The 134,664-nt window shown below is 39.5% G+C and overlaps 1 protein-coding gene across 3 annotated transcripts; it reads right to left on the bottom strand.

Moving 5' to 3' along the window:
* Nucleotides 1–15,236: 15,236 nt before the first annotated feature.
* LGR5 (leucine rich repeat containing G protein-coupled receptor 5) lies at nucleotides 15,237–106,956 on the bottom strand. Of its 3 annotated transcripts, XM_065668994.1 has the most exons (19): nucleotides 106,625–106,956; nucleotides 72,952–72,999; nucleotides 70,025–70,096; nucleotides 54,263–54,334; nucleotides 52,594–52,665; nucleotides 40,359–40,574; nucleotides 37,565–37,636; nucleotides 34,941–35,009; nucleotides 32,096–32,167; nucleotides 31,238–31,309; nucleotides 31,047–31,115; nucleotides 30,838–30,909; nucleotides 28,472–28,537; nucleotides 28,187–28,258; nucleotides 27,222–27,293; nucleotides 25,290–25,415; nucleotides 21,323–21,468; nucleotides 20,265–20,348; nucleotides 15,237–18,499 (listed from the first exon to the last, which is right to left on the bottom strand). In XM_065668994.1, exons 1-19 carry the CDS (start codon nucleotides 106,837–106,839, stop codon nucleotides 17,409–17,411), a joined length of 2,778 nt encoding a protein of 925 aa, XP_065525066.1. In that variant the 5' UTR covers nucleotides 106,840–106,956; the 3' UTR covers nucleotides 15,237–17,408. The 3 variants fall into 3 exon arrangements, with proteins under 3 accessions (XP_065525066.1, XP_065525085.1, XP_065525075.1); XM_065669013.1 differs by lacking the exon at nucleotides 34,941–35,009; XM_065669003.1 differs by lacking the exon at nucleotides 72,952–72,999.
* Nucleotides 106,957–134,664: the final 27,708 nt, after the last annotated feature.

The raw sequence follows: 134,664 nt of genomic DNA, 5'->3' as shown, positions 1-134,664 counted from the left end.
ACTGAACCAGCAATGGGGCTGTTTACCTCAAACCTGAAGACCACATGTCTGGCATCTTCATAAATCACCCCTGCAAATAGTACAACCCCATTTTGAGATGATTTGGCACAGGTGGGAAAAACAAGTAGAAAGTCAACTGGATGCAAAGTGGTTTGTGCATAGGACTTCCAGTACCTTTCAAAACCCTTACTTTATCTGAAGTTACACATGAAACAGCTCTCAAAGGAGAGAAAGTTGGAAATACTGGTTTCATCTGGAAGAATGGAGGGTGATTCTGCACTTAAGGCCTTTTAGACAACTCATTGTGTAACTCATGCTTCAATAAAAAACTTAACTACCCCCTTCCATGGGCAGGATTTCGTGCTCACTCTGCAGCTGCTGTCAGAAACCCATTAATTCTTGATTGTAGTGGAGTGGTATCCTAATTTCATCAGACTTGCTATGTGGTACAGCTCAGAATGAAAACATGAAGACCATGAAAAGTGCAGCATTTAATTTTTTTTTTTTCCCTTAAAAACATCTCAAGTATGGTCAATGCCTTAAACTTTGAACTTTGCTGATAACCAGTTGATTTTAGTGGGATACCACTAAATCTGCTGTTAAAGATCGAAAAGCTTACAGCACTTTTCAGGCTGTTTTACATGTTCCCTAGCTTAGGCTTTTCTTACACTAGGACTGTTACTCTGTTATGTTTTTATAACGTGGTCTGGTGTCTCTTTCTAAGGAGACCTTCAGCTTTACATTTTCCTCAAGGTAATCACAGGTAGTCTGCCTTAATGGCTTCTCACATACTTGGAGGCAAGGGGAGGGAGGACTAAAACCTCACAATGCTCTGTCTGTCCATATTGTTGTAATTAAAATGCTCCTGCTTTATATGTGGGCTTTTGACCCAATTTTGCTTGGCTTGATGTTATGTGGAAGTGGCTCATCATAATGGGAATTGTTCATCTGGGAGCTGGAATGAAGAAGTATGAGGAACCTGTCAAGTCTTTGAGCAGCACAAACACTTCACTAAGCAGGAAACAAAATGTACTGGTGGGTAATGGAGAGCAGACAGGAATGATCTAGTGCCTCCCCAGGTATGCAGTTACTGCTTATTCTCTCCGTGCTTCAGTATTCCAGCAGTTAAAGAGAGCATTCTGTTTAAGAAACAAGTGGTTTCTTTCTGTCACTTCCAGAACTTCATGAATTCATCACCAGGAAGAGTGAAATTTAACCAAGGGTATTAAATTAATCTTCATATTAGTCTTAAACCTGCTTTAGAAAGGGGAACTTACTGTAGGATTTTTAACAAAACTATGCTGCTACATGTTCTGTGCTCGGTATGGTTACTGTGTGAGTAGTGATCTATTTAGCCTTAAGTCTTTCTGGAAATAAAGTCTAGGCCTTTAATAGCAATGCAGCAAACTACTGCCACTCTGCCATTATTCATTTCCTGGGTATTGCAAAGACACAGAATGAACAAAACATTCAGCTGCATTTATTAGGAAGAAAAATAAATGGAAATCACTGCTTGTTTAGTACCTTCAATGAAGATCTCCATGAAGATAATCTCACTATTAGCCATTCTAGCACTCATCAAGGCAATGATCATATTATGGGCTAGTGTGCGCTGTTTGCTTTTCACAAAACTTAAATTTTAACCTAGCTTTATTAGAAGCAAACATGCTCTCTAAACTCCAAGGTGAAGGCATGTAGGAAAGTGAGTCCAGAGGGAAGCAATAAGGGGGAAAGCAGAAAGGTTTTAGAGAACTGTTAAGACATTTAGATAGAAAGGCTTACAGAGGTCTTAGCCCTTCTGAGATAACTGGGACTTGCCTTTTCCTATAATTTTTTTTAAAGTTTTGGGATAAGTGGTGTTTTTGTACAAGACATCTTCTTGCTTGATTCAAAGGATGAGCCTATTCATTCTTCTAGGCCCAGTGGTTAATTGTGGTTTACATAGCAGTATTTAGTGGGAATTAGCAACTCTTAAAAGCAGATGTAGATCCCCTTTCCTGTTCTGCAGGCCCTGTTTCAGGTGAAAGATTCAAAAACTCATAGTGGTGTTTTGTGTTTGTATATAAAACTTGTAAAAGATCCTGTAAATTTTGATGTCACAGGAATGTGACCTAAAATGAACAAGTGTGCGGGTTTGCCTGATCTCAGTAGCAGCAGAGCTACAAGCCTTTCAAGAGAGGTATGAAGAGTTTGGCAGAACTAAAGAGATGTGGTGCAAGTACACAGGAGGCTGAGAACATGACATGAAATAGCTGCTTTAACAGAGCAAGAGCAGCCAGTAAACTTCAGCCCTACTGTATCAACAGTCCATAATTAGCGTGTTGTAGGCACTGCCTGGGCACCTCTTGTTCTGCTGCTGAGCTCTTGGAAGCCTTTCAAAAGGGCCTCTAGGTTTGCAAGAAGCTTTATGCGCTGTCCAGCTTGCTGTTACCTTTAGTCCTTGCCAGCTGCCCTGCTACCTCCCGTAAGCATTGCTCTCCTGGACGCATTGCTCTTACATTCTTAAAATTAGAGGTCACTACCTAGGGGACTCCTTGGCCATCTGCAAATGAGACAAACCAAAGTTCTCACACTGTGACTCACGAGCTGTCCTTCTGTGTGCTGCTAGAAATAACTGGTTTCCACTGAATTGTATTAATCTCATTTCCGTCACGCTGCTTGTGTTTGGGGCCCTGGTGTCTCCCGTTACCCAAAGCATAAAAATGAGAAAAGCACCAAGCTGCTCATTGCCTGGGATTGTGAGGCAGAACCCTGTGATGTCCCTTTCTCTTAACTTCAGTGATTCATCCGTGCTGACTATGAATAGCCTGCTACCTAGTTTTTTTTGGAGTACTGATTTGAACAGTACAAAAGATGTTAGAGCTGTCCATCAGAACCTGACCAGTCTTAGGCGCATAAGTGGATGCTGATATTACAGATTTCATAGCCAACTTTATATCTAATAGCCCACTAATGGCCACTGTGATGTTGTCACTCATACCAAGTTCTGAACATGAGTCAACAATGTTCCCCTGCAGCAAAGGTGGCCAAGAGCCTCCTGTAATCCACTGGGACAGGCACTACCAGTAGGCTGAGGGAGGTGATCCTTCTGCTCAGCACTGATGAGGCCACACCAGTGTCCAGGTCTGGTTCCACAGCACAAGAGAGGTGTGGAGAGAGCCCAGAGCTGCCACAAAGAGTGAGCCTGGAGCACCTCACATCTAAGGAAAGGCTGCAAGAGCTGGGACTCTTCAGCATGAAGAAGGCTTGGGGGAAGATCTTATCAATGTGTACGAAAGGAGGGCGTATAGAGGATGGAGCCAAGCTCTTCTTAGTGGTGCCCAGTGACAGGGATAAAAGCAGCGGGCACAAACTGAAAGAGAACGTTTTGGCTGAACATCGGGAAACACTTTTTTAGTGTGAAAGTGGTCAAGCACTGACACAGCTTAGCCAGGGAGGTTGTGGAGTCTCCATCCTTCGAAGCATTGAAAGAATGACATTCTCTCATCCTTGGAGACATTCAAAGCCATCTGGGCACAGTCCTGGGCAACCAGCTCTGGGTGGCCCTGCTGGAGCAGGGGAGTGCGACAAGGTGACCTCCAGAGATCCCTTTCAACCTCAGCCGTTCTGTGGCTGTCATGTGCCTGGTGTACATTAAATCTGTGTGATTTCACCACCTTTGTCTAATCCGCTGCACCTGGCCCTTAATTGCCTTTATGCCCCTTTAGTCAAGGGCAAAAAGCATGGCACCAGGCCAGCAATCCAGGTTCTTTCCTGCCATCCCTGGCTGCGGGAGCTGTGAGCATGTGGTCTCCTGCACTCGACTCACTTTGTTTGTAAATACTTCTTATGTATACAGGAGATTAAGAGCTAGCTATGGACTTACAGTTTCCTTAGTGCTCGTACTGAGATGTTCTCCCACTGTCATGGCCTTCAATGAAAGATGTAGTTTTTGTCTGGGTGATTGGCAGAAACAAAATCGAGTGGTTTAAATTGAGAAGAATAAGGACACTTGTTGATCTTGTACAGCAGGGGGCCGAGACCCTGCCTTGGATCTGTGAGGGTCAGGTGTAGGTTCTCTGTAATTGGCACCTGCGGCCTGGGATTAAAATCCTTTGAAGGATTAGTCTTTTTTTCCTAAGGGGCTGAACAACAACTATGTGATGAGCAATAAAGCCAATGAGGAATAGCAGAGCTCATCGCTGCTGCTGTTTCTTCCTCCTGCAGTTCTTATCTGCTGCTGCTAGCCTTTTACTCTAGCATTTGATAAATACGATGGCCAAATCTCTGTAAGTAGATGTCAAAATAGTCTGCGACTTCTGCCTCTTCTTCAGCACTTTACTGCTGGAGAGATTATCCATGCCAGGCGCAATTAGCTGGGAGTTCCATGCCACATGTTGCTGATGGCATAATCTTTGTTTATCAGAGAAAACTGATGAACTACTCAGCATCCTTACTAACTGTGGCAAATTGAACACACTCCCTTCACCCTTCACCCCAAACTCAAGTGTCAAAGGAAGCCTTCCTGAGACAAGCAGAGGTGATGGGGCTCAGAGCACTCTTGAGCTGGACTGTTTGAAAACTGCAAACCATGATGACTGTTACAGAGATGCGATTATCCCAGTAGAGTTAATGATCATGAGTGTGTTTCTCCTAGCATTGTTTGGATAGCAAAGTACGGAGGAGCTGAAATTTCCTTGATCAAGGAAAACTGACTTGTAGCATGTTTGAGGAAGCAATTGGTTGTCCTGATGTGGGCTTAAGATATATAAGTTGTCAGTGGCTGTGATGGTTGTGCTCTTCACAATCCGGAAGCTGCAGATCTCTGGAGAAACTGTCCCCTCTGAGATACTCATGGGATGATTAAAATGGGGGAATCCTGCACGCAGAGAGAACTGTCAGAGGCTCTGGCCTTCAGTGAGGAGGAGCGATAGGAAACACGCACCAGAAACAAGCACAAATAACAGAAAGCTGCCCCTTGGAAGCAGGTTAATCGTCAGTGGAAGAGGAAAACTATCACAAAACAAAAACATCTTCCTTGCAGTAGCTCGGGTCTCTGTGTTCCTGAGAACCACTTGGCCTTGCCCTCTGTTAGCTCTGCTCTCTTACAGCAGTTTGGGATGTTGCCTGGTTTTGGTTTTCCTTTGGACCACAAAGACCACCTCAACATTTTTGAAATCATAAAACCAGATTATATTTGTTGATTTAATCATTTAATGGGATCAACGTGAATCAATTTTCTGATAGAAGGAAAAGAATAATTCTTGCCTTACCCAGCACTAGATCTGTGCATGGGTTCTCCTCCCTCCTCACAGGTAATTTGAGTTTGTGTCCCGTAAACTGTTACTCAGAATCACAGGGAACAAAGTTTCCGGTTTATGTGAATAAATGAGAAGTCTGATCACCCAAATCTATGTCAGGGACCAATTCAGCTGAGAAATGAGTGTATCAGTTATCTGATCAGCTTTTTAGGTTACGAGCAGATGTCTTCCGTGTGGACATGGCAGCACAATCTGATTAATGGTGTCATTTCTCCCCACTAGTCGTATTTCTTCAGATTTTGAATGTAAGGTTCCCAAGAAATGGGCAGATAGTCGCAGCGATTGCAAGCCCATTTCCCCTGACTCTGGTCACATCTCTGCTAGATACCTTCCTGTGCTTTGGTTTTACCTTCCTGTGCTTTGGTTTTGTCTTCCTTTTTTTCCTGTGATAGCCATTAGCTTCTTGAACTGTTGTGGAACAAATTAAGCTCCATCCTCGTGGTTTGAAGGACACCATTTGTACACCCGCAGAAAATCACAGGCTGCTTTACCAACACTGATTTTGGTGGAGCAGGGAGAATGCATGGTTTAGGAATGCAGAATTTTCACCAAACTGCGTGTAATCAAGCCCATTTTGTTTCTGGAGCTTACTTGCCAGTTGTTTCTTAAAACCAGTTTTTAGCATCTGGCTACTAAAGCAATTAATTTCCTCGGTGCTGGGAATCCTAGAATCATAGAATAGTTAGGGTTGGAAAGGACCTTAAGATCATCCAGTTCCACCCCACCACCATGGGCAGGGACACCTCACACTAAACCATGCCACCCCAGGCTCTGTCCAACCCGGCCTTGGACATTGCCAGGGAGGGAGCATTCACAGCTTCCCTGGGCAACCCATTCCAGTGCCTCACCACCCTAACAGGAAAGACATTCGTCCTTATATCTAACCTGAATTTCCCAATCTCAGATGGAAATAATCTGAATAATTTTGCTGCATGCCATGTCATATCTTTGCAGCTGAAAGATTTCAAAGATAGTTTCTAAGTGAGTTAAATGTAAGCATCTATATCTCAGTGGTATCCAGTGGAAAGACTGTTAGGTGAGTATCTCTACCTATGTATCTAACATATAAGATCTACTAGCTACATCTCTGTCCTATAATGGGAGTGTAAATGTGGATGTGGTGAGCTTGGAGGCAGTACAGAGAGGAAGCAGCATTGACTTCTACATTTTTCAGCATCTTTTAAAACCTTTAGAAATTTGAAGCCGGTTACTGAGGTAGTTCGAGAGCACAGAAATGCGCTGTATCTTACCTGTCCTCAGGTGAGCGTGTCCTTACGTGTCCTGCTGTTTCTCCTGAGCCCGGGGGTCATCCTACCATTGGTTTTAGGGTGCGGCCAGGAATGAGATGAGAGTAGAAAAGTCTGTTTTGCACAGTCGGCCAGTATTTCATGCAGAGGATATCTGTTGCTCTAAGAACAGAGCAGGGGTGTTAGCTTATCCTTATCTGTAAGGTGACTTACTGTTTGCAAACAACCCAAGATCAAAATTTGCCTTAAGAGAGGATATAGACGTTAACTGCTGCTTTTCTTGCTGCAAACACTATTTGTTGTTGTCCTACCCGAGTAGCAGATAATAAATCAGAGCATGGCCTGTAACCGAAACTTAACCTTGTGAAATTATCTATGCATTGGCAATGCATTATCTGTGTGTCTGTTTGCTCTCTGTTAGCGGGAGCATAAAATCCAGTCATAAAGCTTGTGGTGCTGCACCTGGGGTACTGGCAGGAGTGACCGTATCATGGCTTAGTGAAACGTTGACACGGTAAATGGGGAGAAGCCTGTTGCTGCAGGCAGGAGGGCCTTTCTGAGCAGGAGGTAGCAGAGAAAATAGCGATGCTGTTGCATCAGTGACTTGCTTCAAAGAGCCTGAGCTGGGGAAAACTCTCCCTATTTGGAAAAGGGAATAACTCCAAACTGATTTCTCACTGCTCCCACAGCATGTGATGGCCACAGCTGACCTGACCTGCGGGGAGCGTTTGCTCTTTGAGATGGCAATCCTCATTGATTTCTGTATCTGCTGTCTGTTTTCGTGACAACTGTTGACCTGCTTCTCATCTGTGACCCTTGTAGTTAGGTCAGTCCCTCTTCTCGTCTGTTTGAGAAAACTGTGTGGCTGGGGAAAAGTGGCTGTGGAACGTCTAACTGCGAGTCTTAAGGGCAACAGTATTTTCTCTTGTATTGACCAGAGTTAATACAGCATGAGTAGGAAGGCATAAGAATGGGTCCTACAAGCCTGCACGAGGAAGTTTTAGTTACGATGGTGTGATACGGGAATAGCCCATATTTTTCATCCCCTACCCTTCGTAATCACATCTGCCTTTGTCATTTGCCTTCCCCTTTCCCCCAAGGCTTCCTTCTGCCTCTGAAACCTTCTGTGAACTTCCTTTCTCTTCTAGAAGAGATGTTAAGGCACCTTTTTCTGCTGGGAGGGGTTGAATAGATTTTGGTAGGAAGGTCACGAAAAGCCCACCTTTGTCTAACATCTCTTGTTGGGACAGCAGGAAGCAGTGGCAGTGCATTCCTTACACGGCCAGAGATAGACCAACAGGTCTGAAGTGTGCTCTCAGAAGGGCAGTGGGTCTGAACTGTGTGATTGCAGGTATGAGACCGTCGTTCCTGTGAAGTGGTTGAGGGAGGATCACCTGAGAATTGCCTGCACAGAGGACAAAGTCAGTGGTTTAAAAAATGATATTCACAAAAGCCTTCAGATAGCTGAGGTTTTGCTTAAAGACACCAGCGCAGGGCACGCTGAGGGTTTGATGATGGATGCAGGAGATGGTGTATAGCAAGACCAGATTCTGTGGCAGAGGCATACCCCAGCACCGTGTGGACAGCACGGAGACCTCTTCACCTCCTAAGCCAGAGTGTCCAATAGAAGGTAGTGGGTAGAGAACTCTGATGTACCTGGGTACTCTGAGGCACTCATTAAAGAATTCCCTGTGTCTGTTACTACAGAAGGAGCTTGGAGAGGTCAGCATCCGTGCCTTTGCTGTCATCAGTCAGTGTTGTCTCTGGCAGAAGTACCCAGTATGGACCCAGAAACCCACAATAAACTTCCTAGTACACAGACTAGGGCTTTGACAAACACGGGTTGGGGTCAGTTATTCTCTCCAAGAAGGAAGTTAGGCTTTTGGGGTTGTTTTCCCTTTCTTCCCTGGATACAGAAACGGAGTCAGGACTCTCTCGCCTGTAAAACGATTTTCAGCCAGCAACCCAGGGCATATTTTCTGCTAAATTGTCAGAAGCCAAATGTGGAGGCTTGGATAAAGCCAAAGGCTGAATTACAGGCAGCAATCTTGTTTAGATGGCAAAGAACTCCTGCTCCCTGTTTTTACAGTATGTCTGTTTGCTCCAGCTGAGCAATGGGACTGGCATGCGGCGCTCCTGCACCAGCTCTGATTGAGTTGTTTAACTAACTTGATAATTAGGATAATTAGTAATTAGGAAATCCTGCTCGCATGTGTATTCTGGTTGTAAAGCCCCAGTATAATGCAATGGATTGTCAGGAGAACAATGTGGAGAGAGAACATAATCGCACCAAAAATAATGTAAGCGGGTTTATAACTGTGTAATGGGAGATGGGAAATGACCAGCGGAATTCATCTGGGAGGTGAAAAGTCGAAGTCTGTGTCTGAAGTCAGCGGTGAGTGGGTCAGTGTCTGTGAAGTGCCAATGAACACAAACCCTCTGCTTTTATCAGTTGTTCAGCATAATCCCTTTAGAGAGCTATGTTGAGTTGTTTTTGAAGGCCCCGTGCCAGGGCCTTATCAGATCAACCTAGATCAAAGGTTAGGCTTGCTATTATATTTGTGTATATTTCTGCCTTTTTTTCTGTCCCATTCTACTTGGCAGTCCAGAGGCTTTAAGTTACGCCAAGCGTTTGTCGAAATGGAGCAATGAAAGCTGTTTCATCCTAGCCTTGTCTCACCCAACATGTAGATGGGTGAAGAACATGGAGATACACCACCGGGACCTGAGTGCACTCCCTGTATGGTCCACACTGATTTCTGATGCAGTGGAGGTCCTAAATCATAACTGGGATGAACATTTATAGAGAGAATTGTCCATAGAAACTTGGAGTCAAGAAGCCTTGATCCAGCCATAAAGCACCCACTGATGCTGGCTATGGGGGGCTATGTGGGCTTATCCAAAACTGGGTTTTGTGTTTGCTAGATCACAGGCAATTGGACAGTGGAGCAGATCTGGAAGCCTTTAATCAAAGCCAGAAGTCCACCCAGTTGCCTGGGATAGAATGCTTCCAGGTCTGCTGGACATGCTGACAGGATGTGAAGCCTAAACTCTGGACTCCATCCCTCTGAACCATCTGACTTGTACTCCAGAAACATTGGTTGTATTAATGGGATAGAGCAAGATATGGACTCAAGCACAGGCTAACAGTTCAACCTGCTGTTAGCAAGCTCTCTGGCATGGTTTTGGCCCATACAGGTCTTGTTTGGTGAGTTAATGTAGGCCAGACACTGCTCTTTGTATGTTTTATGGACAAGACCACGCTGACTTGAGGGAAAAAGGGACTGAAGGGAGTGTAAGAGTGTCGGCCTGGGTTATGCTTTGGGGCCAAAGCATTTAGGTTGCTCACATGGGTTGTCAAAGCTGGCTGCAGTACTGACCATTTTCTTGGCTTCTCCAGCACAACTACTAATGATCCACCTGCCTTAAGAGTTTGGAATCAGGAACTGTAACACTTCCACAGGTTCACGACATCCCTGTCCCATCCTCAGCCTTCCAAATACTCTGGGTTTAAAGCTTACTTTTTCAGATAGCTGAAGCAATCAGGAACATGTGCTTTATATAGAATAACATATGATATGAACATATCATATGTTATGGATATGAACAAAAGTATGTATATGAGTATAGGCATGAACAAAAGAAAGTCCCAATACACTTAGTTTCCTTGATTTCCTGACCATTCTTCTGTACAGACATGAGAGTCCTTTGTGCATGCTTTTTCCCAGATCTGCTTGGTTGGGGTCTGTTTTCTGTGCCTTTGGCTTTCCTGCTGTAATTTGCCTCAGTGTGGCTGATGAGATCCTTTTCTCTTACAAAGCTGGAGCCCTTTGATCACTTTTATCAGTTGATCTCTTCATTGATGATTTCCTTTCTGCAGTTAAAGTGTTTTGCCTTGCCTGGCAACCATCTCGCTGATCAAGGATGCTGTGCTTTGTATGGAAAACCACTGAAGCTTAAGGGCTCCCACTGCCTGCCTTGTGCCTGTCTCCACCACCACTAGCGAGGGGGAGCCCGGGAGCGTCCCTTACACCAGAACTCCCCAAATGTGCACAGGGAGTTTCCTCAAATTGCCTTTCTGAGCCCTGTGGAAGGGGGATGACTCATGGAATCACACACTTTCACAGCGGCGGTGAGGCTCACTCGGGCACGTGGTGGCACTAGGTTCATGGCAAAACGAGCCACCTCAGATGGACATCTCTGATGGAAGGGGCAAAAGCCAGAGCACCACATGGCAGAGTAAGGCACATAGATCTGCTGTAGGACGTCTGGGAATGCTCCCTTAGCAAGTGTCTTCCTCCGTCTGTCATCTGTCGTACGAATTCTGCTTCTAGTCATATTACACCCGCACATCCCTTGGGACAAGCTTTTCCTGCAATGCTTTCTCATGGCTCCTTTGCACACAAACCCAGGGCACATTCCTGCTGGCTTATTAAACAATCTGTGGCACAGTTACTGAAAATCTTGCTCACATTAAAGAAAAATATTGGTTGTTTAAAAGGTGATGGCTTAATTTTCAGCCTGGGTCCTCCTTCAGAATCCTTTAATGGCTGCTCAACATCACCTTGGCAGCCGAAACTTCGGAGCCATAAAATGTGAAACTTCTAAATTTTTTCCTTATGACAGAGGTATTTGGGGTAGAAAATCAGAATGACACAAAGGGAGAGATTTGCCAGGGAGCTCGAAGGGGGAAACAGAACGGGACAATCTTTTTCTAATTATCGTAATAGAGCGCCATTATCAGAAATGCTCTGTGCTCTGTTGGGAAAGAAAGTTATGTTAATAGGAAACAAAGACATTTGATCCTTCGTAGATCAAAGCACTTTTATGATGCTGCTGTCATTTTGAAAGGCTCTTGGTGTAAGAATGGTGCTCAGTGGACAACGGCTCTATTGTGTGTCACTTATTTACCTTCTAACAAAACGCATCAGACCTAGTGTATCATTTATGAGGTCCGATTTGATGAGAAATGCTTCACTCTGCCATAAAGCAACAGTTTTTAGGACTATGCTGCAGTTTCACTGCCTACAAACGTGACAAGTTCCACTATGCAAAAAGGAATATTTGCTGTGGAAATAAAAAGTTGCTGAAATCCACTGAAGTGCAAAAGGCTCCTTGCAAAGACTCTGAATTCCTTTCCAGAAAGGCCTTTGGGCTTTCTTGCCCATTTTTTTTCCCTGTTTCTTTATATGGATTCAGAGTTAACTCTGAGAGCTTTCAAGCAGCATTTTTCCTTTTGTATTTATACTGCGCTTAGAGCAGTGGGAACGCTGGTCCATGACCAAAGCTCTAAAGTGCTCTCCCAACACAGATAATAATAAAAGTAGAGAGAGATCGATACTGAGAACAGCTCACCTATGGCTCTCAAAATGGATTTCTTACTGCTGTAAAACCCTCCAGGGAAGGAAAAAGTGTTTTAAGACCTGGAAAGGCCTGTGTACACCAGCCGTGTTGTGTGAAGAATAATGTCAAGAGGATGGGAAAAGGAGAGAGGATTCATTTCAAGGGAAAGCCTATCAATTCTTGTAGATAGAAAGAATTGATATCAGGATTCAGGGACAGAACTAAATAGCTAATACTGGCAGTTTTCTTTGATCTTTGTTTCAGTTCTGTACATGGGAGGATCATTGCTTCCTATTTAAGTGGAGTGAATAGAAGAAAAAAAGTATTTGACTTATGAATAGCTTGTCAGCTCACCAAACCGAACACTTGCTGAAGCCAATAAAACACAGTCATTTATTGTTTGTTTGCTACTGACCCTTGTATAAAGGTGCTTTTAAAATTACTTTTCATGGAAATGCTTTGTTTCTGCAAGTTATTGTATATTAGTGCAATGCGTGACTGGCAATTCCTGTCACTGCCTCTGCATCAGCCTATTCTGACTTGATAACACCATTTCCATAAGTGAAGGACACCAAGACTTGGTTATACAGACCTAGCTATATGGTATATAGCCTATAACATCAACAGCTTCAATAACTCCTATTGTTAATTCTGTAATTTGAGAAGAAAGTTACTTGAAACTAGGAGGTGATCTCTTAATCAGACAAATGCAAGCAAGAGCACATGTCCCCAAAACTGCAAAGCTTTCTGGAATCCCAGAGGCACATCTTGGGTATTAGCCAGAAGTAGGATGAGAGTGGGACATAGAGGCATGGAGGGATGGCGTTGAGGAAGTATCAGCATCATCCAGAGAAGCAGGTTTTGTATGAACAGGAAGGTAACAGCTTTTGGGTCAATCTGTGGCTGAACAGTGGCCCAAACCTACACCACCACCACACCCCCCCCAGCAAAGCCAGCCAAGCAACCCACTGGAAAATCCACCAATATGAAGGATTGTCAGTATACTGGGACAAGGGTATATCAAACAAAGCAAAACTCCTCATACTTTGCATTCACAGTAGGGCATTCAGTCAGGGAGCTGTTTTCCCAGTTCATGAATCAAGATGCCGATGGCTGGCTTTTCCACTAGGTTAGTTTGCCATGGTTTAGACATGCTCTCATCAATCATCTCTTCTGTGGAACAATGATCTTGGATCCTCTTTCGTTTGCTGACTGATGATGATGTTCAGGCAGAGGAGTGCTGTTAACACTGCAGATTTAAGACTGATTTCGTATCCTAGAATTCACTCTCTGGCCACACAAAACTTTCCGGATTCATTTTTGTAGTTAACCGGAAAAGAGGCCTAGGAGAGTTTCACAGGCAGCTGTGGTACTTCCTACAGGAGACAAAACCTGTTTCTAGTAGAACAATCTCCCCAGTTACTTTTTTCTTAGAAGGCTGGGAGAGCTCTTCAGGAAACGTCATAAACTGGAAGTGCTGATAATCACCGCAGTGACATCTGTAGATAGTCCTGAGAAGCTGTTGTTATGCATGGAACCAAATTAGTAACTGCAGACACCTGTCAAAACAGTGATTACATATCAAGAATGCCACCAGACGAAAAAGGAGATGTTTGAATTTTCCTTTGAGTATTAGAGTCCTGAGACTTTCAGGGCCAGTTGGAGAAGACTCTTGGTATATTGATGCACAACACTTAGTGCAAGGCTTTGGATTCACAGATGGGCAGTTTTTTCCCTTGTTAATGAAGCATATTTTTCACTTGACAAGTGGAAAACGTTGCCACGTGTGAAAAGATTAAATAGGGATTTTGAGTGGACTCTTTGTCTGTGACTGAGACTTGTAGAAATGCTGGCTGTGGGCCAGCTCTCAAGAGGAATATTCTTCATGTTTGCTTTTTTCCTATGACTGAGATTGGATCCTTAGATAATTCTGACAATGCCACAACCAACTGTTTTATGAAGAGAACATATTCATATTTCCTATGTCTCCAGAGTCACTGGAGCACGAGTCTGTGATAGTCATTATGTGAACAAGATGTTTGCAATGTTGATACTGCCTTTTCTTTCCAGTACGCTTGCAAGTGTTAGGTGTAACACATGGAGTTGCTTCTACTTTATTAGCATGGGTAAATCTCTATTTTTCTTTAAAATTTCTAATCTCATGTAGCTGGGACTCTTCAAGCAAAGACAAATAAAGACCTGATTGAATCAATTTCCTAAGCTTAGTTTAGATAACATACAATAGTACCGACATATTTTAAAATAACACTATTGCAGAATGACAGATTTGTCCCTTGGTTGGCACATGTTAATGAAAGAGAACACGAGGTGCTTAATATGGTTGGTAGAGATGCTGGTCCTTTTGGTGGTGGAAGCAGTGCAGCTCTACTGGAGTTTGAGCTGTGTTCTCCTGCAGCACCTGAGCTTCTGCACAATCACTGTGCCTCATGGATCTGGAAAGGATTTTCTAACACTGTTGTTGCTGCTGTGATCCTAGTTCTGGTCTTTTATTGTTAGCTTTCCTGTATTCATGTTCTTACTCTTGTCTCTACTTCCTTGTCGTGCTACAGGAAGAACATTAATTTTGCTACAAACATTTTTAATCATTTAAGCCTCTCTCAAGTGGTTGTGTAATGAGGTTTTCAACAAGACCTTAACTTTCAGACAGCATCCTAAACTGATGACAGAGAAATGGCTGATAATGAGATGACTGTTCCAGTGTTTCATACAACAGTCACAGGAAGTAAGTGAAGCCCACTCCTGCAAAGCTGAAAAAGTGATGGTGTAAAGCTGAAAAAGTGATGGCCTCTTTGTATGTATCAGATAAATTTCCGGCTGTTTTATAATCCCCTGGCCTGTTTCATCTGCCACATAAGGGACTGGAATGAAAATCAGGACACATATGGGAGAATTTGCTGTCTCAGCAGAAGTAGTAGCCCAGTGCAGCAGAACCTCCCCCCTCATGTGGTCCAATATGGTCTGAAGCCTGCTGGTAACATTCATCACCTGACCTGATGCATGCCCTTGTCACACAGGTGGAGGAGCCAGTCTTGCACGTAGCAATTGTGAGAGGTCATCACTGAGATGTGGACAGTGTGCACAGGGAGCAGGATCTGTTCATAAGGGTCTGTGAGGGAAGTTTTGGTCAAAGACTTTGTGTTGAAATGAAACATTCTTTCCTTTTTTCCCCTCCCTGGGCACCTAATGAGAGCACACAACCAGTCATTTATAGCTTGCCAAGAATTTCGGACATTCGGGAGGTTAGCGTTAGTATTGCAACTACTTGGGAAGGATTAATTGAGAGTGAATGCCATTTTGTGAGGTGTTAGATCCTGAATAAATGCTCTTTACTGTGTAGTCACATTTTATTACAACTTACATATGTTTGGAACACTGATAGAAAAGAAACCATGTCACCTATTTACAATCACTACACATTTACATTATATTATTTACAGATAATGAATTTAGTAATATATATGAGCAGAAAATATAGCAAATATCAATATGAAACTGTACAGGGCTTAATCTCACGTCCTTTACTGTGGTTGCATTTCACTGTAATAATAAATACAGTTCTATATTTACACATTTTACTTTAAAAATCTATTAAATGAATTTTAACAATTTCAAGTTTAAAATATCTGATCAAAATATTTCAAACATGCTTATAAAAATAAGACACAAAGCCTTTAGGACTTTCTGCAAGCTAGAAAAGTTCTGATAAAACAAGCTTTCTTTAACTAGCCTTTAGAATTATAACCTTATTTTGCTTCTCAAATCACTTTACAAACTTCTTAAATATAGCGAGCTGAAAGGAATTTCACTGACATTAAGCAGAGCAGCACAGATGGACCCCAGTTAAATTAAAGCTAAGTAAACATGGTAATAGGTATTGTGCAATGGTTGACTGATCCTGTTTAATCCAAAGTGGTTTCAGGCATCCTTCTGCAGCTGTATGCTGCACTGCTTCAAAACCCACAGGAGATAAAGGATTAAGATAAGTTCTCAGCTGACTTTGTCATACATAATTTTAGCATTGGTTCATGTTTTTTCCTGAAGGATGAACATGTCAGCCAAAGTCAACTGATGCCATCTGTAACTGCAGAACTGAAAATATGCCAGTGTGAATGGACAAGAAAATCAAGGCATATCCATTGTTGGCAACAAATTCTTCATTGTGAAAAATCCGTCCTTTGAGTCCCAGCAAGTTTTATATACAGTAACAGATGAACTACAGAGATCATCTGTAACTGATTACCATAATTACCGGGCTAGCCTAACCTTGGTAATGTTAAAAATTAGTCTAATTCACCTGGAGGTTGAGTGGCCATTAACTGAGCAGTGAGCACAAGGCTATTAAATGTTACTCCTCAGGGAGCTATTTTTAACAACAAAAAAAAGATTAGATCTGTGCACTTGTATGTCTTAAATGATCAGCTCACTCAAGCAAAAGGTGCCAGCTCTGAGAAAAGGATACTGGGATATCCCCTGATGGCTTGGCCAAGGTCAAAGACTGATATTCTAGAGAAGTGAGGGTGGCTCTGTGGTCTGTTTTCACAGTAGACTTGGCAAAGGAAGGCCTGAAGTCTCATCTCTAACTGGGATGCTTCTAATGTGTAAACATACATGCCTTGATTCAGCAAACTGTTAACAGATTTAGAGCCATAGAGGAACTCTGTATTAATCTAACCTAATCTTTTCCTTAACTAAAGCCATCAGAAGTCCCTGAATTTCAGTAGCCGATCCAATACGTTTTTTTGGCAATATATCCAATTTGAATTGAGAGATTTTTGGTGACAGATGGTACTATTACCTAATGACCATCACTGTCAACAATTCTCACCTTTATTTCTATGCTGCATATCCCTAGGTGTCAACTTCCAGTTGATCCTACCAGATTCTTTGCTCTTGAATGAGCAGTCCTCTGCTCTCAAACTTCTGTTTCACAGAAGTAGCTACTTACAAAATGTGATCAAATCACTTCTTTCTTAAGCTGCTTTAAATTTATGATATTAATATCCTTTATTAGCTTAATAGGACTGCTCTTCCATTTAGATACCTTGCTGAATGAGGGCCACACACAGATGCTTATAAAAACTATCATGGCACTTAAAAATTATTATTAAACCCAAATTACAGTAGTGGGGCGGGGGGGAGAGAACCCAAGCTCATGAAACTGCACCAGCTTTGAGAAAACAGCTTACCAGTTTAACGTGCTAATTTTGCTCTTGAACAACTGATGCCTTTCTGAGTAGTGCTACTTCAAGAGAGCAGCTGATACAACTGCGCACACTGCAGCAACTTTCAGTTTCTCTCTTCATCCCAGCATTTCGGAAGCAGGCTGAGAAGCCTCAAGTATCTGATTTTCAGCCTGCTGCAAGTTTTGTCACTGTCTGTTTCCTGATGTGTGTAACAGTAACTCAGAGGCACTCTCCAGCGTGTATACACACATCCATACCTACTTTTGGGATTAAAAATTTTGTAAACATAGATATTTTCTGGAATGCCACTGAAACTAGCGACATGGAACAAATGCTACTGATGAAAGATTGCAGCTTTCTGTCATTTGATAAGATGATGGCATTAGTGAATTGCTGCTAGGCATATCATATGATATGCTGGCACTTGTGAAGGTTACCAATGCTTGTGTTGAGTCACAAGATTGTTTTTCTATGTCTTCTGAATTGACAGAAATCAGACTAGCATGTTTTGATCTCCTCCATAACAAAGTTTGCTTCCGAAGGCTTCCCAAGTCCTCCTTAAAGTGTGGATTGAAAAGTATATAAAGGAGTGGGTTTAGACATGCAGGCAGCGGGACAATCACCAGCAGTATTGACTTAATCACTTCTGGGCTGATAAAAGTAAGGTTTAGTAAGGAGGAAAAAGATAAGAAGGCCACAGGGCAATAAAGAATGCAATTAGTAAAAAGTAACAAGGCTATATGTTTGACCATAGAGCAATCCCAGATGTTGTCTAGTTCTCCCTTTTCTAAACTACAGTAGAGCTTTGTATAAGCAATAGTCATTACCAGAAAACAAAGGGAGTTCAACAGTACCAGTGCTACCATGTAGCCCATAGCAGTGGGTTCTCCAAATGGTAGTGGTAAACATAGCGGAGAAACCCCATACTCACTCCCAGCGAGGAGGGGTATCATTGCAATGATTAGTGCCAACATAAAGCAAAAGAAAATGGCAATTTTTATGCTAGCAATGGAAGATTTTGTTTCAAACTTTGTAGCGTGTTTTACAGAGAATGCACGTTCAAGTGCAGCTAGGGTAAGGAGGAAAATGGAAGCCTCTGAAGCAAAAATGGAGAGAAGCCCAGTTATTTGGCAACCAATTCCACTTTCCCACCGTGCTCCGTACTGAGCAAAGCTACCAAAAGTTGATGCATCCACACTAGCCAGAACTCCGCTGGCCAGACCCATCAAGGCATTTACAATAGCTATTAAACTGATCAACAGTTTTATGGAGGACATATATAATGGAGATCTGAAAACTGTAGCAGACACCAGTGCATTGCAAATAAAGGTCAAACCCACTATGGTCCACACTCCAATTCGGATCAGCCAGCTACCAAACAGATGGTCACATGGTTTGAAGGGACCTGAAATGACAAAATGAAAAAGGTCATGGAAAAACCCATGCGAACCAAACATCAGTTTTGCACTTTCTAAAGTGCAAAGATTTCACTGCTTCGTGCAGATTCTCAGCACAGCCAAGCAATGAGTTTCAGTCCAAAAGGGGACCTGGGAATTTTACTCTTCCTTTGCAATAATTTGAGACCTTGATAACATACTGCTAAATGCATGTCGCATGTTATGTTACATGAGCCTTTGTCCCTTAAGTCAAATAGTCTACGGGTTTCCTTTTGTGCCTAGCAGTACAAGTGCAATGTCAATGTCCAGTCGGTAGTTTCAAGAAATGCTGTGAAGTTTGTCAGTGTGTGAAAAAAGCTAAAGAAGGGCAGGTTGCTATTGAATACTGGTGAAGTGTGGTGTAATGGATATCGACAGATGCACTTTGGTTGCCTTATAACATGTCGTTACATGGATGAAGAAAATTGAGGTTGTCTTTTCATTTCAAAGTGCTGCCTTTTCGGAGGAGCTTCTAAGGAGCTGCAGCTGAAGTCAGGTCATTATGGTTGAAGCTTGGTGTATATTCTCATAAACTGAGGTTCATATGCTGTGCAGTTGAAGCTGAATGTTCTGCAGTCTGAGAAACATTATTTATCTTGGTACAAGCCAGCTATATTCTCTCAAAGGAAGTCCTTTACAATGGTCTGTGCTTCTCCACGAAGACACAAACGCCACAGCTCAGATGCACTCCATATGACTACAGCTGTTGCCATCAAGTAGACATAAGCATCCACTGTGTCAAGTTTTTCTAAGATACCATTTGAAAGATCAACATGGAAGCCAAATTTTCTCTTGAGTCTGGTGATACCTTACCTTGAAGACAGCAACATTTTTGTGAAAGCAGGAATTACATTTAGGCCATAAGAGAATATGTGATGGTCAAATGGTTCTAAATTCTTTGGCTTCCTGCCTTTCCTACTACATAACTTTAAAAAGCCTATTACTATTTGCTGTTCCGAAAAGGAATCTTGGCTTGGAATATACGCTAAAGTCCTAGGTTGTCACTTGGGTATTTTTGTTTCTGTTTCACAATGAAAGAGTGGTTAGGGAAAATGCTGAATCAAGCAAGCAAACCTTATAACCACAGATCTTAAAGCTAGAAGCAACCTTCCAAGGAGACACATTTCTTTCCTTGCCTTAAGGGAAACTTTCAGGGGCACTAGTGGCCTGTACCCTTGCAATTTAACCGATGTATTTATTTTTCCTTTCTGCCACACTGAGAAGCCAGAGGTGCACTATTCTATAAAGGAAATAACAGTGCTGAGGGTCCTTTGCAATGGACTGTGTGCAGCAATATAGTACTGTTTGGTATTTCCTAGACATTCAACTAAACTGTGTGGTGTTCAAGAAGCTCATGTAGAGTAACTCAGAAAAGTTCAGAAGAGTTACTTTAGCTTTACAAAAGACTGAGTGAGCAAAGGTTCTGCTGCCTTTTATCATCTGTGTCTTGGTAGAACAGAGTCTTTGCTCTCTCATTCCCCAAAAAGGACTTGGAGTGAGGATCTGATTCCGGACTGGGTAAAACTTTTGTTACACTAGTAGATGAATTTAATACCCGAATAGTTTTCTGCATTTCAGTGCAAAATTTTATGTTATTGGGCAAGGTATTTGTGTTAATCTCACCACTTTATTGCAAAATGCCATCTTACTCTACTAGTGTCAGATACAGAGTTTGTACTGCATCTAGAGTATCCAGTAATATTGTGCTTGGATTCCTGTCTGGCAGTTTCATACCTGGAGAAGGTGAGCATTGCACTGAATGATGAGCTTTCAAATCTTCTTCAAAGTCAAGAAAAAAGTCTTCAAAGTCACGCTCATCTGTGGGGGAGAGAATACCCAGATTTTCAGGAAAACTTCTAGTACAAACTGCAGTCATGTCTGTGGTATTTAAGGCCTGCTCTTGTCCTTCTCCCTGCCAAACTGTGAGCAGAAGCAGACACATGCCTACTTGGTTTTGAATTACTGTACTCAGGATTATTTAAGAAGTTGGCACAATCACTGCTCTGAAAATGATCACATTTTCTGTTACCCAATTGCCAGTGTGACGACTGCCTAGGGAGGAGCTCAAAATATGAATTCTGCTGCTGTGCCAGGCTACTAAGAATTAACTCAAGTTTTTCTGTTTCTTAAGTCATCACTGTGTATTCTTGGGTGTATTCTTACTGGGGATAGTCCTGAACTCGGAGACTTACTGGTTTGCAGAGTGGAGATAGCACAGAAAGCAGCAGGATGGTGTAACATGTATATGTGCACCTACGTAGCAGCTAACAGGTCAAGTAACAGACCTTGTGCTGAAGGGGAAGAAAAACACAGTAGTCTTCTGTCCTGGAGAGCAGATGCACTCTCTGGTACTCAGGAAGTGCTGGAAAATATATCAGCAGGTATGCCAAAGTAGCCACATAAGCTCTGTGAGTCATCCTGAAGCATGTGCACAGCAGGAGAGCCAAGATGTGTTGCTACTTCCAAGGCTGGCGAGAAACCTGATCATTGCTGGGCTGCTCTTGTATGAAGTTACATACCAGCATCACTTCCCTGTCTCACACATAAAGGGAAGATTTCACTTCCCAAGTTATTATATTATTATTTGGACAGAAAGATGAGCAAGTGAGATTTCTGACAGAGAGATCTGAAAAAAATGAGTTTGCTAAGCACAGGAATGCTTGAATAGCATAACGCTGGGCAAGAGACAGCAAGAGGCTGCATCTGTGACTGTAAAAGAGTATTGGATTTGTTTGACATCAGAGACTGCTCATAGCTTTCAGGCAGATTTAAAAGCCAAAGATGGCGACTACCTTGAATGTGTAACAACCCCACATCCTTCCTGTGGAAATCGTCAATGCTGCTATTCTCATCTTTGCTCCATTGGCTGGAGATTTTGTAGTGGCTCTCACAAGCTCCGAAGGCACAGCACTGGTAAGCATAAGGCATTTCCATAACCCTGTAGGAGAACAAGGAAGCGTGCCATGAGAGTGGTTTAGCAGCAGGGTTACTGGATTGTACTGCTCCTCTACTATTAGCACAAAGGAACATGTTTAAATAGCCATGACTGAAAGCAAAAATATCTGTGGGTAAAAATCAGTCATGATAATACAAAATGAGGACTCACAAATAAAATTCCACAACAGAAATGCAAATGATTTCTAGGCTAATTTTACTAAAGGTACAATGAAGCATTTAAAGGCACTTACGCATTTTCATGGGAGATATGAAACTGGGAGATGCCTGCCTTGCCACTGAGTGAATGTTTCTCTTAGAGCTGTATTACTATTTTATGATTTTGAATGATTTTACAGTGTAACCCAACAGTTTCTCCATGTTACTTTCTCAATGGTTTCTTTAAAAAAAGTGGATCCATGCATCACAGCTGCATCTACCTGCCTAACAGACAAAACTAAAACATCACTTCTCAAAAGGATTTTCTCTAGTTTCGGAAGAACGAGACCTTTTGGAATTTAAATTTTATCCACTTCTTCCCATATCCATCTCTTTTCTCAGTAAAATGGAAAAAAGGAGATTGTGTTTTGTGTACAAATCATGAAAGCACTGCTCTAAACCAAAAGGTGAATAAATTAGAAAGGCCCTGTACGTGAAAACAAATGTCACTGAGGAACAGGTTTTACTTTATTAAATGTCTTAGAAATGAGCATGGTCACTGCAGGACACTGGATGTTTATTCCTAACTCTTTGAAAGTCATCCCTAACACATCACTGAGGATAGGCGTGAGTTTCAAATGATTCTGAGGGCTTCTTTTGTCAGAAGAGTGCTCATTTCTGGTATGTTTTGAATCTAATTCCTTTGGGGATGTGCAAAATCTGGAGTAACATGGAAGAACTGAATACACTCAGATTCTATAAACTACTTCTTCTATTCCCCAGATAATCCTATGCTTTGGAAGCAGAGATATTTAATTTGCACAGTTTGCCAATAGTACAAAGTAAAACCGAACAAGTCACCTGAATTCCAAAACCCCATTAAATGAAAAAAATTAAAAGATAAAGAGGCAAAGTTATTCTGACTTAACTTAAAAGGAATAAAACAGAATTAGATCCTCCTATCACATTACTTTCAACAGGTTAATCATGTAAATTAACATAATGAGCATTCCAAGCAACCTCTAACCCCCTGGGAAATCTGCAAAGAAATCAGTCGGAATCAGGCCCAGTGCCAACAGGACTTAAACCTGTGCACTAGCCAAAAGCCTGGTACAAAGGAGAGAAATCAGAACCCTAAAGTGATTTTAAATTAGCGCATTTTGGGGCATTTAGATTCTATATACTTACATTTTTGTTGGGAATTAGCAACAAAAATGTGTACCCCTGTATCCAAATGCAAAAAGCTTCATAAGGTGTTTTTAAGGTACTCCAAGGAAAGTTTAAGATAACCAAGATCCAATTATTAAGCAACCTCATGCCAGCATATTTGAATACTTAATTTCTAATTCATTTCTGTGCATGCCATCTTTTAAAATAAGAAGATGATCTCAATGGAACATTTTTGAACACATTTCCCAGAAGCCCTCCTTAAATAAACTATTATTAAACTCACAGATGCCTAGACTAACCCATAGCTCAGTAGCTAGTCGCCTGGGCTAAATCCAACCTCAATCCCCAACTAGAAATGCCCCTTTTCTGGATATTAAAAAAAAAAATGTTCCCCACAAACAAACAAGCAAACAAAAACTTCTCAAAAGAAACACTGACAGCTGTGCAAGGTGATCACTGCAAACTTGTGGCTTCCGACCTTTTGGACGTCATTGATACAGCTGGGAAGCGATCAGCCATAGTAGATATTTTGGGCTCAAGAGACTAACAAATGTATTCTCTCATCATTCAAACAGATGTGTGTGCTTAATAATGGCAGATTTACAGAAGCTGTTGTGCTTCTACCAGCCTGCTAGCCTGTCATACATTGAACATGTGGACCTCTCACATTGTACTGGTCCACTACTTGATGAAGTAGGCAAAAAACCCCAACTGCTTTTAAATTATCTTTAAAGAGCAAGACTTCCGTTTCCTATCCTCTCTGTAGTTTTAGGTCATTGTCCCCCCTGAGTTACTAGGATATACAGATAGGCCTCAAATTGGCGAGTGCTACTAATGTGTGTGCAAAGCGTAATTGCACAGAAGGGCTGGCACCCAGAACACGGAGGACAAAACATACTTTGCAGTGCAGAGAAATTAGTATCAGCTTTTCTTGGTGAGAGTGGAATTTCTTTCTCATGAAATATATATTGAACAAAAAAAGAAATAAAAATCCCCAACCAAAAAACAAACAACAAAAAAGAAGCAACTCTCAGCCATAAAGTGCTGGAAGCAATCCTTTTAATGGCTGGTGCTTATTTGATGTGGGTGATTAGATTTGGACTTTGTCAAACTAAACTCTTTTAGAAACACAGGCTGAATTTATTTCTCTCTATTGCTTATCTTTCTGATAATATCTGTATCCTTGATAATTCTTCCGCAGCAAGGAATGCCTTTTTTTTTCTGATTTTTGATTAAGCAACAGAGAACACAAGGTTATTTTCCACACCGCAAAGGTGTGGAGTTGCCGGTGAATGAGAAGTTACAGTTATGATGAATGAAGCAAACACTGAGTTCTTTACAGTGCTGAATCAAAGCATCAGATCAAGAAGGAGGGAGTGGATGGCAGCCTGACTTCACTTCCTCAAAGCTTGCCATAACAGGCTGGGCTCAGCTCTTAGAGCATTCTCGTGCCATTGCAGAGTTTTAATCAGCTCCGCACTCCTACTCATGACTCCCTTACTGGTAATTCCAAACACGCCAGTCCTTTTCATTAGTGGTAGCATCTTGAGTTGTCTGCCTGCTAAGACTCATAGGACTTTGCCAGTGCAAAAGGCAAACCTAGTGAAGACGTAAGAATGGAGTCTCCCTCCTTGGAGACATTCAGAAGTTGTTTGGACATGGTCCTGGGCAACTGGCTCCAGCTGACCCTGCTTGAGTAGCGTGGGTTGGACAAGACGACTTCCGGAGTTCCCTTCCAACATCAACCATTCTGTGATGCTGTAACTATGTGCACACTCATTGTTTCAGATTTTATGATAGCAAGCATTTTACAGTAAAACATAGAAAAAAAAATATGTTGCATTTGGCAATCTCTAATTAAAATGTAAAAATCAAGAGAGAACTAGGGGACACTCCCTAATGCCCTGAAGTCATGGTGATTTCTCTGTGGTCATCCAGTGACAGGCAGACCTGCAGATGCTCTCTAGAGAACATTTCTTTCCTATATCACAGAGCATCCAGCAGAAAATTATGAGCATCAAAATGTTTTAGTAATAATGGCAAAGCATTATCTGAACCTTAATCAAAAGATAACAGAAAAAAAACATGGTCAAACAAGTGAGGTCAAAAATTTTGGAACTCCAGGAGTATATTCTTCCCTCGGTATTTGCTGTGTTCTGATTAAATATAATGGAAGTTCTGTAAGCACAATCCAGTAGACAGACATACCACTAAGCTGCTAGCAATATTGTTTTAACAGCTTTTGAAACGTATCACCAGGAAGCAGATGTGGCTCATATTAAGCAAGTACTGAGGTTAATATTTCAAAACTCTTCATAGTTTCTTCAGTTAAAAGTGAGCATAATAAAAGAAGTCTATCATTTTTATCGTATTTGCTTTAGTTTTAATAGCACAGATCAAAGACTGACAATACGAAGTAACATGCATTACACACTGACACACCTTCCATTGCACATGAACACAAATGTGGCTTATTAGTTTTAATGATATACTCACTTGAGTTCTGGAAAATTTTCAGATGATATCAAACTTTGTAGGGCACGATTTCCTGTTAATTTTAAATGGGTTAAACCATGTAGCCCCGTCACAGGAAAAGAGGACAAAAGGTTGGATGACACATCCCTGCATAACAGCAAATAAAAATCAGCTTACGGGTTTTCATCTTTTTTCTTTAACTCTAGAAGTGTCATGTTGGAAAAACAGATTAGGCGTTTCTAACTCAATCAAAAATGACTACATTAAACAGAGGCCTCAGTCACCAGAGCAAAGCTGCAGCACCACTCAGGAGTATGCACCTATGCATCCAGCAGAAAGCTAACAGTAGCACCTAGCAGTTAGCTAAGTCTCTGTTGCCAAATTTTGACTCCAAACATTCATAGTGACAGTTTTGAGACGAGCAAATGAATTTAAAATCTGTTCATTACTTTGTCTGAATTAAAGAAAGCTGGTACCAGAACAGCTTCCCACAGTTTAAAAGATCCAGTGGGATGCTAGAGGGCATGGCTGCCCTGAAAGCTCCAGAGGGAGCAAGTATGGGGAAGATGTGTGTTTCAGGGTAAGATGGGTCTGGGCTGGAGCAGATGAAGGTGACAGTTCTTAGGTGAGGTTTGTCTGAGAAGCTGAGGGAAGACAGTGCCGATGAACATGGATATGTAACATGGGAAAAGTAAAACAGGAGAACAAAAATGTGGTATAGTAAAATATTCGAAGAGGGGGGAGCCCAGAGGTATTCTTTTCTCTATTTTTCCCTTTCTCTTCAATTTATTCTATGAGACTTTTCACTCTTCTTCACAATTACCTACACTGCAATACTTCAGATGGTCAACAGTCAAGAACAAAGAAGAAGGGGAGTCTTTTGCTGCTGAAATGCTTTTATGCCCAAGGCTGAACAGCAAAGTTCCTGTCTCTTGGACTATCTACTGAAATCTAAGGGCTAGACATAAAAAAGGTATGTTGAACTGGTGTTCTATCTGTCTGATTTAGTGTGTGTCCTCTTGCTCACAACACACTTAAATACCAAAGGTGAAATTCTGGTCCTACTACAATGCTAAAAATGACCCCTGACTTCAGTCAGACCAGGGTTAGAGACTAGGCACTAGCGCACTGTTACAGCGTGTGTGTTAGAGGGCTTTTTTCTTTAACCCTCTCTGACTGTTCTATGCTACTGACCAAAGGCACGACTTACTACTCCCCTCACAAAGTAGGAAAGTTTGAGGAGGGCTCCAAAAGGGATGTCATAGACACTATTGTCTTTATGGACTATTCAGGCAGCTTTGCACATCAACAGAAATTAGTACCCCTTTCAAGTTTAGGTTTCCCAGCAGCAAATGGATTACCTATGAGCAAATGCCCAGCAGTGTATTTTTGTGACAATCTTGCAGCAGGATGACTCCAGGGGAATTTTTTTCCCTGGGACTCACTTTTAAAAGAGGCATTACAATGACAAGGGGAAGTAGGAAAAAGTTAGTAAGGACTGAGAAGTGCTGTGATCAAGGCCTGCAAAACTGGCAGCTGATGTTTTGAATTTACTACAGAAAAAAACTATTCCATCCAATGAGGAATGATGAAATAAAGATGAGTACTGAAAAACGCTTATTTAAATTTTAATCCAATTCCTTAGTCCTGAAACACAACTAAAATGAAATATTCCACACTGCTACAAGAGACTAAAATGCTAACAAATGAAATGAAGAAAGGCAGATGCACCGATAGCTTCATGAACCCCAAATCATTCTGATTACGCAGCCATAATACCTAGGGGGGGTGGTGAAGTACAATGAAGCAGGCATTTAGATATGGATTCATCAGACCAGAAGATTAGAAAAAGGAAAGCTTCTATTTCTGCTGGGGCACTAAGTTATTAAATTCTTGTATGCTCTTGCAAGACAAATGTGAACATTTGAATGTAAAAGATACACAAATACTTACAGTTTGATCAGAGATGGTAAAGAGGAGAAGGCATTGGGGTGAATTATTTTAATTTTGTTCCAAGCTAAATCCCTACAAGAAAAGTGAGTGGAAAATTACATACCCACTGAGTGAATGTGGAAGTTTTCATACACTTGATTAGGGTGCCTAAATATAGAAAAGGTATTATTTACATGCAAATATTTTCAATAAACTTCTGCATATCTTATAGTGCAAAATCTTTCTTCCATTTTTAAATTATGTTAGTCCATTAATGGTGTTAGTTATTAAACTGACAACTTCTAAAAAATGTCATCAGGCCTTATACAGTCTAAGGCAGGTATTTTCAGTCTCCTTCATAGCTTCCCAAGGCAGCAGAAAGAAGGGTAGGGTATATGGACTACTTCTAAGAAGTCCTCATGATATGACCAAGAATAAAAAATCCATTGCCAATAGGCTTAATTTCCTAATCTCAATCTTCACTGCCACTGAAAAATCAAAAAGACTGAAAACAACTCTTAAAAGAATGTATGGGTTTGATTCTGCAAGTTCCAAAACTTATAACCATGAATAATTTCTTGACAAAATTACTGTTAGCACATATGCCTGTGTGAAAACTAGAAATCCACACATAACCGGACTCTATTTCTTAAGACACTGTTCTCTACAAAAGGATTTCATACTCCCTAGAACTGATTATTAGGTGAACCTGCCAACAGACACCAGCAATGGCTCAGTATCTCTCTCTACCTCTATCAGAAACATTTGAACATAACAGCTTTTATAGCTATAAATTTCTTTGAATTCATTGCTGCAGATGCTAAAATTCACAATGTTTGTTCTCCTTTCACAGTTATGACCTAACGGGTGGAAGATCAAAGTGAGGAAAAACGGAAAAAAGGATCTTTTGGGGCATAGAGCGAGCAGACAGCACAGACCCCATGCTTTTGAGAACCTGGGTGAACGGCTGTTAAGGCTGTACTCACAGAGACCGAAGAGCAGCCAGCTGCCGAAATGTGTCTGCTTTGATTTCACCGATTTCATTATGATGCAAGTCACTGAAACAGCAATAAGAATCAACTCAGTTTCAAAGGCACTTGCAGGACACTTCAGGGTGTTTTCGATTGTGTTTAGGATACACTTCAATGTAGTGTAAGGGTACGTGTTTGGGATATGGCAAATCGTCCCGCAATAATCCAAGTTAATGATGCTCAAAGACATTTGTATATAGATGCTTCTTTTTAGGCTTTTTAGGGTAGTTTGGCACTTACATTTTTTGAAGTTTTTTACAGGCAGTAAAACAAGGTAACTCTTGCAGCAGGTTATAAGACAGATCCCTGTAATACAGAAGAAAATAAAAGATTAACATCAAAGTAACATTAAAAGAAAGACTTTTCATTTTCTACCTTCACGCTCAATTTAAAATAACTTGTTTTCATTCCACTCAAAGAAGAATAGAAATGTGCAAACTCACTTATCATCTCTCATCTGTCAGATTTTCATTTCTAACTGAGGAGGAGAGAGAAGGGGAAAAGCACGATGTATTAACTCCATATCTTATGTTTGCAAATTCCTTTCGTTGTCTGAAGATTTCCTGCCTGAATTACAGACTTCTGCTGAGGGTTTTGTAGTAATGGTATTGGTCATCTGCTTATAGGAAATATTCTATTTATATCACAGACTTCATATCCATCATGCTTAAATTCTGATGAATATTTGAACCATTTAAAATAATCTGCTAAATAGCTATGCGTTCGTATGTTTTCAGAGAAGATCCTGTATTTTTCTGGTAATAATCCCAAGAGACTGTAATCAGCTGTCCATTCTACACTTTTAATTAAGCACTACGCCTCTGATCTTTAGATCTCATAACTGAGGGAAATGGTAAAAAAAAAGTATTGGAACTAACTAACATTGAAATCAATCACTACATGGGGGAAAAAAGCTTTAACAGACTTGAGCCAAAACTCAACAAATTACAGAATAACTGAAACATCTGGACTGATTTATAGCATAATGTAGCTAATCAAAACCAAGCCCAGGCAATTTGCAGAAATTGGAGGAAAAAAAAATTAAAGGACCAAACACTCACCCCCACCATGCACCAGACCCATCCTATGTATACATGTTGCTCAGGGAAAAATGAATGGGCAATATGCTGGTGAAAATATACACAAAAAAGCTTATGCCCACAATTAGGAAAAATATCCTTCTCCACAACTACCCAATATTATCATTTAAAAGAGTAATCTCTTTTCAAACCTGTTTCAAATTCTTCAAATCTGGTTCACATGCACCCATTTACTTCCTTGGTAAAATTTTATTTTCACTGTTCCTATCCCAACAGGGGCTTTTAGACTATTTTATATAAAATAAAAAAATGTCAATTTACAATGAACAGTCCAACTCTACTATGAAATGCAAAAGTTATTAATTACTATAGTATTTATTTGCCTTCTGTTTTGAGGTTATTTATTGTTATTGAATAATCTGAAGGGGGCCTACAAGGATGCCGGAGAGGTACTCTTCATTAGGGACTGTAGTGATAGGACAAGGGGTGATGGGCTCAAACTTAAACTGGGGAGATTCAGGTTAGATATAAGGAAGAAGTCTTTACTGTAGGGGTGGTGAGGCACTGGAATGGGTTGCCCAAGGAAGTTGTGAATGCTCCATTCCTGGCGGTGTTCAACGCCAGGCTGGACAGACCCTTGGGTAACATGGTCTAGTGTGAGGTGTCCCTGCCCATGGCAGGTGGGTTGGAACTAGATGATCTTAAGGTCCTTTCCAACCCAAACCGCTCTATGATTCTATGAATGCAGGACATATTTAAACTGCGTGCATACTTCCTTGTGGCAACAGACTCTGTTTCTGTCTTTTATCATTCTGGAAATGATTATATTGATTCCATCAACTAAAACTTAATTTTTTCTGGAAATGTTCATGACATCCATGCTGGTATTCAAATAATGTGTTATAATTAGTGCTATTTCAATGCTGGCCAAAGGACTAATACCAAATACATTCCTAGTGATGTAATACATAGAGGAAAGTGCTGTTGGCTCGTTCTCAAAGAAGCAGACACAATGATTACTTTCATTAGTGATTAAGCAAACTCCAAGGAAATTTCCAGGCTAAAATAACATTGGATATGTAGTATAAAAACTATGCCCCAACTATGCCAAGCAATAGTCTGTTAAAATTTCTGTTAGCTACTTATGTCTGGTCAGAAAAGAAACTAAAAGAAGAGCATAACAAGGACTCAAAACTACACTCCTTACTTATATTTTCCATTCACTTCACTGAATTATCTGCCTCACTGAGTTAAAAAACCCCAGACTACTGTAGCAGAGACAGAATGAATGAAAGTATGGTAGTTCTGTTGTGTTTTAAACAAATTAAAAAACATTTTGTCCTTTCCTAAAAATATGCAAAGTAATTCTCTTTTTCACCAATCCTGATCGATAAGGGGGTTGTGAACTTTTTGAGGCACCCAGGGGCCTGCTCCCTGAGTGGAATTCCTAAGAATTAACAGGATACACAGTAATGACAGCGACTGGGTAATTTTGAAATCAGAATGATTCATTTGTCCATTACTCTCTTGCATTAACATAATGTTAGTAATCTTACTGAAACGTACAGCACTTGGAGATTAGGTAACTGGTCACAAGCTGATTTGGGGAGAGAGGTGATCTGTGCTCCTGTGAGTGTCCTGTTGAAAGTATTGATTTAAAAAAAAGAAAAACAAAAAGATTACTTATTAAGGATTGCAAAACAAATATAATTTTAGGACATTCTTTAGAATAAGTATCCAAAATAAAACAAAGCAGAAATATTTTTTTCACTTACAAACTTTCCAGACTTGTGGTCCCTGTCAGATCAGGAAACTCTGTTATCTGTGAAGCACCATTTAAAGTTCTAGAAGATAAAAACATCATTTCAATACAATTGTGGTGAGGGACAACCATTTCAATACAACTGTGGTAAGTGTGGGACAACTCTAATGTTGCAATAATTAAGATAAAAAAGTAAGCACATACAGAGTTCTGAGTTCTGGTAAGTGTTGAAAAGCAGATTTTCCAACAAGCTGGATAGGGTTGTCATAAAAGTGTCTGAAAAGAGAGGATAAACGACATTTTATGAAAAGCATTTTAAAAGATTCTGAATATATGACATGATTATGCTACATGCAAATGAGTAAACTCCCTACGATGAATTCATGCTACTCTGGTTGTAGCACCCACTAATTTATATCCATCAACCCCATTTCACACTTTGAACACTGAAGTAGTCATTGTTTTCTTGGTTTTAAAGCCAGAAGCCAGTCCCAAAATATTCCCTCTTCTTCCCAAGTTTGCAAAGATAGAAATCCACATATGAAGAACTTTGTTATGACCCAGGACTAATTTAATGTTAGTGGGTGAAGAAGTCATAACTTCACCTACTCAGAAGAACAGGTTTAAAGTCATGCTGCTTTTGTTCATAGAATAACTATGCTCAAGACGAGTGACTATTTTGTTTTAACATTTATTTTACAAGATCTAATTCTGAGGTTTGCCCATTAAATGCATTGTCACGTAAGACAATGGGAACTCAGACTGGAATCCATCAAGAGTAACTCTGCTAGCTTCTACATTGCCAGTAACGCCAAGAGGCTTAGAAGAAACAATTCAAATCAAAGGTCAAAGGCCAGAGACCACTACTCACTTCCCTGAAACAGGGCATGTAAAATGCCATTCTTTCCACAAAACTGGAAAGATATGAGCTTATTTGCTTATATAATGATGTGCTACAGAGTACATTCACAAGAATAGCTATTTGACAATTAGTCACAAATATGACACTTAGTTCCATGTTCTCTAATAAGAAGAGTCATGGAAAACACTCTTATCACTTACATTGTAATAAGTGATGGATTACCCACAAATGCACGCTCAGGTATTGACTTGATGTTATTGCTGTGAAATCCCCTACAAAAGGAAAAATGATTAACACAGTAAGAAAAAAAGTGAAGGCACAATCTGTATTCACAATGCACACCTTTTTTTTTTGCTTATAATAAGAAAAGTATCTGTATGTAAAGATATGTCCTTGTTTTCTGGAATAAGAAGTGAAAAAGGCAAAAGAAAAACAATGGAATAGGTGGAATTCTGCTCTTTTCTAAATGAACAAAGCAAACACAATAGTATATATATATTTCCTCCTGTGCTTGTTAAACTGCAACTATTTCTTTTGCTGGGATAATAATGGATCGCACAAGTTTATCAAGTAAATGGTTTTTACATTATATTGTAACCCATTGAGCCTCCCACAACCATCTTCCTGTTGAAATATTTTAAATGTGGACATGAACAAACTATCCAATGCGCTCAGAAGGCCCAATTTTTGTCTCATCATTAATTACTGGATTTTATTCATATGAGTAATTCTCCATTGTGAAAAACAAAAGACACAACTAAGATTTCAAAAGAACAATGATGATTTGTGTGGGAAACTCCCATTAGTTCAGTCGGGTATGAAAAAGGCTTTCCAGCTTAAATTTATGCATTTAGAAAGCCTCAAATTGTTCACTGATGCAAGCACACTTGGCCATTACTTGAACAGGTCCTACATTATTGGTTTTACTTGTTTAGGCATTGTGCTACTGCTGATGAGCTACACAGCAAGGCTCTAAATCCCTAGCTCTTTTGCATGCAGGAAGAACTGCATCTATACAGATGCAGCCTCTAAGCAATATGAGGATGCTATTTCATCTAAAACAGTTTTGTGGCTGTATTGAATGGGATTCAATACATGACAGAAAAGCTAAGGAAATGGCATGACAATTTCCCAGTGCAGTTCTGGCCCTCGTCGCTATTCTGACTTGAGTGAGAGAGCAGCCCCATCAGAAGCAGCAGAAGAGCAGACTCCAATGCATTTACGCACAGAAAAGCCTGAATCACTTCTGAGCTGGTCAGAAGAGAGTGTGCTCACAGCTGTAGCCTGTGTCCTGGACACTGTACCCAAGTGACACAACCTGTCTGAATTTAAGGCACCTTATAGCCTGTTGATTCACACAATGAACGAAAGAACAGTAAAATCTATGTGCCCCCCCCCAAGGTAAAATGACTATATTAATGCCACACTGGGAAAAATGCTTGTACAGTTACCTTCAAAATTCAGTCTGTAAAACATTACATACACATTAACTTTGGGTAACAGCTATATCCACTTACTCTGGAGAGGTAACTACTCCTACAGCTGAGACCTTGAAGTGCAGAGCATCTGGGACAATGGCCCTGTAGCATCAAACAGATATGGCCCTGACTCGCTGGCCACTTGCCAGCAGAAATCCAGCTCCGACTGGCTGCCTTGGATGCCTCCAAGCTGGAGACAAATGCCATAGTCTGTGTTTTCAGCCCAGGCATAATAACTTCTGAGAGAAAAATGATATTCCACTAAGAAATACCCTTACTAAGGTGGCCCTGCAATGAGCTGAACCTCTGTGGGCGTAGGCTTCTACCTGGGTGGGGACAGTAGGGCATGCACAACCTTGTGGGAACACCTTGTGCATGTAAGATAAGCTTTCCAGCGCCCAAACGAAGCACTGAAGCACATGGTCTCATGGTCTGTGCTGGATTTGGTATGTCAGGCTGCAGTTTTACACCACAGAGATTTCTTGCACCTATGAGCTTACCTGAAACATAAGTGTGATACTCAGAGGTGAAGTCCTACGAGGGCCAGCAAGTAATCTGAATCACATGAGGCACTTTGCTGGGTTATCCACGTTTGGCTACTGGCTCCAGAGGTCAGCAAAAAGACAATCATTCACGGCCACTGGATTTCATACCAATTATTTTAGCCAACAAGATGACATAATAGCAGCTGAGAACAACTGGGCTGCAAAACTCGTAGCCCCACTCCCTCCTCCAGAGCTGCACTGTGCCAGCGCTGGAGGTGCTGAGCTGGAGTCAGCACTGTCTGAGGGTCCCTGCTCTGGAAAAAGTCCAGGTAGCTATTTAAAGGGGCTTTAAGATCAGTTTGTGATGTAGCAAGGATACAACCATGTCCAACTTGTATATAATTACCTGTTGTTTTCAAAAACCTATTCTGATGGTGCCAGTAACATGTTAAATAATTCAAAGGGAAAAAATTCTCAACATATGCATTGATGTGTACAATTGTGTGTATGATGTGTGAATCGAATTTCATTAGTTTTTAATAATTCAGTTGTTTCTTACAATAAACTTGGCTCATTTCTTTCAATTTCTGATTATTTTTTAATGCAGACTATGTCTGTGTATCCAGAAGTGTTTTATTTACAGCATTACAAGGGACTATTTACATTGAAAAGAAAATGCTTTAATTTAATGTGGGGTAGGGAGGGAAGAAGGTTAAGCGTTTAAACCTGGTGGACTAACATCTTCTTACGCTAGAAGACCGTGACATATTGGACTGTTTGCAAAATCCAGCTGTTGTGTTTGGGATTCAAAGTGAACTAATTGTGTTTATTTACTGCATTCCAGGGAGGAAGTTCCTCAGAAAAACCCCACAGCACAATGCAGTATACATGTAAAAGTTGTCAGAACTTCAATGCTCTAAACTCAGTGTTGAAAATGATCTTTTATGCCAGTTGGCATGTTTATTAGTTTTTCCTAGGGTATCAGTTTTTAAGGATTACTGATAAAATCACCAGCATTAAAAAAAAAATAAATCACATACTAGACAAAACATCCTCCTTCCTAATAGGAGCTCTGTACTTACAGTTCTTTTAGGTTTGTTAGTGTCCTGATAGCACTGGGGAACTCGTCCAGACTGTTGTAATTTAAATCTCTGTGTGAAAATGGATTTTATTATTTAGGTTATGCACTGCATATGAAGTAATGAAGTATCACCTTCCACGCATTGAATAAATACATACAGACAAAAGCCAGGATATTCTTGAAAGTATATGGATGTTTTCCAACAAACTCTATTTAGGGCACATTATAATTTATATTTTTTATCAGCATCCTATTTTTAGTTATATGTTAGCTATTCTGCGATGAAGAAAACGTAAGTGGATTCAGACACAGATTTGCTGTTTTTTAAATTGCCCATCCGATTCATTACTTGAAAGTATTAATGGGGAAAAATCTTTCAAACGGAATATTCAGCAACTTTATACAGTGAGCTGTGTTTCACATGGCTAATACATCTCACTATGATGTATTTCTCTGATTCACTGCCTAGTCATATTAGTCTCCCTGTTTATTTTTTCTGATGAAAAATGTCTAAAGAGATTTTTCACAATGGTTAAGTGATAAAAATAAGAGACACTGGAGTTTGGAGGGTAAAACTGATTGGTGGAAATCTTCCTCTAGCTAAACTAAGTGGGAAAACATACAGTAAGTTCAATGTTACCATTATCCGTATTGTTAATGTCAAGATTTGTCAACATTCATACTGAGAATGTTTCTAACCACACAAATTGTGAAATCAGTCATTTAGCTAGGCTAGGGACTTCTGCCTTAAGAAATGCTCATGCTGAAGCGGTAATTAGACTTTATCCAGGTAGGTTGAATGGGCTATAAGCCTTCTTTTCCCTCAGATTGACATGTGCATCCTCTAGCACTCAGGAGACACATGAAACTAAAACTGAGATATGCTAGGTTACTGTGACGCTCTCTGGCACTGCTTTGTGAAGAATATAGTCTGAAAAACTTGAGCAAAAGCCTTTTTGAACGAGCAAAACGCAAATCACAGTTTACAATAGATTGAAATTGAAATAGTATCAGGCTGAAGTAATGCAGGCAGGAAACTGCTGTCTGAACTCAACAAGGCTTTCCTTCCTGCTTGTAAATCTCTCTCGCTTGCTTATTGACAAAAAGAGATTACAGACATGTACAGTTTGGTTTTGCCCTCCAGTGACATGTGATTTCCAGACCTATGCGTTGATGCAAACAAATGATCTTAAAGCTGGCGTCCATCATTTACACTGAGATCTCTTTAGATTATCTTGAAACTATCTGGAAACTGGTCTATACAGGACGCAGTTACTGTGCTTCAGGCAAGTGCTACATTCTGTTATTACAGTCAAGTGGCTGCACCTACACTTATTCCCAGGTTCCTGACTGTCCTCTGTGTTTTCATCTCTCTCATGCCAGGTGGCTGGGACTGGCTTTGCAATTACTTATTCCATTGTTCTGTTTTTCCCCATTTTTGACCAAGTGCCATGTGAATCTCACTTAAAACAACAAAACAAACAATTACATTTTCCTTCTCCCTTTCCTGTCCCCCTTTCCGGTGCTACTCTAAGGGACTTCCTCTCAACTCACGGCCAGCTAAAAGTCAAAATTGTAAAACTACAATTCAGTAGCAAGGGATCAATGTAATCAAAACTAGTGATAAAAAAAAAAGGCCCCAAGCTTCTTGCTTTCTGGTCTCAATGAAACACGAAAGTGGGCAGTACATTATTCTGTGGATGAGAAAGCAAAGAGTCACCTTCAGACTAGCATTATTCATGTTTGAAACTGTGTATTTGTTCCTTGTATAACAGGCCTTTTAGCCTCTGTCGTGGTTGGGTGAAACACTGTAAATCTCTGAAAACGATGCAGCTGGCTGTGGCAGGTGCCAGGGGAAGGATGCGGAAGCATCTACTCTCCTTGTAGCATTCTGGGGGTTTGTGGGCTACTCCAGCGGGCACCACTTTTATCTGAGTAACTCTGGAGTGAAATACCTTGAGCTAACCATCAGCACCGCATTCCTGTTTGGCATTCTTCTGTAGAATAACTTTTTGCTAGAAAACTCAAGAAAATTTGAATAGGTCTGAACAAACTACAGTGGAAACCTGAGGAAACGTCAATCTGTACCAGCGCTATTCTTTATCAGAGTTCTTTAAACACAAAAACTTGGATTCAGCTGAAACACTCTTCTTCCCCTTTGTAAAATACATGCATGATTTGGCTACCTGGCACTTTTGCCTTTTCCAGGGATATAAAACCCCACCTAATTTTATAATACTCTTCAATGGTGGGACAGTTTTCTAATGTTAAGACTTTTCATTGTGACAATTACCCAATCTAGCTATTATTTGCTTTATTGATTAAATAAATAGTACTAAACTAGGCAAACATAACTGTTCATGAATAGCCACTACTTTTTCAATGCTCAATAGTTTTCAACTGTTCTTCAAACAATTTATCAATTGACAATGCTTATTAAAAAGGCAAACTAATTTTACAGTCAAAAATAGGATTTGCTATGTAGAGTCATTGTAAACCACCACTTAGATCCTGTAGCGATTAGGCAAGCCAAAACCCACATTTGGCTTTTAGGCTATTTTTATTCTTTCAGAATATTAATGAAAACACTCTTAAAAAAGGGAAACAAATAAGAGGTCAACTCACAAAGTCTCTAGGCTGTGGAGCCCATCAAAGCATTTCTTTCCCAGGGAGTAGATTCTATTGTTATGGAGATGTCTGGAGGGGAACATTAAGCACACAGTCAGGAAAGTACACTGCACACAGTGGACTTAAGCAAAACATTTTGATGGTTGAATCAAAAGAAACTTATTTCCAGGCATGCACTGATTATATGCAAGTCATGCTTTTGCAGGAGCATTTATAGGAGGCACCTCGACTGCCTCCCCCCCCCCCCCCAGCCCTTCTCCTGTATCTCCCCAACCATGCAGGCTTCCATTTAGAAGGGATTTGTTTTAAATCACCTAGATTGTTTAAAAAGGGCATATCCCAGAGTTCCAGGTTGGGGGTTGCACCTCAAATATAGACACATTGTAGAGATATTCAAAGTGGTGGTTAATTAACATGTCCTAAAAAACTGTGGGGGGGGCATAAGGTGTATAAGGAAGATGTATATTCAAAGGGTGTCAGAGGATATGGAGCAGGAGCAGGTGAGGAGATGGATAACACAGCAGACAGGAAAGGAGCACTAGGCTTGCAGAATGAAAGAAGACACAGGGCCATAGGACAAAAAGTCATAGCTTCGCTGATATGAGTAAACTAACCCATCTCAAAAGTGCTGTAACTTGCCTTCCTTTGAAACTGTAAGAATCAACAGCTGCTTTCTCAGATGTTTAGCAGTTGAAAGTAATTTTGTCACGTATTTCAACCAACTTCCCACACACGAAGGCTCAGAGTGCTGACTATTTCTGAGGGTTTTAGACTAACACGATAAAACCCCACTCCCAGTGAAGCTCGCTAACGCGAGCAGACACAACTTGGAGCCACTTCATGTTGTTTTTTAAAAAAGATGCCTTTTTCCCAGCAGTTTTTTCCTTTTATTTTATTCTTGACACTCTACACCTGAAGTGGGGAGAAACTATGGGAGTAGCCCTTTAAAAGAAAAGAGGGGCTATAAATTAGGGGCTGCCAGGCACTTTCCCTTCAATGCTTTATTCTGCTCTAAAAATACATTCAGAGGCTCCCTGAATGTTCTGCAGAACCTGCAGAAATTGAGTCTACCTGTCCACAAAAGGCAGGGATTCCTATGGCAAAATGCAAATCTTCCATGAGTTTTTACTTTCCCAGGAAGAAACCTAATCAGCTATTTTCTTTCATGACTACACTGACCTTTATTTAATACTTTAGTAAGCATGGAAAGTGCACCTCCAACTTGCAATTATGTTTGGATATTTAATGATAGAGCTTCAAACCTGCTCCAATTGACCATGCATTTTTGCACTGAGTTGAAATTTCGCCAGACAGTATAGAGTAGCAAACAAAAGAAAGCAGAACCACACACAAAGATTCTGATGAGCCAAAAATACTAATGTTGTAGATCATGAAGAATGATTCCATTATTAATCAATATGAAGACCAGAAGATTAGAAATAAGCAAGGCAGATCTAAACCAAGGAAACCTAACTGAGCAGAAGTAATCAAGGCATGAAAACATAATTTTCTCATAAATTTCTTAACCCTTCTCTTATCACTACATTTTTGGTTGGGATCTAGAGCACAGTGTTCAAGGAAGTCTCTTGCCTTTAGCATTACTAAGCCTAGAAGCTCAGTCAAATAACAAGTTCATCCAGTCTTTAGCTTGATTTGGTTTGCTACTTAATGCAAACGAACAGAAGACAAAAGTTTTGCAGCACAAGGCTGCTATTATCCCTCATTTTTGGTGCCCTATATGCTTATATAAGCACTGGGCAGAGATGGTGATTATAAATGTCAACAAAAGAACCCTGGCATGTGTCAGATTCAACGCTTACACTGGGGCTAGATATGCTAAAATATGCTAAGTGCCTTAGCTTAGTGTCTTAGCTTAGTGTCTTAGCTTAGTGGCTATGGTTCTGAACAGCTTGTAAAGCTTGAATATATTCTGTCTTTAATAATGCCAACGTTTTTCAAAGTACCCTGAAATAGCTTTTCCACCTCAGCTTCTCCAGCCAGTCCAGATTTTTTTCCATTTGGTACGTTCTCAGAAGAAAGAAAGATGAAACTGTGCTTCACAGTATACCTTCTGGATTTTGCTGCGAGCTATGCATATTTCATTTAGTTGAACTCTTGTGCAAACATAAGCAACTACAAAACTACATATACTTTCTATGAAGGGAAGTGCATATTTTTTCTACTGGACAGCATTCTTTCCAAGTCATCCAGAAAGCTTTCAGTTCATTTCCTGTTTCTAATCTTCCCTAATTTAGCCTTAGAGTCTTAGAGGACACACAATTCATCTCCTCCTGTTTGCTTTGCTGACCAGATAGGGTGATTGTTTAATTCCCTTACGTAGTTCTTTATCGGTGATGGAAACTTTTAAGCTAGATCAAAACAAGTGATGCAGCAAATGCCAGTTTAACTGTAGGAAGATGTAAAAAATCTGCTTCTCCAAGCTACTTTTTAAATATTTTGGTTTGTTGCAATTCAGAAAAAGTAATTTATATTTCAAAAAGAACATTCTCTGCAACAAACAAAACTGACCTCTTGGTAAAGAAATATCACTAAGCCTAGTGCAAATGTAGAAGGGGAACTGCGGATTCATAGCCTTAAGATAGCAATTTAATATTAAGACTGCAAGACAAAACAGATGTTTAATTAACCCAGGTATATACCTATTTATTTATCATTTGTCTCAAGCAACATCAAAATTAAAGGCAGTATCTTCAAGTTTTTTATCACAAAGAGAGCAAAGACCTGCAAAGAAGCTGAGATTGTGTCTAAAAAAGCAATCAATAAAACTTACAGAACTACCAAACTAGAGAGGTTTCCAAAAGCATAGTCTGGTATGTAATGAATTTTATTCAGTGCCAGTGTCATTGCCTGAAGTGCTGGTAAACTTCTAAAAGCTTGGACAGGAATTTCTGTCAAAGAATTATCGTCTAGCCACAGGTGTCTAAGGGAGACCAAGCCATTGAAGCAGTTGGGGGGCACATAGTTGATGTGGTTGGCATCCAGACGTCTAGGAGAAAAAGAAATAGAGAAAATTGACTGAGAAAAGAACAGTGGATTTCCACAATGACTGTCAGAAGTTATCACCAACAACTCAACCCCAAAGGATGCACACGTGTTGCCACATCCATTTTTCATTTTCTGGAGATCCTACATTTCCATCTTGCTTGCAGCCTCAGCCCTGAGACCTCACATTATGTTTACAATTCTCCTTGTCATGTGGCTTTCCACAGCCAGCTCTCGCCTGGAACCATCAGCTCACTGAGAGCACACACCGACCATTTTTGAGCAGACCCTCTTTACAGACCAGGTACAAATTTGTTTCCCTTCCCAACCACTTGGAAGTATGGAATAAAAAAAAGTGCAAGAACTCAAGCAAGAGATTCTCTTTCAGAGCCTATAAATCACTGAGCTGCAAGATGGGTTTCCGTATGCTCTCTCATTCTAAGAGCCAAAAATAAAACTCACTTCTGAGTCTCTGTTCCCGTTTACCTTTCATGTAAAATGTTTATTCCAACGATTATAATAAGCACTGTAGCTCACATTTTTTGTAGTGGAAAAAGCATTTAAAAAATACATTAGTGCTGCTAATGCAATATATTTGAGAAAGAAGTTATTAAATACACTTCAGTTGCTGCAGAGCCAACAGAGGGAGCCCAACTGCGCATCGTACCTCTTCAGAGTCTGCAGGTGATATCTTGCTCTCACACTTGTGTAAGTAAGGCCCAATCTACTGAACCTTTTGCAGATGTGGTGCTAGAAATATTATGTTGTGTATTCACCGGCTTTTGCTTTTACTCTGTTTTGCTTTCCCATTGTGATGCTTTCAGGGAAAGATTTGAAAGTGTGCGTCACCTTTCTGAAACTTTGCAAAGCGTTCAGCTGGTGATCTGTACTCTGAAACACTTTTTCTGCTTTTAATGTGTGGTAGTGACTTGTACCTTGCTCAGAACATGAAAGCCATGTTCTTAAACTCTCCTTGAAGATGTCTGTACAGGGCAGTAATTAAGTGAATGGTGAAACAAAAATAAATGCAAATAGATGTTTGAAAACACAACAGAACAAACAACCACACCCAGGGTACAAAGAAGTCATTCTGTACAACCTAAATTCGGTCTGTTTGAGAGAACTACAATACCTTTTGTGGTGAGCATACTAATCTCTTTATTTAAAGCTGCTTCCTCATTTACAGTCATGTAAAACGTCAGGTCCATTCTATCTCCTGCTCCATGCTGCTCCTACCTACTGCATGAGAACAAATAACGACTGCGAAGGCTCTGTGCCAGGCTGACAAATAACTGAGACAAGGTCAGTTGGAATAAATTTATAAAGTTCAGCGTCAAAGCCCTTGTACAATTAAATTTTCGATATAATAACTGACATGGCTGGCAGCAGAGACAGAGCTTCCAAAACAACTCAGGGGTCTGTCAACAAATGGGTGAGGCTGGAAATGGTTAGAAATACTCATGCTGTACCTCCCCTCTTCCCCAGGCAACAACCATGCTATGCCTGTGTTTTCAGAGAAGGTAGAATTCAAATGAGTAGATGAGGTTTCTTTGTGTTTAGTCATAATAAGTAAATTTCTTCCCTGCGTGATGCTGGTATGTAAACTAAGAAGTTGCAGTTGCCTTAGTTTGACAGTTACACTGATTAAAGAATGGAGGCTTTATTCAGTTTATACTCTTACTATATTACAGTTAACATCTTGTTCAATACGAAGCCTGCCTGCGCAGCTCTGATGTCCCTGTTGACGCCACAGGAGTTACTCACAGGATGCCTGGCTGCATGGTGAAGCCAAAAGTCAGTTGTTTCCATGTGATCCTGCGGCTGATATGGCAATGTTTCTGCTGTCATCAGGGGGACCAAGATTTTTATCTTCCCAATATTTGGTAGCAAATCAAGGGACTGACTTTTTTAAAAGCTGAAGTTTCCAAATACAAACCCAGCACTGGCTATATAAACAAAATACACAACATAAAAAATAAAACAGAAGTGCTGTAATATACATGAAATTCTAGGTACTTGAAAATAGGGAAAATATGGGCCCTCTCTGGAAAAAAAACAGAGACCATGTTGCCCAGGATACGGAGAAGGCTGAGGTACTCAGCCTTCCAAAAAATGACTCCAAAAGACTACATTTTTGCCTCAATTTCCACCAGCAAGTGCTTCAGCCACACCACCCAAGTAACAGAAAGTAAAGGCAGGGACTGGGAGAATGAAAAGTTCCCCACTGTAGGAGAAGATCAAGTTCGAGACTATCTAAGGAACCTGAAGGTGCACAAGTCCACGCATCTGTGGGTCCTGAGACAACTGTCATGCGAAGTGACTAAGCCAGCATCCATCATATTTGAGAAGTCCTGGCAGTCCCCACTGACTGAAAAAACTCTCACTTTTAAAAAGGGAAAAAAGGAGAACCTAGGGCACTACAAGGCAGTTGGTGCCTGCCAAGATCATGGAGCAGATCTTCCTGGAAACTATGCTAAGGGACATGAACAATGAGGGGGTGACTGGTGACAGCCAACATAGCTTTGCTAGTGGCAAATTGTGCCTGACTGATTCAGTGGCCTTCTACAACAGGGTTACAGTGTTGGTGGATAAGGGAAGAGCGACTGATGTCATCTACCTGGACTTGTGCAAAGCATATGACACTGTCCCACACGACATCCTTCTTTCTAAATTGGAGAAACATCAATTTGATGGATGGACTACCAGGTGGATAAGCAATCAGACGGATGGTCACACTCAAAGCGTTGCAGTCAACAGTTTGATGTCTAAGTGGAGACCAGTGATGAGAGGCATTCTTCAGGTGTCAGTACTGGGATCAGTGCTGTTTAACATCTTCGTCACCAGCGTGGACAGTGGGATTGAGTGCGCCCTCATCAAGTTTGCTGATAACACCAAGCTGTGTGGGTCGGTTGATGCACTGGAGGGAAGGGATGCCATCCAGAGGGACCTTGACATGCTTGAGAGATGTGCCAATGCCAACCTCATGAAGTTCAACAAAGCAAAACGCAAGATCCTACACCTGAGTCAGGGCAATCCCAGGCACAGCTACAGGTTGGGCAGAGAAGAGATTCAGGGCAGCCCTGAGAAGAAGGACTTGGAGGTGGTGGGTGATAAGAAGCTCAACATGAGCCGGCTTCAGTGCGTGCTTGCAGTCCAGAAAGCCAACCGTATCCTGGGCTGCATAAAAAGGAGCGTGACCAGCAGGTCGAAAGAGGTGATCCTGCCCCTCTACTCTGCTCTCAAGACCCCACCCTGAAGTACTGCATCGAGCTCTGGGGCCCCTAACATAAGAAGGATATGGAGCTATTGGAACAAATACAGAGGAGGGCCATGAATACTATTAGAGGGATGGAGCACCTCTGAAGATGTATGAAGACTAGTTGAGAGAGTTGGGGCTGTTCAGCCTGGAGAAGAGAAGGCTCCAGGGAGATCTTCGAGCAGCCTCCCAGTGCCTAAAGGCGGTCTACGAGAAAGCCAGAGAAGGACTTTTTACAAGGGAATGTAGGGATAGGACAAGGGGTAATGGCCTTAAACTGAAAGAGGGGAGATTTAGACTAGGTATTAGGAAGAAGTTCTTTACTGTGAGGGTGCTGTGGCACAGATTGCCCAGAGAATTTGTGGCTGCCCCATCCCTGGCAGTGTTCAAGATGAGGCTGGACGGGGCTTGGAGCAACCTGGTCTAGTGGAAGGTGTGCCTGCCTGTGGCAGGGGGTTGGAACGGAATGATCTCTAAGGTCCCTTCCAACACAAAGCATTCTATGGTTCTATGACTCTATGAATTATTGTTTAAATAAAGCTTGGAAGAAATCAGGAAGCTACAATTATTCCTGTGGCAGGTCCTGTAAGTGGATTACATATCCTGCAAGAGCTTGTAAGAAGTACTGCCTCAAGTGCTCTTTTGTTATCTAATCTTTTTAAAATTTCCAAGTGCCATTTTCCCTCTTGCAGATATTAAAGGGTTTCAGCAGCGGTTAAGTTTCCTGTCATACTGTAGGCAATGCACACTGATATATGAAGCATTAATCAAAATCGCTGTTTTCAGCCAATTGTTTTACATGTGTTGATCAAAGTTTTGGCACTTCAAGAACTAAACCCATTAACTCACAAACATGACCCTACTTATAACTGAAAATATATAGATAACATGTGGTGAGTTTGAAAGCTGCTATTATATTCCAGAGAAGGCCAATTTAGGGAAACAAATACTTGATCTCTTCTGATAGGCAGCATGTAAATAAAGCAGCCAGTATGAAATTCACCATGAGCTCACTTAAAATGTTTAAACCTTTCAAAGCAAATGCTTGAGCTATGTGGACTGTATCCCACTGGTGCTTCCTGTGAATGCTACAACCATGTGCATGAATTATGAAAAGATATTAGTCATTGTAAGCAGGACTCATTTATTAGTACTCTAAAACAGCTGAAAAAGACTCAATTTGCATTTTTTTGATCAATTCAGTATGACTGGATACTTAGTTTTATGCCATTGGTAGGTTTCTAAGGTAATATTTACTTTTTTCCCTTTCTAAATCTTCCTTCAAGAGCAAGCCCAGCTACAACCAGGATGTACCCTGCGATCAAGAAATTCCTTAATGTCTTGTTGGAGTGCCTAGCTTATTCATTCAGAGGTAAATGAAATGCTAGATATGGGATCAGGAAGATTTCTCCCTCTGAAATGAACAGCTATTACATGGATTGCCTCTTCTTGCAATGGATGAACACTTGCATACAATGAAGGGACCAGAGAAGAGGAGAGCCACAAAGACAGATAAAGAAGTCAAGTTCAAAATTATTCTTCTGACATACAAGTTTTAAACAGGAAAGGTAAAACCACATGAACAGGGGCTGTATGTAACAGGTAGGGCAGGCAGAGAACTGAGAGCACACGTTGGGCTTGGCAGATTACAGAAGTGGTGTGCTCCTCCCTCTCTTACCACCTTCCTCTTCTCCTGACCTGGCTCTGTTATACAGGCAGACATAGCCAAGCCTCGCCACAAGGTATTGGGATGGGGCCTGTCTGTGGACTGTATGACAAGCAGGAGGGGGTCACCTGCAGCCCCCACATCTGTGCTAGTGTGTGGTAACAGGTCCTTTCAAGGGTTTGTTCACATAAGTTTGACTAAAGCCTCATTTAAGTAATGGCAAGTGACATCGAAACTGGCTCTGTAATGAAAATATAGCTGGCTATTGTGAGTCATGTTTTTCAAACACGGCCCTTTACGCAGGATATCCCCTTCGGTCCATAGGGGAAAATGCTAGGACTGTTGTAAAAGGTTAAGTACAACACACCAGCACAGAAATTCCCACAGCTCACTTTCAGCTCTGTCCTCGTATGCGTTTCTACAGGACTGATATAAAGAACCCTGTGTGGCAACAGCAAGACAAAAAAAGTCACAAGTCACAGCTGAGGAGCATTTGTTTCTGTCCCACTGCTCAGTTTTCCAGGAGGAGGTATCTGCAGCTCTGGGATTTTCAATCCTTAGCGTTTCTCTTCATATCCAAACATGCTTCCTCCAAGATCAAGTGGGCCAGGATGCCAGATGACTGCATAAAGCAAAACAGCCAAGTACAGTGCTCTATTTATGCAAAGATTGGCCCTGATACTGGGTACCCTCGATCCCCACAGCTGGGAAAAAGTGGGGGCCAGCAGCAGTTGTTGGGCTATCCTAGGAGTCTACTTGCACTCAGGTTACCAGCCCCCAGCTAGACCAGTACATTTGGTGTGGCTGGGAGTGCTCCCAAGTCCCGCAGCCAGCGGGCTTCGAGTGACCTCTCCTAGCCTTCCAAGCGAGGTGGCTGTATGCAGAGCTCCTAACAGGCACAGTCCCAGGGGCGTGTGAACTCCCACATGGCCCCGGGGAACAGCTCAGGCATGTGTTAGCTGGCACAGGTCAAAAGTGTGCCAAGGACCCTGTTAACGGTGCAGCAGGACAGATGGTCATGGCCGGTGACTGGAGCACTAAAGCACTTTGCTTTGCCTGGCTGGCAGTAGCCACACTGTCACAATGGTGCCCAAAAGGATCTCAGAAGTCTAGTGTGAGCCCCTGTACTGATAGCCCTCCAACAGTGGCTTCTTGTCCTCCTCCCACATGTGGTGTACATACTGGTGGGCTTTAGCCATGCAGGATGATTTTTGGCTAGCAGTTCTGAGGCTGAGAAGTTTGCCTGTCCTTTACAAAATGCGGTTAAAAACCGCTCTTCTGAAATTACTCAGAAGACAGAAAAGAGTCAGATGCCCCGTAGCTTCTACTGGATGAAAAACCCCATCACCCAGTGGCCTTGAATTGCTCATCTAGTTCACTCTATTTGCACCAAACTTCGCAAGGCACTGCCTTGTGGCTGGTTGACTTCGGGACTGCATCTCAAAAAACCAGTAGCACGTGCATTTTAGGCAACCTTGAGCCTCTACCTTCCTCCCAGCTGCTCATCGAGGTAGAAAAGTGTCTGTGACTGAGAGGTGCGGTCTGATACTGTACTACTACTTGCTTCATGTTCAGTCACTCTTCTGTTACCTAGTCCACCCAAGGCCTCCAGTAGCTCAGATGGCTAAGATGTGCAATAAAATGAGAAGACTGCAGTGGTGAGATTTGAGACGTCTTTGTGTATGTGTACAGACAGCTGCATGGGTACACACAAACTTGATTTAAACTGTGGGAAATTCCTCCTCAGGGAGTTTGTGGGTACCTGTTGAGGTACCAGGTTTCCTAAGAGGATAATACCTTCTGTAGGCTTTATTATCATGGGGTGTGACATGGAAAACCACAACTAAAGCTCCTGTCTTTTCATGAAAACAGTTCTCTTGGGCGAACGTGATTTCATCAAAGTTGTTTTGCCTCTTAAGTAAAAATCAGGATTAGTAACACAAGCATCAAACTGGAAAAGAAAAAAAATGTTTGAAGTTAACATTTCTGAAGAAAAGGCTTTTTAATTTCAGACTTAAACTGGAAGCATTTCAGAACACTGAGCCCTCAAAGTCTTCAACTCTTCCCTTGGATTAAGAATGGAAACTTCTCTTGAAATGTCAAATATTTAGAGGAGTAGGGAGAAGATTGAAAATCCATTTGCAGACCTGTTCCAACCAGCCAATTATTAAGAATATCTAAGATGATTTCTAGATGATCTTTCATGCAAAAATTGGTGTAACCATCAGATCCTCCACAAATAGTGAAATACCTTAAAAATAAAGTTTACACAATTTACAAATTCTGTTAGGAGAATTAAAACCAATGTAATTGATATTCGCTCTTTGTTACTTGTAAAGCCAAATTAATTTGCTTCACTAAATTGCAATTTTGCAGGTTGTCAAGGGAGAAAAGACGTTTTATTTTTTTCTCTACCAACTGTTTTCGGTGCTTAGCAAGATGTGCTGTGCTGTCTTCTGCCCTATTTTCTGCTACTAAAGTAGAAGTCTTACGGGAAGGAAAGCAGGTGATACAGTAAAAAAGGTTTGCTTTTCAATGCCCTTCGTGACTGGTTTGGCATGGGCAGTGAGACATCACCCGATCTGTTCTTGAATTTGAAAATATCTGCCTCTGAAAATGGTACTTACAGAACAAACCAATACACATACGTAATAGGTTTTTAGACCATACAGTTATATTCAAAATCACTAAAAGGCTGCTGGATTTAAAAGCATTGTGGAGATACTGGTGCTGCAGAAAAACAAACCCCAGAGACCACCTGCTTATAGTTGGTTCTAAAGAAATATATTTGCACAAGGTGCAAAACAGAGAAGACAGCACACAAGCGACACCAAACTCTGCTGCCAAGATCCAAGCTGGAACATGTCATTCCTTTCAGTCGTGTTCCTCCTTTTCAGTCATGGTACCTGTGAATATATTTTCTTCTTGTTGGCTTAACAGAAATAAATGCCATCTGACTTGTTAGGACTAGTAATCCAGGTAATTTGTATTCACACTAGATTTCAGATGAAAATGATAGCCCATATAATAAGTTGAAGACACCCTTCCAGCTGAACTTGGAGACCAAAACTATGTCTTAAAATCAACACGTTCTGGTTACTTCCTTAAATACTACTGCCACAAAGGGAACTGAAGTCCTACCAATCATTATCCAAGCTTTAGTAGCTAAATTGATTTATTAATCAAAGTAGCACTGTTGTTAACTATTGAACTACAAAGACTTCAATAAAACTGGAGAAGATTTTAGTATTGTTTAGTCTTATGTTCTCCTTTAGTGACAGAAAAAAACATACTGTTTGTTTTGAGGTAACAGTACAAAGGTTTTCTCACAGATTTTTGCTGTTGAAGATGGAATGCGCAAATCTCAGGGGGGTTTTGTTATTTTTTGGTGTCTGCTTCTCATGTCATAGTATTTACTGATTAATATCTGCTGTTTGAAAAAGACTGATCTATTCTAGAAGCAGGTCAACCCTTAAGAAATTTAGGAATATTTATCACTCAAACTTGTTACACCATTCTGCATGCTAGACTTCGACAAGTTAGTGGAACAAATTGTTGCTTGTTCCTGCAATAAGTCAGTTCTCTTTTGTGGGCCACAGGCCATTTAACATCAGTTAATATATTTATCAATACTGATGTTTGCACCATCATTTTTTAGCCGGGAACTAGATAATAAGAAAAGCGTATAATCTAGAAATACCCTTTTGTGCAAAATATTTGTGATGAATTCGTATTACAAGTGAACACGGAGAACTTGCGTCTGCATATATATACACATATATTGTTCATGTGTATGCATACAACTGTATAAGTATACCGATAAAAAAATGATTGTAACATAATCCCATAATCCTCCTCACAATGACTAAGGCATCAAGGCAGTGAGTATGGCTTGCCACTCTACATGACTGCCTTTCTTGTGTAAAACCACAAAAGGCAGAGATTTGAGTCCTGTCATCAGTTTTCTGCATCATATTAAGCTAAAGCAAAGGGTTAATGAGGCTTTCAGAAATCACGCCACGTGCATAGTTAAACGTAGTTAAGTACAAGAAGTTGCTGTCTTATAGGAACTGCCTTTGTAAAGGCTTTTAACCTCTTAATTATACTCTTGAAAAGACTCCTGTTAGTTCAAAGGTTTCAAGAAACAATTCCTATTGTAAATCAGAAACCAATGCAAGAACCACCTTGAGGACAGAAAATTCCTAGACTATATGAAACAAGAAATTGAATCTGTGCACACCTTTATCTGACAGGTACAACCTTGTTTAAGCAAACAAAAGAGTAATAGTTTTCTTTTCCTCAAAGAGGTCTCTTTTGCTGATGATCATCTTTCAGGTGATAGTAGCTTTTCTGTACAAACCCGTATCATTCCATCTTGGCCTGCTACACAGATGTCTAAAGGTTTCTACTGACCACTCCTATTCTCCTTCTGTTTTAATTCTGTCACAAAATATCCGTCCTTTACATAGACTGCACAAATGATGTTTGGTTTACTTCAAATTCTTCACCCAACGAAAAAAGTATTTGCAATAAGGCCTGAGTGAGACTGTCATTTTGTTTAGAAACTGTGAAGAAAATTCAACAGTCTCTTTCAGAGCAACAAAAGAACTCTTGTTTGCTTGGCTTATCATGTTTTGGTCCAGAATGTGTATAGAGTGATCTGATCTCAGCAAGATTGTTTTTGTTTGTTTAGCAGAAAGAAAATCTAATACAGTCACTAGACCAGCAGTTTCTCATGACTTTTTCAAAGATCAAAGGAAAGAACTGTAACCTCAAAAGTATATGGCTGAGATATTTCAGTCTGTGTCTGGTCAATAAAGAAAAAAGGTACTGACCAAATAACAATTATAAGATAATTAATTCCTAGGGCTGTTTCACCTTTAGAAACCTTAACAAATGCTTTGTATATTAAGGCGGCAAATGTTGTTCAAGATGGATATAAGAACCTGGGAGCTAATGAAATATGAAGTGTGTCTGTGTAGTGGCAAGTTATACACAGATGACATAATTTTGCTGAAAATAATTCTTTTAATTAATTCTGTTCTTCAGATTTTGGCTGAATTGAATGTATGCAGAAGATGTTAACCTTTTGATGGAACTTCTTTATACACAAAAAAAAGAAGACAGTGTTCAACACGGTTATTTCTCAGCCAATACAACTTTAAGCAGACTGGATAGCTTGGTACAGACACTCACTCTATCCTTGTTAGACTTTTACCAGTGACGCTGGTGATCAGTGCACACTGTAGCAACATTGTTTGTGATTTAATATTTGAACTTCCAGATTTACTTCCACATTGGATATCGGAACTTTTTAGGAAAAACAGCTTTACTTCAGAGTAATTCTGTGAAAATACAAAGTGTTCAACTAAAGACAGAAGGTTCCTCTACCCAGGGGACCTGCATTCCTATCTTAAATAATCTAAATATTTTATGCTGCTCATCAAAATCAGTAGATCCTTTAGAAAATAATCTTTTTATATTTTTTTTTAATTGGGTGACAATGGAATTCTGTGTATAATTTGGAAATGTACTCTATTTATTATGTCTGGCATTGAGACAGCAAGAGTGGCCTTGTGGTTGCAAACTTTTAACTGCAAGTACAACTGACTCACAAGAATATGGCAGATGAGTTTCAGTATCGATAGGCATCAATTGAGGCACTTAGGGAAATGGCAATACAAACTTTACATGACAAACTCATGAGTAGCTACTAATATGCTAGACAGAGGTCCAGCAGTCGTATAAAGTATAAAAATAAAAGCTCAGTTTTCAGTAAAGGTTAAAATAATTAATAAAAATAATATTTGGGGGAATTAGGAGCAAAGCGAACAAAAAAGCATTTATAATTCCACTCTATAAATCCATGGTGTGCAAAAACTTTAAACATGCTGTGAAGGTCTGATTGCTCCTTGACTTGTCCCAGGTCAAATATATGAGAACTGAACAAAAGTTCAGTAAGAGTGACAAGGATGACAAGAGGAAGGGAATAGCTCCCAGATGAAAAACAATCCTAACAGCCTAGGCCTGAAAAACACGACTCATGGAGATAAAACAGAGGTCTATGAATCTGGCATATATCAATAAGGATCGGCTGTTTTCACTTTCTCCTGATGCTGCACTTAAGGGACACCAAATGTGTGTTCCAAGTAAATAACAGGAGGTAATTCCCCATGCCATGCTGGGCTAGCCAATAAGCAGATATGCTGCCACAAAAAAATAAATCATGAGTGTTACAGTGGCTCAAAAAGCAATTGTACAAAAACATAGAAGAAAATTCCATAAGAATATTCAATTCAAAGAAGCCACAATAGGCTCAGTGAGTCCCTGAGTGAAAATTTCCAGCAGCTGGGACAGTTTACCAAAGGAGTGTTTTCTATTCCTTGCCAGACCTTCTAGTTTTCCTGCTGTTGAAGACTGGATACCGGGCTAGGTCAGCTTTTAGCACAACCTGGTACAACCATCCTTACGTTATGGGGCAGAAGCACATAAAAATAATTTCATTCATACCATGAAGCAGCCAATCCTCACTCCTGGTCTAGCAGTTCTGTGAGAAATGAAGCTCATGGACTGAGTCAGCATAGCACAGTCAAGAAGTATAAATATGGAGACCTGCCTGAAGCACAGATTATAATTAAGCACCCTCTAGTACACGTTGTTTCATGAGTTAATATTGTTTTCCAGACTGCTTGAAAAAGAATAAAAAAATTGCACCAAATAAAAACAACCAAGGGAGTCATTTGGGATTCTTTCTTTTCCCTGGTAAAGAACCTCAGCAAGAAACCATGGGAGAGACCAGTGCTCAAGGGACCATATTCTTCTGCACAGACAGAAAGCATTGCAGGGCAAGGTGTGTCTTCTCAGACAGCAAACCAGTTTATAACGCTTCAAAGAAGCTGCCGGTGTCATGAAATTACTGGAATGAAATCAGTCACTTTTGATGCTTAATTGAGTGTACAATTCTGCTGAAAAACAGCTCAAAGAGAGTTAAAAGAAAAAGTTGATTCACCACATTATTAAGTCATATTAACAGGTAGTTAATAGGTAATCATATATTCTTGCTCATGCAAGGTTACAAGTTGATTTATCAAGTATACTCACAGAGACTGCAGGCTGCGCAAGTTCTGGAGTGCTTCAGTGGGGACCTGGCGCAGTTGGTTATTCTGCAGCATCCTACATTTTGAGTAGCACAAAAAACCAGAATCAACACAGTAAACATGATTTCTTTCTATCGAAATTTTTTCTTCAAGCTTACCTCCTTTGTCCTGGTTCTACTGCAAGATTACAAGCAAAGGAAAACTACACAAATACTCGGTTCCCCTGTCCCTGTCCAATGCCAGCTCTTTTCAAAGCAAACAAATACCTGAAGCATATTAGCTTTGTTAACAGCTACACATCAGCTTTGAGAAGGATTTTCAAAGCAGCTGAGAAAGTTAAAAGAATAAATCCGATTCACTTTCAATAGGGCTTGAACTCCTAATTGCCTCCAGTGATTCTGAAATCGTCATCCTCGTGTACTGATTTTGTTTTCCTTCTGAAGTGCTTCAGTTTCTTATTTTGGTAAAGCTGAGAAGATTAACTCTTGAAATCCTTCCTCAGGAAAATGCTACTATGGCAATCAGGACTTTCAACATTATGAGGAGTTCATGATTTGGTTTGAATAAAACTATCTCTGTAAAAACTGCGGAATTTTTCCCAATTAAATCAATTTTCTCAAACAGAAGGTTGCTAGCAATGCCCTGACAAATCTCTTTTCTGAAATACCACACCATTTAGCTTACAAAGACTGAAAAATAACTTTCCATTCCAAAACAATATTTTCCTCCCTTTGAATTCAGTGTCATTTACACTGCCTCATATCCCTGTTTGAACCGACTCCTACATGTATAAAAGGATTCTATGTGGGTAAAACTGAACTAGCACACGCTACTTTCAAAATGAGGCATTCTTGGTGGGATGTTGGAAATGAAATCATTTTTGGCAGGCCTTAATCTCCTTAGGCCAACAAGAGCTACAGCTGGCCAACTTAAGAATAAATGGAGTGGGAAGCTCTTCATACTTCTTTCTCACTTAGGTATTTTTTCAGTAGAGCTTTGTATACTCTTACAGTAGCATCTGGCTTGACTTGATGCTGCCTGGGAGACTGGTGCTAACAGTACAGTTTCTGTGATAGGCAAAGATCCCCTCTAGTATAGATATTGTGAGATGTGGCCTGCTAATAATTTCAGTAACTGTATGTGCTGTCCTATTACCCCAAATAATACAGGGTTTCATCGTACCTTTTATAATTTACCTCTCAGTAATTACATGGCAAAGAACAAGATATGAAATACAAACTGGATTTTATTTTCATGGTATTCTACAATAATGTTTCTTTCCCCTGGCTCCCAAGAAAAGAAGGCAATTTACCCCCAGTTCTGTGTGATAATGAAAAGTTCACTAAGATTGCTACACTTGAAATCAGAACTTTCGAGACACTTAAAGAACCTATTAACTGAACCTATTTTTACCTTTGATATTATACAGAGACATCTACTTGGTGAGCAAGTTGTTTTTAGAATGTCATTAATGCTTTCTAACCTTTTTGTTTAGGATATTTTCTAAACGAAAAAACAAAGATTTAATGATGTTCATATGTATCTTCAATTGAATTGTTCAAAATGAGCTGATCAAAATATGTAGTTTACTTGATCAAAACTTCACTGGTTAATTAGTTCCCTGGAGCATTTAGGAAATCAGAAATATATCAAACAACACACAGTTTACTTACAGCACTTTAAGACTGAAAAGGCCAGCAAATGCTCCCTTAGGAATGTATGTCAAGCCATTTCCTGCAAGACGTCTGCAAAGTTTGAAAAAGGAAAAGAAAAAGAGTGAACACTTTTTCTCTTCATGTGGAATTAATTTGGTTGTTAAGAAGTGCAACACAGCTATGTTTGAGCGACTGATGCCAGAGGCAGTAGTTTAGGAGCCCTGTTTTGTCATTAATACACTTTTAAAAGCAGGAAAAAAAAAAAAAAAGAGAAGTCCTGAACTGTACAGTTGATTTACTGACAGCTGGACTGCAGAGAAAAAATGAGTTTATAGGTTAAAATGCACACTGAATTCTTCATATTGTTCTTTTTAAAGATTACAGCAATCTCAGGAACTAAAATACATACGTACTGACAACAATTAGCATCACTGGATTTACAGGAATCCACTTTTGGAATTGTGCATGTATGATGTTTGTTAACATTTAACTAATTTGCACTGAAATGTATCCACATAGTCATGACCATAGTCCATTTTAAAATAACTACACAGGAAACTGCTGCACTGGTGGAACCATAGGTTTTCCTGTGAACAGATATGGTTCATAAGGTTGGCATAAAATGTACTTGCTAAAATTTGCAGGGCTTTTTCCTTACTTCTATTGCATCTTCCTTCTGAGAATACCTGAACATACTTCACAGACCTAGGTGAGTACCACAAATACCTCTGTAAAGCGTCTTACTCTGACAAAGAGCGCATTCCGTAAGGCTTGTGCCTAGGAAAGAGATTTTGCATTTGATTTGAAATAAAAGCACATTACTGGAACATAATGGCACAGTGGAACTCCAGAGAATCTTGCATTTAGCCTACTGACATCCCAGTTCAGGGTGAATGTGCTACGAAACCTGTACACTAGCTGGGAAACTGATGGCTAGGGGACAGATTCACAGTAAAGTTACTTTGTGTCATTAGAGATATAGTCTGCTGGTAGCTGGCAGCAAATGCGGGTGGATATGATGTAACCCTCCTTGCAAGTAAGTTAAGCCAGGCAGAATTGATACTTCCCATCAGGTAAAACACTGCACACCAAAGCTGCAGTTACCATAGGCCAGCTGATGTTGTAAGACCTGACATCTGATTTGGCCTCTGGCCCCCTAGGAAAGACCACAGAACTAGACCCAGAAAACGCCTCAGACCCAGAAAATGCTTTAGGTACCAAGCTGCCAGAGAAGAACTTACACCACTGAAGGCACCAGAGTTGCCAATACTGTTTGTGAAAGAGGCCGCCTGCTAACGACTGCAGTCCCAAAGATCCAGCAGTGACTGGCCCTTAAACATCTTTCTTTGGAGTTTAGTTGCCCCAGGCTAAGTACAGGGTCCTGAGCATACTTCTTTAGACACCTCTTTCATACAGAAAATAAAAGCAAAAAAATAGAGCCATAAAGAAAGAAAACATGATTCCAGACCCCAGCTCCAAAGACTTTTCAGGCCATTTTCAGTGTGTGGAAAAGGCTCTTCCTGTACACACACCTGCTGGGTGATGTGACCTGTAACTCCGAGCAAGTGGCTCTTCCTCTCTCTGTTCAATTATTTTAATGGTGCTCTGCAGAGGCACTTGACTTCAGACAGAGCTGCCGAACTTGTCTCTCATTGTGGAGTACACTGCACTCTGATGTTGAGACATCTGAGAACTGGGCATGTGCACCTGAATTCCTGCAGGCAAATGAGTGAACTAAACCCTGCTCGCTCTTGCTCCAAGGTGAGGAACTCACAGGCTGAGCTTGTATTTGTTTGAGGGGCTTCTCCAGCTTCAGCTTTCATTCTGAACCAAAATCACAATGACTTTTGGGTTGTTGCTGGATCAAGCAGGTGTGCATTGATTATGCACACTGCACTGGGTCTCTGAAAGTAAATGCCATTTGTGGGTCACTGATTACAGAGGGTCAGGACCTATCTAAGCTGATCCGAGTTTACAGTAAGAGTTTTTTTGGGAAGACCCGTGACTGCTTCATCCCCACAGCACCCTTTTGCTCTCTTATTTTAATTATGCGACTGGACATGACTCTGGACATGAGCCTGGCATAAACCAGAAAGTGAGGAGTCCGCAAAACTTCACTGGAAAAAGGCGGGTACAGGTACTGAGGTATAGAAAGCTTGACAAACAGCAGAGAACTAAGCTCACACACCTAAAGACATAAGGCGGTGCTCTTTCAGGCCACCAGACCCTCTTAAGAGTGGCTGTGTTGTGGCAATTTTCGTAATTGTCACCATGCAAACTGCCTAACACGCCACATGTTCATACCGCCTGTTTGAACTGGAATGCTCTCCATAAAATGGGCTAGCTGAGAAAATCAGACCTGTTTAAACGCTCCTGGAGAAGGGCTTTGGCAGTTACCAAGGATGCTCCTCCCTGTTGCAAAGGCAGGACTGCAGTAACTTAATTGGGACACTATGCAGCTTTCAAGTTTTGTTTCAAGATGTAATACTAATTTTTCCCAGGTTCAGAGCATCATTGTGGCTTTCTGTGGTAAGCCTTTTTGTTTGGCATGTTTTGAAAATGGAGTGTCATAATTTAAAGACATTTTGTCATGCCTATAATCTATATCTAATATATTTAGAAATACCTAAGCACAGAAACACACCTATACATATACATGCTACGCATCTCACTGACACTGAAGATGGTTTCAGTGAGACTGTACTGCAGTCGGCTGTATTTGAGCTGGTCTTTGATGGCTTACACTTTTCCATGTAATTTTTTCCCCTGTTTCCTTTTCTGGCCAGGTTTTCTGTCAAAGTGATTTCAGGAGATTTGCCAGATTAAACTACTGTCATTCTGACTGTAAGGTCCATTTGGATCATCTGGCCACACACAATATACCTCCTTAAAGCCTGATCCTTCTGTATGGCCCCACCTTCAACACCTTTTAGAGGAATATCCAAAGCTGACAGATGGTTAGCTGTAAGCAAGGGATGTTGAGCCATGTTCCTGAGCTGTTCTAAGTGACAGTTACCAGTACTGTTAAACTGAGATGTATTTCTCTTTGTTTTGTTTCAGATTCCAACCCTTGTTTTATATTCTGCTTCTTTTCCTTTTAGATCCCAACTTCTCAATTATTAAATGTGCCTTGTACAAGCACTTCAGAGAGAAGGAACCACAAGTTAATATTCTTTTTGGTAGATGCATCTCCTGCATTTACTCCTTATGAGTTTTTCAAACCTCAGGTCATTCTTGAAATTCTGCTTTGAATATTTTTCTGTTTGGAAAGAGCTCTCACTAATTTTGCACCCAGTGATTAATACTATTTTATACCATATTGCTCTTCTTATGCAGCAGAAGATCATGCTCATCAGATACAGCCCTACATATTTCAGCAGAGGGCTACATCAAATATATCATAAAATGCCATAATGCGTGTATGTCCATGTAGTACTCGTACCAAGTAAACTGGCAACATCAGAAAAGGTAGACTTCTGGCAACAATTGTTTTTTATGTAATGATGTTGTCTGCCCTTCAGTTAACATATTAAATTGTTTCTCATGATGCCCTTTTTGTGATTTTCTCTGGGACTGACTTCTGGCAAACCACCTATCTATTCCCAAGACACTCCATGAGACCACTTCCGAACACTGGCATAATAGGAACACCTTCTCAGGCCTTTAGAATTCCCCAGCATTGTGGTATTTGGTAAAAGTCAGCAAAAATGATTCACTGGGATTGTTGTTTAATTCTTTCAATATTCTTGGATTAAAGTTAACACATCAGCTATTTAAGGCATGCTGTAAAGCTCATTAAGTTTGGTTTATTTATTCCTGACCATTTTTAACGCCTTCTTGTGGGTTTTTTTTGCTACTACTGTGTTCTATTCAAGCCTTGGCACAGGGGCACATTAATCCCCTTGTTTACACTACAGTACCTGTCAAGTATCTGTCAGGGTTTACTCTTCTCCACTTCAAAGATTTTGTTTTCCATTACCCTAAATTATTTAAGGGAAACTGCACAGTATTTTACTGAACTTTGTATGGACTTTGGGTAGTGATTTTAGTCTGGATGGGTAAATATTGCTTTCCCCAAACAGATGAAGGTAAACATACTATCTGTCTCTGTAGATCAGCATTTAATTAATGATTTCTGAGGGCAGGAATGAACAAGCTTGTTTATAGTGCTCACATAACCAAATGGTTGGCTTTTATTGTTTGATCAACTTCAGTTTTTAAAGGTTATTTATTTCCAGCATTTCTGACTATTTTAGAAGTATCTCATTAAGTACGTTTAGGCTTAAATGCATCATATCCCTTTAATGAAAAAGTAACCAAAAGTACACAGCACTACTGATTTTAGATCATATCTTTTGAGCTCTATTATTTTAGAATTAGATTTTACTTATGCTGCTTCATGTAATCTTGCAAATTAATAGAGGCTGTAAAAGTTTATGGAGAAGCATTATCCCATGCTTCCCTCAGTACTCACTTACTTGCCACCAGCCAAGAGACTAGGACACTTTTGGCTTAAACATAGGCTAAGTTTTCATACTACTGCATGTTTCTTTCTAAAAGATGTAAAATAAATGAGCTGAGAGAAAAGCATGCTGCCTCCATCCTTTCAAATGGCAGCAATTTATAAAGATGGTCAGATCTAAGAAAAGGTGTGTCTAGGCTCTCCTTTGAGTGTTGCACATCTGTTTATAGCTACATACTTCTTAGTAAAGGCAGTGCAGCAAGGCAGGGTGGTGGAGCTGCTCTTCATGTGAGAAAGCAAGTGTAATATATCAAGCTCTGCCTAGGAATGGATGAAGAATGAGTTGAGAGTTTATGGGTACGAATTAAGGGGCAGGCTAACATGTGTGTGACACTGTTGTGGGTGTTTACTACACCCTGATCAGAAGGAGGAAGTCTATGAGGCCTTCTACGGACAGCTGGAAGTAGCCTCATGATTGCAAGCCCTGGTTCTTGTGGGAGCTATGAAGATGATTAAGGAACTTGACCATTTGTCTTATGAGGAAGGGCTAAGAGAGCTGAGCTGGTTTAGCATGAAGAAGAGATGACTGAGAGGGGATCTTATCAATGCATACAAATGTCTTCAGGGTAGGTGTCAAGAGTATGGGACCAGACTCTTTTTGTAGGTGCCCAGTGACAGGGTAAGGGGCAACGGCTACAAACTGGAACACAGAAAGTTTCCTCTGAATATAAGGAGGAACTTCCTTACTTTGAGGATGACAAAGCACTGAAACAGGCTACCCATAGCGGTTGTGGAGTCTCTTTCTCTTGAGATATTGAAAACCCACCTGGATACAATCCTGTGCAACCTGCTTCAGGTGAACCTGCTTTAGCAGGGGTGTTGAACTAGCTGATCTCCAGAGGTCCCTTCCAACCCAAAACATCCTGTGACTGTGTGATTCTGTTTACCCTTTGGGTGTATTCTGACTTCTCCTGCAGTGCAATAGTTCTGAGAAATTGCGGTCAACAAATCAGAAGAACATTCCCAAAGACAGCACAACTAAGGAGACACCCACTGAAAGCTCTGAAAATGATCAGAGAGTTTTGCATTACTTTGTTTTATGTCTGAAAAGAAAAACTTCATTCCTCAGAGAAAAGCAAATAAACATGAAGTTGTGACTGAGCACAGTCAACTATTTCCGTTACATTTTTAATACAACATTTTTTCTTCTCCAACTCAAAACTGCTTTGTGCATGTATTTTTTTCTGCATCAGGGCAAGCCTTGCCCTGTACCAAGCATCCCCTCATTACCTGCTGGAATGGAAGGTGAACCTGAAACACTAAAAAGTCTTCTCTCTACAGCTAAAAAACTGTGGCATTTAATAAAGAAAGCACTTCTTCACTATCTGTGGAAACAACGTGTGGTAAATCTATCCCAGCTACTCCTCATTATCTGCAGTGGGCAGTGGCTGAACTATATGGGTACTGGCTGCTTTCCTTCTTTGCTGGAGTAAGATCCAGTAAATGCTGAATAAGCATCTATAAAATGTATTTCAAAATCTGGTAGCATCAAACCTATAGGAAGGACATGAAAGGAAGATAATAGTCTCCTTGGGAAAAACTTATGTTTATATTCATTAATATTCACGCCATGTTCTAACAGGATTAGCACAATGGAATTTTCTGGAACAAGTTACTGATTAAATCTTGTAAGGTGCTGTAATGTAGGAGAATAGATGACACTCTGGATCTTGGTGTGGCTTAACATACGACAGGAATAAGAAGCGTGAAAGGAGTCAAGCTCCACTATTGAGAAGTGGAAATCCAATGAAATCTGTTGTAATTCTGTTTCAGAACAGATACAGTTAAGTAGAATTTCATTACACTCAAAATTATGGTTAATATATTGGACTCTCATTATTATGCCAGTAAACTGTAACAGCAATATGAGAGTGACTCAAAGTTTCTAGGCTAGTGCCAGGGCATGCCCTTTAATACAGATTAGGTTATATATCATTGCATCACTTACGTTGCATTGTATTTAATAGTCCACATGTATCCTCTACAGAATGTAACTGTAAGTGCAATATGAAATCACCCTTCAACAGCACGAAGATACTGAGGGATTTCTACAAAACTAATTCCCTGAACTAGTATCTTGCTTTGATGTCCCTTTGACTCTGCATTTTGTTTCTACTCACTCACTGGTTTGCTGATTTTGTTTAAGGAATGAGAGCAAAGATGGCACATGTTAAGGGAATGCTATCATGAATTTGGATATGCATATGCAGGTTTAAAGATGAGTAGGTTAACATCAATGACACAACTCAGTCAGTTTCGTATTTGCCTATTTTCTTGGAAAACAGATGCTTTATTTTTCATTTTCTACATTATATACTGCAACTAACAAACTCTCCAGACAGATAATTGAAAAGGAATTACACAGAAGAACCTAGAAACTGGTGAAAAATCTTTGCATTTGTGAATAGAAATTGAAAGTACAGAAGGCCTGAGAAAGTGAAGAACCCCAACAGCATGGACAGTTCTGTTACTACATAGCACTAACCTTCCTTAATTTGGTGCTAAACCACTAGTGTACCATGTAGAAAATTCCATTAAAAATCATGTAATCATAGATTGTGTCTTTAATACCTCAGGTACAGATCAGTAATTCTCTTTCGTAATTTGAAACTTCTTTCTTAAAAGCCTGATCTACCTCTCCAACTGCCATAATTGCTCTTAACAACTGATAAAGATCCGTGGTGAAATCTTAGTCTCATTGATGTCTGTGGAAATATTTGTGCTGACACAAGTAGGAATAGGGCTTTCATTTGCATCCTACCTCAACTCTTCTCGTCTTACCATCTTTTCTCTGAGGCATTGTACCAATAGCACTAGTACCAATCCTAAAACTATTATCTCTATTTCTAATAAAGGAAATGGGTGTTTGAGGAGGAACAACATGGAAGTATAGCAGGAAAACATAAATTTACAAATCCCTTTCTAAAACAACTTGTGGATATAAAAATATCACCTCTGTTCAAGGAAGAATTACCAGTCTTGAAACTTTAGCTCGATTTTCTTTCCTGTCAAGCTTAAGATACACAAGCACACAGCTACACATACATTTAGTCCAGCTATATAAATATATAGCCAATATATAATTTATATATTTCTATGACCATAATTTTCTTCAGCTTACATATACATCTATAAATAGGTTACACAAAATATTCTTGTGTATCAGAAAAGCTTTGACAATGCAGATACTCATAAAGCACTTTCTCCAAGTCAACTAAAATTTCGAGATAAGAGTTTAATGTGATACGTACTAGCAATTATTCTTGAGCCAATGCGATATAAATGAATGAATGGGTGGTTAATTACTGTTTAATTATTGGTTAACTAATGGGTCATATCAACATATATATTTCAAAATGTTTTTTTAGGAATTACTTTATTAGACTAGGAACTTAAGTGTTATTCTGTATTTTAATTATCTTTTTATATTTCACTCTGTCATGTTAATTAAAACTGTAATCATTATAATAATATAAAAAGAAATGTGGGTCAAATGATATACTAATAACTCTGATGCTGAGAGAGATCAAAGAAGAAAATGTAAAGATATTATCCTTTCTTTAAAAGAGAGGAGGGGAGTGTGCAAGTCGTAATTGTGCTGTATATTATATTTATCGCTACTTACAGTTTAGTTGGAAATGAAAATATAACACACTCTGATCTTGCTTTAGGGCCTAATTGCCTTTTAAAATGCATGTGCCAAATTCTCATAGGGTGTAAACTGAAATAACTTCAACTGACCTCAAGCAGTTGGAATGAAATCAGTGTGCATTTGATCTTCAGCTGGCTTTGATAGAACAGATCACAGATTTTTGTCAGTTAAGGATATGGTCTAAAATGCAGTATTTCTTTCTCTACTTATAAAAGGCAGAGACTCTTTCTGCACATGGCATGAGTGTGATCCAGTAACTGCTAAAGCCAATTGATCTCTCCTTTGGTGAAGCTGTCCACAGCCAGTGCTGAGAACAAGCCATTTTGTTCCCAGCACTGAAGGCGGCACCCTTCTATAGGGCTCCAACAGGCCCTTCTGCAACACAGGCATCCAGGTACCTGCCTTCTGACTGCAGCAAGGCTGACTCTGAGGAGGTTCTCCAACACTGGTCAGGAGATCCCACTCTGATTCCCAGCAGTGCGTCCCAAGGATACAACCAATAAGAGACATAACTTCACTCCTGTGTTTAAAGAATGCTGGCACCAAATCACTACTCCCAGGAAAATCTGAAATTTGCTAAAATTGCTTTCTCAGTGTTTTAACGTTACAGCAAGATGGAGCAACAAATGCTGGATTGCATGCATCACATTTCCTAGGCTGGGTCTTCCAAGCATTATTTATGCTTCTGATGCTGGGTTTGGTTTTATCCCAGAAGTGCCAGTAAAGGATAAGAACTAAAAAGAATAATAACAGGCCAGCTGAAGTGCACTGCAGTACAACACATCTTGTTCAAACTGTCAATAATGAAAAATGTGACAGCTGTTTTGTCATTCTTGTGTGATATGCAAAGGACATAAATTGTGCAGATAACAAGTTTCAAGGTTACTGCTGTTTTCTGAGTGGTACAATGAAGCAGTATCAAAGAAGTAGGGGAGAAATTACTGCCACCCCTGTCTGGAAATCCATAAAACAACTTAAAGAGAAGGTGTTGGGTTTATTTGCATATTTGCATGTGAACCTACGAGGTAGAAATGTGATATTGGTTGAATTCATTATGTGTAATCCTAAGCAAGTGGAAAATTGAACAGTGTAGGGATCAGAAGTGCTCACTTCCCTGTGATCATGCAGTCTACAAATAGGCTGAACTTCCACTGACAAAAAAGGAAATTATTTCTGTGTACTTGCTACTGCCGTGCACACAGTGTAAGACTTCAATTAAAATCCTGCCTCAGGATCTACAGATATATAGCACATTTAATAAAGCAGCGTTTCACCTTAGTTTAATTAAGTATAATGTCACTATCTGATTGATCACAAAACAAAAAGAACTTCTTCCTTTGACATTTGAAACTAGTTCATAGTGAATATTGCCGGATTGTATATTACAAGTTCCAAAAAGCACTTACAAGCTACAAGCCAAAAATAAACTTCAACAAACGCTCAGTAAGAGCAACACAGCAGCACTGACAAGGCTTCTTGGATATCAACCTAGAACATTTACTGTTTCCGCTTGCATGCGTATCTTACTCCTTTCACTTCTTTTTCCTTCCCCCATGTTCTCCCCTTCTGCCACTTTATACCACAGATGCACAGTAGTTCCAGTGTTAAGGCTGCTCCATGCAATCTGCATTAACATTTCCAGAATAATTATCTGTCAGTACAAGTTATTCAACAAGCAATGTGAGCATGTCGGGTTTAGTAAGGCACTTGCTCTGTTGTTTCTCCTTTTTTTTTGTTCCTCATCTTGTCATTCTTGATAAGGCAGCAAAAAGGGCAGTTTGGAGGATGTCAGGCTGACACATCCGCATGGCAGAGTTCTTTGTTGTTACATGCTCTGGTGGCAAAAAGGAACAGCAACAAAGGCAGTGACAGTTCCAGAACATCATTGCCTTTGTTTTGTTAATGTAAAGGTTACAAGTTGTTATCTTGTACAGGAGAAATCCTCTACATTTGGGTTTATTCCCTTCTAGTAAACCTAAATGTGTATGTAAAAACTAAGGGGGAAAAATACCTTAATTGCTTCCAAGTGATTAACTAGACAAACATCTTCTCACTGTTTTTAGGGATATATGGTTAACTTCAAGGTGACTGGTGCACTTCCCGCTGTTTGGACTTTGAGTGCCTTCCTGGGTGTATTGAAGCAAAATTGAGGAGTCACAGCCTCAAAGGTATCAATGAAGTCTGTCTTACAGCAACAGAATTGACGATGTACCATGGGCCCCTTGCCTGGCGGGTACCTCACAGTGACAAACACCAAGCGTGGCATAGTCTGAACAGACTATCTCTACGTGTATGAGGTGAAGAAATCAAATTCACCATTTATGTGAAGAAATCAAATTCACAACTTATTTGTTAGGTTGTGCCCAGCTCTGAAATTCCCTATGGCGTTGTAAGTCATTTAGCAGTGAAAGTTCTTGAAACTTTAGCTGACAGAGGTGGCAAAGGCAAATTTCCACTGAGAACAGCTCCACTAAAACCTGCTGTGCAAGCACTGTAAAAGGGTATTTAAGTGTCATAGGAAGGAAGCATGTGCGGATAGTCTGAGACCATTAGATGATACTCTATTTTTACTTTTGATGCGCATGTCACTGGCAGGTAGTTTTACTTTTTTTGCCTTGGAGGTTTTTAAACCTACGCAGTTTAAACTTTGAGAAAGATTTTAGTTATCAAGCATCCTGTCTAAAGGCTGTTGAAGTAATTTATAATATTTCCTGACTTTCTCCAAAAAGTTTTAGACTATGGCTGCAGTACTTTCATGTTTTCTACTAGCCTACATAATAGTAAAAAGCACAGAGTCAGTTTTCAGTGCTAGCCATAATGTGCCTGCACCAGCACAAAAATAAAGACTGTACAAGATCCCAGGAGATAATGCTCTTGCTTTTCAAATATGTAAATGATCAGAGGTCAGTCCTAATGCTCAAAGTCAGTGGGGAAAAGAACGCCTAATTCCTATTAACAGCTTTGAAAACTTCTTTGTAAGAAGAAAGAGCAAGCAGAGAGAGAAGTAAAGGGAAAACAATAAATAAGAACAGATGGTAATGGATTATGCCTGGTAATTTAGGACTTCATTTTCATGTATACAGTGGCCTTTTGACCACTTCTGTGGTGTAAAGGGATTTCCACACAAATCATGGTAAGATTTACATGATATATCTCGTACATATTTTACCTGTAATTCTGCACTTCAGTATTGTAGTAAGATGCCCTTTTAAAGACACTGCCTAGATAACTGCTATAATAATACCGTGATCAATCTGAAAAATGTTGTATATACATTTAATTGCCTTCAAGATTCTTTTAGGAAACAACATGTGTGTCAGCAAACTTTCTTGCACCTGTATGTAGGTTACAATTAATTGAAGGTGGCTTCATTGCTTGCTTTTGTGAAGTGAAATTTATCTGGAACTGGTTTACTCTGTAGGTAAAACAATTGTAAGAAAAAAGCCCTTTGTTGCTGTTTTACTAAAATGCCTATTTTAAGTTGCTGAAAAATAGCAAAGTACTAAAAATCACATGGAGTTTTCCTTATCGGTAGAATTTTTCCGTGTTTAAAATGAAAACTAAAGCCTTATACATGTGCATGTGTGGGGGTGTGTGCATATATTTATGCACACGCATATGCTTGTATGTGTAGAAATATATCTAGTTGGAGATATCTGCAGTTTGGTCTGACTCAAATAGTTTCAAATTATCATTGGCTTTCTTCTTTGACCTCATAAAGACATCAGTTTAGAAAATAAAACAGTTTCAGGCACTGCTTTGAAGTGTTACCAATCACCAAATGATACGTCGACACTCATATGTAGCTGCCTCTTAAAAGCTTAGAATTCCCACCCTCCGTAATTCCTCACACTTTTTTAAAAACCTTTTTTTTCATGGATTACTCTAATTTACTGATCTATTAATACAGCCATTCTACACATATTGTAGAATGACACGCATTTACAAATCCTCTATATGAGACTGAGTCTTGGACTCAGGCATACTGATAAATATCTGCAGTTATTTTGAATTTATAATGAAGCATTTGACTTAATGGTGTTGTACAAGTTCATGCAGAGCAACTTGTTCATAATCAAGCAGCTGAAGCATATTTTTTTCTTGGTGGGAGTTCCATCATATGCACTTTAAGAGAAAATGAGGCCTGAAAGGCCCATCATTTTCACAAATAAAAGACCTTGCTCCAAACTAAACATTTCAGGAGCTAGAACAGTTCAGTATTCAAAGTACCATGAGGTTTTCCTAAGTTTTTAGAGGAACTTGCACCTCAAAAATACAGAGAAGTTTCAATATGTTGCACTTCAGTGATCAAAGTCTTTGGTTAAGGATAAATACAAAGCATGATCATCAGGATTGCAAGAATGCTGCTGGCAAAAGTGTCTAACCTTGCCTGGAAGAGTGGATCAGATTGAGCCTAGAAGATCAGAAGTGGCTAAACCTTTATACATCCTTGCTTTAGAGTCAAAACAACTGGTTTAACCGTCATTTAACTGTCAAAATAACCGTCCATTACCCCAGTTATTTTGGGGTAATGCCTTATTATTATTGCCAAGCCAAGGATCTAGGACATAAGATCTAAGATAAAACTCAGTGGGATCAACTGTTAGCTTTTATCAGGTTTCTGAATCAGACCTCCAATAAAAGGATTAATAACTCTTTTTTCAGCACTAAACCCCACCCCCCCAAAAAAAAAAGAAAAGAAAAAGGCATTTTAAGCTCCCAGTGTAGTTATATTTCAAAAAGCAGATAAGATGCCTTTTAATTTCATGGAAACATTGCTTTGGTATAAAGATCTCATAAAATCTTATTTTACAATGTCTGCACTATGGGCCAAGTTATCTTTTACAATAGGTGCCTTTAACTAAGCCACATAACCAAAACAGAATTTTTGGACAGAGTCCAGAGGAGGGCCAGAAAGATGACCAGAGGGATGGAGCACCTCTCCTATGAAGACAGGCTGAGTTGGGTTGTTCAGCCTGGAAAGAGAAGGCTCCGGAGAGACCTTTTAGCAACCTTCCAGCAGCTAAAGGGGGCCTACAAGAAAGCAGGAGAGGGACTTTAAAAAGGAATGTAGGGATAGGACAAGGGGGAATGACTTTAAACTGAAAGAGGGGAGATATAGACTAGGTATTAGGAAGAAATTCTTTACTGTGAGGGTGCTGAGGCACTGGCACAGGTTGCCCAGAGAAGTTGTGGCTGCCCCATCCCCGACAGTGTTCAAGGCCAGGTTGGATGGGTCTTTGAGCAACCTGATATAATGGAGAGTGTCCCTGCCCATAGCAGGGGGTTGGAACTGGATGATCTTAAGATCCCTTTTAATCCAAACCATTCTGTAGTCCTACGAATTCCCAGATAAACTGGGAATAAAAATCATGTGGCAAAATAATTTTCATGTGTACAATTGCTGTTCAGAAATTAACAGAGGGGGGCATAGGAACTACAAATGGCTGTTCCCCCCTCCTTTAAAACTGAATATCCAGTTCTCTTCCCATTGTCTACCTTTTTCTATGTAATACTAGACTGAAATGTATTACATGCCTCTGAGCACCAAAAAAATCTCTCAGCACAATGGGTTTGAATCAGCATCAAGGTAATCAGTTACCTCACCTCTTCAAAGGCTTAATTTTCCTATGCTTATTTGAAAAGTGAATACAAACTGGAAGGGTTTCACAAAACAGCAGCACAATTAATGAGAAATGGAAATTATCGGCTTGTGTGAAATGAATGGAGGAGCTGACTGCATTTATGTAAAACAGAACATAGTGAATAAATAAGTATTTTCTTGGTACTACCAGCAATGAAGGAATGGAATTACTTAAATTGGAGGAGGGTTATAAGGATAGCAGTTTAATATTTCTGGTGGAAAACGTAGGCCCAAACCAAGAATAAGGTAAGAACACTACCAAAGGTCTTGATCAGTAAGATGAAGTCGACTGCTGAACAGTTTCTCAAACAGCGACAAAAGTCTTACTTATTTGGGTCATCCAACTTTAGGCTGTAAAATGAAAGAGTGAAGGGAACTTGGCTTAATGTATTAGAATTTCCTTCCAGGAAAAGCTCAAACTTTTGGTTTTCTTTTTTTTTTTTTTTTTGCCCCTCTTTAATGACTGGAGAGAAACCTCTCTTTGGAAGTTTTTAGTAGGGTTATTACAGTTGACAAGAGATTAGACAAGTAAACATGAACATGATGCAAAAATCCATAAGCAAGGTCGTTGTGGCATAATTCATTTCATAAGCACTTGATACTGTTAGTACTTGTGTGTGATGTTATGTCCGTATCTGTATGATACTTGAAAGTTGCACCAACAGCAATACAATGACAACCAAAGAAAAGCAGAAATTAAAGCAAGAGAGGGATCTCAAAGCAATAATGCTTTCTAAGTACAAGTGATACCAGTAAAAAAAGTAAGACAGGAAAGGAAAATCAGCCTGCAAACAGAGTACTGTTCAGAGACAGCATTACAAAATAGGCTGGGTTTTCTTTCCTATTTGTTTTTTCTTTTTTTCAAAGACCAGGTAGCAAAATTCAAATGAGTGTTCACAAGGACACCAAAAGTTGTCAGTGCAATAGCCACCCAAATTACAGAGGACGGTACACACTTCATTGCTTAAAATACACCACGTTTTTGCAAGAAGGGCAGCACCGTCACTTTGCATATCTTACATGGGTTTTATGGTGTGTTAGGAGCCAAACATGCTATAAAAAAAGGAGGCTTTCACATTTAAAAGCTTATAAACCACATTTCATAGGAGGCTGGATGCCTAGACAATTCTTCTAATCAACTTTTAGAGATATTCATGCAAATTGGGGGTGCCAGCTTTTTCCCACACAACCTATGGTGCATCAGTTACAGAGTCTCCATCACTCCTCAGGAACCTGAATTTTCTTTTAAGCCTGGGCCATCATAACTAGGGTCATTGCCAAATCCAGGTCTCATGAATGCACAATACTTTTCACTTTTGGTTAGTCACCATCACTTCAAACGTGCATTCCCCTTTTGATGTTGCGCTTGATTAGCTAGTTTTTGCAGTGTACTTTTTCCCCTCAGTGAACGTACTAGATAGATAGCTTAACTAAGCTTTTTGCAGGATTCTGCATTTTACAGTCAGCCTTCAGGGATGCTAAATTTAAGAGTAAGGAAACAGTAATTAAAAGTGATTAGGACAAGAAGCCTTGATACTATGAAATGTGGACTCAATTGTCCTTGACACAAGCAGAATGAGGCAGCAGGTTTTGGTTTTGATTATAGCTTTACTTGCGATTTTAATAAACATGAGCCAGTATTCAAACTTTTAATATCCTGCTGCTTAACTATTTCCAAAAACCAATCCAGCTCTTTTAAACAGCCCTTGTTTAAAAATTTTAATTTGTTTGGCTCTGTCTCTGCTTAGAGAAGTTGTAGCCTCATGGTAACTCTTTTATAAGTTCATTTCCAGAATCACAAGCAATTGGTTTTTTTCAACTAAGTGTTTCCGCATGTGCCAGAAGTATCAGGCTGACAGCTTTCCTGCACCGTTTTATCTGGTTCCCACAGTAAGTACTAGAGACAAACACAGGAATGTGTCTAGTGCTAACTATGCCCATCAAGGATACAATGATACTTACAGCTCTTCCAGGAAGCGGAGATTGTGCACGGGGTTTGAGGGCAGCTTAGTAATGTTGTTCATACTGAGATCACTACAGGGAAAAACAGACAGAGACTTAATACGGCATGCCACAACTGTGGTATCCAGCTGTTCATTCCACACATTTTTAAGTCCTACATTAACAAAAATTAGTTCCTGTGCCAGAACTGATGAATCATTATCTAGTTAGCACATTAAACATTCTTTCGTACGAACACCGCTTTGTCAAACCAAATACAGGCTGTAGCATGTTCCATGTTTCCAAGGATTTTGGAATGTTTTATCATGCCCTATAAATCACCTGGAACACTAAACAACCCTTTTATTCTACATAATTTTAATAAACCGCTGTACTGTATTAAAATTTACTTGGAGTAGTAAAGAAAAACTACTATGATTTTTGTTGTTGTAGTACTGTAGCACAGTTGGTTGACTAAAGCAGAGATGCAAAGTGTACAGATACAAACCACCTGCATCATTCTTTACATTTCATGAATACAGAAACATGTTGCTTTTGCTGTACAACCTGCTGCATGGTTGTACTGATTTGCCTTGCCTTACATTAGGCACATCAGGTGTCCCCAAAACCCAAGTTACTTGAGTCAAAGAAATCACATATATTCAAATAATAAACATCCCCTTTTTAGAGTGCTCTTTTTTTGCAGGTACTCAAATTGCATTAAATAAGTGAAATGAACCATAAAACAAGGGTGTAATGTGATCCTGCTCTGTAGCACACTTCCTGGTGGGGTTCCTTGGTAGTTCCTGGCACAGGAAACAGGCAGCCATATCAGCTCTGTCAGGGTTCATTCAAGCTATGTTTGAGACTACATTTCATATAATACCTTTTTATTCTTAACATGCTTTTTCATTGTTTTCCACTATCTTCCCCATGCCCCACAGTATCACTATAATTGCTTTGCATTAAGCGTAAAAACTGTAAACAGACTGCATAATAAAATTCTGTGTGGAAGATACGATTTACGCAACTACATCAAAATTCCTGTAGACCGTTACAATAAAAATATCAGACCTGCATATTTTATGCAGACATTATGTGATAATTTAAAACTCCCCACTATTTAAACATATATATATATATATATTATATATATATATTTGTAGCAGTACTTATAGCTTCCAGCTACTTTGGGTACTATTTAGATAACTTTATTTCTTCCAGCTGTTGAGAGCTTACAAGGTAAATAAGTTATCTGTATGGTGGTGGGTAGACATCTTATTCCTATTCCATCTAGTTCTTATTACTCACAGTCTGTTTCACATTACAGAATATATGCTTTTAGTCAGCATAGTTAATTTTGGTGTTTGATCTTTTGCTGAATTTTAAAATGTATAATTTAAAAACATGCTTCACGTAGAGATTCTGAAATAAAGGAAATGTGTTAATACTTTACAACAATTATCAAATCACTGTTGGGTAAGGTCTCCACATTCACTTCAAAATCAAGGTATAATTTGAGAACTGTGTACTTATTAAATTCATTCTTTATTTTATCACCTAATTCTTTCATACTGTTTAGCAGGTTATTACCATTTCACTTTGATAAAGGCTCAAAGGATTTATTCTGGCAAAGGAGCAAACCCATGGATTTATTTTGCAAAAAAGCCCCTCATCCACATAGTGAACCATATACTACTGAGTATTAAGATAAGCCCAATATTATAACAGTATCATTTTAATTGTGAGATTTTCAACATGTCTTACAGGTTTTTTTTTGTAAACATACCAAATCACATTTTACACTTAAAAAACAGCCTTGGTGGAAGATGGGAGTGATTTATCTTCAGACAGACAGACATTTAGGGCATTCTACAAAGCCAGCGTTAACCACTGTTCAAGCCAGCACCAACCACTGCTCTGCCTGACCAAGGAAACCTTAAGCCTGATTTTCTTGCATATATATTTCTAGTAGCTAGTACTTGTCTGCTTGTATCACCCACAGGAACCCATGATGACACCAAGTCATAAACAATATACAGAGCAGACCCCAATAGTCTAAAAGGACTGGAAGAAGAGAAGGTGGCTTTCGTTATGTGCTTTGATGCACAATGAGAAAATCACACACACTTTTCTTAAAAACATCTTCAGACCCCACAGGTGGATTTGCCAAAAAGTGAACTCCAAATCCTAGTGTTCTTTCTGGACTCCACTCATGGTAAAGTATGTGTTCCACATCATATGATGGAGGAAAACCTCTTTTTTCCCCCCCAGCTAGCAACTGCTAGCTCTTTCTAAACCTACCAGTTAAATAATCTCATTCTCTTAGACAGGTTCCTTTTTTTCCAGATTATTCTTTTATTGGGATATAAAGTACAAAGTTGTTTTTATGCAACAGAACTACTAAACATTAACTATGCATATTTCATAAAATCACAGAATCATTTAGGTTGGAAAACACCCACACGATCATCAAGTCCAACCATTAACCTATAAAGTCCACCACTACATGTCTTTTAAATATGCCCAGGGATTATTCCCAAATTTGTTCAATAATGTCTATCCAAATTAGCTTTTAACACATTAGTAACTAATACACAGGCCATTCCAGCCTATGTCAGTAATGTGTTACTACTGTAGCTAGAAGGGTTTAAGAATATAATGGAGACTACTGTAGAGAGAGACAATATCTCTGATAAGACTAGCTGATACAGCTGGAAAAACTAAGTAACTTTCAGACACAAAAAAACAAAACTCTCTAATTCTTCCAGCTGTACCAGTTGGCTAAAAAGGTGACATTATTTCTCCCTAAAAACCTCACATTGCTTTCACTGGCAAAGCAGTTCATTTGTGCTTCTAGGTTATAGATTCAGAATGCTCTTTTGGGTCACAATCACCATGGATGCATTTAGTCTAATTTTGCTCACTGGAGTAACTAAGGGACTTACGAGAGAAGTCTCATGAAGCACAGATATTCTGAGGGGATGTTCAGAGAACTGAAACAAACAAAAAGAGTTAACAGAATGAAATCACTCGCTGCGTCTCATGTGAGCAATATTGCAAAGTTCAGGCTGCTGAGCAGACATTCCTTGCAGTTCTCCAGAGACAAATAAAGGTGATTCTCGGCAAACATGCCAGCCTTTGGACCATATTGCCAAGAAGACATAGCTAGGATGAGATTTATGGCTCTTACCTGGATCAAGCACAGCTAACAGCCGTGAAGAGCTAGTTGGTAAATTCTAGGCTTACATATTACTACTATGAGGAACAGTAACAATTGTAATGGGTATGTCTTTTGTCTTGTACCTGCAATGGTTTCTTTCCAAAAAGTGCATCAAATGGGTTTTCTGATTTCTCCTTTCAGTGTTAGCCTGTCAAAATCAGCAATTTGCTGATTTCAATTTGCTTGCACATCAGAATTTGTAGTGTAATGCTGAAAAATGTTAAAACCAAAGTACTAGATCTTTAACTATCCTCAGTGGAATGGTTCTGATTTTATATCAGATCCATTCCCCAATTTCCTTTGTGTGCCTATGCATGTATACTTGGAAGAAAGCAGCTGAAACTGCAAACATTTCTAGTCAAATTTGGTAGACTCTTACAAGCTACAGTGACGAAAAACTGGATGGTTATTAGCATAATGAAAACCCTTAAATAAACTAGTGTAATAGAACTACTCCTATATCACAATACCAAAGTGCATGCAAACACCGCCGATATCAGTCAGAACAGCACTGTAAGAGTATACTCTGAGTTTTAAAATGCTCCTAATGTAAACAGCAATAGTATCAGATCTACTTTTATGAAAGCTACCTGCACCACAAGCTGACATACTGTGCTGGAAAGGTGATACACAGTTTTGAACAGCCACATGAACATACTACCTGTTCTCCCATCGGCACTCCTGCAGCCTCTTTCCAACTGCTGACTATAAAAGTAACATAACTGCAAATGAAACTTATATATTTTCAAAAGATAAAAAGTTTTGCTTCAATGATGGCAATGCCAACATAGCTCACTATAATAATATCTCAATTATACTCCATGCCGATCAATCACCATGCCATCCCTCTGGTGACTTGCAAAAGGAATCCTACATGTGATGAAATCTTTGAAGAATGGAAAATATTGCAAAGTGCACCACGCGTCTGTTTTAGTCTTCATGACTATATGGGCAATTTCTAAGCACTTGCAAAACAGAGTCCAAGAAGGCAAACACAACAGGTCTCTCTCCTCTCCAATTTTGTTGTCTGTGCATATACATGCTGGGAAAATGTTCAGTTACCATCTGAAGAGTGAGTAGTTCACAACGAATTCTCAAAAGCCAGAAAAAAATATAATTAAGTGAACTAGTTCTTAACATAAAATAGATGAGTCTGGAGGCCAAGTTACTAACCTGTTATTAGCTGTTATTGCAAGAGATGTTTCAGTGACTATTCATCCTGGAGGATCAGTTTTCCATATTATATTTATGACTTTTAAAGGAGAACAAAAATCTATCTTGGGATATATGCAAGGCTTCTATTGTCTTTCACCAACCTGTTAATCTACTACTATGCTCAACTTCTATTATACTGAATTGTACAAACTGTCTACCCACTGCAGGATTAATATAATAATACAGTTTTAAAGACAATGAATTTTGTAGAATACTTTACTAGCTCTGCTCTGTGATGGACAACTATGCTAGCTATTGAATGCATGCCATCTAGTAATGCAAATGATTCACTATGGATATTAAAAATAACTTCATCTGCTACAGCTACTTCAAGTAGATATATCTATTTGCCAACACTGTAGTAGCAATTATTATTTCTTACAAATAAATTCCTATAGCATGTTTTCATTTAAGGGTCTCAGTAAATAAATAGAATAATAATTGTCATCATTTTACAGAAGGGAAACTAAGACACCTAATGGCAAAGTGACATGCTCACAGTCAAATAGCAGGTTACACGCCATGGAGAAACCAAATGCTGATGACTTGTGCAGTACCCGTTTCATTAGCTCACACTGTTCGCCCCGTGGCATTTACATTGGTTTTCCAAATGGTGATGCAAAAGCTGCCAATAGCCTCAGAAAACAATGATCATATTTTTATTTTAATGGTCCTAGATTATATTATCTTCCAAAATCAGTACAAAAATTGGTAGTCATGAATTTGTATGCTTAGTACACACATGCAGAGCAGCACAGGGAAGAGTATAAGCATGCACAAATAAGCATGTAAGTGCTTCCTGACAATAAAATCATAGCATTTCTTCTCACAACTAGCTTCAAACTTCATCTGTGGTTCTTTGAAGGTCTCTAGTAAACTATGAGTAATGTGTGAATTTCCACTAAATGATTCACATTTGAAGCACTGCATCTTTGTGTTTGGAAAATTTCCAGGAAAAAAAGTGGTAGATTTGCAAGAAGAAGCAGTAAAGAGAGTTATAATACACATTATACGGAGCAGGCAATCTATCACGGTATTCACAGTAAATAACAACTGGCAATAGCATGGATATTTCTGCCCTTCTTCACGTTCATAAAGACAAACACTAAATTAAATATTTAAAAATTGATGATTCCATGTAATATTGGTAACAGCAAATTATCAGCAACGCATTCTGTTCTATACTTTAAAAAATTAATACAGAAGTGATGCAAGGCTAAACCAGGATTGCTTCTTACACATTTTCTGCAGAAGACTTCTGTTACTTGACATTGAAGTTTATTGTTTCTAGAGATCCTACACCTTTGTACTAAAACATGCCCTGCAAAAAGCAAATGATGTTGGGTGGTTGCATGAGAATAGACCCTGCAGTGAAAGTACGTGCACCTGTGCACCTGACAAAGTGCTTTATGCAAGTAAATGTAAAGTACTCCCACTACCTCATAACACTGTCCTTCTTTTCCTTGGCACACCAGTGGTGCTTGTTCCAGCAGTACATTTTGCTTGCAGTGCATTTTGCTTACACTGCAACTGCAAATAAGTATCTATGGAAAGGATCAGGTGCCTTGAACGTAGGGAAGCTTCAAAAGTTCAGCAGGGCTCTGTCTCTGTCTGCTCTTGTGTATTGGTCCATAACCCACTGGGTGAATACTAAACATCAGATCCTAGCAAACCAGGCTGATAACCATGTTTGGATTCAACACAAGCTAACAAAATGCTTTGACCAAAATTCTGCACTCCCAACACCTGCCAGTGGGTTCCTCTAATGTTGCAGATGGAAAAATTTGGCTTATTACTGCAGAAGCTCTGTAACAAAGTCATTTTAAACAGCATGCATTATTCCTGAACATAGTAGGCAATTCTGTCATATAAACAGCCATCAAAGACTTACTTAAATCTAGGCTGCAGAACATTTGTAAAGCAAACAAGTACGTGCATGATTAATCTTTTCAGGAAACAATTTTGCCATTCAGTTTATCCAAGACTCCAGCAGAGGGAGCAGGGCAGAGCAAACAATTAAGGTCAAAAAGAAAGTAAAGATCAAAGATCAGATCAAACACACACAGTGCTGAATTAATCTGACAAGTACCTGACATTTCATTCTAGGTACAAAGATTCTGACTCTCTGCTCTTTTTGTATGTCAAATTCAGGATGCTCCCTACATGAAATTATCCATTTACTTTCAAAGTTGATTCATGGCTGTTCATTTGGCATGAAGACTCAGTTTGCTAAGTAATAATTACCAGGGTAAGTAACAAAAACATTCCAACATGTCAATCATTTACTGTACTCACATATTTTAAAGCTTAAATAACTAAAAAAATACTTTATAATACAGAAGCCAGCAGGAGCAATTAAAAGAGGACTGAATGGAATTCCTTTATCCCATGCCTGCAGATTGCATTAGTATTATTTTACTTTGTGAGTTATCACTTCTTTCTGATGCACTAATTCAAATGGACTATGCAAGTACTGCAGACACAATTCATCTTCTTCAAATACTGAATACACGACAGAAAAATATATCCATTTTTACTGTAAATTATGAGGATGTTCTGTTTTTCATCATTACCTGTTTGTTTATCACATACTGTTTATCTTATTTTTGATGAAGAACAGTAGAGTTAAATTGAGAAAAGATGTTTATTAGAAGTGACCAAGTCCGGGAAAAAAACCCAGACCTTGGTCTCTCTTAATTTCAAGATATTTTCTGCAACTCTAGAAGCTGTAAATAGCTTTTGCAACTATTTGTTACAAAAATTACAAAAATACAGGAAAGCATCTTTTTTTATTCTTTTTTTTATTTTTTTTTCCCCTGGATGGACACATTCATCCATTTTAGAACTGGGGGTCCAATTTTCTTCTAATTCCAGGTCTATAATTTCATTCCTCTGAATTCAATGAAGCTGTTCCTAAATTATAGTAATTTATATGTGAGGAGAACATCCACAAAAAGCACAGCATAGCTTGCTTGTTAGCATACTACACCTTTACAGCAGAATCTAATTCAAAATATATCTCAGTGTAGACAGACTCCAAATACGATCCTAAAATCATAAAGTACAACCTTCCCAAATCAAGTATTGTGGGCTCCACAGCCAACTGGCCTGAATACTCAACTGGAAGTTATGCACAGCATAGATTGGATGTCACACAAGCCATTTTAAAACTCATCGTCACCAAAATATCCAATATTACTTAAGTGAGACTGCTTAGAGTAGAAATGAATCAGGATTAGCCTGATTTCATTCATAGCAAGATACACAGTAAGTTAATTATTTCACTCATCTTAATTTGCCTCAACTAAGTTCCACAGCATGGACTGGAAGAATGAAAATGCAAACAGCTTTGAGAGCATCTGCTACTAACACATCCTAACAGTGATGGTGTATGTCTGAGTATCTGGAAATCTGTGCGCAACACACCTGCATTTAGAGCAGGAAATATATAAACTACATTACACAGTGCAAAGGTCCCTGAGGTACCGATGAGTGAGCTGGGTCCAGTGCTGGAAGTTACATTACCATATTAGGTGCTCTCAGAAAGACTAATTATCCCAGGTACAGCACGATGATGCTATGACTAATTTCACAATTTCACAATGCAGGGTCTCTGCACAATGCTCCTTTGTGTGATGTAATTTAGCAGTTGTCATTTATATCAACTCTGTATTCCCAAAGTGTTTCCCTGCAAAATATACATACTGTGGACTGGGTGAAATTCTGGCCTGGAGAAGGAAATGGCAAAAATGTCATTCAGCAAAGACAAGAGCCCACCTCTTTGATTCCAACTGCAATTTTTACCTCAGAGGAGTTTTCCGTAAAATTCTGGTTAGCTTCTTCACTACTCTTATCCTATAGATTCCTATTTTCCTATGCACTGGTGTTGAATCATAGAATCATATGGGTTGGAAAAAAACTTGAAGATCTTCTGAGTCATTGAGTCCAACCATTAACTTAACACTGCCAAATCCACCACTAGACCATGTCCCTCCGTGCCACATCTACACACCTCGGTGCCACATCTACACAGAGTGATTCCACCACTTCCCTGGGCAGCCTGTTCCAGTGCTTGACAGCCCTTTTGTGGAAGAATTTTTTTTCTAATATCCAATTTAAACCTTCCTTGGCGCAGCTCAAGGCCAATTCCTCTTGTCCTATCGTTTGTTACTTGGGAGAGCAGACCCAACACGCACCTTGCTACAACCTCCATTCAGGTCTCCCCTGAGCCTCCTTTTTTCCAGACTAAACAACTCCAGTTCCCTCAGCTGCTCTTCATCAGACTTGCTCTCCAGGCCCTTCACCAGCTTCTTTGCCCTTCTCTGGATGTGTTCCAGCACCTCACTATCTCTCTTGCAGTGAGAGGCCCCAAACTGAACACATTATTTGAGGTGCAGCCTCACTGGTGCCACATACAGAGGACAATCACTTCCCTAGTCTTGCTGGCCACACCACTTGTGATACAAACCAGGATGTTATTGGCCTTCTTGTCCACCTGGGCACAAACTGGCTCATGTTCAGTCATCTTTCAACTAAAACCCCCAGGATTTTTTCCACCAGGCACCTTTCCAGCCACTCTTCCCCTCACCTGTTTTGTTGCATGGGATTTTTGTGATGCAAGTGCTGGAGACAGCACTGAGCCATGTTGAACCCCATGCAATGGATCTCAGCCTATCGATCCAGCCTGTCCAGCCCCTGTGTAGATTCTTCCTATCCTCAAGCAGTTCAACCCTCCTGAATGATGGGACTTGTCTTAACACTGCATTGTCACTTCTGCTTTTATTACAATTTGGATGTACCTTGTTTTGTTGAAGAGTAATTGAAGAGTTTCACAGAGAAAATGATGCTTCTCTATATCACAACTACTAGAGTTCCATTCTGAATTACTAATTTCATCATTTTTGTGTTGTTGCTCAGCTGAAATAATTCTTAAGAGAATCTTCTCTTTATTGTGTGGACAACACAACTGAAGTCATATTACCAGCACACTCATTTTCATCTAATGTTGCTACCAGAAGAATTTCTCCTTATCTCTCCATCACCCCAGCACTGCCCATTACTTTTGAGGATGCTGTTGAACCACAGTGTTGCAGTTTGTGCTACCATGAGGTAAAGTATAGAGGAAAAACAAAATCCAGAAGGTGAAGCAGAACTGGGTTTTTTTTCACTTGGCAGTGTTGGATTAGAGTAATGCAGGGTGATCCTATACCTAGGACGTAAGGATTGTAAATCTTCAGCTGTACAAAGTTGTGGATTTTATTTATACATGCATCTTCCCTTTATGTCTTACAAAGCTTGTTCACTGAAATACAATGGGCCTCCAGATCTGACAGCTCCTGGCTGGCTGACAGCCTCTTCCAACACCTCCTACAGAGCTCGGAGGAATGACAGAGCTGTCAGATTTTTCACTGACAGGTTGAACACCCAAGCTGCAATAGTAAGTGCCAGGAAATATGTATAGTTTGATTCTTACAAAGATAATGCTCTTAAAACCACTGTATTTCTTCATCAGGTCTATTTTTCTTTTGTTTAAATGTTCAGAACTCACTTTCATCATGAAACACCCTTCCATCGGCTGGCATAAAATAATCTGAATATACATAAACACCAGGTCCTTAGTCTTATACTGATGTCACATATACCTGGTCTCCACACATTTTTTTGCTTGTAACTGAACAGCTGCTTTGAGATAAGCAGAGTACTGAAATACCCAACCTAGCTTTAAACAATCCAGGCGAACGAGCAGGGTTGGGATGCACTCACCCTAACAAGGAGAAATCTCTGGCAGAGACCTCACTTGTTTGATCAGGCTCATAGGTACTTATGTGGTTATACCAGCACAATCTTCAGCGAAAAGGGCTGTGCTCCTAGAATAAAAGTGTCTTCTTTTACGATAAATTATTTCCCGTATCAGAGCTATACAATTAATACACGGAGTCAAAATACTTCAGGACTATTTCTACTGAGATCGGCTGGGCTGTTCAGAGATAAGCCAATATTTAGTATGAGTAGAGGCAGCAGAGGGTGATCCAGACAGAATAAATGATTCGTTTCCTTCCTTTTATTCATAGTGTTTACAGAGTCACTTTATGGCAACTTCATTCTGAGGCCAGTGACCCACCACTTCTTGTGATTATTACGATGATTAACAGAAAATCTCTTCAGGGCAAGCAATTAACTGGTGCTGATCAGTCAAATCCACTGCTGTGTACTAATTTCAGGTTTCAAACAACAGGTTTGGGTCTCCTTGGAGACAATATTGAACAATATTACAAACCATCTGCAGTCAAAACAAACCTTTAACAAATGTAAACTGTTGCTGCCGACTCTATCGCACCTGTGTGCGTATGGGGAGTGTGTCCCCTATGCTGCACCTGTTTTGCTTTTCTTGCACATGAAATGAACTTTCCAAGATCTCTTTTCTTTAGTTATTCCAAATGCTATAAAAATGCTGGAAAGAATCAGTCACCCTATTATTTACATGTCTTAAAACTTATAACACAGCAAGTCAATGTCAGCACTAAAACATTGCCTGAGGGTAAACACCTGGCTCCACTGACGCTGGCAGCAAAAATTCCACTGACTCCCATGGGAGAAAGATGTCATCCCAGGCCTACGAGTGCCTAATACCAGGTTCTACCCAATAGGCAGTATTTCATAGTTGTGGAAATGATGCAACAGCACTTCACGTTGCCTGAAGTAGTGAATATAGTACCACTGGGCTCACTGGGAAAACTTCAATGTAGTTTTCCAGCCCTTTTTTGTTCCTAAAATCTGCTGAGTCAAAGGTGGGATGCTGCTGGTTTGGGTCACCAAAGAGAGGAAAGTGTAACATTTTCTGTTAACAAAATAATCCTTATACCTGTTTTTCAAAAGAGGAGGTTAAAAAAATCTAAGGAAATGGTTTATTCGGCTTCTTTCACTTCTGCATTTTTCACTGTTACAGCCTTTCGTTCTTTTCTGTTTGGTTGTCATACCTGCTCCAACTATTTGACTACTTTATTTTCCATTCCTGATGTTCTACTTCCAAAGTGATGAGTGAATTCTCTTCGTTTTCCCTTTCTCACCCTCTCTTCTCCATAGCCTTTGCTCGATTTTTCTGCCAGTGAAGTTCAGCTTTCCAGTCAGCTCCACTAGGAAAATGGGAGCATTACCTGAAATAACCTTTCTGGTTCTTTCTGGGTGAAGATGAATCAACATTTTGGAACTAATAGGCTTAAAACACTCTGGGAGATCTCTTACAGGCTTAATTTGCCTTGTGATGAACAAATAGCACAAATGAACACAGCAACACCCACCTCCTACATGACAGCAACTGCTAATGACCACTGGTCTCACCTTGCAGAAGAGTTCACAAGACAGTACCTGCCACATACTGCTGTTGCTGCACTCCTCCCCAAAATGGTGACGAAATGGATACCAGCTTGAAAATGGTGCAGGTAGAAATGAAATACAGGACAGAAATAAAGTCGAGGCACTCATTAAGAAGAAGCAGGTCTTCTGCTGAGAGGTGTTACCCTATTTTACACACTCCTCAGAACCCAGTCAGCCTTCTCTTCCCTTTATGAGGTGTTTGGAGTTGGTGGGATACAGGCCACACTCAGAGACTGCCTCACCCCGCATGCTGGCTTCATTCAACCACCCCATGTGGGGAGCTGTGTGAAGATTTAGAGAGGTGAAGTATGCCTCTCTCGCTCACGCTCTTGGCATTTGGGTCTCAACTTTCACGTACTTGTGGCAGACTGAAGAAGACAGAACCACATGGGTGCTCCATGCATTAATACTGTTGCTATTAAAAGGACTGCAAAGGGGTTTCAAGGGCACTACTTCTGACTGAAAAACACAAACCTGTCAGAAACTTCCTAAATAAAGTCCCAGTATATCCCTGCATGATCCACAAGAGATTCCAGAGGGATTCTTTCTCTAGAACTGTCTGGAGGGTTCTGCCACTTTTTATTTGTGCAGTTTTATTAAGATCTGCAGAATTTCCATCTGTAGATTCAGCACAGCACAAGAAAAAATGAGGACTTTAAGCCACTGTGATCTTAAATTAAAACCCCTTTAACATAAGCATCTAAGGTGTCTTTTTTTCTGACCTAATCCCACAGTGGATAGTTTTTAATAAAGGCATGTGGTTTGAAAATGAGCTTGTAAATAACCATAGAAAAGAAAGAACATAGAAACAGGCTTTTAAATGTCTGTGGAAATAAGGGTGTGATTTTAAATAATTAAATTCAAAGCTCAGGTGATTTGTCTTGTCATATGTATAATGTATGAGGTTACATTTTTAGAAGTCAGTGTTAAAGAAGGAAATGGTAGGATCGCTAACAAATGCTATAGGGCAGAAAGTCTTTTCTGGACAACTTTTCAATTAAATAAAATTTCAAACTTGCATTTCGCCATTTCCAGCTCCCATATTAAAAATCTATTAGCAGAAAGCCTATTGAAAAGCTGACCATGAGCACAAGAGACTTTTTCTGGAAACACTTCTATTCAGTTCTCATGCTTGAACAAAAGCAGATTAGCACATTCAGTTATATACAAACGCCTTTGAAAGGGACTTCCCCCCCCTTTCCCATAGCCACGCGTTTCAGGGCTCTATATGCTGAAGGAAGCCAGTGAAAGGTTTGAAGGGGTGGGGAGACCAAGGGCTTCCACCGAGCTCCTTCAAAGCCCTCATCTTCTATAGTGGGAGGATTTCCCTCTAAATCCCTTTCAATAGCATATTGATGGCTTTGAAAGCTTAAATGGCATTTGTCAACCATCAGTAAATCTTGAAAACTGTTTCTGCAAATAGCCCAACTCTGAGTCTCAGCTTTTCCCATTAATCTGTACGTAAGGCCACTGAAGACTTTTTCAGAGCCTAGATAATGCCTGGATTAAAAGGTCCATTCAGAAGGGAAAACTTTAGCATTCACCTTGTGTACATAGCCATTTCACCAGTGGTATTCATGGGTTGTTATTTCAACTCTGCATTTGTCCTGCAAACAAGACATTTTGCCACAAAGACTTGGTAGAGACATTCTTCAGTGAATTACTGAAACCTAGCCCCATTATTTGTCATGGCTTGTTATTTTTATCAAGTGTAGTCAGTTCAAATAGGAACCCTAGACTGACAACTTTACAATTATGTTACTATTTTAAGACTGGAAGCTATGTTTCTTCTAATTCAACAATGAAACTGATTAAAGCACAACCTGATTGCTTTATCTAATGAAACAATCTAAAATTTCCCTTAATCAGCTGTCAGAAGACTTTGTTTTTATTGAAAGTAAAGACAAGAACTTTATAAAAATCATTATGCAACATTTTAACTTTATGATGTTTTAGAAAAGTTTTATACATTTACAATGCTTAATAATTTATAATACACTACATACTGCTTTGTGTTCGCATTTTGCAATTTTTGCAATACTGCATTAATATAACTTTCTCCAAATAAAACAAATGGACAGACTTTAAACACTCAGGGCCTCTGCCCCTTACACACACAAACTCTTTTACTTTTTTTCAGGCTGTTCTTACATCTTAATAATGTTTGTGAACTCTCCTTTCGATTTTTCTTTTCCATTTTGCATCCAGTAAGTTATACCAAAGCCAAGGTATGAGCTTTTTAGAAGGGCACGAAGGATTTCACCATTATTATTATTATTCTTGAAATAATCAGGTCAAGATGTTTATGCATCACAGAGAAGAAAAACAGAACAAGATCACACACTGGAGTCTCCAGGCAAATACTGAGGAGCCAGTGACACAATGCAAGGCAAATTTTTTATTAAAAAAATATAAGTAAATTGGACTATGTCAGATTTTGCCCAGATAGATCTCATTGTTTGAACAAATTGACCTTTCCATCACACTGGACAATTTACTGTGAATGTCAAGAACACCCAGCCTGGGACCAGTGAAGTTCACTGGAAATCCCACACAAGGATACACAAAAATTATCCTTCCTTCTAATACTGTTGAAAGGGAGAAGCTTAGTCAAGGATTTATATCACATATTAAATCACATATATTAAAGAATGGAGACTCCATTTAGTTTGCTAAACACAGCCATCTAGAGTAATTGAAAACCATCCTCAGTGACCTGAGAGATCCACATGGGCCTGCAAATACAACATTATGACACAACCTACTGCCTTTTGAACAGGCAACTGAAGGCCAGCTCAGATACGGTAAGACAAATCAAGTCACTCAGTATCCACCTATGCTTAGGCAATTGAATTGACCTCTGAGACTGAGATTCAGCTCCTAACACTCCTAAGTTAGCTGTCTGCATGTGTAACAAGCTTCTGGGCTCCTGGTGTAGTCAGTGAAATCTAGAAGGATTTGTCATCTTCTGGTAAGTGACTTACCTTAGTCATTGCTCTCCAGTGACTAGGACGACACTGACTGTTAGGGGAGTGAGACACTGCGTGCTCTAGCCTGGTGCATTTTAGATAAGCTTGTGAATCTGGAGCTGAATACCAGTTCAGTTGACTCCAAGAGCAACTAAATTACATAACAAAATGTATGCACAATATTTACACTAGTGGTGGTGCAAGGAAATTAAATGAAGAAATCTGCTGCTTTCATTACTTCTCTGCACCCATACAACTTAAGTTTTCTGACATCTGAAGCATACTCTAATGCCTGGTTGCTTATTCAAGCTTTTCTTTTAATGAAAGAAATTAGTTTTCTTTTGTGTGAAAGTGAGAGTCTTTATGAGTCTTTACTTTCATCAGTATTCATTAGGACCTGTAACTTAATTGCTGGGCTTTCTTTTTATAATAATATCAATAGGTAGGTCTTCCTAGAAATACAGAATACTCACTAAGGATGATTTAATACAAATCAGTAAAACGTTAACAAATGCGAATGCAAAGTAGGCTGTAACAACACTTAAAGACTTTTGAAATTTTTCTCCTCTGTAATGCAGCACGTGTTTCATGAAAGTAGAGCGTAGGGTGCTTCATGTGAGTCTCTGTCTTGCAGTTAGACTCTTCTAGGTATCATGAGATGGAGCAGCTTTCTCTTCTATGCAGATTCTCAGGTGTCTCTAGATACAAGCCATCCATTTTGGTAAGGTTAGTGCTCATGTAAGGTCAGCACTTTGCTGACGGCTTCCAGATGGCTCAGAACACGGGCAGAGCTCACACACATCTTCAAAAAATTTCTACGTAGCTGTGACTTCATATGTGTGTTGAATCCTTTGGGACTAGATACAAGTGATATCACAAAAGTGTGAAATATTCCTTGTAAGGCTATTTTTCTGCACCGTTTTGAGAGTTGTGCATTTCCATATTGTCATGAGAATGTTATTTTTAAAACCCTTGGCCAGCTTTCATAATTAGGGTCAGTGTTTTCCTCCTGTAAGAGACACAGATCCTCTGATTTCCTCACAGTTCGGAAAAACTCTAAGAATTTAGGAAACAGATCTCCATGAAACTCAAAAAGATGGACCAAAGCAATTCCCCATCCTTCCTCAGGTTTGGGAACAGCAGCTGTAGGAATCTGCATTCTAGCTCACACCCTACAGAAAATGGGATATAATTTAAAGGTCTCTTGGGAGTGCCAGGGGAGCAACTTCTGCCCACCCATACCCATGAAGGATGTGTACTGGCAGGGAGGTGGGGGGAAAATTTTCTGGGCTGGAGTAATTACGCATTTGCTGGCTCCTTCCTCCTGCTCTTTTTGTACAGCAATATTCAATTATGCAATACTTTACAACGAACAACATAAGGGGTTAACTACTGTTTAGAAGTTGAGAAGACTGCAGAGTGGGAGACAAACCAATTTTGCTGTGGCACTAAGCAATGCTATAAGGAAATGTAAGAAAATACAGGTCTGAATCTCATACCCATACTTTATCTATAAGGTGGTGCTGCCTCCTTAAGCAAAACAAATAAATATTCCCAGGCTAACCGCAACTCTCAGTGGTATTTCAATGAATGCTTCTACTTTACTTTACAACTCTTCCATCAATTTTTATTTTTGTGACCATGTTCTCACATTCAAACTACCATACCCTTTGCATCTGACATCACAGGTTTTGGAATATGAAGACTGCAGATGTTCACAATGTCAACAGATTTTAGGACACAAAGACAGAAAAATCTATTATCTACTTTAGTTTAAGAGCACTATCATATGGGAACATAGGTTTTTTTCCCTCCCAAAATACTATTCGATGCATCTTGCTGGCAGGGGAAATTAATTTTCCAAACTTGGTCTTTAAAGGATATTATTTTTTTAATAGAAGCGCCTTTGAGATAGAACATATGCCCCTGTTTCTCTCTCCACACTATAAAATGTTTTTCCCATTCATCACAAATAGCTGGGTTTTTTTTTTACTATGAAAGCTTTTATAGAGCCTGCCTTCCTGAAACAGTGGATCCACAATCTCATATGGCTGTGGACTGCAATACAGCCATAACACAAATGATAAATAGAGTCCTTACGCTTATCTGATTCTTCAACTATAACTTCCAAAATACAAAGAGGTAGGTAGACAAAATTATTAAGCAGGTTGGCTGTAACTGCCTGCTGAACTACTGAATTCATACGAAAGATGGGGAAACGTGGGGGAAGATGAAATCTTTAACCTTCATTTAGTACAGTCTAAGGTTACGTGATTCTCCTCTGCATTACTGCATAGCACAGAAGGATGCAGAAATGTGAAGCCTTAATGCCTATGGAAGGCCTGTCTGCACTCCAGAAGAATGGATGTTTTAGGCCCCTAATGCCCCCTGAAATAGCTTCTATAACCTTGTAAATCAAGTTTGTGAAAGTGAGATAATTAATAGCCGAACAGTGCAATCTAGAATTTTTTTCATGGACTATTTAGAGATTTGTTTGCTTATGATAATACGCACGTTACTGACAGGGCACCAAACTCCTGACTGGAAGCAGTCAAACATGAAAAATTACAGGAACACATATTCTTTGAAAGCTTCTTACTTTAATACTGGCTAACATGGCTAATACACATTTCCAAAACAATCTTCATACTAAAGACAGGAATTGAAAACTGGGGGATTACACAGCCCATGCACTTCAGTGAGATTATCTGAATGAGTACTGTTTGGGTAAAGAGAGCAGTTCTGTATTCTGGCATTTCATTACGTCTGCATATTAAGGGGTTTACGGTGAATCTTAGTGTCTTTCTGGGCATCTTGACTTATACTTCAACAGAAAAGCCAAGGAGAAACAGCTCCCAGAAAACCTGGCTGAGGCACATTACACGAGAGCATGAGTCAAGCTAACGGTCACCTTTTGGGCCCACAGAATCACACAGCTATTACTCAACAGAATCAGGAGACAGGGATATGCAGTGATTTGGCCTTGGCTATGGCAGTTTTGATTTCACTATGTGGCCTTAGAAATCCTCACCCTAAAGCCTTATGGTAGCAGCAGATCCAGACTTAATCAACCACTGAATTACTCTAACGCAATTGTGGAGAAAGATGCCAAATGCCTTGGGAAATCAAACAGCATCCTCAGAGAACAGCAGACATACTGTTTACATGGGATATGCTTTTTCCATAAAAGAGAACAGAACCTAAATATACTGAAACTCATGGGAAATTAATCTTCAGAAATGTTTAGCTGTGTAGCATTATAGATCATGGTGTACAATGACATCTCAGCCCATAAAACCACCTTAATCAGGGCCTCTCTCTTATGGCACCATCCTATTTTCAACTCACAATGCTTTCAGATGAGCCAAAAAGGGGTACTTTGCTCCCACCATTACAATTTCTGCTCTTTTCTTTACCCTTTTCAAAAACATGAAAGCATTGGATTGCTAATTACTTTTATCCAGCCTATAGGAAAATTAGTTTATCTTCCTGATCAAAGCAAATTAGGCAGATCATGGCTGATTAGAATGCAACAGTAAAATCTCCATACTTTCTATTCCACCCCCTTTTCTCTCAGAAATGGGGCCTGTGTCAAATATGTAGGTATTTCCCACGGCCAGTCTGGACTCTGTTTCCAACAGGCTCTGGGGCTGGGACAATGGTTCTTACACAGACACTGAAGTTCTTTAGTTCAGTCATTGTGCAAGGAAAGAACTGGTAACCCCTTAGCTAGCATTTGATGAAACATCTAGATTTACACATTTCCCTAATTGCATTTTTTGAATGTGAGTGAGATTTATCTGACCAGAGCTAAATGACCCCTTTATTCTACTACCCAAAATACAAACCTATGCTCTCCAGGCAGAGCTGCATTTGGTTATGATCCCAGCATTAAAATTTTGATTTTCACTGTAGTGGCACAAAGTAATGCCTACCTTTACTTCTGAAAACACAGTCTAAAGAAGACTTGGCTAGTTGCTTCCAAGGTGGCTGCTGCATTACATTGCAAAACTGCATACCATTACTCCTTCCAAGTAGCTGCTTCAAGCAGCATTTTCTATCATTCAAGTATTTTACTGTTCACTTTTTACCCTTAATAACTCATTTCCCTTCAATTTGCGTTCTATGGCTTTAATAGATGAAAGCCAAGCTATGCTGCCACTTTATAACCAATTACTATAAATTAACAGTAAATCTCACATTTAGCTCCATTTAAACATCACTATGCAGCTGCCCATTTGAAAATAAAATGGTTGCCTTCTTTCACTTGAGTGGGCACAATACAAAACATCCATTGAGCTTTTCCTTTATTGCAGCTGCCAATGCCCAGCCGACTTTTAACAAACCAACCAAGCGGAATAACAATGCAGCTGCAACATTTTATGGTATTTCTGTTAGTTCTCTTTTGAGACTGAAGGTGTTAATTAGGAATCAAAGAATACAACCCTGCCAGCTTTCTTTCACAAACTATACACTGGCCACTGCAGTTTTCAGAAGAAAAATAAATCTAATAAAGGGACAAAAATGTTGTTTGTCACACCAGTAACGTGTATTTAAGACCCTTTGATCACAAGCTTTTTATGTAGTCTTGTCAGACAGGCTGAAAATATTTTTTCCTCTCTTTTCTCCTTTCTTTTGGCTTTTCTGAATACTGATTCTAGGGTTGTCTGGAAAGGTGAAAAACCCGATAGTAACTGGAATGCTTTACAGGTTAAAAAGGCTTTGCTGAGCAAGCCAGCTTTAAATCAAATCAAATCAAATCAAATCAAATCAAATCAAATCAAATCAAATCAAATCATAATTGTTCACTTTTCTAATTCAAGTGTAAGTTGGTTTGAAATACAAATGACCTGTTCCTGTTCTAGAGTGTAAGAATCCTGTGTAGCATTTCTTATTTTAAGAATTCAAAGATATGCAAGTGTTTTAATATTAATACACTGTTTTGTGGAATCTCATTTTAAACCACAAAAATGACAGTTTACAGACGTTGTAAGAAAATCCATTACATACATATTTTCACATGTATACCATCCAATATATATTCGACATTTTATTTACAAATTAACTGTAATTGTATTAGAGTATCATATATTCAAAGGTAGCAGCGTGAAGTCATTACCTTTAATCTTTAGTCAAAGTTAAAACCTGAAAATAGGTTTATGAAGTTAGCACAACTGAGAATTAGTCAAGCTTGCTGGCTTACCCAGCAAGAGCTTTCACTGTTAAATGCACAAATCATGACAAAATCCATTAATCCTGCCAGGGAATGGCAGAAAGAAGCTCTGCTTGTTGATTTAATGATAATGAATTGAACAGGCTCTTAAGGCTACCTGCAGAGTTTTCTAAACTGTAAAACAAATAGAGTCAATTTTAAGAAATGCTTTTTACAGAAGTATATATAACAAGTTTGCTTTGCTTTAAACACTAGGTAGGAGAAGCAAGGTTTTAAACTACAATTCCACTTATCTGGTTACAAGTTTAATATAATTCCTTAGACTGTTATTTGCTGCTCGGTAACCAAGAAATGCCGAACTGGTTTGAAAATGTTGTAATACAAACCTTAGTAACAGCAAAGTTCTGATCAATGCTGTCATGTTCTGTATATCATGTAAAGTGCAATGGCAGCTGGGAGGCAGAAGAGAATATTCGCATTCTGCCTATGGAATAAAGGAAAACAAGCAAATGTATTTGAAATTGGCTGCTGTAATCATTTCTTACAATGCTTTTTTTTTCTGTTATTGCACCGTAATAGTGACATGGTGTCTAAAGGAATTCAATTATTCTTGTAGAAAGATGTCAAATATATAAACACAAGACACACTGCTCTCCATAGGGTTAATAACAATTATTAGAGGCTTGTTGCTAATAATTTGGTGAAGTTCTGCTCTGACTGATATCTTTCATAGCTATTTCAGAGTAAGCTGGAATTTTCAGTTGTAAGCTCACCCTCTTAAACATGGTCTTGTGTGTTGTCCAGGCTGAGGATATACGTCTCTTGGGTGAAGTCTGCCATTAAGCAGACAAAACATTTTAGCTGTGGGTACTTCAATATGGGGTAGAAAGGATTTTAGTTTTCTTCCTCTAGTTTTGGAAAAGTTTTTTACCCAGTCATTGTTTTGAAATTATTTGGTGTATAAACTTCGTATTTATTTGACTCACAAATTCAAGAACTGCACTATGTGGCTGCTTTTATTGAGCAATGTCTGGGTGAAATATTTTCTCTGGGTTGACTAATAATGCAAATGAACTGAAGTTCTCTGAGAATGTTTTCCTGTTCAGTTTTGCTGAATTCTGGACTCATCTGGAATAGTCTGAATAATTTATATTCTTCCTATTTTAAGCATCTCAAATGTAACTTTTACAAAATGCTGTGTTTATCAACAATACACAGAGAAGGCAAAAGACTTTTGTTGAGCACATGACTACAACTAAATCAAAGATAAGAAAATCCCATCCCTACGTTTTTTCGTATGTTCATTTTTGCTTTGAAAACTGCAGTGGTACAAGGGTACTGGAAAAGTTTTCCAGTCCCCTTCAGTTGCTCACTGACCTCCCAGTCAGCTGTCCCTGTCCCTTCAGCTGTGCTGGTTTGGCTGTTTCTGTGGCTACATTCTAAAACAGATCAGTGAAATGAGATACATATTTTTCAAAGACTAGAAATGTGTTTCTTTTTAAACTGGATTATTTCACAGATCTGCTCGGGAGCACAGCCCAGCAAACAGCTGAATCAGCACAGCAAGAAGATGAAGCCTAGGGCAGCAGAGTGGGAACAACTAACTTTGCTAGGGGGAAGCTAACATGGGCAGCATCTAAAACTGTTGCAGACTCCTTTTTTCTGAGTTTTCTATTCCAACGCAAAAATTCCAGAAAATTCTGAGCACTATCTTCCTCCAATTCTGTGAATTCAGGGCCTTAACTAGCAAAGACAAGCGGCTCCTACTCAAGGAATTCAGCTGCAGAAAGCGGGTTCTTTCTGCAGTGCCCTGCCCGGCTAAGTGAAACCAGCAACTGAGCTTCACCAGGGAGTGTCAGGAGTCAGCATACACATATGCTGGCATCTTGGAAGTTCACTTTTGGTAGTCTACCTTTCCTAAACTGTTTTTCCTCATAGATCCAGCAATTCCTAAACCTGTTACCTTTCACAGCTTGGAGAAAAAGTCCATTTTGGTTTCTTCTGCTTTTGTATGAGAAGATTCTGTGCTGACGGGACCAGAAGAGAAAGTATATAGACAAAACATGCCAACAAATACAGCATGTAAATCAAGCTTTTCCTTCAAGACCACCAATGCTACAAGATTTCATTACTTACCCTCAAGTATAATCTTTGGACTGAACCTAACATGTCCACGATATCCTCATTCTGTTGCCTTCCAGGCACAGTAACGATAGTGAAAAACAAAATTTGCTCTCAAAGTTGGCTTCTGCAATGGAACTGATTTTTGGTTACTCTGAATTTTTCTATTTTGGTAAGCAAACAATTGCAAAAAAAAAACCCAAACCCACAAATTTTCTATTCACTGAACATTCACCATTTATTTAAAACAAAAAACAAAACAAAACCCCAAAAACCCCACAAGACTCTTGTTTAGAGAGAAGATGAATACAATCTCCTCTTCAAAATGAGAAACAAACTTCCCCATGATAGACTCCTGTAATAATGAACCTATCAGTATTTAATACTTTTAAAAACCCTCTATTTGTATCTAAAAACCTTGTTGTCTTGAGGTAGCTGAAATTAGTATTTTGACAGCATTTAGAAAGGGTCAGTTTGCTCTCAGGAATAAGAATGTTCCCAAGTATATAAAAATACAGCAGGGCAGGGATTTGTTTTCACTTACAAGGTAACAGTTAAATATCTTCCAAAGCAACTAGGCGTGGTTGCTGTTCGAACGAGATACAGATTTAATCACCTTGGTCTCATCCATTTTGCAATCTTTTATTTTGCCCTTCAGAATACAGATTGCCTAGTAATTCAATTCTGATTACCCCTGGTTTAATTGCTTTATAATTTGTAGGCTCTTCCATAGTTTGATTTTATAAGAGCTTATACAGTTCACTCTGACAACAAGACCACTCGATTTTCAGATATACTTGTCAATAGCTACATTCACAAAGAGGATGGGCCTAGGAACATGACAGAAATATAGTCAGTGATCTGAGGATCAAATTTGGGCATCTGTCTTATTCTCTGCTGCCTGTACATTTGCAGTCATACCTTTGCTAGTTATCAATGTAGTTGTATACGTTTGCAGATCTCCACAGTGACTGCCAGGCACGTTTAGATGATAGAGCATATAAAAAATAATGTAAAAATAAATATTCAAATGTTTACCAGACCCTCTTTCCCAGCCTGTACACACAACATCTGTATGTATTCTACCAACTGCAACTCAGAAGCAAATAATCTTCTTCATCTTATTAGTTAATGTCTTAAAAACCGAGAAATGCAATTCAGACTCAACAGTTAGAAAAACCTTAAGAAAAGCCTCTTTCTAGTTCTGGAATAATGAGCTGAGGAGCTTGAAAAAGGTTTGTTGTCCAGTTTAAGGCATCTCTTTTCTACTTCAATAGCTTAAAGATGGTAAGGATAAAGATCTTAAAAGCTCTACAGGCACTTAAGAGATGCAAACAGCAAACACAGACTTACTAAGAAAGGACCAGGCACCAAGTAGATAATACGGAGGTATTATCTACCCCAGCTGATTGCCTGATGTCACACCAGTTACACCATGATCTGTCTTCCCTTCCACACATAATAACAGGTAGATCTGCAACTGTATCCAAAAGTGTGCAACCGCCAGATTTCCATGAGTAAAGGATAACTTGGTAACTACGGAAAAATTGAATGTATAACAGAACTTCAAAAGTATTTGCACTTTGACAGAATGAAAGATTCAGATACTGGGGAAAAAAACACATTAATTTCTCTCTTTTTTTTTTTCCCCCTTGTATTTTACACTTAAAGCTTAAGACTTAATGAGGGGTATGGAGGATCTGCACTGTATAGAAGCACTGCAGCTGAAATCATTAGCCTGGAGATGCATACATTTGCTAGTCTGCATTTATTTATGTCTCCAGAAACCATAATGCATATAATAAATCCAGTCATTTTACCAGAGAACTTTACCTAGAACTAGCAAAGCTTGTAGTTATACTGAGGTCTTGTACATGTGGCAGTTTAAGAACTGTCATAGATACAAGTTTTTAAGATCCAAGAAAAGCCAACGATTCTGCTACTGAACTAAACTGATAGTTAAGACAGATGTTCATCATTTTTAACAGAACTGGGGAACAAAGATTCACTGACACAGCTGTGCATCAATCCGAATGGGCTCACTTGTCTCTAAGCAGCCCCCTCAGGATGAGATAGATAACAGTGTATAGCAAACCTCCTCAGAAGACAGACATTTCACATTTGCTCCTTTGACAGCTCTGACTAGTGGAATGGTTCCCAGGATATCTGTGAGCTTACTGCTTTTCTAAGAAGCAGCTTTAGGCCTTTTCTACTTTCTCTGTGAGCTGTGCTGCTGTCCTGAGTAACCTCCGAAGGAAAATATTTTAAAATGGCAAAATGTACCTCTACCCACTCCTGCCAGGACTGGATTTTAGAAGCTGCATAAATTCCACTCCAATATCCCTTACTGAATTCTTTTTAATTAATATCTTTTCAAGTCAAATGCATCATGTGCTTTGTAAAATACTGAAAAAGTAACATGAGGTACAGAACTGGTGTTAAAAATCAACCTTTTATTCATTTTAATATCACTCAATCTTATCTATTACTTAAATGGTGATGCTTCAAATGTGTTTCTCTAGACTTTATTCCATGGTCTAACGTGTATTTTCATTTGCCTACTTTGAATTTTTATCCATCAATATTGTGTCTTATGTTAACATGTAAATACTCAATATATTATATCAATGTAATCTGTTCTGCAAGTGGTTTACAACAGTTTTAAAATTAGTTTATGATCTTACGCCAGCAGTAAACCTAACCATCATCTTGCCCACCAGAACATTAAATTATGCAGTTTTACGAAATTTGGCAATCAGAGACAACCCTTTCAACAAGATTATTACCAATATGACAGAAATAAAAGAAATAATACTCAAAGGAAATAAAACTCTTGATTTTACTTGAGCTGCAGTATCTATCCTGGTGGATGATGATGTAAAAGGAAAGACGGTTATCTGAATGCTGTTGGAGTTTCTTTCCCCACATTTAAAACCCTGTTCATTGAGATCAATCTCTGTGAGCAGTTATATATTTCTTTACACTTGCCCTGACACATGGCAAAATATTTAAAATCTGTCCTGTTTAACTAGAAATGAAAAACATACATATATGACATCATTAAAATAGTCAAGAATTACATGCTCTGAAGCAGCACTGTAGAATCAGATTTACTATGCAACTTCAAAGCCTCTTTCCTATACTGTAACTACTGAGAAATTCCACATCATATTTCATCTTCATCAATAATGGTGTCATAATGCATACAGAAAAAGTTTGAGCTCCCTTTGTTCTATGCCATTCTTCCCACCTGGTGCAGCCCAGAGCTGTTTCTTTCAGGTCTTGAACCATGCCTTCCCAAAGGGCACCCAAGGTCACTGCAGTAGCAACAGGCCTGCTCTAATTGCACCCAAGTGGACTGACTCAGGCATTTACCTGTCACACTGTTTGAAGACCTCAGTTTGCCTAATAAGCCAGGAGCTGCTCCACAAGTGAAGCAGTGTACAAATACACCAATTGCTTTGTCAGCTCTTTAGACCCATCTTCTAAAGAGTCACACTGTCTACTAGTGATCCAAGGAATTTCATTGTGAATGGAGATGGATAGCACAAGTCAGATTAATGTCTAAACCTACTAATGAATGTTAGATTACCAAATGTTTTAGTTGCTGGAATTGTTTCTGATAAACACCATTTTAAAGACAGAGACCAAACAGGAGGCTTATTTAATGTCTGACTTTGTTTCCCCCTGTTACAGCTACACATAATATTTAATTTACCTTTAATGCTAGTAGTGGTATTAGTGACTGAAAGAATATAGACATAATGCCTTGCTGCTAGGGTGTATTTTGTTTTCCTTTATGTCTTTCTGTTATTATTCTCCTGTGGCTAGGACATACATCTGTTTAGCAGATTCATATTGTTACATGATGATACACAAAGTGCTTATTTTCATTTGGTCTAATCTTGATCAGTACGTATTTATTGAACAACCACCTTAATGCCGTCTTATAAAAGTTGCGAACACTTTAATGGAAACTTTCCAACCTGAGATAATCAAAACCACTAATGAATGTCATTCAAAATTAATTATTATCATTGTGTACTTAAGTAATTATTCATTCACCAAACGTAAAAACCAAATCTGTTTGTGTGTTCATTCAACATATGGTGGTATTTGGATAAAGAGTAATTTGCTTTAGATTAGATTCACCATGACCCAACAGAAACTTCTACAATAAAGCCATGACATAGCAGGAGCTCAATCCATATCGTTAAAAGGAGTTTCAGTTCCAGTTTCACTGGGAATCAAATTGGTTCGTAATTAGTCTTCACAAGCCTTTATCAGAAGAGATTAAACTAGCAGCATGTTGACAGTATGCAGCACTTCCCTATATACTTCACACACAGACATATAACACTAAATAATACCATCCAGTGAATCTGGATATTACAATTTCTTTGTGAAATCTGATGCTCTTGCTGCACTGCTCTATGGTCAGACAGGCAGGAACACAAAGCTACATGACCGCAATATGCTGTATCCATGATTGATGATAAATGTAGAAAGCAGACCACATCTGGCTTCAGGTTTACAGGATTCTTCCCAGATTGACCAGAGACAGCCACTGAAGTTAGAACAGCTGAGGCAACAATATGTACAGAAATGACATTCTGATAACTCTATTTGGTGTGACAGTTCTTTCTGTCTATGATAAATGGAATGAACATATTCACAGCACTATTCAAGCATTCTGAAAAAAATCTGTTGCTCTTTTCATTGAGTGCTATCGACAACAACAAGAAGACTGAAAAGGAAAGAAAATCCCTCCTTCCTCAAACTGCTGGGAAGTCTGTACAGTTGACAATATCTCCCTGACACAACACAACACAACTCTCCTGCCAGAATCTGCATCCAGACTCAAGACAATAATGATCACTTGGCTGTATGCCTGTAAAAAATAATTTGACTTCTATTTATTTCAGAAAGACAGACACAGTGCGCAGAAGTAACAGAAACTTTTCTGTCAAGCACTGGCACATGAAAACTGAAGTGAATGCTTCATTTTAATTATATCAATTAATGCTTTTCCAAAAGCTTCCAATTTTTCTAACTGAATTTATTTTAGCATCACCAACTCCATACAATTAAGTTAGTTGCATTAGCATAAGCAGAGCAAAAACTACCTGAACTCTTTCTTGGCGTAAGTGTACTAAATAGAACGAAACACATGGAATAACATGCAGAGATGAATCTGGCACTGGGTCTTTTTTTTCCTCCATTCCCTATAATGATTTATTTTAAATATTGCATCCAAATAACCCTTGAAATACTTCTGTTACAATAGTCTTCCACATATATCTGTTTCTACACAATTTTTTTTTATTTCAGATGAAAGATTTTTGACTTATCAGTATTCAGTAAGCATTTGTTTTATCCTAAAAACATGTATTTCTAGATTTCAAGAATGTGTTCAATTATGTTCTGTAGTGTCTCTGGCTTTTGGGCAGACAGGGTGTTCCAAGATGCTTGTCCTGCCCTTTCTTTTCACATCTTCTCTCTTGGCCAGAAAGAAGTAAAGTTCTGGCACTCAGCACTTCACACTACTCTACATATGTACAGGCAACAGGTACGAGGCAACGTGAAGCCTCCATATGCTGAGGAACTTTTAGGCTTCCCAGATGCTGTTCTCAGACCATGAGCTTTCACTTTGTCCCTTTTCAGTGCTAGGCCTAAATAACACCACAAGAGCCCCTTATTCTGTTATCAATTACTCTTCCACAGTGCACCACACTCAATTTTTAAGAACACCCAAAAGCAGTACTGCAAACCCTTACTCTTCACCCCATCACAGCTGTATACTGAGGTATCATCTCTGCTAGAGCCAGTTAGTCACAAATGTTTCTGGTAATAACTATGCCATGGTAACTGTACCCTACAAAGGCTTATTGCAGACACATGGCACAAACATAAACTGCAATTTGCATTACTGCCACTTCTCCCGAGGGTTTACAATTGCCTGAGCTGCCTGATGAGAGCCCCGTTTCACTACTCTATAGCACTGATTCAGATGGATTCCCAAGCTACTTGTCATCTCTCTCCTCACAATACTTTTTGCTCCTTTGTTAATCCTCCTGTAATTGTATGTGCCTGTTGCAGGTTACAGTCAATATAGTGAGGCTTTATGCAGGGACAGCAGGACTGGAATTTACTCTCTGAGACCCTTGTCAGGTCACAAGGTTGAACCTGCACTTCTTTTGGCCATCTTCCAAATCCTTGCCTTTGCACAACTTCAGCATGATTGCTGGCAATACTTCCATACTGCATGAAGCATATGGATCCTCTATTTCCTTGTCAGTAGGTCAAATATTGTTTTCAGATGTCTGCATAGAATTCACTTCTTCCTGTAAGAATCTTACGTATCACAAAGTTCAGCCCTCATAGACAGCCATGAGCAAAACTGAAAGTGTTATGAAGAGAGAAAATCCTCCAGGATTTCACCTTATTTTACCATGCCATAATCATAATTAGACCCTCATTAAGTGTTTTTAATCTACAGATCTTCTGCATTTATCAGCCACTACCAAATTAGTCAAACTCAGCTGTAGGTAGTTGCCCCAGCCATCACATATATAGAGTAAGACTACAAAAAAGCTGCATGATTTGCTTTAATTTGTAAACTACTTCATTACTGTATCCAGGAACATAACTAACTGCCTGAATGCCAGCTATAGCTATCTGATCATACTTCCTACTCCCAGAAGCAGTTCCTGCCCTTTCCTCATGCTTCCAAAATAGCAATTTCTGTGAACCAGGGTGTTTAAGAAACTTTGGTTTCTATGCCTTCAAAAGGATGAATCTCATTTCTGGACACTGGACAATTTGATCTGGCCCCAACATACTGCAACCTCATCATTTGCAAGACCACAGGAGAAAGATTTAATTTCTGAGGCAGCCTCCATGCCAAACTGATCAAGGATCAAGCCCAAAGGCAAGTTACTCATCAAGGTGGTTCAGAACAGGTAACTTTCAGTGATGGGTGAGAAAGAGCTTTGTCTTGTCTTACTTGCTTCCTTTGCCAGCTATGACCTACTTCTCCCCTCAGGGTACACAGAGACTCATTTACAAAACTCACTGAATGCCAAATCAGTGCAGTTACACTTCCCTTAATGCTGACATCATCTCACATCTGTTCTCTCATTCACTTAGATTAGCATTTATATTATCACAGGATCAAGAAGACATGGTATAACTGGCATCATAAGATGCCTACCGCTGCAGAAACTGGGAGAGTTTTGTTTCTGTGTAATACCAGAGCTGTAACTATTCCATCCTCAAACAGAGAAGACTGAAATGTTTGATAAAGGAGCTAACAGGGGAAAAAATATAAAAGAAGAAGAGAAGTAGTAGTCTTGAACCCAAGCTTTACTTTTCTACCTTCTAACCCCCATTCATAAATACCAGCATCAAATTATTGTACACTTTTCATGGGAAAAGTTGCATGAAACAAGCACCAAAAAAAATCATACCACTTGGAAGGTTAAGTTTAGACACAATCATTATACAAATTAAGTCACAATCCAGCAAATACTTCAGCATTACTTAAGTACTTAATGCTTAAGTTGGGTAACATCAATAAGCATGGGTACTTTCAATAGGAAAGAAAGCATTTTTTCAAATATCTGCAAAGGATGGACAGATTTTTTGTAGTGGGAGCTGTAGTTGTTTGTACTGCTTTAGCCTGACGCTTGTTTTCCATTTGCTCAAACCCTATCTACACACGCACATATCACACACAAAATACTGTATCCCCTGTACAAAAAGACAATACTTCTATGCTATAATGCAAAAGGTTGTGGCAATTTTTTATCAAAAACATGTCCTTAAAATCATTTAACTGCAATTACATAACACTGTTGAAAGACAGTGCATTCCTGATTAAAGTAAATATTCATTTTATGTACGATTTTGGAAAATTTTGAAAGAAAGGCTTTGAAGCAATTTGACATGCATAATGCTTTAGGCTGTGGAATTAGACAGTGCAGCAGAGCATCTTAGTGGAACTATGCCACACAATGAGTTGATATTTGGGGAAGGAGGTAATTGTTTTAGAACTGTTCAAGTCTTTGATCCGACAAACATTTGTGCATATGATTACAGTGGAACCATTCCTGACACTAAACTTAAGTATCTGGATAAGTATTTGCAGGACTGGAGCCAAATCATACAATTGGGCCCAAACTAAGAGCCCATTTGTTACCAATAAAATCTTATTTTGGAGAGGTTGATTATTGTAATTGTCATTGTTGGATAATGTTGCACTTCAGAATAGTTATTTTTTGCAGCAGTGTCTAGCCATGAACATATAGCTTGTCCTTTCTCAGATGGACCTAAGTGCTATGTCCACCACACCAAAAGCCCAAAGCTCATAGCTAAAACTTAGTAAAATATAGCAAAATATGAAAACTGGAAGGTGATACAGAATCTATCTGTACTCAGACTACATGTCTAAGCAAAGGTCTTATTAAGCTGGGGACACACTCTATCAATTCCCGGGGATCTGTGCTGCTATTCGATTTCATTTCCACTTGGAGTTCCAGGTATGCTGGTGCCTAACATAATACTAACTGGCTTGTGCTCTCTCAGTTCGAATGATTGCACCTCTCCAAGCAGCAGCTTATGGGGTCTTTTTCACCTAAATGGCAAAGACATTTCACGACAGTCTTTCTGTTTGGGTGCTGCTGCTTTAATATTCATTCCAAGGTCCCCAGCTGAAAAATTCCAGGCTGTTGTCTATAGGTTTTCAGAAAAAAATGCATGCTTCTTGGGACTAAAATCAGAGGTACCTTGAGTTATTTGTCACATATTGCTGAAGCTTTTCACTGTCTTAGCTTTATGCATTTTTCATTTAAACCTCAATTCCAAGGGAGATAAGAAAGTAGCACTACTTCAAGAAGTAACAACAACATTGTTTCAGGCCCTACACCTCCCCAACAACATTTATTTCTTTTATAATTCTCTGGTCATTAAATTTCTCACATCTGAACAGTAAAACTCTACAGAAGTTTCCCAGGTCTTCTCAGCAAACAGTGCAGAGCATGCAGCATAAGGATTTGCCACATGACTTGCTAAATCTCTGAGGAGTAAGCATGCTTTGATCACATCTCATTCTTTTTAAAGGGTATTTTCTTCTCACTGAAGTCTGAAGCTGTTTTGGTATGTTGAAAACACCACATCGTGTTCTGCCCTTAGTCAGTTTAGCTGGAGCCAAAGGAGCCACACCTTATTTACCATGATTTTTACTGGGGAAAGAATGAGATCTGCTGGACAGTTCAAGGATGTCAGAGAAAATGCCATAAACTGTATTAATTGAGACCATTTAAATAGCCAACAGAGAATTAAGAAAGCAATGCATGCAGATGAAATATTACTTTGGCCAACAAACAGAATAAAAGAAAGCCATCTGGACTGCTGCAGAACTGGTAGCAATTTTAAGCATTTGAAAGACAAATGACATTGGAGAAAAGACCAGGTTAACAAGGGAGCACTTGAGGAAAGTCTAATCTCTGCTGGCATGCTGACGGGGAAGGTCAGCCCAGTGCACGCGTTCTCAGCTGGAGTCAGGCTCCCTCTGCCCAGCCAATTGTCCTATGTACTTCAGATACCATACCAAATTGAAGGTGCCTTCACCCTGCCAGCTCCTTATACTCTACCAGCTTCCTGATTCTCCCTGTCAATTTATGCTGCATTTCTACAGAGCAAATGCTACAACGGGAAGACCTAGTGCGCGAGTGCCACTTTACCCCCCTTCTGAGCAGCACAAGGCTCTTTAGGAAGCAGTGTAAAGAGTTATTTTTAGCACTGTATTCTCAAGTGGGAAGAGTGATATTCTCTCTTAACTACTTTTTAAATACAAATTTTTCACGAAGTCACTCTGAATTGACACGTTAGGTTTTGAAATTTAAAGCAAATCCCTTGAAAACTGGCAAACATGAACTTTACATAGCTTGTTACTTCTTCAGTTTTTATGTACCTCTAATTTATCTGTGCGTACATTTTACCTTCATATAGCCACTATTGCCATGAGTAGAGAGGGAATGCTCTGTTTTATTTTCAAACGGGATATTTAACACTGAATTCTAAATCCAGAACCTGGATTCACCTTCATCCTCAACTGGGACAAGACTCAAGATTTTAACCGAAACCACATGGCAATTATTTACTTCACCCAGAAAGGCACAAAAATGGTTTATAAAGTTTGTAGCTATGTAAAGAAGTACTTTCTAAGATAGGCAGACATTTTACTAACTACCAAACACCTAAATCTTGTCAAGCAATCTGGAAGTTGTAAGAGACTTTATAAAGCTTACTTCTCCGTAGGAAGTCACGTTGCTGCTTGATCTTGTTGAAAAACTACAGTCATTCCCAAAGTATCTTAGATGAAGATTCAGACAAGATTTGCATCTGCAACAAGATCAGAATGACTAAAATACTAAAATTTACCCCGAAGCATTGGTCTTAATGCTTTTTGGGTATTCCTAACATAGAAACAACTATCTTATTTCAGAAGTGTAGTTAATTTCTGGGAATGTACTTCTTCACCGCCAAAAAGTAAATAACTATTTTCTTCCAAACTGTATATTGCTTTTTCTGTTTAGTAGTCTTAAACACTTTCAGACACCCAATAGAGCTTTGACTGTGCTATACCGGAATATTTATCATCAGAAACAATATTATGGCAATGAATGAAGCACAAGGCCAAAATTTATTTGAACACTAATATGCTAGGAACATGATAATATGCACTGATTTCTTCTTCATAGGTTTTGCTGTAATACGATCATAATTCTGAAATACAATTTTTCTTAATAATTTCTAATAATTAAAATTATATGAATCATATTTTCCCTAAACGTTTCATCCATTTTTACAATGTACCCAAAATTAAACTTCTAAAATGCAAATAGCGCATCTCCCAAAATTACTCATTAAATAAACTATAATGTAAAAGACAACATACCATATGCTGCAATATTTATACATGCCTATGTCAATCTAAGATGGTAACATTGTGAAAACATTCTGCTTAATATTCCCCCTAAAATACTCCACTAAATTTATCACTGAGAGTTTCTGAACACAAAGAATAGAGCATCTGCCCTGGAATTTACAATAAATTTACTTTTCTGTGCTATCCAAGCATATAACATCTCAGAATCTTTAACAGCTACCTTCTGTAGTGTCATCACATGAGATACAAAACCAGATTTTTTTGTACTCATTGTACTAGGTGTTCTTGAACAGGAGTTGCCAGATTTTACACTGTTATTTAATGAGTAATTATTTAGGAGAAGTAGGGCGAGCCTGTGGTTAAAGAATGGTGTTTGGATAAGGCATTCTGCCTTTAATTACTGGCTTTGTCATAAACTTTACCTCTAACTCTGAGCAAGCCTTTCTTTGCCTCAGTTTTCCACATCACAGTAAATGGTAACAGTATTTCAGTCACTCACAGGCTTGCTTTGAGAATTAATGAGGGTCCCATGTGCAAAAGACCTGTAGATCTTGACTTCTTCTTCTCACTGTGCACTGATAGGAAAGTGACATGTTCTTAATTTGAAACAGAGACTCAGTGCTGCCCTTCATCAGCACATGGAATTCTCATTTATGTCAACATGAATTGCATTAAATATGTTGACTACATTATTTAGCCTAAAAGTAAAGGAAGAAAAAGGAACGGAAAGAAATTCCTGGATTCTCCTTGTCTGCTCTTAAAAAGTCTAACAGTTCATGGCAGCAGACATACAATCATAAATAAAAAGATTTTTGATGAGAGGCATGACTTGCTCCCTGGGAATATAAATGAGAATGGAGAAATGTGTAGCAGGTCCATCTGTAGACTACATTTAGCTCTGCTGCAAGAGCACCATCATAAAAACCATGCAAAATTCAGTTACCATAATATATAATGCTCTGCACACATTTGTCCCAACATAAAACAAACCTTGATGGCCTCAGCATTTCAGTTTTTCATACAATCTCCAATGCACGCCAAGAAAACATTTACTTTTTTTTTTTCTATGTGAGTACATAGATTAGATAAAAATGACAGAAAATTAGAATAAAAATCTTTAAAAGCCCAAATGTAACACAAGGAAATACTACAGACCACTTGCACATGTATCGCAGTGCGTAAGAGTGGAATCAACAAAATAAGATGGGGGTTTTCACTAGAAAGAGAGTTAATGTGAGTACACAATTTTAAGCTCCTTTGATATGAAGTAAAAACTGTCCCAGTGCAAGAAGACATTTCTGTTTTTCTGGAAAAAAAACAAACCCAACAACCCAAAATAACCCCAAAACCAACCAACAAAAAAAAAAACCCACCCCCCAAATCCCAAAACAAACCCAAGGAGCTTCTGGTGGGTCACTACCAATCTTGGGGAGGCAAACATCTGTATAAGAAGCAGGCATATTTTAAGATTTGCCATTGCTTGGCCATCTACAGACAATGAGACTTGACAGCTCTTTAGGGAAGGCAGGCAGGAGCTAGAACTTTGCATAATTAGGCAATAACTAATCAATCCAAGGATAACAGCCTAGCGAATTTGGAAAAGGGTTAAGTGTAACTGCCTATGTGTATGAACTAGTCTTTTATACTGTTAATACGGCCTGTATGCAGACTTGGTCATTTAAAAGTCTGCCTGTCCCAGTGGTGTTTTTTTACTTCAGGGCGTATGCTACTGAACAGCACAGAATTCTTGACCATAGAAAGACATTCCTCTCCTGAAGGACAAGAGGATTTAAAAAACAGAAGCGAGGACCAGATCACAATCCTACTGAGAAGTAGCTTACTGGAGGTATGTATCTTTTCAACAGCAGAAGACCACAGCAGTGGTATTTTGACATTATCATGCACATTTATGTTCTCTTTTTCTTCATAAAACAGTCAAACAGTGGGTTCTCTAATTGTTTTTCTTTCCAGTTTTAGCATTTCTCCAAGCAACCAAGAATTTAGGGCATCTAATTCTTGACACAGGATATGTACAACTTAAGTGCACCTTTATACCTTCATTATCTATCTTTCTGCATATGACTTTCTAAAGCACCAGAACACATTGTGTCTTGTTATACCCCAAATCCTGACCTGCTGCTTTTGAAACCACTGGCGGACTTCGTACGTGTCTTAGAAATTTTATCTTCATTACATTTTGCTCTACTGTAACTAGTAATTCAGTAATGCTGACTCCTGCCTCTTAACATTACTAATACCTTTGATTTTGAAATGCTTACAGTAAAATAAGCCAAAACTGTTCTACCAAGGTAAATTTCAGGACAGTATTTATACGCATAATATTTAGAAAAGTATTTTAGCTGCACATCTTCTTTCTAAACCAATGCTATTTTCACTAAACTAAATTTTCTAACACTTATTTAGTACTTAGATTTTTTTTTTTTTTTGTTGTACTTAATTTCTACCTTCTTGTCATGTTAGTACTTGCCTTAGAAGGGATGTTTCTAGTTTAGTTTCATCTACTTTCTCAGATGCAACACATGTTTTGGGTCCTTTGGAGTATGGCATTAACAGAGAAGTGAGTTCAGAATTATCGGTTTAGTACCCCTGACACACAATACTGTGAAAGCATCTTTACAGTAACCATAGTAGCAAGCATGGCAACAGCACGTCAAAATACACGGGTGGACAAACACATTCAGAAACAAGACATGGTGTATGCTGGACATAGAAGATTAGCATTAGATCAACAAGCTATAGGGCATGCAACCACAATGAAGTGCATGAAATTAGTAAGGAGGGCACTAGAGTAACACTTTCAGCGCACCAGCACTTTTAACACATAAAAGCAAGAGGGGCTGAACGAGAACCCTTCTGCCAAAAAGAAGAAAACAAACAAAAAGTTTCCCCGGAGTGTGGGGCAGTGTTTCTATTAATCCAAAACTTCTCCATTCTCACTGTCCCTGTCCCTACACGCTGGAATTCGGCACGCCTGAGATGCAGAGGAGTTTCTCCCCAAGCACAGCAGCCGGACCAGCGGGGATGCCCCCCGCACAGTGCGGCGGGTACTTGGAAGCTGAGAGCGAGCTCCGGCTGGGCCGGGAGCTGCGGCCCGGCTACGGACACAGGCACCTGCCCGCACCGGCCTGCGAGCGCTGCCCGCCTCCCGGGAGCCCGCTTTATTTATTGCCATTCCTCAACCCGAGGAGAGATCTGTTAAAGATTAAATCAGCAGCAACCGCAGTTCAAAGCCCTGTCCCGGGAAGCAAAGGTGAAGATAACGTCCCTGCAGATCCAATCGAGTTTCTGCTGTTGCAATCGCTTTTAATTACCCTCTAAACGGCACATCATACAGCGATCCTCCCGGCACCGGACCCGGCACCGAGATAGCGAGATACCTACAAACCCGCCCGCTGATTAAAAACCGATTAGAAACTTATTTGAAGGCGGGGGTTTTCGGGCAGCGGCTCGGCACTCCATCCACCCCGCGCGCCTCCCGTCACAGCCGGGGGCCGGTCCGGGCCCTCCCGCGAGGTCGCCCCGCCGCGGCCGGTGCCCCCTCCCCGGCCCGCCGGCGCTGGCTGCCCACACTTACAGGTAGGAGGTGAAGACGCTGAGGTTGGCGGGCACGGCCGTGAGCCCCAGGTCGGAGCAGTCGGCACGGACGAGCACGCCCTCCTGCTCGCAGCGGCACGGCGCCGGGCAGCCCCGCGGGCGCTGCCCGCTGCCCCGCGCCCCCCGCCGCAGCCCCGGCAGGCAGAAGAGGAGCAGCAGCAGCAGGAGGAGGAGGGCAGCGCGGGACGTCGCCATGGGGCCCGGGGGGTACCTAGAGCTGCGGGTCGGTCGCTCGCATGCCCCGCGATGCGGCGGGGGCGAAAGGAGGGCGCCCGCCCGGGCTCGGTGAGCTGCTGCTGCCGCGGCCGCCGCCGCGCCGCTGCCTGTGGTAGCATCTCAGCTTACACGCTGCTTTAAAGCCCTCGAGCCGGCACCGCGCGCCCGCTGACGCCGCCCCAGCCTTGCCCGCCGTAGCGCGGAGAGCCCTGCCCGCGCCGCCGTACGAGCGGGCGGGAGGCGGGAGGCGGGAGGGGGTGTGTGAGGGGGGAGCTGCCAGCCCGCCCTCGCTCGCTCGCTTTCTCAGGCCGGCCCGCGGCCGCCGCGCCGCGGGGCTCGCCTCAGGAGGGGGATGGCCCCTCGGGGCAGGGGTGAGCGCGGGGGACCATTCTGGAAGGCGGCGGAGCGGGCGGTTGGGCAGCGCGTGTCCCCTCAGCCTATCGCGTTTGAAATCGAAGCGGCAACGGGGCTGAGGCAGTGGCGTTCGTGAGCGGTCTCTGCGGCGGTAGTGCAGAGGCTCGGGTGCTGCGCTGCGCTGGAAGGGATGCCTAAGCCAGGGCAAGAAACCCGCTCATTGGTGAGCAGCCCCTGTTGCGGACCGCGCGATGGTTCTGTGCAGAGGTGCGGACCCACTCGCTTCCCTCGCCCCGCTCGGTTAACTCGCAGGCTGGCCAAGAGGCTGCAGTTTTCCAAAGGAGACCGGCTGCCGGGGGAAACTGACTTTGCTGCGAGGCTGCCACTGAGAGGTCTTGAGTTGGCCCTCACCCGGCGTCTTGCCAGAGGTTTCCACTCCTCAGGGTGTGCAGAAAGTGGCCTTCATGCTGCCCTTCTGTGAGCGAGTATGCCAAAGCCACTGGTGAGGGAAAGGTGAGGACGGCAGTTTTTCAGACCTTTTTTCCCCTCCAGGTCAGTTCTCAGTGCAAACAAAGTTGGCCGCAAGCTCCAGACTTGAGCCTATTTAGTAACCGAGTCCCAGCCCAATTCTTGTTTAGACCGTTGACAGAATTGTTGGTCAGGCTACCCGGTGTGCATTGGAGAGCATTAGTTAAAGGTTTTCTGCTACACCATCTTTGAATCCACAGTTAAGTCTGAAATGAGAGCTTAATGAAAAGGCCAGCAGAATACATGCTTTTATATTCCACCTGCTTCATAACCGCTGTTCCCACCCCGGACTATCATTTCCTCTAATCTGAGCTGCAGAAGGATCTTGTACTGGAGCTCAAGTGCTTTATTTAAAATCATAAAAAAAGAAATCTGCTGTCTGGCTGGTTATACAGGACAGAGTGTTTTGTAAATCTAGGCCTGTGGGGCTTCTGGGAAGCTTTTCCCCAAGCATCACCTTATCCTAAGATAATAAAAACAGTGCTTGAAAGCATAGTGTCTGAAATAAACACCTAAGGAGAAAAATTATGCAGGAAGCAGTTTTCATTATGTACCATGGTGTCCATCCAGGAGACTTGTTCCACTAAAACTTTTCAATTGTTTCTTACACATCTTACATCACTGTGAAGCAGCAATACTTTTGTCACTGAATTTCATGGGTTTCAAGAAGTTCTGGCCTGTGTTGAATAGGCACATACTAATGGTTCGATAAATTGTGAATACTTCTACTTCCTTCTGGGGTGAAATAGTTTCTATTAGGCATCTGTACTGCTTGTTATTAGAGTCCTTAACGTGTGCTGCCAAAAGACATCAGAATAGCTGTAGTTAACAAATAAGTAAATATTTTTCATAACTGTAGTAAAATTGTATTTATATAACCTGAGTCTATTGCATGCATGTTTTGTTTGTTCTAGGAAGGAAAGTGTGTACTGTTTGTTCATGTTATATTGAGGATTTATCAGCTTGCACAAGATATCTGAAGTTAGACATAGATTAATTAGTAGTGAGGTTTTAGCTGTAAAAATATTCCTTTGAATGTTGTGTACTTTGCATGAATACATTTGTTCAGCTGGTGACTTTCTTTGAAATATTTAATGTACTTCTATCTAGTTTTGCTTAAAGATTTTTTGAAAGAGGAGTAGCTTGAAGATTAGAAGGATTTGGTAGGAATGGATATGGATAATTCCTACCTTTGTACATTTAAATTAGGCCATACGGTTATTTCCTTTTCATGTTTCTCATAGGTCTCTGGCTCTCCATAAAGAGAAAAGGAAAAACATCTGTCAGTTTGGTAATGTCTCTTGGAGGTGCTGTTACTGTTCCAAAAGGCCATTGGGACTGTAAAATTTCCTGTAGGTTCTGACATCTCAGCATTATGTCCTGATCACTTGGACTGACACCTATGGTACAGCCACCAGCGATCTTTAGCTTTCACCAAGGTAGTAAACAAAATCCTTTCTGGATCTCAGCAGAGTGCTCTCTTGAGTATCTTCCTGTCTTCCTGATACTCAAGTGAAAATACCTGTCTTCTGAATATGATGTATAATGTGACAACCCTCAAATTTATCAGTATAAAAGATATCTTTATGGAATGTCACCTACGAATAAACAAAATGATGTGTTGCATTATATATTGTTAGCACACAAAAAGCATACCAATTCATATGTCAGGAATATATATACATGGATATATATATTCAACATGCATCTTTTATATTGTTACTTACAGCATGACAGATTTTAGACCTTATATGAAATCTGATTTTAAAATACAGGACTGTAAAAAGAAAATTGGGTATCCAAAATATGTACTTTATTTCTGTTTTGTAAGCTTAAACTGGATGAACTGATTTTAAAAAGAGCTTGGCTATAGCATTTAACAATGGAAATTTATGTTTAATCCTGAAACAGTTGGTTGTCCCAGCCGAAATAGAGTTTAAAGCAGAAATATGAAGAGGTCCTGCGCTAGCAGAGGTAGCAACTAGTACTTAAATATTCAGGCAAGTCCAATACAGTGCCAAAGTAAAAAGCACAGCAGCAAAAGACAAGGTAGTTCACAGTTGAATATAGCTTGTTTTTCCCTTTCCTGTCTATGAATGAAGAGTATATTCCTAGAAAGCAGTAGAACCATGTAGTTTGGCTGTGGGGAAAATAAAGCTCTTGTGCAGGGTGGGATTTCTTTTTCTTTCCATTGGGAGAGAAAATTCTTCATTGGATGTGTTGAAGTCATTATGTTGAAAGTGTTCATTAGGCAAGTGTTAAGCTCCACTAGCCCTTAGGCTGTGCTGCTGTAGAGCAGTACTGCAAGTGCCCAGTGACCTGTGCAGAAGGATCCTTTCCTCTTTGCAGGACACCTGATTTGTCCCTTTGTTCTGGCTAGTCCTGGAGAGCAGTTTATGTCTTTTAAGATTTATCTTTATAGGGCTTTTATACAAAAAGCAGAAGGTTATATACTGTGTTTGTTTGATTCCGTATTTACCTACAGGTATAGATTCAAACTCATTTGCATCATGTATCTATCATGTTTTACTGAGAATCTTTAGCTAACACATGTATTTACATCACTTTACTAAGCCATGCAGTGTTCTTCAAACCAAGGCAGATAGCACCATTTGAGTTTTATGTAGTGCTGAATGCTGGTACCTGAGATGTAGGATGGTTAGAGCAGAGTCACGCCTAGAACCAGACACAAATACAGGAGTTTTAATTACGATGGCTTAATTTACCATACAGCTACAGCTTATCAGTCACAACAGTGACATCGACTTGGTTTTGTTGAGGTTTTCATGCTATTTAAGGCATGCTATGTCATTCATCTTAAAAAAAATCGTCTTTTAATGTTGGTTCTTTTGTTTGGCACACTGCCACATAGCTGCCCCCTTCCCTCAGCAGTTCTGGAGTTAGTGCGGGGGTAGGACCAACATAGGACATTTGATGTTTAAGATTTACTTGGGTTCACTCTTCAGTAGTTTGAAGTCTGCTGATGGGCAGAATGAAAAGAGCAGAAAGATAGTATTATTATTACTGTTACAAGGCATACAGTGACAGTTGACCTATCCGTATAATTTTGAATCAAATGCTGACATGAGCATTATTTTCAGGCTAAAAATATCTGATTGCAAAGCTTGCAACAATAGTGGAAAAGTCAGGATTACTCAGGCACATTGTAATAGTAAGGCATTTGGGAAAAGAAATCAGGAAAAAATGTAAATACATAGGATGCAGATTTACTGAATGTTTGTTTGGAGGGAATGAAAGTTGATCATTACAGTAATTCTGTGTTTAGGAAATAAAATCCATGTGTTAGAGTGAAGATGTGGAAATAAGCTGCATGAAAAGACCCTTCTATTATTTTGTGTTTAGATGGATGTGACATTATTTAGGGAATTACAGCCAGACTGCAAAACATTAAGTGGGTATTTTACCAACACGGGGACTATGTGATTTAAGTAATATTTTAAATTATGCTTTTTAATTCTTAAAATTTACTGATGTGATATCTTATCCTTGTATGTCTCATGTAAAGCCAAGAGAAGAAAGAGGACATGTAAGCTATGTCTAACAGTACATGAAGGATGAGGAGTAATAGCTTTTATCAAAACAACTAGTACTTGAAAACAGACAAGAACTCTCTTTTTGGCTCATCTGTCTTCTTTTTTTCTTCTCAAGCTACATCTAACTGCCCATTCAAAGCTTGTCTCAAGAATCATATCAAGAACTATGACAATTTCTTAAGAACCATGCCATGTGGAATTCTGGCAGCAAGGTTCTTCAGGTTGACTGTAGACTTCCTCTAGTCAGATCTTTTATGCTGTGGTCTTAACTGTGCCTTTTGAGAGTCAGGAAACCATTGCAACAGGTCTCTGAACTGGTATGTCCTAGTTTTACACACAACAGAAAAACACATAGTAGGTTTGAACCCAAATGGCAAGTGGGCTCAAATGTCTCTCAGAAAGAAGGATGAAAGAAGGATGTGACTTTTGGGAGGCTATTTTGGGATGAATGGATCCCTTTGACCATTTCTGAATTGCATAGTCTTGGGACTCTACTTTCTCACTGCACAAAAGTGAGGAAGTTAACTCCAGTTTATGGGGGTTGCAGTTTGGTTTTTTTTTACCTTAACACTTAAAAAACGTAAAACCTCTGAATATGTATGCATGTGGAGATGCATGATGTACTTCTGGGTCCTCTACATGCTGTGGTGATCTGCATTCTTCTCTGGGTAAAAGACAAGAGTTGATACATACCATGTGCATGCATGGAGTCATTTCTTAATTTAGCAGCTCATATAGAAATTCTGTCCAATTCTTTCATCCTTCCTCCTCTCACTGTGTCTGTGTGGCAAATACCCTGGGGTTCCTGTGGTTTTTGAAGTGTATTTGCATGATACTTTATAATGAGAGATTACATTGTTTTTAGTTGTTTGAAGGAGGTCACAATAATGGGTTTTTTTCTCTTTTTTTTTTGTGGTGGTGGTAATTGTTTTAGTCATTTTGGGATCAGCTGCCATGCAAAAGGAAGAAATGTATCTAAGAAAGAAGAAGTATATAATTGTGACAAATTGTCGGAAGGCTTTAGATGTGGTGTCATACCTTGTTTTCCTGCAAATTCCTCCCTCCAAAAGTGGGAGAGGTCTGTATTTTAGTTTCTGTGTCTGTGCGCTTGTCTTCTGAGGTGTAAACACAGATTGCAGAGAGGAGGGAAGTAAAAGATTTTTCATTAGCAAAACCAAAAGATTTCAAACATGACTATAATCTTACTAGCAGTTTTTTTACTATTCTTGACTTAGAAAAACAAACAGGAAATACCTTAGAAGACTTAATTTTTCAAGAAGTTTTTGAAAACTGTTTGCATATTTCCCAGTGCAATATTAATCAACAAAGCCTTTCAGTACATACTTAACTAGAGAAGTGTCCGTGTTTCTGTGGCTCACGTGCTTCATCCTCACTTTGTACAACAGTGATAAACTGGCAGGATACATTACCCACCTCTTTTGACTCCTTTAAGCTGATGCAGTCCCATCTGCAGTAATGTAAAATGACATAAAGGAGGGAAGAAGCAAAATACAGGTCTGTGACCTTCAACACATGCACAAAGCCTTCACCAGAGCCTGCCAGTGACACAGGACCTCTAGGGTGCTTACATAGATGTACAAGAAACGCTATTTTTTCTGCATGGCTGGCAATTATGCAGGGTCCCTGCATAGGTGGAGGAAGGGAACAGATCAAGAATTTGGACAGAGCAACCAGCAGGAAGAAGTGGGGTCTTTTGCGGTTGCCTACAGCTGCCAAGGAGCTGAAGATAGGAGGAGCTTTATACAGGGGAGCATGGAGCAAAGGGAGGAAGAATGATTGCAGCACAGATGTTTATAGAAAGATGAGAGAGGATGATTTGAAGGAGCCCTTGTATTTGAAAAAAAAAGAGAATGGGGACACTTGGGACTAACAGGAGGTTTAGAGCAGGGGAATGGCTGGGAGGTCTTCACAGATAAAAAGAGGGAAGTAGGCCCACAAAAAAACTTACAAGAGGTAAGAATTGATACCTCTGGTGAACTCAGCCAGTTAAAATGCACAACTCTGAAGTTTCTATGCCCTTTCTTCTACAAACACTGCTCCCAGTTTATAGACCTGGACCACGAAAGCCAGTATTTCTGTTAATAACTCAGGCCTCTAAGGATTTGGCTACTTTTCTTTAGTAATTACTGAAGACAGTAGGAGATGATGAGAGAGTGTTTGTACCACCCAAACTTAATCTCCCAGACATCTCTCTGAAGCTGATTAAGAGTGATAGATTCTCCTCCAGAAGGTAGTTCAAAGCATCTGTATTAATTATTCTATGCATTTGTGAACAGTTAAATCAAGGCTGTTATGCAAAAGTATTCTTGCATTGATTATGGTTAGGGGTGCTGCTATAGTAGAGCAGAGCCCTGAGATGTTATATGCAGGAAAGAGGAAACTTTGGCAAACAAGGACTAATATGAAAAGCTCAGATTTAGTATATTCTCTTTACATACATTTTTTGGTCAGCATTTGGCTCAATATATGAGCCCTTGAGGTAGGTGAAACAGAAGATTGAAAGTACATTAGTACTAATAATTTTGGTTTAATGCCACTTGGAATCTGTCAGAAGCAGCAGCGGTATAGCATTTGTTCAAGGTTTATTTTTTCTGAAACATTTCTGTGAACTATGGTAAAAACAGATGGAATTTAAAAAATACAAAGAAAAAGAAAATGACAAAAGGAGAAAGCATTGTACTGTATTGAAAAATAATTACTTTTAAGTTTGACCACTTGGAATGGATTTCAAAAGCACCAAGTCAAAAGCAATCTATTTGTACTTTTTTCACTTTAATTTCTATTATAGGTTTTCCTTTTCAGGGAAGACATTTTCATCTGTAGAACAATTATATACTTAATGCACTTAAGAATAATAATTAATAATGCAGAAGTTCAGAAAATGTTATTATGGGAAGAAGTCACAAGTGTCAGGTCTGTTTGCTGATGATTTTAGGCACTCTTACTTTGAACGTGGAAACATAATGCAATTGAAATCATTTGGGAGAGAAGACGACTTCACAAGGGATGCTGTGTTGCTCGTGGGTGGCCATGCAGAATTCAGTTGTCCTCTTACTTTGCTTCAGACTTCAGTCCTTCAGTCCTCTCCTTGCGGCTTGAGCCATAGGCAACAGAAAACAAAATCTGCGCCTTCCATAGTGTCAGAGTTGTTAGCTAAATTGACATGTATATGTATGCGTGTATACGTTGTCATTGTATTCAACTTTTTTAGGGCAGAAGCATATTCACAGGTGAATTCGAGTCAAATCAGATACTCTTTGTTAAGCTTGTTTGTCCCCAGGAGCCTTCAGAATGCAATATTTCTATTTATTTACATTTTCAAAATGTAACTACTAATTTTGAGACAGTAGTAGTTTTTTGCTGTCCTAACTTCGCACAACTTAATTACAAATTGAGAACAACTTTAAAACAGTTTGAAAAGTTAGACTAAATAAGCTATTTTGAAATCCTAAATTCAGATTTACTGTGGTGATCAAAGATTATTTCTTTTATGTTTTACACTGGAGTTTTAATACTTAGGATTTTCTTCAGTTTTACAGTTGTCCAGCAGTACAACAGCAAGTTTTTCCCACTGCATTTTTAAAAAGAACCTTTTTCCATGCCATAAGAACTCATTTGATATTTCTTGAGAATACGTATCTGAGAACATTAAATTCAACATTAAAGTAATTTTTATAATTAAATTATTTTGAGGTGTAGAATTTTGGAGTAGTCTGGTGAGACTGTTACTTATCTCTCATTATTGCTGTGGGTTGATAGATACAAAGAAAACATAAAATCAAGTATATAGATGTTTCTTAAATACGACTTATTATTTAATGTGGTCTGTCTGAATAATAGAGGCTTTTGTGGTAGTTTCCATGCATTTAGCATGCAGGGCTATTCTTCCTATTTCATAGAGTAATAGAATGGTTTGGTTGGAAGGGACCTTAAAGATCATCCAGTTCCAACCCCTCTGCCATGAGCAGGGATACCTTCTGCCAGATGAGGTTGCTCCAAGCCCCGTCCAGCTTGGCCTTGAACACTGCCAGGGATGGGGCAGCCACAGCTTCTCTGGGCACCCTGTGCCAGTGCCTCAGCACCCTCACAGTAGAGAATTTCTCTCTCAATAACCTTGCCAGAGTGAAATCTTAACAAGTTTAGAATTGTACTCAGGTGAATTGCCACTGTTCAGAGAAATTTCTGTGAAAACAGACCCATAACACATGAAAAATATGGTATCTTTTATTAATGCTTTTACACAGAGAGTAATTAACATGGGATGTAACAGAGCTACTTGAAATAAACCCCAAACAAACACCACCATTAGATTTCAGTAAGACATTAAAAAGACACACTACTTTTTGGAAAAGTCACAGGTATATATGTCTTTCTTGTACATTGCACAACTTCATTAGGACTTTTCATATGGACAAAGTAAGGGCATATACTTTTTTGCAAGTCTGGAGTCTAAAGCCGTGGTTGAACTGAACAAAATGAAGCAGTAGATCAAGACATTATTCTGACTTCTGGAAAAGTAGCCACAGAAAAAAAGGCATATGAGGCCAAGGGTTAATTAAAAGATTCCTTCTGTATCTACAAGCCGATCTGTGACGAAGTTGAATGGATTCCCATACAATTGTGAATTCACACCAAATAATTTTTTTACTGCTTACTACTGAAAGGTGTGGGTTTTATTTATTGTTTTGCCAAAAGCCTTACACCCAAAAGCACTCACACCCAAGAGATATGTACTTCTGCTTGGACTAAAACCAGCTTAGCTACCATCTCTTAAACCCTCTTGCCTTTACCTGTGCGGTAGCTCTGCGCCTGGTGTTGCCTTGATGCGCTGCTCGCCGGTTTCGGTAGGACCAGACGAAGATAAAAGCGTGGGTGCCCTCTGCTGGCTGCCGGCGTTGCTCCGGGCCCTCCTCCACGACTCCGCTCGACACGATGGATTCGGGGAAACACGAGTTACTGTAGCTTATTTTAAACGATTACACTTTCAGGAAACTAAAAAAAGTGAAATAGCCAGGTGGATATTAAAATAGGTTTAATCTAGCCTTTAAAATACAACGGCAATGTAAAACTTACATTTGAAATGCCCAGATGCTCTGAAATAATAGTTTTATGGTGAAACAGCATCGGGTAAACCAGGAAAGAAAATAGTGGGCAGAAACAAGTTTTTACGTCCTGTGATTTCCAGTACTAAAAGAGATGGGGGAATAGGGAAGTAAGGGTGCAGTCTACCCAATCCTGGCTTCTGTGTAAAACTCAACAGAAAACCAATATTTCATCTCTCATTCTTTCCAGCTGCCCCCAGACTCTGGGGCATAATTTTTTGCAAGGTGCTTCGATTTTTTTTTTCAGATCTCAACTGGATTAGGCCTTGAGCAACCTGATCTGAAATTGGTCCTTGAGCTGAAGGTTGTACCTGATAACCTTAGTAAGTCCTCTCATCGTACATTGTTCTGTGTTTCTGTCCTAAATGTGAAAGTTTAAACTTGTGAAAAAGAGTTTGTATAATGTAGCCTTTAACCCATTGTTCATCTTGACAGGCCTTTTATATTCCAAGGTAGAAAGTGACATTCTACCTGTGTAGAGAGGAGCCTCTGTCCATTTTCTGCACTGTCACCCTTTGTATGCCAACAGGCCTTTTCAGGAGGAGAGGTATAATACAGGTGCAGCCTGCAAGACTGCAGATTAGGGAGCTCCTCAGCCTTAAGGAAAATGACTGCATGTCCCCTGTGCCAGCTAATAGCTATTAAAAAAGATGTGGAAAACCACATACAGCTCATTTTGAGAGGAATCCTGGACACCATCTCTCAGACTGAGGGCTCAGGTGGTAGTCTGTGACATGCCTGTACCATGAGGGGAAGGGCTATATGAAAGTAAGGGAATGCTTTTAACACCCTGTCTGGGTTGTGATCAACATTTACCCCAGAGCTGTTTGACACAACCACTCACTGCATGGGCGAGAGAATGGATGAATGTGAGCTATCTATCCTTCCCCAAAGTACTGAACAGTAGTGCACAGATTAGATGAAAGAGAAGCTTACTGTGCCAGAAGAAAGCAGGGAAACATAATACTCACAAGAGAGAGGCTTTTTTAGAAGCTGGTTCAGAGTAGAAGCCATAATGTAGGCATTCTTGACTTTTTCCCCCAGTACAGCTTATTTCCTTCTATCAATAATGAAAGCACTCTAGCAAGTTTGGTCTTTGAAGGCTATACTTAGCCTTTGTGAATACTTCCTTTCCTCCCCTTCCCTCACTCCAGTACCCAGTGTGATTTTCTCAGTTTTCTAGGCCATGGATGGATATGGAGTTTGTTTTTTGTCTGATGAGTTTGAATTCTAGGTGAAAAAATGGCGAGTTCAGCTTGCCACAACAGATTCCCATCATCCTGCCATGAACATGCCAGATGAAAGACTTGTTTGGGCCTGTGTTGTGATTTCAGTTAAGGGTAACTAATTGTCAAAAAAAAAAAAAAGACTGTTTTTTCTACTAATCTTCAGAAAAACTGCCTTTACAAACTTTATGCCAGAATTATTATGAGATATTTTAAGATGGGCTTTTTGCCCCATATACAAAAGACAATTCTGAAGGAACAGTCTGATATTTTTAAGAAACAGGGTGACCAAATCAGTCACATGTTAGCAGTGATGAACCCAGCTACAGTGTAAGTAGATATGAGGAGGAAGGTTAAAAAACATCCTGGTAGTTTCGTCTCTGATGATAGTCCTGGTGTGGACACTCTATCCCAAATTAGTACTCCCAGGTCACAATACCCTTGATTTACTAGACAGTTTTCAGGAAATAGAAAAAAAATCATAATCAGAAGCTACAGAAATAACCTGGAGAAGCCTCACGTGATTCTTTTTACAAGCGCCTCTATTTTACCTGGAGGAACAGGCATTGAAAATGTCATTTGCAAAACTGGCTTTGAAGTTGGTGTATGTTTTACAGGTTGTTCTGTTCAGTAATACTTGCTGAAAAAGCTGAACCTACTAAGTATTCCAAGGGATTAATGCCAGTATGGCATCAGGAGCACAGTAATGCATGTGCTCCTGACTGTGCCTATCTTCTGGAAGAGTGAAGGCAGGTGTGTAGATAATAGTGCCATTCTTTCCAGATGCTGTTGTAATACTTGTCACAATAGTTCTTAGATTTGCTTTGTAGCATGATGTATATTTACTTAAAATAATTTTAGTTATTATATGTCTGTAACTTTTTTATCCTTTTGATACTTAAATGGACATGATAGTAGTAGTCCACAGAGAAAACCTTCAGGTTTGTGAACCATCTGCAGCTTCAGCGGTCACCCAGACATTGCCAAGATGACAGAATGCAGATACAGTTCTATTTTGTATGATACCTGTATAGATTTTTAGAACTCACTGCTTTTATGTGGCGACTTTAGGAAAGCCCCATATAAGTAGCATTTATTAGATAGCTGTGCACAATTCACTTGCATTCAACCCACTGAGTCACTGCTAGTAGACACAATTTACCACTTTAAACTCTATGCAGGCAAATGAACGGAGCAAAAAACGTGCTTTGGAAGCATCCTCACATTAGGAACTTCCCTTTCCCTTATACTTGGCTTTGAGACATGACAGACATTATTGGGATTTGAGGGGTGAGGTTTCAAGACTTGTTTTTTTTCTGACACACAAAAAAATAATTATTAATTGAGCTCAGATGTAGTTATGAACAGTGCAGAGGTCAGCTCACTTTGAGCCAAATGTAAGTTCCTGTACTCATTCCCTTCCACAGTTATCTTAACTCTATAGCTATAGGGGCAAATCTTTCAGTTCATACTCAGTTTTGCTACTTTTTATTTAAATAAGTGGGGGTTTTGTCTCAAAATGGCTATACCATGACACAGAACAGGGGTGTTTACGTGCCTCTATATATCTATATTAATATACCTGAGCTGGCTTCGAGACAGCAGATACATCTGTCAGGACAATACAACGCTGGTTTAGCTAAAGTTGTGTGAATAGCCAAGTGGCTGCATTAAATAGTACTGCACAGCACAGATGCACTTGAAAATTCAAAGCCATTGCTTGAAAGCAATTGCTTTCTGAAACCAAAAAAAAGGGCAATTAGATGTATTTGGCTTTTTATTTTATAGCGCATTTTCAGTATACTAGAGAACAGATTATGCTGTTGATATGAATGCCTGGATTTTCAAGAATTGATGTAAAAATATGAATATGATTACCCTACTCTCAGTTCTTTCTGGATTTTAGCTTATTTGATCCTATCACAAAATGCAAGAGAAAAAGTCTTCCATATGCTGCCTAACAAATCCTGGGAGAAGCACGCACTGTTCATTCAAATACTGTGTATATTTTATGAAATCTATTTTTTTCCTAACTTAAAGCATAAATTCTTTTAAAATAATTTGTTCTGCACATTGTGTTTGCTGTAATAATAACATGGGAGTATGTTTGCTGAAATGTACTGATTTCCAGCCTGTAGCTTGTGCCTTTACAGTCATCAAGTAGGTGTTCAAATTTATGAATAATAGGCTTTATGCAAGCAGGCGGGTGAGCTGACACCACTGGCTTGCCTCAGTAACTTCAAAGGGAAACATTTTTTTTCCAGAAGAGACAGAAAGATCACATTTGGAGGTTGAAAGGGTGCACTGCACCCTTTAGCCAAGATAAGGAGATCAGCCAGTGTCTGAGAACTCTCTTCGTCAAATTATTTAAATAGAAATACAAAGAAAATGTTCTCTAAGTTTCAAGTAGCATGGATAAAGTTACTTACAAGCATATACTTAAAGTGGCCTTATTATTGTTTCCAGATGTAAATTTTGAAACGCAGAAAGGGCAGTTAGCATTTAGGCCCATTAAAAGCAGTATAATTCAGAACTCATTCAGCCTCATATACTCTCCCTTGGATGAGAAAGGGAAGACAGGAATGAGAATCTAATGCAGCTGAAGGCACTAAACATGGATGGAGCCTTAATGTGGAGCTTGGGTAGGATGTGTTACTTGAGAAGTAGCATCTGGTCACATCCATGCACCAGCACAAATAATCGGCAATTTTGTTCTATGTCCAAAAAGAAATTGGAAAAAAGAAAATTATCTCAATTTCACTTTTATATTTTTTAATTATTTTTTCCTTGCAGCATCAGAACTAACATACAGATAGCCATTTTCAAAGGAGGCAAATGGACATAGAGCTTCCCATTTCCCACTGAAACTCAGAGCCTACTCCTCACCTTGTAGGCAACTCTAAGGGCAATTACTGTGAATGAATTGAAGGTGCCCACTAAAAATGATATGTTTTTTCTCGTATTGTTTGCTTCCACTCTGTGCTGAGCTTTGCCAGCTTACCATGCTGACTCTAGGGATGAGTGTCATCTCTAGATGATAGTTCTCATGTAATCCAGCAGGCCATCAGGCTCATGGTCTATAGTTATGGACTCCTTTAAGGTTCATGAAGGTGCTCAGGCACAGGGTTAGGTACCTTGAAGCATAAAATCAAGAAAGGAAGCCAGGCACGTCTTAGTAAGCAGACTGTGGTCTGCCTTTTATGTGTGAGCAGCAGGCAGGCAGGAGCTGGAGCACATGGTGCTTACAGCTCTTCCAAAGCTGGCATAGGTCTTGCCAATATATTTTAGCTGCTTTTCTCTTGCTGGAGAGCCAACAAATTTAATGAGAGTGATTTGGTTTGTTGTCAGTCTTGCACAATAATATTTCTAATGGAGCTCAAGCTGCAGACAGTTTTTTACTGATGATGCTGATGAGTAGGAACTTGAGAAAACCTATCTTGACTTTTACATTTCAGGCCTAGTTTGGAGGATTGGCATTTACAAAAGGAAGCACAAGCATATTATAATTTATAAATAGAATAAAATTAATACAACATCTATGAGGTCACAGGGAAATAAAAATGCTGAAAGACCACGGTTTTACAGAGGCACATTTTAAAACGTAACTGCATAGTAAGATAGGTTTTATTCTGTGCATTCCTTCAGGACACTGACTGTTTGTATCTTTCTCGCTATGCAATCCATAGGACCCAATTCTTCTGTGACTCACAACTGCTGTAGTTTTCAAGGGGGTGCCACATGTGAAACTGAGTAACTCAAGTTATGGAACCCTTGTAAAAAGATCTATATTGAAATGTTCCAGCTTTTAAAGTTTGTCCCGTGTTTCTGCATGTAAATTTCCATGAAGGCAGATTTCGTCTGTGAACGGATGCAGCCAAATGTGTAGGCGATGCGTATACATTACTTAACCAAAATAAAATTTTCATGAGTAGAATTTATTTTGGCTTTTCTTAATCCTGACTCTGTTACCATTTCAAAAATATTTAACCAAAAAGCACAAACTGCACTTCACATGAGACCTTCAGGAAGTGCAATAATACACCACAGGAGAAGAGAATAAAACCCATCGATTAATAATTCATAGCATTCCAGTAGCTATAGCAATATCTGCTACTAAATTAATAGAACAAGCAACTTTGCAAAAAGATTATACCAGCACTGGCTTTCCTGTAGTTGTTCTTTCTTGGATGACCTTCAGTGTGGGATTTTCATAGAGCAAGCCAGGAGTCAGACATATCTGATTCCATCCTTTTGCTGCTTGTTTTATGCAACTATCTACAGAAATCTTTCATTTCTTAAAAATATGATTCTAATGCTAACATGTATCCCACTGAAATTGGTGGAAAGGTTCACACTGACTTGAGCAAGATTCTCACTGGTCCCTCAATCACCCAAATACCTGTCTGTTTTCTTGAAATAAAGCTGTGTTTGAGGATGCAATTGCGGCACTTGCTGGTGCAAAAGTTAGGCTCATAAAATATATGGCTGTCAGGCTTCACCTTATGAAAATCTGGCCTACAATGTGAAGGGATAAGGGAACTTGAAGGCACTTAATACTCTTCTGATTTAAAGATGAGCATGCATAACTCATTTGTGGCTTTATTTCAATCGACACCCTGCACTTTTGTGCATAAAGTCATCCAAGAGTCACAACTAAAAGGGGCATATTCTAAGAGGCCACAATTCCTTTGACACCTCTTTAAATGATAAATATAAATTGCTGAGAGAATCTGGTAAACCTGATGCAAAAATATCTAGACTGCTGCACTCTGCTAAGTACCTTCAGATGGCAATAGGCATTTCTGGAATTAAATCTGTCTCAACTAAGCTATTTTGCATTACCACTACTTAGCTCCCTAAGCTGAAGATTGCTGAAATTGTGTTGAAATGAGGTACCTAATTCCTGAAGAAGCAGCCAAAAAAGCTATTTTCTACCATTGCTTGCATCTGGTGTTGCCTAAAATGCCTTCAGTGTGACCCTGATTGCCTTTGACCTTGCCCTCAGGCCTGTGCAGAAGTGCCCTCAGGGTGAGTAAGGGTCCTCTTCTACATGGGTTCTGCTGCTGGGTTGCAGGAATTTGGAATGCCTCTTCCATCCAGAGCCAACCTTGTATTTGCACTCAGCAGCCAAGCCCTGACTTCTAGAGCAATACCAGTGCTCCTGTCCCACTCGCATCACAGTATTCTGTCAGGAAGAGAGAAGGAGAACCTCCAGGAGCCCTGAAGCACTGCCTGTCATTTCTCCAGATCACTGTGCTTCTGAATGCAAAAGACTGCTGTCAGAAGGAAACTGTAAAGTCTGACTTTGCAACTTACCAAGTAAGGGAGACCAAGGCTCCTGGATCACAAAAGCATACACTTATGCTTATCACCTAGCTACAGATATAGCCTTGGAATAACTGCTTTCTCTGATGGAGGCAGAAAATTATCAAATTATGTGAGAGTTTTATTTCCTTTGTTTGGGAAAGTGCAGGTATCTTAGAAGCAGAAATGTTTAGTAAGGGCAGTAAGAATACTTCTGTCCTTTATACTTTAAAATATTCAGTTAATTCAAATTCAGTTAATTCAGTTAATTCAAATACTGTTTGGATTTAACAGAACAGGTAGGCTGGTTGTATATAGACAAGGTTTCCTTTTAGAGAATAATGTTGTATTGCATGTAAATTAACTTCATTGTTTCATACAGTTTAAAATGGTTTTCCTTCCTGGGAGACTCAAGATTTTGATGATTCTGTCTGTCTCTTGTCAGGGCAATATGTCGAAATTTGAGAATGGTTGTGAACTTAAGTATTGCTTTGACATGCATTGTTCTTTTTGATTGTTTCTAAATATATAATTAAATTTTTAAGGTGTATTATTGAGGCTATTACTGCCTTATATTTTGAGAGTAAAGCTTTGAAAGGATAAACTGACCAAACAGAAAATTAGTCAGAAAATTGGCTAAGTAACTCTTCTCAGTACTTTTGAAAACCTTCCCTTTTTATAAGAAATTCAATGCATCTGGCTCACCCTGCCGCCCCGACAGTTTCAGTTTAAATCATTTTGTATCATGGCAAAAGGAGATATCTTAAAATTTTCCATTCAACAACATTCTGAATCCTGGAGGAGTAAGGACTCATTTCTTTCAATGTGATGATGGATAGGCAGTCTGCTTTTTCACATTTAGAGTGTTATCTGATGGTTAGAAACATAAACATAGCACAATAGCTTAAAAACCACAAATGCCTTAGTTATTTAACAGAAAGAATGAAGAAAAAAATATCATTATGTTTTTTTTTCCCAGCATTGAGCCCATACAGTCACATTGTAATGATTACATAGGTTTTATACTGGTGACATCACACAAGTATTTTATCATATGTATCAATATTAGTTTCCAAAGAGGTTGATTTTTGGGTTTCCTTTTAGACATCAGAGGTCTGTTAGTGTCAGTCTTCTAACAGAGAATGTAAAGGAATTCACTAGGTGAAAAAAAGGCATATAATGAGATGAAGCATGTTCAGTTTTAGGTTTGCAGAGAGTGCTTTGAGCATTTTATATTTTACAAACATTGTTAAAATCCCATCTGGTGTTTGTGAAGTTGATTTTACTATCTCCTGCTGGGCCAGGCAGACATTGGTTTCCATGTCTGTATGTTTCCAAAACAGGAAAAAAATTGAATGGACCTGGACCAAGTGTAGCAAAATGATAGAATACCATATTTCCATTCTTCTGCATTCGGGATTGGAGGCAAATGTCCCTGATTCCAGAAAAGATTCATCAGTTCCCATAATGTAGCTTCTTGTGAAAAATGCAAAGGAGTAAACTTCTCTAAGCAGTTCAACATTCAGCATCTTGCGCATGATAGATTTTTATGAGCAATAAATATATAATTTCTGTTTCAATTATATACTTCATGTTCAAGGGAATTAATTTCGAAAATATAAAAGCCAGATGAAAATGTGTTCCATCTGAATAGGCACATTTTTCCTTTATGCACTTTAGTTATTAATTGGGTGTGAAAAAAATAAAATACCAAAACAGAAATGCAAAGTCCTTCTAATTTTGTATTCCTGGAGCCAGCATCGTGCATTCCGATGAACCATTTTCTCTGAAGTCAATGGGAACAGACCCATTTCTGGTCTTACACTGCGTCTACAACTGGTATAGCTTTTAATTATTTTAATTTGGTTGCTGAAGCAGTAAGAGAGGATGAAAGAGAATCAGTTCAGAAGGGAGAAGGGGTCAGTGGGTCTGCATTAGCTGCTTGTAGAAGGGAGATAATTATCTAAAATGACATGTCAGTGATAGCATAGCTACTGTATGTAACTGCATTTTAATGGTTTAAGAAATATAAGTATTTCCAAACACATTTGTTGCACTGAAGATCCTAGAAAGCATTTCCTACGTTCACTGATAATTCATAGAAAATGTAGATACATTGCCAAAACAAAAATGTCTTAGATGAACAGGAGTATAAAAATAGACTGATTGCTTTTTAAGATGCAGTGGTCGTACCATTGGAATACCAGATGGAATTTTCCATAGACATTTTTGGTCTTTTACCTGATTAATGGCTGGCATTATATCAGAAAACCCTTTCTGTGCGTGCTTTTGATTGTGTATTTGCTATTTTCTTAAAGGACAGACTTTTGATGGGAGTGTAATTCTTGCATTTGTTCATCCTTCATTCCTCCATATGTGATTTGCACACATAAGAGCCCATCTTCCTGCCAGGGATGACGGGCAGCAGGTAGAGATGCAGACACACATTTCATATAAACGTCATGTGTGAGCAACCCAAGGGATTGACTGTGTGTACAGTTAGTCAGTAGGCTTTTCCCCACTTCCATACAATCTTGGCTCTTGTGAAACACATTGTCCCTGTCATTCCAAGCCCTCAGTTTTCTCTCTTTGCTGTTATCATGCCCATTCTTAAAGAACGAAAATTAGAATGTGAGGTCGAGAGATCATCTGATACACGTATATATACATAAAAAAAAAAAAAAAGCAATTAGATTGCTCTCTGCTTCTCACTTTCTCTGCCCAATGCAAAACCCCACTTCCTTTGCTATTTTAAAAGGTATTCTCAAATGTTAATCTAAGTAAACATTGTTGCAGCAATCTTAAGCATCATGATAATCAGCATTCTGGATAAATGGCATTTGTTTCTATTTGAGGCACTTTGCTGAGTCTGTAGACACAGAATTTGCTAACAGCTTTGTGCTTAGCAGCAAATGTGAACTGTTAACTCTCTGGGAAACAGGGCAGAGGGGCGGAGAAGCTGAGCTGAGCTAATTGCTGTCTTCTCCAGAAGGCAGATGTGCAATACAGGTATTTGTTCCACAAAGATCGAAGTATCTGATAAAGCAAAACTGGAGAAGGACTTAGGGAAAGGTAAGAGGCTGAGGGGGAGCAGGAATCGCTGGAGTCTGTAACAGCTAGGAGACAATTGGTTCTTCCATCCCCTTTACCCTTTTTAAGGGATATGGGTGGTCAGTAGTGAGCTGGTGACCAGCTGTGGAGGTGGAAGGTGGGGGGAGGAGGAGTGATGGGAGAAAGGAGGCCAACTGCAGCTCTTCAGCAGGTGGGAATGATTATGGAAAGAATGACGACCTATACTGTACAAGTTATTGATGGTAGTTCCCAGAGGAGTTGAGTTAATAAAGCTGCGGCCAAAATAAACCATATCCCTTGCATCTTGTCTTTCTTCCTGCCTGTCCGGAACAACGCAACGAAAGTCTATGGCCTCCCCTTCCCCCCACGCCTTCCAAAACACACTGAAGCTTTCTTCTACTCTGTTCTACACAGCTATGTCATGGAAGGATTTAACTCTTGTTTTCTGTTAAATGTACAAAAATATGAACATTGAGTAGATCCTGGTTCTACTTTTCTAAAAGGAAGTTTTAGAACTTCTAAAAGGAAGTTTAAAATTCAAAATGAGAAAAGAAGTGGAAAGCAAACAATTAGAAATATTACCTGCCTGATGGAACAATATATTGGTTTTGCCTTTAGCATCTGTTTACAGATATGTGCTGAGCTGCATTTCCCTAGGCGGGGCAGAAATTACTGTGTTTGCACTGTACTATCCATGAGGGGAGCTAACACCCAGCAATCAGGTGACAGTCTTTTGAAGTGATTGTTCTTTTTAATAGTCTGGACTTATAGGAAAGGAGTTGCTCTGAACAAGAATAATTGTAGAATAGAACTCATTGAAGGGCTGAATTCCTAGAGTCCAAGTTCTAGCCTTCCCAGTGGTTCCTATTGATCTAGAGCTCTTTTTTTTTCTTTCTGGTAAATTTATATATTGTCCATTTTATGCACTAAGTCACTTTCTAGGTATTTACCACAACAAACAGCACATGGCAACCCTAGTCTGCATCATTTTTCCATTTGCTTTTACAGCTCCAGTCTTAACTTTTTTTTAATTTAATCAGTGATGCTAAATGGCATTCTTCAGTACAACTTGGGTTCCAAGCCCTGTCAGAATGGAAGAACATTTGAACTAGTAGGGACTGAATGACTGGCTTCAACACTATGTCTGTTATTTAACAGCTTTGGCTTGCTGTTCCCCTGAAAATCGGTATGTCCACTTTCAAGTGTACCATAAGAGCTGCATGCGCCACAATACTGCTTTATGTAGACATCAAACCCTAATGCTGTTGCCCTGCATATGATTCTTTGCACAATTATTTGTACAGTCTAGGAAATGGCCCATTACTGAAGTATCAAAATTCTTCCAGAGTATTTAGAAATAGAAATATCTGCCTCTCTTGTTTTTTGCCTTTTTTCTTTGTCCAGGGCATAGGAAAAATATCTTCATTAGTTTATAGCATGCTTGAATGGACATTTGTGTACCTGTGTATATGATTAGGTGCGTTTGTATTTATACTGAGAACACACAGCGAACGGTATATTGACTATATATTTCTTTCTGAAGATGGAGATATTTCTGCTTATTCTCCTATGAGTCCTACAATCAAGGTTAGTGTTTCCCAGACAGGTAGCATTCGTGGAGGGGTCATAATCCAGAAGTGGGGTGCTTGCCTGGGTCAAGCTATTGTTAAATGACATTGTTAAATGACATACCTATAGGTATGTTTATTAGTTTATTAGTAAAGAATATTTTAAGAAAGAAGACTTGAAAATTTACAATAATAGGCATGGGCTGCGCAGCTGTTTGCTAGCAAGTCAGGCATTTTGTGTGCAGTGGTTTGTTGCTATTTGGGTATCTGCTGTTACTGTAAAATCATTACTCTTCCTGTAACAGTACTTCTCAGTCTTCTAAAAGCTGAGCTCACTTTCAAAATGAAATCAATCAAACCCATTGCTTTTCCATGAGCTTTTAAAGTCAAACACATTAGCATATGTGTATTCTGGTTTATCCTTATTACATGCCATTTTTTACTGCTCATTCTCAGAAACACTGGGGTAAGAATTCTTACTAACATACTTTTTCCTTTTCACATGCATCAGTAGTGTAAATAGTGAAGCAGCATTTACATTGCTACCCGTTGTAATTGATGGATTTAGTGCATGCAGGCAGACCTTTCTGAACCAATTGCTCCATTTTTGCAGGCATCTTTCACAAGAGCAAGAGTTAGAGCTTTAATTTCTATAATGGCAGCTGAGTCTCTGTTAGGAGAGTAGCCCACCAGAGTTAGTCCATATCCTAAGGAATGTTCTACATATTGAGAAATGTTATTCTATAATAACCAACTTAACAGCAGGCAAGTGGAAAACTCTTTTCACACAGAAGGACTAGACCTTTCATAAAGATAAAACATTTTGCAGACTGCAGAAATTTTGCAGTCTTGGTGATGATCTTGGATGAAGTTGAAATGAGGGTATTTGCTTCTGTTGACTAAATTCCAACATTAATTTAAACCTAATCATACTTAGCTCTAATCATCTTGATCTCTGTTTCCCAATGGGGTGGAAAATTTCCTTAAAATCCCTTTTGTTACCCTGGGGTTTACTTGGTTTGCAAATATTCAAGCCTATCCCTATAATTTTTTCAGGTGTTTTCTGATGTGAAAGCCTTTAGGGAGCAAATCACTCAAATGTGGGCATTTTATGTTCTGTGAAGTATGATTGCATAAAGCTTTAGATATCAAATGTTTTCAGCTCATTGAAGTACAATTTTTCCTAACAGCTACTGATGCTCAGCATGTAGGAGGTTTGGCTAGTGAATCCAATGAGTGGGGATAAGTGAGTAGGCCATATGTGGTTCATTTTCACCCTGCCCCAACCTCCTAGTTTTCTTAGGAAGGAATTAAAAAACACAGTGCGTACTAATGAAAGGTCCGTTGCTGTCTGCACACAGCAAGATCTGCCCCAGCATTAATAACCACAGTAAAGACCAACATTCATTTCATCAATTGTTTTTAAGCAACTGGGTCAATGATATTTTTGACAACGTGAATGGTGAGCGTTTAAATTGCTTTCACAAAAGCGGTTAACACATTGTACCACTAATTATATGATTACAGGGAAGCTATTTATCAATTTACTTTTACAGGAACTGTTTATTTTGGATTAAACCTTTGAGTTTTGCTGTAGTTTGAAACAGAGCCTCTCACAGAAGGAAGCTGTTAGTAGTGGCTAGTTTATAGAGTTTGGGGCCCAACAAAAATACCTCAGAATCATCCAAGGCCAGACAAGAAGTTTTATGAAAGTCTTCTAATTCTACACATGAAGCATGAATTAAATTTCAGTCAAAAAAAAAAAAAAGAGAAAAAAAAAAGCATATTTTTTCTTTCTAAATATTATTTTTTTAAAAAACTTGGGTTCCAGCTCATGCAAGCATAGGTAACTGGTGACACATAAAAGAGGGCAGTCAACCATTGCTGTATCTACCTTTCTTCACTTTCCTTCTTGTGTACACTTTGGGTTTTTTAGCAGCTATAAGAAAGAGGAGATAGTCAATTTTGCTCATGCTCTCTGGCATGTACTGGATTTGAGTGGAAAGATTTTGCCAGGTACAGAGCAACAAACCGAGTTGTCTTTTTTTAGAACTATGTGTAAGGGCTATAAAGTCTCTAGATCTACTGGTAGGTCTGCTAGTAACGGCATGAGGAATTTTGCATAATAGGTGAAATATGAATGTTGTCCATAAGTGAGCACAGTGCTCAAGTGGAGTAAGAATGTGGAGCAATGAAAGTATTAGAGGGAACAGTGTGTACTAAACCCATAGCCAGAATGGTATTGACCATCACAGGCTGGCCTTATTATAAGTTAATTCAGGATTATATGGAATAGACTGTTCTCAAACCTGGGAATTTATGTCCTGTGCTCTGTTTCGAAGAGTCTGCACATGCAGAATAACTGCAGGGCAGCATGCCCTCTAAGCTTTGCCTGCAGAAGCAAGTTGCATTGGTTTAATTTAAATTTTTAAATAGAATTCAGTTAAACAGCCTGTGAGGACATGGTTCCATTAGTTTAAATATTAGATAGGTTCCTGACTAACTGACGTGAAATAGCAAGGTTTGCAGTGCTTTTTATATGAGAAGCCTCAGAGAGTACTGTAGACACTACCAAGTTGAGCCTAAAAAAGAAAAGTATGGAATTTATTCACATACTGTTATTTAAAGAGTGTCTTTGAATACATTTATACTTTCAGAAAAGTTGAACAATTTGTCCAGAGCCTAAGGACTAGTTCTACTAAAGGCTGTTTAAAAATTAAGCACCATGCCCCTAGACTGGATGCCACATCCTGTGCTAAGTACTGGTGTTATCTGGGCTAAACATGAGGAAAGAGGATGAACCAAAAACAACTGTAAGAGGTCTGTACAGGTCTTCTACAGAGAGCCAGAAGGACATGTTAAGAACATTGATTCTTTGCTGAAGGAGTGAATCTGACTGACAGCTTCAAAGTGTGTGTCTTAACTTTGGATGCCTGGTTTAGACTCCTTTTCATGGGAGATCCTCAAAGTTCAGCATATGTTTTTGATTACACATTTACTAATAGTGCAACAGCCATCTGCTTCTCTTAACAGACACCTTGAAGACTAACAATCTGAAGGATTGGAAGATCTGGGATCACTGCTGTTGGCTTGAAGGGAAAATGTGGATGCATGCAAGTGGACTCTGAAGTAAACATTGCAGTCTTGGTCTCCTGGTGATCACATCAGGGACTTGGCCGTAGCACACCGAGGCTTGAGTTCAGGCTGTTGTGCTTGAATTTCATTCTCCCATGGCATGGTGACATGGCGGTGCTGGTGCAGACCTGCATGTTGTTCCACATTGAGGTATGATATGGCAGGGGCACTTGTTTTAATTCAGGAGAACATGGGCAGGAAATGCTTATTTTGTTCTTCCCAAAAGATACCTTTAAATTGTGCCCTGCCCATACTATTGAAGTTGTGACACCATCCAGAAAAGCAGTTTGAATTCATTGATCCAAGAAAGGCCAAGAAGAAACCTGTTTCTGTACTTTCTGTTTAGGATACATACCACACACAGTGATGATTCTTGATTTTTGTTGCTATTCCAGCCTCTGGAGGAAACACCAGAACCCAGAGTACTCCATCTTTTTCGCAGGTGATTTGTAATGCTACCATTCAGAAACATACTCTCTGCTGTAAATAGCTGTATTACAATTTATCTTTTCTGCATGAAAAGCCTCCATATTAACCAAGAGATAGAATTTGTGTCTTCTCAAAATATGTCTTAAAGCTGTTGAATTTGCATTTCTCACTTCCTGGGTAAATGTTGTAAGATCTGGTTCTCACCTCTGGGTATTAAAAAAAAGCAAACTTGATGGCTTACAACTGCTGCCTCCAGGTCCATATATATGTATTAAATGTCTCTCTGAATGTTGCATTCAGTTACTCAGAACTTCTAAGCTAGCGAAGCACATTTTTTCTGGATCCTAACCATATCTAGGCTGGCAATGGCAGATAAAATTCTGAATAAAAAGAATATACATACTGGGTGAAATTAAGCATCTTCAAGATTAAGAAGCAGCTGATGAGTCTTATTTGGATCCCAGTTTTGGTTCCAACTTCAGTCCTGCTTTAAATGCTTATATCCTTCCTAGGTACAGCACAAAGGCTTTAAGGAATACTAGTGCTTGTGTTCAAGTGTGCTTTTGCATGGAACCCCTGAGGAAAAGATGGTATTCTTTAGTCTTCTTCAGACTCCATACTATGGCATGTGTTGTCTCCCTTTCACTTTTGATTAAACGGAATTTACAGGTTCACGATGGTCTGTACAGATCTCAAATGTAATTTTTTCCTTCTTTCCCTAATCTTAGGGCTCAGATACTCCAAAAAAGCGTTGAGGGGTTTTGGGTTCTTTGGTCTGATTTTGTTAAGGTCTCATTATTGCTTTTGTGAAGTAAGGTATAAGTTGGTAGTTTGTAACATATGTGTTTCTGTGCATGTTTGTTATATTTCGCAAAGCTGATTAGTCTAATCTCAAGCACCACAAAATCCCCATTTCTTACACGTACTAATCTGAGATTTGTAGGGGGAATGAAATGGAAAGAAAGGGCAGTTGTTACAAAAATACACAGGGACTTTCTTCTGAAGAATGTTGACCTAGAAGCTGTGTACACATATTTCTTTTGTTAGAAGAAATGTTCCAAAAGGTGAATACAATAGCTCTGTATTTTCTCAGGAGAAACTTCAAGTAACAATTGCATTGCTACTATTCAAAATTATATGTATATCTATTAAAATGAAAAAATGTTACATTCAATAACTTGCAAATACTATTCTTGCTTTTAAAGCTTCTTATAAATCTCTTTCTTTCAAAACAGAACCTACGGTTACTCTGTTAAAAACATTAAATGGCTATTATTGACCTTTTTGGTTGCTCTCAGATGCTAAACACTAGAAAACATGAAAGTAGCTGATTTGGGCCTTAAGAACTTACAGCTCAGATTCATTTTATAAAACTATTGTCCACAGAAAATAAAGTAGATGTTGCCCGTTGGTAAAGATTCAATGAATGATTTCAGCCTGTAAAATACAATTGGTAAGAGAACAGATATATGAGGCACAGAAAAGACTGCAGTTAGATAGAGCGCTTGGTTTTAGTCACTCATTCTAAAAAGAGTATGTCTGATATTTGCACTGTTTGCCATCCATTCACTCCTAACCCAAAATTGAACTTCACTTAAACATGGAGGTCAGTCTGTCAAGAGAATTCATCAGATGGATCTCCACAGAAGCAAGTACCAGAGAAGTCAGCTCTAACGCAGCTTTTCAGCAGTTCACAGAGGTGATCTAGGCAGACAGAAATCCTGTGACTTGCAATCCTTTTGCTGGAAGGAATACCCAACTTGCAACACTGGAGGCAGAGAAGCTGCCCTTGGTTGCACTGCTCCTCACAGCCTCGCTAGTGGTGTTGACGGCACCTGGGAGAATTGGATTCCCAGGCCCACAGCAGCACCGTGCATACTGTCTTTTTTTCTTCATTTGGAGGAAAGAAAAGGAAGAGTTAATTTTAGGCTAACATGCAAAGCTTCTTTTTGTGCAGTGCATGAAGCATGAACTCAGTGGGAGGTCCATGAAACAGCCTGACTCTGCTCCATTAGCATTCTGGTCATATTTTAGGACAACATAAGCAGACTTAAAGCTTTTAGAAATGTTGTTCTGCTCTCATCTAAATCTGTCCCACAGCTGAGTTCTGTGTAGAGAGGGGGTATTGCCCCATACCAAGGCTGGGGTATTGCAAATTCCCATCTGTGTATTTCCTATTTAATTATGCTTTCTTCCCCTCACACCCTGACAGTTTTTAGAAATAAATGAGAAAAATTAAAGGCAATTAACTCAGTTCAAGATTTCCTCCTCCCAAGCCATTCTCTAGCCTATGTTCATCTTTACAATTTGCTTTTTAAAAAGATAGATGCTATCTCTAGTAGCTTGAAAAATGTTTTAGAGAGTGCTCATGAACAAAATCATTGGAAGCTTCACTGTCCTCTGCTGGCTTCATCTGCAGTGAGGGAAGAAGAGCTATGCCTGTTATTTCTATTACAAGTTGAAACAGGCCATGGTGTCTTTGCAGCAGCCCGGCCATCTGCCCGGGTGAGTTCAGTATCTGGCAGAGCCAGGGTCCATAAGCAGGCAAGAGCATGCTTTAAAGAAGCTCTTGTCCTCAATAGAAATCACCCCTACTGCAGGTCCTTTTTAAATAATGAATTATTTTTCATTTCTGTAGTGGCAAAAGTTTTGTATTTTTCACTTTCAAATTTCTGGACACGTTGTATTGACTGCATTGGTTGACTGACTTAAGAAACTGAAATGTTTTTCTGCTGTTGTGATTAGAAGACATGAAATAATGTGTTATCATAGTAACAATTTATTTTGTTTAATTCTTTCTGCATCCAACTTGAATTAGATTTTCAAGTTCCTTAGTTTTCTTTCTTTCAGGCAAAACTATTGATGCAATTGGGTTTGCACTAAGCAGAAAACAAAATATTCAGAACTGTTTTGGTCTCATGCCCTCTAGAACCACAATTATGTCTCTAAACGAGAAATTGATTTTGAAACAAACCACAGGTTTTAATCGTTCTGTATGTTCCCTACAGGTTCTTGTTCTGTGTAGGGAGTGTTGTAACTAATTTGTGCTTCTCAGTTCAAGGCAGAAACAAGGATTTGGCTGCAAAGGCTGGCTCTGTACTTTCCCAAAGTTTGGGAGTGTTTAGATCTTGGAACTTGATTTTGGTCAGGCTTGTTCTTTGATATCCCTAGATGAAAGGCAGCCTATACATATGAAGAGCAAATTCTTCTGCCTTGGTTACACCAGTGTTACCGGATTAATGCCAATGTGGTCGTATGCATAACAGGATGAAAAATTTGCCCAGAGTGTTTATTGTAAGTAGCAGTAAGAAAAAGAAACCTATTGAAGAGAAGAAACACAAAACTGTAAATGGTCAGGCAGCAGGCCTCTTGCTAACTTTACTTGCCAAATGATGACTTACTCCAACATTAACATTTTATACAACCAAGTCAACTTCACTGTATAAAACATTTTATTGCAACAACCCTGCCTCCCCTGCCCTTTGCCTTTTCCAAGAGATTGAAGGTCACA

This window comes from Lathamus discolor, chromosome 1 (assembly GCF_037157495.1).
Source record: "Lathamus discolor isolate bLatDis1 chromosome 1, bLatDis1.hap1, whole genome shotgun sequence".
NCBI lineage: Eukaryota > Metazoa > Chordata > Aves > Psittaciformes > Psittacidae > Lathamus > Lathamus discolor.
This window is presented reverse-complemented; position numbering and strand designations above follow the sequence as displayed.

Bases quoted from the DNA above. Each gene is read 5' to 3' on its own strand.
- LGR5 (XM_065668994.1), bottom strand. From the start codon at position 106,839: ATGGCGACGTCCCGCGCTGCCCTCCTCCTCCTGCTGCTGCTGCTCCTC. The intron at 54,335-70,024 runs GTAAGTATCATT...CAAACTTTGCAG, and splicing joins CTCCGCTTCCTGGAAGAGCT to ACGTCTTGCAGGAAATGGCT. The intron at 32,168-34,940 runs GTAAGTACAGAG...TTCCTTTTGTAG, and splicing joins CTAACAAACCTAAAAGAACT to GGGATTTCACAGCAATAACA.